The sequence below is a fragment of the Anser brachyrhynchus genome (genome assembly GCF_964034855.1).
Source record: "Anser brachyrhynchus genome assembly, contig: SCAFFOLD_45, whole genome shotgun sequence".
Classification (NCBI taxonomy): Eukaryota; Metazoa; Chordata; class Aves; order Anseriformes; family Anatidae; genus Anser; species Anser brachyrhynchus.
The window spans coordinates 294313-438491 of NW_027664004.1; positions in this window are offsets into that span (position 1 = coordinate 294313).

Sequence of the window (144179 nt, forward strand, 5' to 3'; positions counted from 1 at the left end):
CAGTGGTGACAGTGCACTCTCTGGACTCACTGCACTGCATCCCCACTGCTGCCAGTGCACTCTCTGGACTCACTGCACTGCATCCCCACTGGTGCCAATGCACTCTCTGGAGTCACTGCAGTGCATCCCCACTGGTGCCTGTGCACTCTCTGGAGTCACTGCACTGCATCCCCACTGCTACCAGTGCACTGTCTGGACTCACTGCAGTGCATCACCACTGGTGCCAGTGCACTCTCTGGAGTCACTGCACTGCATCCCCACTGGTGCCAGTGCACTCTCTGGAGTCACTGCACTGCATCCCCACTGGTGCCAGTGCACTCTCTGGAGTCACTGCACTGCATCCCCAGTGGTGCCAGTGCACTCTCTGGACTCACTGCACTGCATCCCTAGTGGTGCCAGTGCACTCTCTGGAGTCACTGCTTTGCATCCCCACTGGTGCCAATGCACTCTCTGGACTCACTGCACTGCAGCCCCACTGCTGCCAGTGCACTCTCTGGAGTCACTGCACTGCATCCCTAGTGGTGCCAGTGAACTCTCTGGACTCACTGCACTGAATCCCCGGTGGTGCCAGTGCACTCTCTGGACTTACTGCACTGCATCCCCACTGGTGCCAGTGCACTCTCTGGAGTCACTGCACTGCATCCCCAGTAGTTCCAGTGCACTTTCTGGAGTCACTGCACTACATCCCTAGTGGTGCCAGTGAACTCTCTGGACTCACTGCACTGAATCCCCGGTGGTGCCAGTGCACTCTCTGGACTCACTGCACTGCATCCCCACTGGTGCCAGTGCACTCTCTGGACTCACTGCACTGCATCCCCACTGGTGCCAGTGCACTATAAGGACTCACTGCACTGCATGCCCACTGGTGCCAGTGCACTCTCTAGAGTCACTGCACTCCAACCCCACTGGTGCCAGTTCACTCTCTAGAGTCACTGCACTGATCCGCAGTGGTGCCAGTGCACTCTCTGGACTCACTGCACTGCATCCCCACTGGTACCAGTGCACTCTCTGGACTCACTGCACTGCATCCCCAGTGGTGCCAGTGCACTCTCTGGACTCACTGAACTGCATCCCCAGTAGTGCCAGTGCACTTTCTGAACTCACTGCACTGCATCCCTAGTGGTGCCAGTGCACTCTCTGGAGTCACTGCACTGCATCCCCAGTGGTGACAGTGCACTCTCTGGACTCACTGCAGTGCATCCCCTGTGGTGCCAGTGCACTCTCTGGAGTCACTGCTTTGCATCCCCACTGGTGCCAGTGCATTCACTGGACTCACTGCACTGCATCTCCAGTGTTGCCAGTGCACTCTCTGGACTGACTACACTGCATCCCCACTGGTGCCAGTGCACTCTCTGGACTCACTGCACTGCATCCCCAGTGGTGCCAGTGCACTCTCTGGACTCACTGCACTGCATCCCCACTGGTGCCAGTGCACTCTCTGGACTCACTGCACTGCATGCGCACTGGTGCCAGTGCACTCTCTGGACTCACAGCACTGCATCCCCACTGGTGCCAGTGCACTCTCTGGACTCACTGCACTGCATCCCCAGTAGTGCCAGTGGATTCTCTGTACTCACTGCAGTGCATTCCCTGTGGTGCCAGTGCACTCTCTGGACTCACTGCAGTGCATCCCCAGTGGTGCCAGTGCACTCTCTGGACTCACTGCACTGCATCCCCAGTGGTGCCAGTGCACTCTCTGGACTCACTGCACTGCATCCCGACTGGTGCCAGTGCACTCTCTGGACTCACTGCACTGCATCCCCACTGCTGCCAGTGCACTCTCTGGAGTCACTGCACTGCATCCCCACTGGTGCCAATGCACTCTCTGGAGTCACTGCAGTGCATCCCCACTGGTGCCAGTGCACTCTCTGGAGTCACTGCACTGCATCCCCACTGGTGCCAGTGCACTCTCTGGACTCACTGCAGTGCACCCCCACTGGTGCCAGTGCACTCTCTGGACTCACTGCACTGAATCCCCACTGGTGCCAGTGCACTCTCTGGACTCACTGCACTGCATCCCCAGTGGTGCCAGTGCACTCTCTGGACTCACTGCACTGCATCCCCAGTGGTGCCAGTGCACTCTCTGGACTCACTGCACTGCATCCCCAGTGGTGCCAGTGCACTCTCTAGAGTCACTGCACTCCAACCCCACTGGTGCCAGTGCACTCTATGGAGTCACTGCACTGATCCTCAGTGGAGTCAGTGCACTCTCTGGACTCACTGCACTGCATCCCCACTGGTGCCAGTGCACTCTCTGGACTCACTGCACTGCATCCCTAGTGGTGCCAGTGCACTCTCTGGAGTCACTGCACTGCATCCCCACTGGTGCCAGTGCACTCTCTGCACTCACTGCACTGCATCCCCACTGGTGCCAGTGCACTCTATGGAGTCACTGCACTGATCCTCAGTGGAGTCAGTGCACTCTCTGGACTCACTGCAGTGCACCCCCACTGGTGCCAGTGCACTCTCTGGACTCACTGCACTGAATCCCCACTGGTGCCAGTGCACTCTCTGGACTCACTGCACTGCATCCCTAGTGGTGCCAGTGCACTCTCTGGAGTCACTGCACTGCATCCCCACTGGTGCCAGTGCACTCTCTGCACTCACTGCACTGCATCCCCACTGGTGCCAGTGCACTCTCTGGACTCACTGCAGTGCATCCCCAGTGGTGCCAGTGCACTCTCTGGACTGACTGCACTGCATCCCCACTGGTGCCAGTGCACTCTCTGCACTCACTGCACTGCATCCCCACTGGTGCCAGTGCACTCTCTGGACTCACTGCACTGAATCCCCACTGGTGCCAGTGCACTCTCTGGACTCACTGCACTGCATCCCCAGTGGTGCCAGTGCACTCTCTGGACTCACTGCACTGCATCCCCAGTGGTGCCAGTGCACTCTCTGCACTCACTGCACTGCATCCCCACTGGTGCCAGTGCACTCTCTGGACTCACTGCACTGAATCCCCACTGGTGCCAGTGCACTCTCTGGACTCACTGCACTGCATCCCCAGTGGTGCCAGTGCACTCTCTGGACTCACTGCACTGCATCCCCAGTGGTGCCAGTGCACTCTCTGGACTCACTGCACTGCATCCCCAGTGGTGCCAGTGCACTCTCTAGAGTCACTGCACTCCAACCCCACTGGTGCCAGTGCACTCTATGGAGTCACTGCACTGATCCTCAGTGGAGTCAGTGCACTCTCTGGACTCACTGCACTGCATCCCCACTGGTGCCAGTGCACTCTCTGGAGTCACTGCAGTGCATCCCCACTGGTGCCAGTGCACTCTCTGGACTCACTGCACTGCATCCCCAGTGGTGCCAGTGCACTCTCTGGACTCACTGCACTGCATCCCCAGTGGTGCCAGTGCATTCTCCGGAGACACTGCAGTGCATCCCCAGTGGTGCTAGTGCACTCTCTGGGCTCACTGCACTGCATTCCCACTGGTGCCAGTGCACTCTCTGGACTCACTGCACTGCATCCCCACTGGTGCCAGTGCACTCTCTGGACTGACTGCACTGCATCCCCACTGGTGCCAGTGCACTCTCTGGAGTCACTGCACTGCCTACCCACTGGTGCCAGTGCACTCTCTGGCGTCACTGCACTGCAACACCACTGTTGCCAGTGCACTCTCTGGAGTCACTACACTGCATCCCCACTGGTGCCAGTGCACTCTCTGGACTCACTGCACTGCATCCCCACTGGTGCCAATGCACTCTCTGGACTCACTGCACTGCAGCCCCACTGCTGCCAGTGCACTCTCTGGACTCACTGCACTGCATCCCCACTGGTGCCAGTGCACTCTCTGGACTCACTGCACTGCATCCCCACTGGTGCCAGTGAACTCTCTGGACTCACTGCACTGCATCCCCACTGGTGCCAGTGAACTCTCTGGACTCACTGCACTGCATCCCCAGTAGTGCCAGTGCACTTTCTGGAGTCACTGCACTGCATCCCTGGTGGTGCTAGTGAACACTCTGGACTCACTGCACTGCATCCCCACTGGTGACAGTGCACTCTCTGGACTCACTGCACGGCATCCCCACTGGTGCCAGTGCACTCTCTGGAGTCACTGCAGTGCATCCCCAGTGGTGCCAGTGCACTCTCTGGAGTCACTGCAGTGCATCCCCACTGGTGCCAGTGCACTCTCTGGACTCACTGCACTGCATCCCCACTGGTGCCAGTGCAATCTAAGGACTCACTGCACTGCATGCCCACTGGTGCCAGTGCACTCTCTGGACTCACTGCACTGCATCCCCACTGGTGCCAGTGCACTCTCTGGACTCACTGCAGTGCATCCCCACTGGTGCCAGTGCACTCTCTGGACTCACTGCACTGCATCCCCACTGGTGCCAGTGCACTCTCTGGAGTCACTGCACTGCATCCCCAGTGGTGCCAGTGCACTCTCTGGACTCACTGCACTGCATCCCCACTGGTGCCAGTGCACTCTCTGGACTCACTGCACTGCATCCCCACTGGTGCCAGTGCACTCTCTGGACTCACTGCACTGCATCCCCACTGGTGCCAGTGCACTCTCTGGAGTCACTGCACTGCATCCCCACTGGTGCCACTATACTCTCTGGAGACACTGCACTGCATCCCCACTGGTGCCAGTGAACTGCCTGGACTCACTGCACTGCATCCCCACTGGTGCCAGTGAACTGCCTGGACTCACTGCACTGCATCCCCACTGGTGCCAGTGCACTCTCTGGATTCACTGCACTGCAACCCCACTGGTGCCAGTGAACTCTCTGGACTCACTACACTGCATCCCCACTGGTGCCAGTGCACTCTCTGGAGTCACTGCACTGCATCCCCACTGGTGCCAGTGCACTATAAGGACTCACTGCACTGCATCCCCACTGGTGCCAGTGCACTCTGTGGACTCACTGCACTGCATCCCCAGTAGTGCCAGTGAACTCTCTGGACTCACTGCACTGCATCCCCACTGGTGCCAGTGCACTCTCTGGAGTCACTGGACTGCATCCCCACTGGTGCCAGTGAACTCTCTGGACTCACTGCACTGCATCCCCACTGCTACCAGTGCACTCCCTGGAATCACTGCCCTGCATCCCCACTGGTGCCAGTGCACTCTCTGGACTCACTGCACTGCATCCCCACTGCTGCCAGTGCACTCTCTGGAGTCACTGCACTGCATCCCCAGTGGTGCCAGTGCACTCTCTGGACTCACTGCACTGCATCCCCAGTGGTGCCAGTGCACTCTCTGGAGTCACTGCACTGCATCCCCACTGGTGCCAGTGCACTCTCTGGACTCACTGCACTGCATCCCCAGTGGTGCCAATGCACTCTCTGGACTCACTGCACTGCATCCCCAGTGGTGCCAGTGCACTCTCTGGAGTCACTGCACTGCATCCCCACTGGTGCCAGTGCACTCTCTAGAGTCACTGCACTCCAACCCCACTGGTACCAGTGCACTCTCTGGACTCACTGCACTGCATCCCCACTGGTGCCAGTGCACTGTCTGGAGTCACTGCACTGCATCCCCACTGGTGCCAGTGCACTCTCTGGACTCACTGCACTGCATCCCCACTGGTGCCAGTGCACTTTCTGGAGTCACTGCACTGCATCCCTAGTGGTGCCAGTGAACTCTCTGGACTCACTGCACTGAATCCCCGGTGGTGCCAGTGCACTCTCTGGACTCACTGCACTGCATCCCCACTGGTGCCAGTGCACTCTCTGGACTCACTGCTTTGCATCCCCACTGGTGCCATTGCACTCTCTGGACTGACTGCACTGCATCCCCAGTGGTGCCAGTGCACTCTCTGGACTCACTGCACTGCAACCCCACTGGTGCCAGTGCACTCTCTGGACTCACTGCACTGCATCCCCACTGGTGCCAGTGAACTCTCTGGACTCACTGCACTGCATCCCCACTGGTGCCAATGCACTCTCTGGACTCACTGCACTGCAGCCCCACTGCTGCCAGTGCACTCTCTGGACTCACTGCACTGCATCCCCACTGGTGCCAGTGCACTCTCTGGACTCACTGCACTGCATCCCCACTGGTGCCAGTGAACTCTCTGGACTCACTGCACTGCATCCCCACTGGTGCCAGTGAACTCTCTGGACTCACTGCACTGCATCCCCAGTAGTGCCAGTGCACTTTCTGGAGTCACTGCACTGCATCCCTGGTGGTGCTAGTGAACTCTCTGCACTCACTGCACTGCATCCCCACTGGTGCCAGTGCACTCTCTGGACTCACTGCAATGCATCCCCAGTGGTGCCAGTGCACTCTCTGGAGTCACTGCACTGCAACCCCACTGGTGCCAGTGCACTCTCTGGAGTCACTGCACTCGAACCCCACTGGTGCCAGTGCACTCTCTGGACTCACTGCACTGCATCCCCACTGGTGCCAGTGCAATCTAAGGACTCACTGCACTGCATACCCCACTGGTGCCAGTGCACTCTCTGGACTCACTGCACTGCATCCCCAGTGGTGCCAGTGCACTCTCTGGACTCACTGCAGTGCATCCCCACTGGTGCCAGTGCACTCTCTGGACTCACTGCACTGCATCCCCACTGGTGCCAGTGCACTCTCTGGAGTCACTGCACTGCATCCCCAGTGGTGCCAGTGCACTCTCTGGACTCACTGCACTGCATCCCCACTGGTGCCAGTGCACTCTCTGGACTCACTGCACTGCAACCCCACTGGTGCCAGTGCACTCTCTGGACTCACTGCACTGCATCCCCACTGGTGCCAGTGCACTCTCTGGAGTCACTGCACTGCATCCCCACTGGTGCCACTATACTCTCTGGAGACACTGCAATGCATTCCCAGTGGTGCCAGTGCACTCTCTGGAGTCACTGCACTGCAACCCCAGTGGTGCCAGTGAACTGCCTGGACTCACTGCACTGCATCCCCACTGGTGCCAGTGCACTCTCTGGATTCACTGCACTGCAACCCCACTGGTGCCAGTGAACTCTCTGGACTCACTACACTGCATCCCCACTGGTGCCAGTGCACTCTCTGGAGTCACTGCACTGCATCCCCACTGGTGCCAGTGCACTATAAGGACTCACTGCACTGCATCCCCACTGGTGCCAGTGCACTCTCTGGACTCACTGCACTGCATCCCCAGTAGTGCCAGTGAACTCTCTGGACTCACTGCACTGCATCCCCACTGGTGCCAGTGCACTCTCTGGAGTCACTGGACTGCATCCCCACTGGTGCCAGTGAACTCTCTGGACTCACTGCACTGCATCCCCACTGCTACCAGTGCACTCCCTGGACTCACTGCCCTGCATCCCCACTGGTGCCAGTGCACTCTCTGGACTCACTGCACTGCATCCCCACTGCTGCCAGTGCACTCTCTGGAGTCACTGCACTGCATCCCCAGTGGTGCCAGTGCACTCTCTGGACTCACTGCACTGCATCCCCAGTGGTGCCAGTGCACTCTCTGGAGTCACTGCACTGCATCCCCACTGGTGCCAGTGCACTCTCTGGACTCACTGCACTGCATCCCCAGTGGTGCCAATGCACTCTCTGGACTCACTGCACTGCATCCCCAGTGGTGCCAGTGCACTCTCTGGAGTCACTGCAGTGCATCCCCACTGGTGCCAGTGCACTCTCTAGAGTCACTGCACTCCAACCCCACTGGTACCAGTGCACTCTCTGGACTAACTGCACTGCATCCCCACTGGTGCCAGTGCACTGTCTGGAGTCACTGCACTGCATCCCCACTGGTGCCAGTGCACTCTCTGGACTCACTGCACTGCATCCCCACTGGTGCCAGTGCACTCTCTAGACTCACTGCACTGCATCCCCACTGCTGCCAGTGCACTCTCTGGAGTCACTGCACTGCATCCCCACTGGTGCCAGTGCACTCTCTGGACTCACTGCACTGCATCCCCAGTGGTGCCAGTGCACTCTCTGGAGTCACTGCACTGCATTCCCACTGGTGCCAATGCACTCTCTGGACTCACTGCACTGCATCCCCACTGGTGCCAGTACACTCTCTGGAGACACTGCAGTGCATCCCCACTGGTTCCAGTGCACTCTCTCAACTCACTGCACTGCATTCCCACTGGTGCCAGTGCACTCTCTGGACTCACTGCTTTGCATCCCCACTGGTGCCATTGCACTCTCTGGACTGACTGCACTGCATCCCCACTGAAGCCAGTGCACTCTCTGGACTCACTGCACTGCAACCCCACTGGTGCCAGTGAACTCTCTGGACTCACTGCACTGCATCCCCAGTAGTGCCAGTGCACTTTCTGGAGTCACTGCACTGCATCCCTGGTGGTGCTAGTGAACTCTCTGCACTCACTGCACTGCATCCCCACTGGTGCCAGTGCACTCTCTGGACTCACTGCAATGCATCCCCAGTGGTGCCAGTGCACTCTCTGGAGTCACTGCACTGCAACCCCACTGGTGCCAGTGCACTCTCTGGAGTCACTGCACTCGAACCCCACTGGTGCCAGTGCACTCTCTGGACTCACTGCACTGCATCCCCACTGGTGCCAGTGCAATCTAAGGACTCACTGCACTGCATGCCCCACTGGTGCCAGTGCACTCTCTGGACTCACTGCAGTGCATCCCCACTGGTGCCAGTGCACTCTCTGGACTCACTGCACTGCATCCCCACTGGTGCCAGTGCACTCTCTGGAGTCACTGCACTGCATCCCCAGTGGTGCCAGTGCACTCTCTGGACTCACTGCACTGCATCCCCACTGGTGCCAGTGCACTCTCTGGACTCACTGCACTGCAACCCCACTGGTGCCAGTGCACTCTCTGGACTCACTGCACTGCATCCCCACTGGTGCCAGTGCACTCTCTGGAGTCACTGCACTGCATCCCCACTGGTGCCACTATACTCTCTGGAGACACTGCAATGCATTCCCAGTGGTGCCAGTGCACTCTCTGGAGTCACTGCACTGCAACCCCAGTGGTGCCAGTGAACTGCCTGGACTCACTGCACTGCATCCCCACTGGTGCCAGTGCACTCTCTGGATTCACTGCACTGCAACCCCACTGGTGCCAGTGAACTCTCTGGACTCACTACACTGCATCCCCACTGGTGCCAGTGCACTCTCTGGAGTCACTGCACTGCATCCCCACTGGTGCCAGTGCACTATAAGGACTCACTGCACTGCATCCCCACTGGTGTCAGTGCACTCTCTGGACTCACTGCACTGCATCCCCAGTAGTGCCAGTGAACTCTCTGGACTCACTGCACTGCATCCCCACTGGTGCCAGTGCACTCTCTGGAGTCACTGGACTGCATCCCCACTGGTGCCAGTGAACTCTCTGGACTCACTGCACTGCATCCCCACTGCTACCAGTGCACTCCCTGGACTCACTGCCCTGCATCCCCACTGGTGCCAGTGCACTCTCTGGACTCACTGCACTGCATCCCCACTGCTGCCAGTGCACTCTCTGGAGTCACTGCACTGCATCCCCAGTGGTGCCAGTGCACTCTCTGGACTCACTGCACTGCATCCCCAGTGGTGCCAGTGCACTCTCTGGAGTCACTGCACTGCATCCCCACTGGTGCCAGTGCACTCTCTGGACTCACTGCACTGCATCCCCAGTGGTGCCAATGCACTCTCTGGACTCACTGCACTGCATCCCCAGTGGTGCCAGTGCACTCTCTGGAGTCACTGCAGTGCATCCCCACTGGTGCCAGTGCACTCTCTAGAGTCACTGCACTCCAACCCCACTGGTACCAGTGCACTCTCTGGACTAACTGCACTGCATCCCCACTGGTGCCAGTGCACTGTCTGGAGTCACTGCACTGCATCCCCACTGGTGCCAGTGCACTCTCTGGACTCACTGCACTGCATCCCCAGTGGTGCCAGTGCACTCTCTGGACTCACTGCACTGCAACCCCACTGGTGCCAGTGCACTCTCTGGACTCACTGCACTGCATCCCCACTGGTGCCAGTGAACTCTCTGGACTCACTGCACTGCATCTCCACTGGTGCCAGTGCACTCTCTGGACTCATTGCACTGCATCCCCAGTGGTGCCAGTGCACTCTCTGGAGTCACTGCACTGCATCCCCATTGCTGCCAGTGCACTCTCTGGACTCACTGCACTGCATCCCCACTGGTGCCAGTGCAGTCTATGGACTCACTGCACTGCAACCCCACTGGTGCCAGTGCACTCTCTGGACTCACTGCACTGCATCCCCACTGGTGCCAGTGCACTCTCTGGAGTCACTGCACTGCATCCCCACTGGTGCCAGTGCACTCTCTGGACTCACTGCACTGCATCCCCAGTAGTGCCAGTGCACTTTCTGGACTCTCTGCACTGCATCCCTAGTGGTGCCAGTGCACTCTCTGGACTCACTGCACTGCATCCCCACTGGTGACAGTGCACTCTCTGGACTCACTGCACTGCATCCCCACTGGTACCAGTGAACTCTCTGGACTCACTGCACTGCATCCCCACTAGTGCCAGTGCACTGTCTGGACTCACTGCAGTGCATCCCCACTGAAGCCAGTGCACTCTCTGCACTCACTGCACTGCATCCCCACTGGTGCCAGTGCACTCTCTAGAGTCACTGCACTCCAACCCCACTGGTACCAGTGCACTCTCTGGACTCACTGCACTGCATCCCCACTGCTGCCAGAGCACTCTCTGGAGTCACTGCACTGCATCCCTACTGGTGCCAGTGCACTCTCTGGACTCACTGCACTGCATCCCCAGTGGTGCCAGTGCACTCTCTAGACTCACTGCACTGCATCCCCACTGGTGCCAGTGCACTCTCTGGAGTCACTGCACTGCATCCCCAGTGGTGCCAGTGCACTCTCTGGACTCACTGCACTGCATCCCCACTGGTGCCAGTGCACTCTCTGGACTCACTGCACTGCATCCCCACTGGTGTCAATGCACTCTCTGGACTCACTGCACTGCATCCCCACTGGTGCCAGTGCACTCTCTGGAGACACTGCAGTGCATCCCCACTGGTTCCAGTGCACTCTCTGAACTGACTGCACTGCATCCCCACTGGTGCCAGTGCACTCTCTGGACTCACTGCACTGCATCCCCACTGGTGCCAGTGCACTCTCTGGACTCACTGCACTGCATGCCCACTGGTGCCAGTGAACTCTCTGGACTCACTGCACTGCATCCCCACTGGTGCCAGTGCACTCTCTGGAGTCACTGCACTGCATCCCCAGTGGTGCCACTGCACTCTCTGGACTCACTGCACTGCATCCCCAGTGGTGCCAGTGCACTCTCTGGACTCACTGCACTGCATCCCCACTGGTGCCAGTGCACTCTCTGGAGTCACTGCACTGCAACCCCACTGGTGCCAGTGCACTCTCTGGACTCACTACACTGCATCCCCACTGGTGCCAGTGCACTCTCTGGACTCATCGCACTGCATCCCCACTGGTACCAGTGCACTCTCTGGACTCACTGCACTGCATCCCCACTGGTGCCAGTGCACTTTCTGGAGTCACTGCACTGCATCCCTAGTGGTGCCAGTGCACTTTCTGGAGTCACTGCACTGCATCCCCAGTGATGCCAGTGCACTCTCTGGACTCACTGCACTGCATCCCCACTGGTGCCAATGCACTCTCTGGACTCACTGCACTGCATCCCCACTGGTGCCAGTGCACTGTCTGGACTCACTGCAGTGCATCCCCACTGGTGCCAGTGCTCTCTCTGGAGTCACTGCACTGCATCCCCACTGGTGCCAGTGAACTCTCTGGACTCACTGCACTGCATCCCCAGTGGTGCCAGTGCACTCTCTGGACTCACTACACTGCATCCCCACTGGTGCCAGTGCACTCTCTGGACTCACTGCACTGCATCCCCACTGGTGCCAGTGCACTTTATGGAGTCACTGCACTGCATCCCTGGTGGTGCCAGTGAACTCTCTGGACTCACTGCACTGCATCCCCAGTGGTGACAGTGCACTCTCTGGACTCACTGCACGACATCCCCAGTGGTGCCAGTGCACTCTCTGGAGTCACTGCAGTGCATCCCCAGTGGTGCCAGTGTACTCTCTGGAGTCACTGCACTGCATCCCCACTGGTGCCAATGCACTCTCTGGACTCACTGCACTGCATCCCCACTGGTGCCAGTGCACTCTCTGGACTCACTGCACTGCATCCCCACTGGTGCCAGTGCAATCTAAGGACTCACTGCACTGCATCCCCACTGGTGCCAGTGCACTCTCTGGACTCACTGCACTGCATCCCCACTGGTGCCAGTGCACTCTCTGGACTCACTGCACTGCACCCCCACTGGTGCCAGTGCACTCTCTGGACTCACTGCACTGCATCCCCAGTAGTGCCAGTGCACTTTCTGGAGTCACTGCACTGCATCCCTAGTGGTGCCAGTGAACTCTCTGGACTCACTGCACTGCATCCCCAGTGGTGCCAGTGCACTCTCTGGACTCACTGCACTGCATCCCCAGTGGTGCCAGTGCACTCTCTGGACTCACTGCACTACATCCCCACTGGTGCCAATGCACTCTCTGGACTCACTGCAGTGCATGCCCACTGGTGCCAGTGCACTCTCTGGACTCACTACACTGCATCCCCAGTAGTGCCAGTGCACTCTCTGGAGTCACTGCACTGCATCCCCACTGGTGCCAGTGAACTCTCTGGACTCACTGCACTGCATCCCCAGTGGTGCCAGTGCACTCTCTGGACTCACAGCACTGCATCCCCAATGGTGCCACTGCACTCTCTGGACTCACTGCACTGCATCCCCACTGGTGCCAGTGCACTCTCTGGACTGACTGCACTGCATCCCCACTGCTGCCAGTGCACTCTCTGCACTCACTGCACTGCATCCCCAGTGGTGCCAGTGCACTCTCTGGAGTCACTGCACTGCATCCCCACTGGTGCCAATGCACTCTCTGGAGTCACTGCAGTGCATCCCCAGTGGTGCCAGTGCACTGTCTGGAGTCACTGCACTGCATCCCCCGTGGTGCCAGTGCACTCTCTGGAGTCACTGCACTGCATCCCCACTGGTGCCAGTGCACTTTCTGGACTCACTGCAGTGCATCCCCACTGGTGCCAGTCCACTCTCTGGAGTCACTGCACTGCATCCCCACTGCTGCCAGTGCACTCTCTGGACTCACTGCACTGCAGCCCCACTGCTGCCAGTGCACTCTATGGACTGACTGCACTGCATCCCCAGTGGTGCCAGTGCACTCTCTGGACTCACTGCACTGCATCCCCAGTAGTGCCAGTGCACTTTCTGGAGTCACTGCTCCGCATCCCAAGTGGTGCCAGTGAACTCTCTGGACTCACTGCACTGCATCCCCACTGGTGCCAGTGCACTCTCTGGACTCACTGCACTGCATCCCCAGTGGTGCCAGTGCACTCTCTGGACTCCCTGCACTGCATCCCCACTGGTGCAAGTGCACTCTCTGGAGTCACTGCACTGCATCCCCACTGGTGCCAGTGCACTCTTCGGACCCACTGCACTGCATCCCAACTGGTGCCAGTGCACTCTCTGGACTCACTGCACTGCATCCCCACTGGTGCCAGTGCACTCTCTGGGCTCACTGCACTGCAACCCCACTGCTGCCAGTGCACTCTCTGGAGTCACTGCACTGCATGCCCACTGGTGCCAGTGCACTCTCTGGACTCACTGCACTGCAACCCCACTGGTGCCAGTGCACTCTCTGGACTCACTGCACTGCATCCCCACTGGTGCCAATGCACTCTCTGGGCTCACTGCAGTGCATCCCCAGTGGTGCCAGTATACTCTCTGAAGACACTGCACTGCATCCCCACTGGTGCCAGTGAACTGCCTGGACTCACTGCACTGCATCCCCACTGGTGCCAGTGCACTCTCTGGACTCACTGCACTGCATCCCCAGTGGTGCCAGTGCACTCTCTGGAGTCACTGCACTGCATCCCCACTGGTGCCAGTGCACTCTCTGGACTCACTACACTGCAACCCCACTGGTGCCAGTGAACTCTCTGGACTCACTACACTGCATCCCCACTGGTGCCAGTGCACTCTCTGGACTCACTGCACTGCATCCCCACTGGTGCCAGTGCACTCTCTGGAGTCACTGCACTGCATCCCCACTGGTGCCAGTGCACTCTCTGGACTCACTGCACTGCATCCCCACTGGTGCCAGTGCACTCTCTGGAGTCACTGCACTGCATCCCCACTGGTGCCAATGCACTCTCTGGAGTCACTGCAGTGCATCCCCACTGGTGCCCGTGCACTCTCTGCAGTCACTGCACTGCATCCCCACTGGTGCCCGTGAACTCTCTGGACTCACTGCACTGCATCCCCAGTGGTTCCAGTGCACTCTCTGGACTCACTGCACTGCATCCCCAGTGGTGCCAGTGCACTCTCTGGACTCACTGCACTGCATCCCCACTGCTGCCAGTGCACTCTCTGCACTCACTGCACTGCATCCCCACTGGTGACAGTGCACTCTCTAGAGTCACTGCACTGATCCGCAGTGGTGCCAGTGCACTCTCTGAACTCACTGCACTGCATCTCCACTGGTACCAGTGCACTCTCTGGACTCACTGCACTGCATCCCCACTGGTGCCAATGCACTCTCTGGACTCACTGCAGTGCATCCCCACTGGTGCCAGTGCACTCTCTGGAGTCACTGCACTGCATCCCCAGTGGTGCCAGTGAACTCTCTGGACTCACTGCACTGCATCCCCACTGGTGCCAGTGCACTCTCTGGACTCACTGCACTGCATCCCCAGTGGTGCCAGTGCACTCTCTGGACTCACTGCACTGCATCCCCACTGGTGCCAGTGCACTCTCTGGACTCACTGCACTGCATCCCCACTGCTGCCAGAGCACTCTCTGGAGTCACTGCACTGCATCCCCACTGGTGCCAGTGCACTTTCTGGACTCACTGCACTGCATCCCCACTGGTGCCAGTGCACTCTCTAGACTCACTGCACTGCATCCCCACTGGTGCCAGTGCACTCTCTGGAGTCACTGCACTGCATCCCCACTGGTGCCAGTGCACTCTCTGGACTCACTGCACTGCATCCCCACTGCTGCCAGTGCACTCTCTGGAGTCACTGCACGGCATCCCCACTGGTGCCAGTGCACTCTCTGGACTCACTGCACTGCATCCCCAGTGGTGCCAGTGCACTCTCTGGAGACACTGCAGTGCATCCCCACTGGTTCCAGTGCACTCTCTCAACTCACTGCACTGCATTCCCACTGGTGCCAGTGCACTCTCTGGAGTCACTGCACTGCATCCCCAGTGGTGCCAGTGCACTCTCTGGACTCACTGCACTGCATCTCCACTGCTGCCAGTGCACTCTCTGGACTCACTGCACTGTATTCCCACTGGTGCCAGTGCACTCTCTGGACTCACTGCACTGCAACCCCACTGGTGCCAGTGCACTCTCTGGACTCACTACACTGCATCCCCACTGTTGTCAGTGCACTCTCTGGACTCACTGCACTGCATTCCCACTGGTGCCAGTGCACTCTCTGGACTCACTGCACTGCAACCCCACTGGTGCCAGTGCACTCTCTGGACTCACTGCACTGCATCCCCAGTGGTGCCAGTGCACTCTCTGGACTGACTGCACTGCATCCCCACTGGTGCCAGTGCAGTCTATGGAGTCACTGCACTGCATCCCCAGTGGTGCCAGTGCACTGTCTGGACTCACTGCACTGCATACCCAGTAGTGCCAGTGCACTTTATGGAGTCACTACACTGCATCCCTAGTGGAGCCAGTGCACTCTCTGGACTCACTGCACTGCATCCCCACTGGTGCCAGTGCACTCTCTGGACTCACTGCACTGCATCCCCACTGGTGCCAGTGCAGTCTATGGAGTCACTGCACTGCATCCCCAGTGGTGCCAGTGCACTGTCTGGACTCACTGCAGTGCATCCCCACTGGTGCCAGTGCACTCTCTGGAGTCACTGCACTGCATCCCCACTGGTGCCAGTGCACTCTCTGGACTCACTGCACTGCATCCCCAGTAGTGCCAGTGCACTTTCTGGACTCACTGCACTGCATCCCTAGTGGTGCCAGTGCACTCTCTGGACTCACTGCACTGCATCCCCACTGGTGACAGTGCACTCTCTGGACTCACTGCACTGCATCCCCACTGGTGCCAGTGAACTCTCTGGACTCACTGCACTGCATCCCCAGTGGTGCCAGTGGACTCTCTGGACTCACTGCAGTGCATCCCCAGTGGTGCCAGTGCACTGTCTGGACTCACTGCACTGCATCCCGACTGGTGCCAGTGCACTCTCTGGAGTCACTGCACTGCATTCCCACTGGTGCCAGTGCACTCTCAGGACTCACTGCACTGCATCCCCACTGGTGCCAGTGCACTCTCTGGACTCACTGCAATGCATCCCCAGTGGTGCCAGTGCACTCTCTGGAGTCACTGCACTGCAACCCCACTGGTGCCAGTGCACTCTCTGGAGTCACTGCACTGCATCCCCAGTGATGCCAGTGCACTCTCTGGACTCACTGCACTGCATCCCCACTGGTGCCAGTGCACTCTCTGGAGACACTGCAGTGCATCCTCAGTGGTGCCAGTGCACTCTCTGGAGTCACTGCTTTGCATCCCCACTGGTGCCATTGCACTCTCTGGACTGACTGCACTGCATCCCCACTGGTGCCAGTGCACTCTCTGGACTCACTACACTGCATCCCCAGTGGTGCCAGTGCACTCTCTGGACTCACTGCACTGCATCTCCACTGGTGCCAGTGCACTCTCTGGACTCACTGCACTGCATCCCCAGTAGTGCCAGTGCACTTTCTGGACTCACTGCAGTGCATCCCCACTGGTGCCAGTGCACTCTCTGGACTCACTGCACTGCATCCCCAGTGGTGCCAGTGCACTCTCTGGAGTCACTGCACTGCATCCCCAGTGGTGCCAGTGCACTCTCTGGACTCACTGCACTGCATCCCCACTGCTGCCAGTGCACTCTCTGGAGTCACTGCACTGCATCCCCACTGCTGCCAGTGCACTCTCTGGAGTCACTGCACTGCATCCCCACTGGTGACAGTGCACTCTCTGGACTCACTGCACTGCATCCCCACTGGTGCCAGTGAACTCTCTGGACTCACTGCACTGCATCCCCAGTGGTGCCAGTGCACTCTCTGGACTCACTGCAGTGCATCCCCAGTGGTGCCAGTGCACTGTCTGGACTCACTGCACTGCATCCCGACTGGTGCCAGTGCACTCTCTGGAGTCACTGCACTGCATCCCCACTGGTGCCAGTGCACTCTCAGGACTCACTGCACTGCATCCCCACTGGTGCCAGTGCACTCTCTGGACTCACTGCAATGCATTCCCAGTGGTGCCAGTGCACTCTCTGGAGTCACTGCACTGCAACCCCAGTGGTGCCAGTGCACTCTCTGGAGTCACTGCACTGCATCCCCAGTGATGCCAGTGCACTCTCTGGACTCACTGCACTGCATCACCACTGGTGCCAGTGCACTCTCTGGAGACACTGCAGTGCATCTCCAGTGGTGCCAGTGCACTCTCTGGAGTCACTGCTTTGCATCCCCACTGGTGCCATTGCACTCTCTGGACTGACTGCACTGCATCCCCACTGGTGCCAGTGCACTCTCTGCACTCACTGCACTGCATACCCACTGGTGCCAGTGCACTCTCTGGAGTCACTGCACTGCAACCCCACTGGTGCCAGTGCACTCTCTGGAGTCACTACACTGCATCCCCAATGGTGCCAGTGCACTCTCTGGACTCACTGCACTGCATCTCCACTGGTGCCAGTGCACTCTCTGGACTCACTGCACTGCATCCCCAGTAGTGCCAGTGCACTTTCTGGACTCACTGCAGTGCATCCCCACTGGTGCCAGTGAACTCTCTGGACTCACTGCACTGCATTCCCAGTGGTGCCAGTGCACTCTCTGGACTCACTGCACTGCATCCCCTCTGGTGCCAGTGCACTTTCTGGAGTCACTGCACTGCATCCCTAGTGGTGCCAGTGAACTCTCTGGACTCACTGCACTGAATCCCCGGTGGTGCCAGTGCACTCTCTGGACTCACTGCACTGCATCCCCACTGGTGCCAGTGCACTCTCTGGAGTCACTGCAGTGCATCCCCAGTGGTGCCAGTGCACTCTCTGGACTCACTGCACTGCATCCCCACTGGTGCCAGTGCACTCTAAGGACTCACTACACTGCACTGCATCCCCAGTGGTGCCAGTGAACTCTCTGGACTCACTGCACTGCATCCCCACTGGTGCCAGTGCAGTCTCTGGACTCACTGCACTGCATCCCCACTGGTGCCAGTGCACTGTCTGGACTCACTGCAGTGCATCCCCACTGGTGCCAGTGCACTCTCTGGAGTCACTGCACTGCATCCCCACTGGTGCCAGTGAACTCTCTGGACTCACTGCACTGCATCCCCACTGGTGCCAGTGCACTCTCTGGACTCACTGCACTGCATCCCCAGTAGTGCCAGTGCACTTTCTGGACTCACTGCACTGCATCCCTAGTGGTGCCAGTGCACTCTCTGGAGTCACTGCACTGCATCCCCACTGGTACCAGTGCACTCTCTGGACTCACTGCACTGCATCCCAAGTGGTGCCAGTGAACTCTCTGGACTCACTGCACTGCATCCCCACTGGTGCCAGTGCACTCTCTGGAATCACTGCAGTGCATCCCCAGTGGTGCCAGTGCACTGTCTGGACTCGCTGCACTGCATCCCGACTGGTGCCAGTGCACTCTCTGGAGTCACTGCACTGCATCCCCACTGGTGCCAGTGCACTCTCAGGACTCACTGCACTGCATCCCCACTGGTGCCAGTGCACTCTCTGGACTCACTGCAATGCATCCCCAGTGGTGCCAGTGCACTCTCTGGACTCACTGCACTGCAACCCCACTGGTGCCAGTGCACTCTCTGGAGTCACTGCACTGCATCCCCAGTGATGCCAGTGCACTCTCTGGACTCACTGCACTGCATCCCCACTGGTGCCAGTGCAATCTCAGGAGACACTGCAGTGCATCCCCAGTGGTTCCAGTGCACTCTCTGGAGTCACTGCTTTGCATCACCACTGGTGCCATTGCACTCTCTGGACTGACTGCACTGCATCCCCACTGGTGCCAGTGCACTCTCTGGAGTCACTGCACTGCATACCCACTGGTGCCAGTGCACTCTCTGGAGTCACTGCACTGCAACCCCACTGGTGCCAGTGCACTCTCTGGACTCACTACACTGCATCCCCAGTGGTGCCAGTGCACTCTCTGGACTCACTGCACTGCATCCCCACTGGTGCCAGTGAACTCTCTGGACTCACTGCACTGCATCCCCACTGGTGCCAGTGAACTCTCTGGACTCACTGCACTGCATTCCCAGTGGTGCCAGTGCACTCTCTGGACTCACTGCACTGCATCCCCAGTGGTGCCAGTGCACTTTCTGGAGTCACTGCACTGCATCCCCACTGGTGCCAGTGCACTCTCCGGACTCACTGCACTGCATCCCCACTAGTGCCAGTGCACTCTAAGGACTCACTACACTGCACTGCATCCCCAGTGGTGCCAGTGAACTCTCTGGACTCACTGCACTGCATCCCCAGTGGTGCCAGTGAACTCTCTGGACTCACTGCACTGCATCCCCAGTGGTGCCAGTGCACTCTCTGGACTCACTGCACTGCATCCCCACTGGTGCCAGTGCACTCTCTGGACTCACTGCACTACATCCCCACTGGTGCCAGTGCACTCTCTGGACTCACTGCACTGCATCCCCACTGGTGCCAGTGCACTCTCTGGAGTCACTGCTTTGCATCCCCACTGGTGCCAGTGCACTCTCTGGACTCACTGCACTACATCCCCACTGGTGCCAGTGCACTCTCTGGACTCACTGCACTGCATCCCCACTGGTGCCAGTGCACTCTCTGGACTCACTGCACTGCATCCCCACTGCTGCCAGAGCACTCTCTGGAGTCACTGCACTGCATCCCCACTGGTGCCAGTGCACTCTCTGGACTCACTGCACTGCATCACCACTGCTGCCAGTGCACTCTCTAGACTCACTGCACTGCATCCCCACTGGTGCCAGTGCACTCTCTGGACTCACTGCACTGCAACCCCACTGGTGCCAGTGCACTCTCTGGACTCACTGCACTGCATCCCCACTGGTGCCAGTGCACTCTCTGGAGTCAGTGCACTGCATCCCCACTGGTGCCAATGCACTCTCTGGACTCACTGCACTGCATCCCCAGTGGTGCCAGTGCACTCTCTGGAGACACTGCAGTGCATCCGCACTGGTTCCAGTGCACTCTCTCAACGCACTGCACTGCATTCCCACTGGTGCCAGTGCACTCTCTGGACTCACTGCTTTGCATTCCCACTGGTGCCATTGCACTCTCTGGACTCACTGCACTGCATCCCCACTGGTGCCAGTGCACTCTCTGGACTCACTGCACTGCATCCCCACTGGTGCCAGTGCACTCTCTGGACTCACTGCACTGCATCCCCACTGGTGCCAGTGCACTCTCTGGACTCACTGCACTGCATCTCCAGTAGTGCCAGTGCACTTTCTGGAGTCACTGCACTGCATCCCCAGTGGTGCCAGTGCACTCTCTGGACTCACTGCACTGCATTCCCACTGGTGCCAGTGCACTCTCTGGACTCACTGCTTTGCATCCCCACTGGTGCCAGTGCAGTCTCTGCAGTCACTGCACTGCATCCCCACTGGTGCCAGTGCACTCTCTGGACTCACTGCTTTGCATCCCCACTGGTGCCAGTGCACTCTCTGGAGTCACTGCTTTGCATCCCCACTGGTGCCAGTGCACTCTCTGGAGTCACTGCTTTGCATCCCCACTGGTGCCAGTGCACTCTCTGGACTCACTGCACTACATCCCCACTGGTGCCAGTGCACTCTCTGGACTCACTGCACTGCATTCCCAGTGGTGCCAGTGCACTCTCTGGACTCACTGCACTGCATCCCCACTGGTGCCAGTGCACTTTCTGGAGTCACTGCACTGCATCCCTAGTGGTGCCAGTGAACTCTCTGGAGTCACTGCACTGAATCCCCGGTGGTGCCAGTGCACTCTCTGGACTCACTGCACTGCATCCCCACTGGTGCCAGTGCACTCTCTGGAGTCACTGCAGTGCATCCCCACTGGTGCCAGTGCACTCTCTGGACTCACTGCACGGCATTCCCACTGGTGCCAGTGCACTCTCTGGAGTCACTGCAGTGCATCCCCAGTGGTGCCAGTGCACTCTCTGGACTCACTGCACTGCATCCCCACTGGTGCCAGTGCACTATAAGGACTCACTGCACTGCATCCCCAGTGGTGCCAGTGCACTCTCTGGACTCACTGCACTGCATCCCCACTGGTGCCAGTGCACTATAAGGACTCACTGCACTGCATCCCCAGTGGTGCCAGTGCACTCTCTGGACTCACTGCACTGCATCCCCACTGGTGCCAGTGCACTCTCTGCACTCACTGCACTGCATCCCCACTGGTGCCAGTGCACTCTCAGGACTAACTACACTGCATCCCCACTGGTGCCAGTGCACTCTCTAGAGTCACTGCACTCCAACCCCACTGGTGCCAGTGCACTCTCTAGAGTCACTACACTGCATCCCCACTGCTGCCAGAGCACTCTCTGGAGTCACTGCACTGCATCCCCACTGGTGCCAGTGCACTCTCTGGACTCACTGCACTGCATCACCACTGCTGCCAGTGCACTCTCTAGACTCACTGCACTGCATCCCCACTGGTGCCAGTGCACTCTCTGGACTCACTGCACTGCAACCCCACTGGTGCCAGTGCACTCTCTGGACTCACTGCACTGCATCCCCACTGGTGCCAGTGCACTCTCTGGACTCACTGCACTGCATCCCCACTGGTGCCAATGCACTCTCTGGACTCACTGCACTGCATCCCCAGTGGTGCCAGTGCACTCTCTGGAGACACTGCAGTGCATCCGCACTGGTTCCAGTGCACTCTCTCAACTCACTGCACTGCATTCCCACTGGTGCCAGTGCACTCTCTGGACTCACTGCTTTGCATTCCCACTGGTGCCATTGCACTCTCTGGACTCACTGCACTGCATCCCCACTGGTGCCAGTGCACTCTCTGGACTCACTGCACTGCATCCCCACTGGTGCCAGTGCACTCTCTGGACTCACTGCACTGCATCCCCACTGGTGCCAGTGCACTCTCTGGACTCACTGCACTGCATCTCCAGTAGTGCCAGTGCACTTTCTGGAGTCACTGCACTGCATCCCCAGTGGTGCCAGTGCACTCTCTGGACTCACTGCACTGCATTCCCACTGGTGCCAGTGCACTCTCTGGACTCACTGCTTTGCATCCCCACTGGTGCCATTGCACTCTCCGGACTCACTGCAGTGCATCCCCACTGGTGCCAGTGCACTCTCTGGACTCACTGCACTGCATCCCCAGTGGTGCCAGTGCACTCTATGGAGACACTGCAGTGCATCCCCAGTGGTGCCAGTGCACTCTCTGGTGTCACTGCTTTGCATCCCCACTGGTGCCAGTGCACTCTCTGGACTGACTGCACTGCATCCCCACTGGTGCCAATGCACTCTCTGGACTCACTGCACTGCATCCCCAGTAGTGCCAGTGCACTTTCTGGAGTCACTTCACTGCATCCCTAGTGGTGCCAGTGCACTCTCTGGAGTCACTGCACTGCATCCCCAGTGGTGCCAGTGCACTCTCTGGACTCACTGCACTGCCTCCCCAGTGGTGCCAGTGCACTCTCTGGAGTCACTGCTCTGCATCCCCACTGGTGCCAGTGCACTCTCTGGACTCACTGCAGTGCATCCCCACTGGTGCCAGTGCACTCCCTGGACTCACTGCACTGCATCCCCAGTGGTGCCAGTGCACTCTCTGGACTCACTGCACTGCATCCCCACTGGTGCCAGTGCACTCTCTGGACTCACTGCACTGCATCCCCAGTGGTGCCAGTGCACTCTCTGGACTCACTGCACTGCATCCCCACTGGTGCCAGTGCACTCTCTGGAGTCACTGCACGACATCCCCACTGGTGCCAGTGCACTCTCTGGACTCACTGCAATGCATCCCCAGTGGTGCCAGGGCACTCTCTGGACTCACTGCACTGCAAACCCACTGGTGCCAGTGCACTCTCTGGAGTCACTGCACTGCATCCCCAGTGATGCCAGTGCACTCTCTGGACTCACTGCACTGCATCCCCACTGCTGCCAGTGCACTCTATGGAGACACTGCAGTGCATCCCCAGTGGTGCCAGTGCACTCTCTGGTGTCACTGCTTTGCATCCCCACTGGTGCCAGTGCACTCTCTGGACTGACTGCACTGCATCCCCACTGGTGCCAGTGCACTCTCTGGACTCACTGCACTGCATCCCCAAGAGTGCCAGTGCACTTTCTGGAGTCACTGCACTGCATCCCTAGTGGTGCCAGTGCACTCTCTGGACTCACTGCACTGAATCCCCGGTGGTGCCAGTGCACTCTCTGGACTCACTGCACTGCATCCCCAGTGGTGCCAGTGCACTCTCTGGACTCACTGCACTGCATCCCCAGTGGTGCCAGTGCACTCTCTGGGCTCACTGCACTGCATCCCCACTGGTGCCAGTGGACTCTCTGGACTCACTGCACTGCATCCCCACTGGTGCCAGTGCACTTTCTGGAGTCACTGCACTGCATCCCTAGTGGTGCCAGTGAACTCTCTGGAGTCACTGCACTGAATCCCCGGTGGTGCCAGTGCACTCTCTGGACTCACTGCACTGCATCCCCACTGGTGCCAGTGCACTCTCTGGAGTCACTGCAGTGCATCCCCACTGGTGCCAGTGCACTCTCTGGACTCACTGCACTGCATCCCCACTGGTGCCAGTGCACTCTAAGGACTCACTACACTGCACTGCATCCCCAGTGGTGCCAGTGAACTCTCTGGACTCACTGCACTGCATCCCCAGTGGTGCCAGTGAACTCTCTGGACTCACTGCACTGCATCCCCAGTGGTGCCAGTGCACTCTCTGGACTCACTGCACTGCATCCCCACTGGTGCCAGTGCACTCTCTGGACTCACTGCACTACATCCCCACTGGTGCCAGTGCACTCTCTGGACTCACTGCACTGCATCCCCACTGGTGCCAGTGCACTCTCTGGAGTCACTGCTTTGCATCCCCACTGGTGCCAGTGCACTCTCTGGACTCACTGCACTACATCCCCACTGGTGCCAGTGCACTCTCTGGACTCACTGCACTGCATCCCCACTGGTGCCAGTGCACTCTCTGGACTCACTGCACTGCATCCCCACTGCTGCCAGAGCACTCTCTGGAGTCACTGCACTGCATCCCCACTGGTGCCAGTGCACTCTCTGGACTCACTGCACTGCATCACCACTGCTGCCAGTGCACTCTCTAGACTCACTGCACTGCATCCCCACTGGTGCCAGTGCACTCTCTGGACTCACTGCACTGCAACCCCACTGGTGCCAGTGCACTCTCTGGACTCACTGCACTGCATCCCCACTGGTGCCAGTGCACTCTCTGGAGTCAGTGCACTGCATCCCCACTGGTGCCAATGCACTCTCTGGACTCACTGCACTGCATCCCCAGTGGTGCCAGTGCACTCTCTGGAGACACTGCAGTGCATCCGCACTGGTTCCAGTGCACTCTCTCAACTCACTGCACTGCATTCCCACTGGTGCCAGTGCACTCTCTGGACTCACTGCTTTGCATTCCCACTGGTGCCATTGCACTCTCTGGACTCACTGCACTGCATCCCCACTGGTGCCAGTGCACTCTCTGGACTCACTGCACTGCATCCCCACTGGTGCCAGTGCACTCTCTGGACTCACTGCACTGCATCCCCACTGGTGCCAGTGCACTCTCTGGACTCACTGCACTGCATCTCCAGTAGTGCCAGTGCACTTTCTGGAGTCACTGCACTGCATCCCCAGTGGTGCCAGTGCACTCTCTGGACTCACTGCACTGCATTCCCACTGGTGCCAGTGCACTCTCTGGACTCACTGCTTTGCATCCCCACTGGTGCCATTGCACTCTCCGGACTCACTGCAGTGCATCCCCACTGGTGCCAGTGCACTCTCTGGACTCACTGCACTGCATCCCCAGTAGTGCCAGTGCACTCTATGGAGACACTGCAGTGCATCCCCAGTGGTGCCAGTGCACTCTCTGGTGTCACTGCTTTGCATCCCCACTGGTGCCAGTGCACTCTCTGGACTGACTGCACTGCATCCCCACTGGTGCCAGTGCACTCTCTGGACTCACTGCACTGCATCCCCAGTAGTGCCAGTGCACTTTCTGGAGTCACTTCACTGCATCCCTAGTGGTGCCAGTGCACTCTCTGGAGTCACTGCACTGCATCCCCAGTGGTGCCAGTGCACTCTCTGGACTCACTGCACTGCCTCCCCACTGGTGCCAGTGCACTCTCTGGAGTCACTGCTCTGCATCCCCACTGGTGCCAGTGCACTCTCTGGACTCACTGCAGTGCATCCCCACTGGTGCCAGTGCACTCCCTGGACTCACTGCACTGCATCCCCAGTGGTGCCAGTGCACTCTCTGGACTCACTGCACTGCATCCCCACTGGTGCCAGTGCACTCTCTGGACTCACTGCACTGCATCCCCAGTGGTGCCAGTGCACTCTCTGGACTCACTGCACTGCATCCCCACTGGTGCCAGTGCACTCTCTGGAGTCACTGCACGACATCCCCACTGGTGCCAGTGCACTCTCTGGACTCACTGCAATGCATCCCCAGTGGTGCCAGGGCACTCTCTGGACTCACTGCACTGCAAACCCACTGGTGCCAGTGCACTCTCTGGAGTCACTGCACTGCATCCCCAGTGATGCCAGTGCACTCTCTGGACTCACTGCACTGCATCCCCAGTGGTGCCAGTGCACTCTATGGAGACACTGCAGTGCATCCCCAGTGGTGCCAGTGCACTCTCTGGTGTCACTGCTTTGCATCCCCACTGGTGCCAGTGCACTCTCTGGACTGACTGCACTGCATCCCCACTGGTGCCAGTGCACTCTCTGGACTCACTGCACTGCATCCCCAAGAGTGCCAGTGCACTTTCTGGAGTCACTGCACTGCATCCCTAGTGGTGCCAGTGCACTCTCTGGACTCACTGCACTGAATCCCCGGTGGTGCCAGTGCACTCTCTGGACTCACTGCACTGCATCCCCAGTGGTGCCAGTGCACTCTCTGGACTCACTGCACTGCATCCCCAGTGGTGCCAGTGCACTCTCTGGGCTCACTGCACTGCATCCCCACTGGTGCCAGTGGACTCTCTGGACTCACTGCACTGCATCCCCACTGGTGCCAGTGCACTCTCTGGAGTCACTGCACTTCATCCCCAGTGGTGCCAGTGCACTCTCTGGACTCACTGCACTGCATCCCCACTGCTGCCAGTGCACTCTCTGGACTCACTGCACTGCATCCCCACTGGTGCCAGTGCACTCTCTGGACTCACTGCACTGCAACCCCACTGGTGCCAGTGCACTCTCTGGACTCACTACACTGCATCCCCACTGGTGCCAGTGCACTCTCTGGACTCACTGCACTGCATCCCCAGTGGTGCCAGTGCACTCTCTGGACTCACTGCACTGCATCCCCACTGGTGCCAGTACACTCTAAGGACTCACTACACTGCACTGCATCCCCAGTGGTGCCAGTGAACTCTCTGGACTCACTGCACTGCATCCCCAGTGGTGACAGTGCACTCTCTGGACTCACTGCACTGCATCACCACTGGTGCCAGTGCACTCTCTGGACTCACTGCACTGCATCCCCACTGGTGCCAGTGCACTCTCTGGACTCACTGCACTACATCCCCACTGGTGCCAGTGCACTCTCTGCACTCACTGCACTGCATCCCCACTGGTGTCAGTGCACTCTCTGGAGTCACTGCTTTGCATACCCACTAGTGCCAGTGCACTCTCTGGACTCACTAAACTGCATCCCCACTGGTGCCAGTGCACTCTCTGGGCTCACTGCACTGCATCCCCACTGGTGCCAGTGGACTCTCTGGACTCACTGCACTGCATCCCCAGTGGTGCCAGTGCACTCTCTGGAGTCACTGCACTGCATCCCCACTGGTGCCAGTGCACTCTCTGGACTCACTGCACTGCATCCCCAGTGGTGCCAATGCACTCTCTGGACTCACTGCACTGCATCCCCACTGGTGCCAGTGCACTCTCTGGACTCACTAAACTGCATCCCCACTGGTGCCACTGCACTCTCTGGAGACACTGCAGTGCATCCCCACTGGTTCCAGTGCACTCTCTCAACTCACTGCACTGCATTCCCACTGGTGCGAGTGCACTCTCTGGACTCACTGCTTTGCATCCCCACTGGTGCCATTGCACTCTCTGGACTCACTGCACTGCATCCCCAGTGGTGCCAGTGCACTCTCTGGAGTCACTGCTTTGCATCCCCACTGGTGCCAGTGCACTCTCTGGACTCACTGCACTACATCCCCAAAGGTGCCAGTGCACTCTCTGGACTCACTGCTTTGCATCCCCACTGGTGCCATTGCACTCTCTGAACTGACTGCACTGCATCCCCAGTGGTGCCAGTGCACTCTCTGGACTCACTGCACTGCATCCCCAGTGTTGCCAGTGCACTCTCTGGGCTCAATGCACTGCACACCCACTGGTGCCAGTGGACTCTCTGGACTCACTGCACTGCATCCCCACTGGTGCCAGTGCACTCTCTGGACTCACTGCACTGCATCCCCACTGCTGCCAGTGCACTCTCTGGACTCACTGCACTGCATCCCCACTGGTTCCAGTGCACTCTCTCAACTCACTGCACTGCATTCCCACTGGTGCCAGTGCACTCTCTGGACTCAATACACTGCATCCCCACTGGTGCCAGTGCACTCTCTGGACTCACTGCACTGCATCCCCACTGGTGCCAGTGCACTCTCTGGACTCACTGCACTGCATCCCCCGTGGTGCCAGTGCACTCTCTGGACTCACTGCACTGCATCTCCAGTAGTGCCAGTGCACTTTCTGGAGTCACTGCACTGCATCCCTAGTGGTGCCAGTGCACTCTCTGGACTCACTGCACTGCATCCCCAGTGGTGCCACGGCACTCTCTGGACTCACTGCACTGCATCCCCACTGGTGCCAGTGCACTCTCTGGACTCACTGCACTGCATCCCCTGTAGTGCCAGTGCACTTTCTGGACTCACTGCACTGCATCCCCACTGGTGCCAGTGAACTCTCTGGAGTCACTGCACTGCATCCCCACTGGTGCCAGTGCACTCTCTGGACTCACTGCACTGCATCCCCACTGGTGCCAGTGAACTCTCTGGACTCACTGCACTGCATCCCCACTGGTGCCAGTGCACTCTCTGGACTCATTGCAATGCACGCCCCCTGGTGCCAGTGCACTCTCGGGACTCACTGCACTGCATCCCCACTGGTGCCAGTGCACTCTCTGCACTCACTGCACTGCATCCCCACTGGTGCCAGTGCACTCTCTGGACTCACTGCACTGCATCCCCACTGGTGCCAGTGCACTCTCTAGAGTCACTACACTGAATCCCCACTGGTGCCAGTTCACTCTCTAGAGTCACTGCACTGATCCGCAGTGGTGCCAGTGCACTCTCTGGACTCACTGCACTGCATCCCCACTGGTACCAGTGCACTCTCTGGACTCACTGCACTGCATCCCCACTGGTGCCAGTGCACTCTAAGGACTCACTACACTGCACTGCATCCCCAGTGGTGCCAGTGAACTCTCTGGACTCACTGCACTGCATCCCCACTGGTGCCAGTGCACTCTCTGGACTCACTGCACTGCATCCCCACTGGTGCCAGTGCACTCTCTGGACTCACTGCACTGCATCCCCAGTAGTGCCAGTGCACTCTCTGGACTCACTGCACTGCATCCCCAGTGGTGCCAGTGCACTCTCTGGACTCACTGCACTGCATCCCCAGTGGTGCCAGTGCACTCTCTGGACTCACTGCACTGCATCCCCACTGCTGCCAGTGCACTCTCTGGACTCACTGCACTGCATCCCCAGTGGTGCCAGTGCACTCTCTGGACTCACTGCACTGCATCCCCACTGGTGCCAGTGCACTCTCTGGACTCACTGCACTGAATCCCCACTGCTCACAGTGCACTCTCAGGAGTCACTGCACTCCAACCCCACTGGTGCCAGTGCACTCTATGGAGTCACTGCACTTATCCCCACTAGTGCCAGTGCACTCTCTGGACTCACTGCACTGCATCCCCAGTGGTGCCAGTGCACTCTCTGGACTCACTGCACTGCATCCCCAGTGGTGCCAGTGCACTCTCTGGAGTCACTGCACTGCATCCCCACAGATGCCAGTGCACTCTCTGGACTCACTGCACTGCATCCCCACTGGTGCCAGTGCACTATCTGAACTCACTGCACTGCATCCCCATTGATACCAGTGTACTCTCCGGAGACACTGCAGTGCATCCCCAGTTGTTGCTAGTGCACTCTCTGGAGTCACTGCACTGCATTCCCACTGGTGCCAGTGCACTCTCTGGAGTCACTGCTTTGCATCCCCACTGGTGCCAGTTCACTCTCTAGAGTCACTGCACTGATCCGCAGTGGTGCCAGTGCACTCTCTGGACTCACTGCACTGCATCCCCACTGGTACCAGTGCACTCTCTGGACTCACTGCACTGCATCCCCACTGGTGCCAGTGCACTCTCTGGACTCACTGCACTGCATCCCCAGTGGTGCCAGTGCACTCTCTGGACTCACTGCACTGCATCCCCACTGGTGCCAGTGCACTCTCTGCACTCACTGCTCTGCATCCCCACTGGTGCCAGTGCACTTTCTGGAGTCACTGCACTGCATAACCACTGTTGACAGTGCACTCTCTGGACTCACTACACTGCATCCCCACTGGTGCCAATGCACTCTCTGGACTCACTGCACTGCATCCCCAGTGGTGCCAGTGCACTCTCTGGACTCACTGCACTGCATCCCCACTGGTGCCAGTACACTCTCTGGACTCACTGCACTGCATCCCCAGTAGTTCCAGTGCACTCTCTGGAGTCACTGCACTGCATCCCCACTGGTGCCAGTGCACTCTCTGGACTCACTGCACTGCATCCCCAGTGGTGCCAGTGCACTCTCTGGACTCACTGCACTGCATCCCCACTGGTGCCAATGCACTCTCTGGACTCACTGCACTGCATAACCACTGCTGCCAGTGCACTCTCTGGAGACACTGCAGTGCATCCGCACTGGTTCCAGTGCACTCTCTCAACTCACTGCACTGCATTCCCACTGGTGCCAGTGCACTCTCTGGACTCACTGCTTTGCATCCCCACTGGTGCCATTGCACTATCTGGACTGACTGCACTGCATCCCCAGTGGTGCCAGTGCACTTTCTGGACTCACTGCACTGCATCCCCACTGGTGCCAGTGCACTCTCTGGGCTCACTACACTGCATCCCCACTGGTGCCAGTGGACTCTCTGGACTCACTGCACTGCATCCCCACTGGTGCCAATGCACTCTCTGGACTCACTGCACTGCATCCCCAGTGGTGCCAGTGCACTCTCTGGACTCACTGCACTGCATCCCCACTGGTGCCAGTGCACTCTCTAGAGTCGCTGCACTGCATCCCCACTGCTGCCAGTGCACTCTCTGGAGTCACTGCACTGCATCACCAGTAGTGCCAGTGAACTCTCTGGACTCACTGCACTGCATCCCCAGTGGTGCCAGTGCACTCTCTGGACTCACTGCACTGCATCCCCAGTGGTGCCAGTGAACTCTCTGGACTCACTGCACTGCATCCCCAGTGGTGCCAGTGCACTCTCTGGACTCACTTCACTGCATCCCCAGTGGTGCCAGTGCATTCTCTGGAGTCACTGCACTGCATCCCCAGTGGTGCCAGTACACTCTCTGGACTCACTGCACTGCATCCCCAGTGGTGCCAGTGCACTCTCTGGACTCACTCCACTGCATCCCCACTGGTGCCAGTGCACTCTCTGGACTCACTGCTCTGCATCCCCACTGGTGCCAGTGCACTTTCTGGAGTCACTGCACTGCATAACCACTGTTGACAGTGCACTCTCTGGACTCACTACACTGCATCCCCACTGGTGCCAATGCACTCTGTGGACTCACTGCACTGCATCCCCAGTGGTGCCAGTGCACTCTCTGGACTCACTGCACTGCATCCCCACTGGTGCCAGTGCACTCTCTAGAGTCGCTGCACTGCATCCCCACTGGTGCCAGTGCACTTTCTGGAGTCACTGCACTGCATGCCAAGCGGTGCCAGTGAACTCTCTCAGGACTCACTGCACTGCATCCCCACGTGGTGCCAGTGCACTCTCTGGACTCACTGCACTGCATCCCCACTGGTGCCAGTGCACTCTCTGGACTCACTTCACTGCATCCCTACTGGTGCCAGTGCACTCTCTGGAGTCACTGCACTGCATCCCCACTGGTGCCAGTACACTCTCTGGACTCACTGCACTGCATCCCCACTGGTGCCAGTGCACTCTCTGGACTCACTGCACTGCATCCCCACTGGTGCCAATGCACTCTCTGGACTCACTGCACTGCATAACCACTGCTGCCAGTGCACTCTCTGGAGACACTCCAGTGCATCCCCACTGGTTCCAGTGCACTCTCTCAACTCACTGCACTGCATTCCCACTGGTGGCAGTGCACAATCTGGACTCACTGCTTTGCATCCCCACTGGTGCCATTGCACTGTCTGGACTGACTGCACTGCATCCCCACTTGTGCCAGTGCACTCTCTGTACTCACTGCACTGCATCCCCACTGGTGCCAGTGCACTCTCTGGGCTCACTGAACTGCATCCCCACTAGTGCCAGTGGACTCTCTGGACTCACTGCACTGCATCCCCACTGGTGCCAGTGCACTCTCTGGAGTCACTGCACTGCATCCCCAGTGGTGCCAGTGCACTCTCTGGACTCACTGCACTGCATCCCCACTGCTGCCAGTGCACTCTCTGGACTCACTGCACTGCATCCCCACTGGTGCCAGTGCACTCTCTGGACTCACTGCACTGCAACCCCACTGGTGCCAGTGCACTCTCTGGGCTCACTACACTGCATCCCCACTGGTGCCAGTGCACTCTCTGGACTCACTGCACTGCATCCCCAGTGGTGCCAGTGCACTCTCTGGACTCACTGCACTGCATCCCGACTGGTGCCAGTGCACTCTCTGGACTCACTGCACTGCATCTCCAGTAGTGCCAGTGCACTTTCTGGAGTCACTGCACTGCATCCCTAGTGGTGCCAGTGCACTCTCTGGACTCACTGCACTGCATCCCCACTGGTGCCAATGCACTCTCTGGACTCACTGCACTGCATCCCCACTGGTGCCAGTGCACTCTCTGGAGTCACTGCACTGCATCCCCACTGGTGCCAGTGCACTGTCTGGACTCACTGCACTGCATCCCCACTGGTGCCAGTGCACTCTCTGGAGTCACTGCACTGCATCCCCACTGGTGCCAGTGAACTCTCTGGAGACACTGCACTGCATCCCCAGTGATGCCAGTGCACTCTCTGGACTCACTGCACTGCATCCCCAGTAGTGCCAGTGAACTCTCTGGACTCACTGCACTGCATCCCCACTGGTGCCAGTGCACTCTCTGGACTCATTGCACTGCACGCCCACTGGTGCCAGTGCACTCTCGGGACTCACTGCACTGCATCCCCACTGGTGCCAGTGCACTCTCTGCACTCACTGCACTGCATCCCCAGTGGTGCCAGTGCACTCTCTGGACTCACTGCACTGCATCCCCAGTGGTGCCAGTGCACTCTCTGGACTCACTGCACTGCATCCCCACTGGTGCCAGTTCACTCTCTAGAGTCACTGCACTGATCCGCAGTGGTGCCAGTGCACTCTCTGGACTCACTGCACTGCATCCCCACTGGTACCAGTGCACTCTCTGGACTCACTGCACTGCATCCCCACTGGTGCCAGTGCACTCTCTGGAGTCACTGCAATGCATCCCCAGTGGTGCCAGTGCACTCTCTGGAGACACTGCAGTGCATCCCCACTGGTGCCTGTGCACTCTCTGGACTCACTGCACTGCAACCCCACTGGTGCCAGTGCACTCTCTGGACTCACTACACTGCATCCCCACTGGTGCCAGTGCACACTCTGGACTCACTGCACTGCATCTCCACTGGTGCCAGTGCACTCTCTGGACTCACTGCACTGCATCCCCAGTAGTGCCAGTGCACTTTCTGGAGTCACTGCACTGCATCTCCAGTAGTGCCAGTGCACTTTCTGGAGTCACTGCACTGCATCCCTAGTGGTGCCAGTGCACTCTCTGGACTCACTGCACTGCATCCCCAGTGGTGCCACGGCACTCTCTGGACTCACTGCACTGCATCCCCACTGGTGCCAGTGCACTCTCTGGACTCACTGCACTGCATCCCCAGTGGTGCCAGTGCACTCTCTGGACTCACTGCAGTGCATCCCCACTGGTGCCAGTGCACTCTCTGGAGTCACTGCACTGCATCCCCACTGGTGCCAGTGCACTGTCTGGACTCACTGCACTGCATCCCCACTGGTGCCAGTGCACTCTCTGGAGTCACTGCACTGCATCCCCACTGGTGCCAGTGAACTCTCTGGACTCACTGCACTGCATGCCCACTGCTGCCAGTGCACTCTCTGGACTCACTGCACTGCATCCCCACTAGTGCCAGTGAACTCTCTGGACTCACTGCACTGCATCCCCACTGGTGCCAGTGCACTCTCTGGACTCATTGCACTGCACGCCCACTGGTGCCAGTGCACTCTCGGGACTCACTGCACTGCATCCCCACTGGTGCCAGTGCACTCTCTGCACTCACTGCACTGCATCCCCACTGGTGCCAGTGCACTCTCTGGACTCACTGCACTGCATCCCCACTGGTGCCAGTACACTCTCTAGAGTCACTGCACTGAATCCCCACTAGTGCCAGTTCACTCTCTAGAGTCACTGCACTGATCCGCAGTGGTGCCAGTGCACTCTCTGGACTCACTGCACTGCATCCCCACTGGTACCAGTGCACTCTCTGGACTCACTGCACTGCATCCCCACTGGTGCCAGTGCACTCTCTGGACTCACTGCACTGCAACCCCACTGGTGCCAGTGCACTCTCTGGACTCACTACACTGCATCCCCACTGGTGCCAGTTCACTCTCTGGACTCACTGCACTGCATCTCCACTGGTGCCAGTGCACTCTCTGGACTCACTGCACTGCATCCCCAGTAGTGCCAGTGCACTTTCTGGAGTCACTGCACTGCATCTCCAGTAGTGCCAGTGCACTTTCTGAAGTCACTGCACTGCATCCCCACTGCTGCCAGTGCACTCTCTAGACTCACTGCACTGCATCCCCAGTGGTGCCACGGCACTCTCTGGACTCACTGCACTGCATCCCCACTGGTGCCAGTGCACTCTCTGGAGTCACTGCACTGCATCCCCACTGGTGCCAGTGCACTCTCTGGAGTCACTGCACTGCATCCCCACTAGTGCCAGTGCACTGTCTGGACTCACTGCAGTGCATCCCCACTGGTGCCAGTGCACTCTCTGGAGTCACTGCACTGCATCCCCACTGGTGCCAGTGAACTCTCTGGACTCACTGCACTGCATGCCCACTGGTGCCAGTGCACTCTCTGGACTCACTGCACTGCATCCCCAGTAGTGCCAGTGAACTCTCTGGACTCACTGCACTGCATCCCCACTGGTGCCAGTGCACTCTCTGGACTCATTGCACTGCACGCCCACTGGTGCCAGTGCACTCTCGGGACTCACTGCACTGCATCCCCACTGGTGCCAGTGCACTCTCTGCACTCATTGCACTGCATCCCCAGTGGTGCCAGTGCACTCTCTGGACTCACTGCACTGCATTCCCACTGGTGCCAGTGCACTCTCTAGAGTCACTGCACTGATCCGCAGTGGTGCCTGTTCACTCTCTGGACTCACTGCACTGCATCCCCACTGGTACCAGTGCACTCTCTGGACTCACTGCACTGCATCCCCACTGGTGCCAGTGCACTCTCTGGACTCACTGCACTGCATCCCCACTGGTGCCAATGCACTCTCTGGACTCACTGCACTGCATAACCACTGCTGCCAGTGCACTCTCTGGAGACACTGCAGTGCATCCGCACTGGTTCCAGTGCACTCTCTCAACTCACTGCACTGCATTCCCACTGGTGCCAGTGCACTCTCTGGACTCACTGCTTTGCATCCCCACTGGTGCCATTGCACTGTCTGGACTGACTGCACTGCATCCCCACTGGTGCCAGTGCACTCTCTGTACTCACTGCACTGCATCCCCACTGGTGCCAGTGCACTCTCTGGGCTCACTGAACTGCATCCCCACTGGTGCCAGTGGACTCTCTGGACTCACTGCACTGCATCCCCACTGGTGCCAGTGCACTCTCTGGAGTCACTGCACTGCATCCCCAGTGGTGCCAGTGCACTCTCTGGACTCACTGCACTGCATCCCCACAGATGCCAGTGCACTCTCTGGACTCACTGCACTGCATCCCCACTGGTGCCAGTGCACTCTCTGGACTCACTGCACTGCAACCCCACTGGTGCCAGTGCACTCTCTGGACTCACTACACTGCATCCCCAGTGGTGCCAGTGCACTCTCTGGACTCACTGCACTGCATCCCCAGTGGTGCCAGTGCACTCTCTGGACTCACTGCACTGCATCCCCACTGGTGCCAGTGCACTCTCTGGACTCACTGCACTGCATCTCCAGTAGTGCCAGTGCACTTTCTGGAGTCACTGCACTGCATCCCTAGTGGTGCCAGTGCACTCTCTGGACTCACTGCACTGCATCCCCAGTGGTGCCACGGCACTCTCTGGACTCACTGCACTGCATCCCCACTGGTGCCAGTGCACTCTCTGGACTCACTGCACTGCATCCCCACTGCTGCCAGTGCACTCTCTGGACTCACTGCACTGTATTCCCACTGGTGCCAGTGCACTCTCTGGACTCACTGCACTGCAACCCCACTGGTGCCAGTGCACTCTCTGGACTCACTACACTGCATCCCCACTGCTGCCAGTGCACTCTCTGGACTCACTGCACTGCATTCCCACTGGTGCCAGTGCACTCTCTGGACTCACTGCACTGCAACCCCACTGGTGCCAGTGCACTCTCTGGACTCACTGCACTGCATCCCCAGTGGTGCCAGTGCACTCTCTGGACTGACTGCACTGCATCCCCACTGGTGCCAGTGCACTCTCTGGACTCACTGCACGGCATCCCCACTGGTGCCAGTGCAGTCTCTGGAGTCACTGCAGTGCATCCCCAGTGGTGCCAGTGCACTCTCTGGACTCACTGCACTGCATACCCACTGGTGTCAATGCACTCTCTGGAGTCACTGCACTGCATCCCTACTGGTGCCAGTGCACTCTCTGGACTCACTGCACTGCATCCCCAGTGGTGCCAGTGCACTATAAGGACTCACTGCACTGCATCCCCAGTGGTGCCAGTGCACTCTCTGGACTCACTGCACTGCATCCCCACTGGTGCCAGTGCACTCTCTGCACTCACTGCACTGCATCCCCACTGGTGCCAGTGCACTCTCACGACTCACTACACTGCATCCCCTCTGGTGCCAGTGCACTCTCTAGAGTCACTGCACTCCAACCCCACTGGTGCCAGTGCACTCTCTAGAGTCACTGCACTGATCCGCAGTGGTGCCAGTGCACTCTCTGGACTCACTGCACTGCATCCCCACTGGTACCAGTGCACTCTCTGGACTGACTGCACTGCATCCCCACTGGTGCCAGTGCACTCTCTGGACTCACTGCACTGCAACCCCACCGGTGCCAGTGCACTCTCGGGACTCACTACACTGCATCCCCACTGCTGCCAGTGCACTCTCTGGACTCACTGCACTGCATCCCCAGTGGTGCCAGTGCACTCTCTGGAGTCACTGCACTGCATCCCCACTGGTGCCAGTGCACTCTCTGGACTCACTGCACTGCATCCCCAGTAGTGCCAGTGCACTTTCTGGAGTCACTGCACTGCATCCCTAGTGGTGCCAGTGCACTCTCTGGAGCCACTGCACTGCATCCCCACTGGTGCCAGTGCACTCTCTGGAGTCACTGCACTGCATCCCCAGTGGTGCCAGTGCACTCTCTGGACTCACTGCAGTGCATCCCCACTGGTGCCAGTGCACTCTCTGGACTCACTGCACTGCAACCCCACTGGTGCCAGTGCACTCTCTGGACTCACTACACTGCATCCCCACTGGTGCTAGTGCAGTCTCTGGACTCACTGCAGTGCATCCCCGGTGGTGCCAGTGCACTCTCTGGACTCACTGCACTGCATCCCCACTGGTGCCAGTGCACTCTCTGGACTCACTGCACTGCATCCCCAGTAGTGCCAGTGCACTTTCTGGAGTCACTGCACTGCATCCCTAGTGGTGCCAGTGCACTCTCTGGACTCACTGCACTGCATCCCCAGTGGTGCCAGTGCACTCTCTGGTCTCACTGCACTGCATCCCCAGTGGTGCCAGTGCACTCTCTGGACTCACTGCACTGCATCCCCACTACTGCCATTGCACTCTCTGGAGTCACTGCACTGCATCCCAACTGGTGCCAGTGAACTCTCTGGACTCACTGCACTGCAACCCCACTGGTGCCAGTGCACTCTCTGGACTCACTGCACTGCATCCCCAGTGGTGCCAGTGCACTCTCTGGACTCACTGCACTGCATCCCCTGTGGTGCCAGTGCACTCTCTGGACTCACTTCAGTGCATCCCCAGTGGTGCCAGTGCTCTCTCTGGACTCACTGCAGTGCATCCCCAGTGGTGCCAGTGCACTCTCTGGACTCATTGCACTGCATCCCCAGTGGTGCCAGTGCACTCTCTGGACTCACTGCAGTACATTCCCAGTGGTACCAATGCACTCTCTGGACTCACTGCACTGCATCACCAGTGGTGCCAGTGCACTCTCTGGAATCACTGCAGTGCATCCCCTGTGCTGCCATTGCACTCTCTGTACTCACTGCACTGCATCCCCACTGGTGCCAGTGCACTCTCTGTACTCACTGCACTGCATACCCAGTGGAGCCAGAGCACTCTCTGACCTCACTGCATTGCATCCCCAGTGGTGCCAGTGCACTCTCTGGACTCACTGCACTGCATCCCCACTGGTGCCAGTGCACTCTCTGGACTCACTGCAGTGCATTCCCAGTGGTACCAATGCACTCTCTGGACTCACTGCACTGCATCACCAGTGGTGCCAGTGCACTCTCTGGAATCACTGCAGTGCATCCCCTGTGCTGCCATTGCACTCTCTGTACTCACTGCACTGCATCCCCAGTGGTGCCAGTGCACTCTCTGGACTCACTGCAGTGCATCCCCAGTGGTGCCAGTGCACTCTCTGGACTCATTGCACTGCATCCCCAGTGGTGCCAGTGCACTCTCTGGACTCACTGCAGTGCATTCCCAGTGGTATCAATGCACTCTCTGGACTCACTGCACTGCATCACCAGTGGTGCCAGTGCACTCTCTGGAATCACTGCACTGCATCCCCACTGGTGCCAGTGCACTCTTTGGACTCACTGCACTGCATCCCCATTAGTGCCAGGTCATTCTCTGGACTCACTGCAGTGCATCCCCAGTGTTGACAGTGCACTCTCTGGACTCACTGCACTGCATCCCCAGTGGTGCCAGTGCACTCTCTGGACACACTGCAGTGTATCCCCAGTGGTGCAAGGGCACTCTCTGGACTAACTGCACTAAAACCCCAGTGGTGCCAGTGCACTCTCTGGACTCACAGCACTGCATCCCCAATGGTGCCACTGCACTCTCTGGACTCACTGCAGTGCATCCCCAGTGGTGCCAGTGCACTCTCTGCAGTCACTGCACTGCATCCCCAGTGGTGCCAGTGCACTCTCTGCACTCACTGAACTGCATCTCCAGTGATGCCAGTGCACTCTCTGGACTCACTGCACTGCAGCCCCAGTGGTGCCAGTGCACTCTCTGGAGACACTGCAGTGCATCCCCAGTGGTGCCAGTGCACTCTCTGGAGTCACTGCTTTGCATCCCCACTGGTGCCATTGCACTCTCTGGACTGACTGCACTGCATCCCCACTGGTGCCAGTGCACTCTCTGCACTCACAGCACTGCATACCCACTGGTGCCAGTGCACTCTCTGGACTCACTGCACTGCATCCCCAGTGGTGCCAGTGCACTCTCTGGACTCACTGCACTGCATCCCCTGTGGTGCCAGGGCACTCTCCGGACTCACTGCAGTGCATTCGCAGTGGTGCCAGTGCACTCTTTGGACTCACTGCACTGCATCCCCATTAGTGCCAGGTCATTCTCTGGACTCACTGCAGTGCATCCCCAGTGTTGACAGTGCACTCTCTGGACTCACTGCACTGCATCCCCAGTGGTGCCAGTGCACTCTCTGGACACACTGCAGTGTATCCCCAGTGGTGCAAGGGCACTCTCTGGACTAACTGCACTAAAACCCCAGTGGTGCCAGTGCACTCTCTGGACTCACAGCACTGCATCCCCAATGGTGCCACTGCACTCTCTGGACTCACTAAACTGCATCCCCACTGGTGCCAGTGCAGTCTCTGCAGTCACTGCAGTGCATCCCCAGTGGTGCCAGTGCACTCTTTGGACTCACTGCACTGCATCCCCACTGGTGCCAGTGCACTCTCTGGACTCACTGCACTGCATCCCCAGTAGTGCCAGTGCACTTTCTGGAGTCACTGCACTGCATCCCTAGTGGTGCCAGTGCACTCTCTGGACTCACTGCACTGCATCCCCAGTGGTGCCAGTGCACTCTCTGGACTCACTGCACTGCATCACCAGTGGTGCCAGTTCACTCTCTGGACTCACTGCACTGCATCCCCACTGCTGCCAGTGCACTCTCTGGAGTCACTGCACTGCATCCCCACTGGTGCCAGTGAATTCTCTGGACTCACTGCACTCCATCCCCACTGGTGCCAGTGCACTCTCTGGACTCACTGCACTGCATCCCCACTGGTGCCAGTGCACTCTCTGGAATCACTGCACTGCATCCCCTGTGGTGCCAGTGCACTCTCTGGACTTACTGCACTGCATCCCCAGTGGTGCCAGTGCACTCTCTGGACTCACTGCAGTGCATCCCCTGTGGTGCCAGTGCACTCTCTGGACTCACTGCACTGCATCCCCAGTGGTGCCAGTGCACTCTCTGGACTCACTGCACTGCATCCCCAGTGGTGCCAGTGCACTCTCTGGACTCACTGCAGTGCATCCCCAGTGGTGCCAGTGCACTCTCTGGACTCACTGCAGTGCATCCCCACTGGTGCCAGTGCACTCTCTGGACTCACTGCACTGCATCACCAGTGGTGCCAGTGCACTCTCTGGCTTCACTGTAGTGCATCCCCTGTGCTGCCATTGCACTCTCTGTACTCACTGCACTGCATCCCCAGTGGTGCCAGTGCACTCTCTGTACTCACTGCACTGCATCCCCAGTGGAGCCAGAGCACTCTCTGGACTCACTGCATTGCATCCCCAGTGGTGCCAGTGCACTCTCTGGACTCACTGCACTGCATCCCCACTGGTGCCAGTGCACTCTCTGGACTAACTGCACTGCATCCCCTGTGGTGCCAGGGCACTCTCCGGACTCACTGCAGTGCATCCGCAGTCGTGCCAGTGCACTCTTTCGAGTCACTGCACTGCATCCCCAGTGGTGCCAGTGCACTCTCTGGACTCACTGCAGTGCATCCCCACTGGTGCCAGTGCACTCTCTGGACTCACTGCACTGCAACCCCACTGGTGCCAGTGCACTCTCTGGACTCACTACACTGCATCCCCACTGGTGCCAGTGCAGTCTCTGGACTCACTGCAGTGCATCCCCGGTGGTGCCAGTGCACTCTCTGGACTCACTGCACTGCATCCCCACTGGTGCCAGTGCACTCTCTGGACTCACTGCACTGCATCCCCAGTAGTGCCAGTGCACTTTCTGGAGTCACTGCACTGCATCCCTAGTGGTGCCAGTGCACTCTCTGGACTCACTGCACTGCATCCCCAGTGGTGCCAGTGCACTCTCTGGACTCACTGCACTGCATCCCCAGTGGTGCCAGTGCACTCTCTGGACTCACTGCACTGCATCCCCACTACTGCCATTGTACTCTCTGGAGTCACTGCACTGCATCCCCACTGGTGCCAGTGAACTCTCTGGACTCACTGCACTCCATCCCCAGTGGTGCCAGTGCACTCTCTGGACTCACTGCACTGCATCCCCAGTGGTGCCAGTGCACTCTCTGGACTCACTGCACTGCATCCCCTGTGGTGCCAGTGCACTCTCTGGACTCACTTCAGTGCATCCCCAGTGGTGCCAGTGCACTCTCTGGACTCACTGCAGTGCATCCCCAGTGGTGCCAGTGCACTCTCTGGACTCATTGCACTGCATCCCCAGTGGTGCCAGTGCACTCTCTGGACTCACTGCAGTACATTCCCAGTGGTACCAATGCACTCTCTGGACTCACTGCACTGCATCACCAGTGGTGCCAGTGCACTCTCTGGAATCACTGCAGTGCATCCCCTGTGCTGCCATTGCACTCTCTATACTCACTGCACTGCATCCCCACTGGTGCCAGTGCACTCTCTGTACTCACTGCACTGCATCCCCAGTGGAGCCAGAGCACTCTCTGGACTCACTGCATTGCATCCCCAGTGGTGCCAGTGCACTCTCTGGACTCACTGCACTGCATCCCCACTGGTGCCAGTGCACTCTCTGGACTCACTGCAGTGCATTCCCAGTGGTACCAATGCACTCTCTGGACTCACTGCACTGCATCCCCAGTGGTGCCACTGCACTCTCTGGAATCACTGCAGTGCATCCCCTGTGCTGCCATTGCACTCTCTGTACTCACTGCACTGCATCCCCAGTGGTGCCAGTGCACTCTCTGTACTCACTGCACTGCATCCCCAGTGGAGCCAGAGCACTCTCTGGACTCACTGCAGTGCATCCCCAGTGGTGCCAGTGCACTCTCTGGAGTCACTGCACTGCATCCCCAGTGGCGCCAGTACACTCTCTGGAGACACTGCACTGCATCCCCACTGGTGCCAGTGCACTCTCTGGACTCACTGCACTGCATTCCAACTGGTGCCAGTGCACTCTCTGGAGTCACTGCACTGCATCCCCACTGGTGCCAGTGAACTGCCTGGACTCACTGCACTGCATCCCCACTGGTGCCAGTGCACTCTGTGGACTCACTGCACTGCATCCCCAGTAGTGCCAGTGCACTTTCTGCAGTCACTGCACTGCCTCCCTAGTGGTGCCAGTGCACTCTCTGCACTCACTGCACTGCATCCCCACTGGTGCCAGTGCACTCTCTAGAGTCACTGCACTCCAACCCCACTGGTGCCAGTGCACTCTCTAGAGTCACTGCACTGATCCGAAGTGGTACCACTGCACTCTCTGGACTCACTGCACTGCATCCCCACTGGTGCCAGTGCACTCTCTGGACTCACTGCACGGCATTCCCACTGGTGCCAGTGCACTCTCTGGAGTCACTGCAGTGCATCCCCAGTGGTGCCAGTGCACTCTCTGGACTCACTGCACTGCATCCCCACTGGTGCCAGTGCACTATAAGGACTCACTGCACTGCATCCCCAGTGGTGCCAGTGCACTCTCTGGACTCACTGCACTGCATCCCCACTGGTGCCAGTGCACTATAAGGACTCACTGCACTGCATCCCCAGTGGTGCCAGTGCACTCTCTGGACTCACTGCACTGCATCCCCACTGGTGCCAGTGCACTCTCTGCACTCACTGCACTGCATCCCCACTGGTGCCAGTGCACTCTCAGGACTCACTACACTGCATCCCCACTGGTGCCAGTGCACTCTCTAGAGTCACTGCACTCCAACCCCACTGGTGCCAGTGCACTCTCTAGAGTCACTGCACTGATCCGCAGTGGTGCCAGTGCACTCTCTGGACTCACTGCACTGCATCCCCACTGGTGCCAGTGCACTCTATGGAGTCACTGCACTGCATCCCCACTGCTGCCAGTGCACTCTCTGGACTCACTGCACTGCATCCCCAGTGGTGCCAGTGCACTCTCTGGAGTCACTGCACTGCATCCCCACTGGTGCCAGTGCACTCTCTGGACTCAATGCACTACATCCCCACTGGTGCCAATGCACTCTCTGGACTCACTGCACTGCATCCCCACTGGTGCCAGTGCACTCTCTGGACTGACTGCACTGCATCCCCACTGGTGCCAGTGCAGTCTCTGTAGTCACTGCAGTGCATCCCCAGTGGTGCCAGTGCACTCTCTGGACTCACTGCACTGCATCCCCACTGGTGACAGTGCACTCTCTGGACTCACTGCACTGCATCCCCAGTGCTGCCAGTGCACTTTCTGGAGTCACTGCACTGCATCCCTAGTGGTGCCAGTGCACTCTCTGGACTCACTGCACTGCATCCCCAGTGGTGCCAGTGCACTCTCTGGAGACACTGCACTGCATCCCCAGTGGTGCCAGTGCACTCTCTGGACTCACTGCACTGCATCCCCACTGCTGCCAGTGCACTCTCTGGAGTCACTGCACTGCATCCCCACTGGTGCCAGTGAACTCTCTGGACTCACTGCACTCCATCCCCACTGGTGCCAGTGCACTCTCTGGACTCACTGCAGTGCATCCCCAGTGGTGCCAGTGCACTCTCTGGACTCACTGCACTGCATCCCCAGTGGTGCCAGTGCACTCTCTGGACTTACTGCACTGCATCCCCAGTGGTGCCAGTGCACTCTCTGGACTCACTGCAGTGCATCCCCTGTGGTGCCAGTGCACTCTCTGTACTCACTTCAGTGCATCCCCAGTGGTGCCAGTGCACTCTCTGGACTCACTGCAGTGCATCCCCAGTGGTGCCAGTGCACTCTCTGGACTCATTGCACTGCATCCCCAGTGGTGCCAGTGCACTCTCTGGACTCACTGCAGTGCATTCCCAGTGGTATCAATGCACTCTCTGGACTCACTGCACTGCATCACCAGTGGTGCCAGTGCACTCTCTGGAATCACTGCAGTGCATCCCCAGTGGTGCCAGTGCACTCTCTGTACTCACTGCACTGCATCCCCAGTGGTGCCAGTGCACTCTCTGTACTCACTGCACTGCATCCCCAGTAGAGCCAGAGCACTCTCTGGACTCACTGCATTGCATCTCCAGTGGTGCCAGTGCACTCTCTGGACTCACTGCACTGCATCCCCAGTGGTGCCAGTGCACTCTCTGGACTCACTGCACTGCATCCCCAGTGGTGCCAGTGCACTCTCTGGACTAACTGCACTGCATCCCCTGTGGTGCCAGGGCACTCTCCGGACTCACTGCAGTGCATTCGCAGTGGTGCCAGTGCACTCTTTGGACTCACTGCACTGCATCCCCATTAGTGCCAGGTCATTCTCTGGACTCACTGCAGTGCATCCCCAGTGTTGACAGTGCACTCTCTGGACTCACTGCACTGCATCCCCAGTGGTGCCAGTGCACTCTCTGGACACACTGCAGTGTATCCCCAGTGGTGCAAGGGCACTCTCTGGACTAACTGCACTAAAACCCCAGTGGTGCCAGTGCACTCTCTGGACTCACAGCACTGCATCCCCAATGGTGCCACTGCACTCTCTGGACTCACTGCAGTGCATCCCCAGTGGTGCCAGTGCACTCTCTGCACTATCTGCACTGCATCCCCAGTGGTGCCAGTGCACTCTCTGCACTCACTGAACTGCATCTCCAGTGATGCCAGTGCACTCTCTGGACTCACTGCACTGCAGCCCCAGTGGTGCCAGTGCACTCTCTGGAGACACTGCAGTGCATCCCCAGTGGTGCCAGTGCACTCTCTGGAGTCACTGCTTTGCATCCCCACTGGTGCCATTGCACTCTCTGGACTGACTGCACTGCATCCCCACTGGTGCCAGTGCACTCTCTGCACTCACAGCACTGCATCCCCACTGGTGCCAGTGCACTCTCTGGAGTCACTGCACTGCATCCCCAGTGGTGCCAGTGCACTCTCTGGACTCACTGCACTGCATCCCCAGTGGTGCCAGTGCACTCTCTGGACTAACTGCACTGCATCTCCTGTGGTGCCAGGGCACTCTCCGGACTCACTGCAGTGCATTCGCAGTGGTGCCAGTGCACTCCTTGGACTCACTGCACTGCATCCCCATTAGTGCCAGGTCATTCTCTGGACTCACTGCAGTGCATCCCCAGTGTTGACAGTGCACTCTCTGGACTCACTGCACTGCATCCCCAGTGGTGCCAGTGCACTCTCTGGACACACTGCAGTGTATCCCCAGTGGTGCAAGGGCACTCTCTGGACTAACTGCACTAAAACCCCAGTGGTGCCAGTGCACTCTCTGGACTCACAGCACTGCATCCCCAATGGTGCCACTGCACTCTCTGGACTCACTACACTGCATCCCCACTGCTGCCAGTGCAGTCTCTGCAGTCACTGCAGTGCATCCCCAGTGGTGCCAGTGCACTCTTTGGACTCACTGCACTGCATCCCCACTGGTGCCAGTGCACTCTCTGGACTCACTGCACTGCATCCCCAGTAGTGCCAGTGCACTTTCTGGAGTCACTGCACTGCATCCCTAGTGGTGCCAGTGCACTCTCTGGACTCACTGCACTGCATCCCCAGTGGTGCCAGTGCACTCTCTGGACTCACTGCACTGCATCACCAGTGGTGCCAGTGCACTCTCTGGACTCACTGCACTGCATCCCCACTGCTGCCAGTGCACTCTCTGGAGTCACTGCACTGCATCCCCACTGGTGCCAGTGAACTCTCTGGACTCACTGCACTCCATCCCCACTGGTGCCAGTGCACTCTCTGGACTCACTGCACTGCATCCCCACTGGTGCCAGTGCACTCTCTGGAATCACTGCACTGCATCCCCTGTGGTGCCAGTGCACTCTCTGGACTTACTGCACTGCATCCCCAGTGGTGCCAGTGCACTCTCTGGACTCACTGCAGTGCATCCCCTGTGGTGCCAGTGCACTCTCTGGACTCACTGCACTGCATCCCCAGTGGTGCCAGTGCACTCTCTGGACTCACTGCACTGCATCCCCAGTGGTGCCAGTGCACTCTCTGGACTCACTGCACTGCATCCCCAGTGGTGCCAGTGCACTCTCTGGACTCACTGCAGTGCATTCCCACTGGTGCCAATGCACTCTCTGGACTCACTGCACTGCATCACCAGTGGTGCCAGTGCACTCTCTGGCATCACTGCAGTGCATCCCCTGTGCTGCCATTGCACTCTCTGTACTCACTGCACTGCATCCCCAGTGGTGCCAGTGCACTCTCTGTACTCACTGCACTGCATCCCCAGTGGAGCCAGAGCACTCTCTGGACTCACTGCATTGCATCCCCAGTGGTGCCAGTGCACTCTCTGGACTCACTGCACTACATCCCCACTGGTGCCAGTGCACTCTCTGGACTCACTGCACTGCATCCCCAGTGGTGCCAGTGCACTCTCTGGACTAACTGCACTGCATCCCCTGTGGTGCCAGGGCACTCTCCGGACTCACTGCAGTGCATCCGCAGTCGTGCCAGTGCACTCTTTCGAGTCACTGCACTGCATCCCCATTAGTGCCAGGTCATTCTCTGGACTCACTGCAGTGCATCCCCAGTGTTGACAGTGCACTCTCTGGACTCACTGCACTGCATCCCCAGTGGTGCCAGTGCAGTCTCTGGACACACTGCAGTGTATCCCCAGTGGTGCAAGGGCACTCTCTGGACTAACTGCACTAAAACCCCAGTGGTGCCAGTGCACTCTCTGGACTCACAGCACTGCATCCCCAATGGTGCCACTGCACTCTCTGCACTCACTGCACTGCATCCCCAGTGGTGCCAGTGCACTCTCTGCACTCACTGAAATGCATCCCCAGTGATGCCAGTGCACTCTCTGGACTCACTGCACTGCATCCCCAGTGGTGCCAGTGCACTCTCTGGAGACACTGCAGTGCATCCCCAGTGGTGCCAGTGCACTCTCTGGAGTCACTGCTTTGCATCCCCACTGGTGCCATTGCACTCTCTGAACTGACTGCACTGCATCCCCTGTGGTGCCAGTGCACTCTCTGCACTCACTGCACTGCATACCCACTGGTGCCAGTGCACTCTCTGGACTCACTGCACTGCAACCCCACTGGTGCCAGTGCACTCTCTGGACTCACTACACTGCATCCCCACTGGTGCCAGTGCACTCTCTGGACTCACTGCACTGCACCCCACTGGTGCCAGTCGACTCTCTGGAGTCACTGCACGGCATCCCCACTGGTGCCAGTGCACTCTCTGGACTCACTGCACTGCATCCCCAGTGGCGCCAGTACACTCTCTGGAGACACTGCACATCATCCCCACTGGTGCCAGTGCACTCTCTGGACTCACTGCACTGCATTCCCACTGGTGCCAGTGCACTCTCTGGAGTCACTGCACTGCATCCCCACTGGTGCCAGTGCACTCTCTGGAGTCAGTGCACTGCATCCCCGCTGGTGCCAGTGCACTCTTTGGACTCACTGCACTGCATCCCCTGTAGTGCCAGTGCACTTTCTGCAGTCACTGCACTGCCTCCCTAGTGGTGCCAGTGCACTCTCTGGACTCACTGCACTGCATCCCCACTGGTGCCAGTGCACTCTCTAGAGTCACTACACTCCAACCCCACTGGTGCCAGTGCACTCTCTAGAGTCACTGCACTGATCCGAAGTGGTGCCAGTGCACTCTCTGGACTCACTGCACTGCATCCCCACTGGTACCAGTGCACTCTCTGGAGTCACTGCACTGCATCCCCACTGGTGCCAGTGCACTCTATGGAGTCACTGCACTGCATCCCCACTGGTGCCAGTGCACTCTCAGGACTCACTGCACTGCATCCCCAGTGGTGCCAGTGCAGTCTCTGGACTCACTGCACTGCATCCCCACTGGTGCCAGTGCACTCTCTGGACTCACTGCACTACATCCCCACTGGTGCCAATGCACTCTCTGGACTCACTGCACTGAATCCCCGGTGGTGCCAGTGCACTCTCTGGACTTACTGCACTGCATCCCCACTGGTGCCAGTGCACTCTCTGGACTCACTGCACTGCATCCCCAGTGGTGCCAGTGCACTCTCTGGACTCACTGCACTGCAACCCCACTGGTGCCAGTGCACTCTCTGGACTCACTACACTGCATCCCCACTGGTGCCAGTGCACTCTCAGGACTCACTGCACTGCATCCCCAGTGGTGCCAGTGCACTCTCTGGACTCACTGCACTGCATCCCCACTGGTGCCAGTGCACTCTCTGGACTCACTGCACTGCAACCCCACTGGTGCCAGTGCACTCTCTGGACTCACTACACTGCATCCCCACTGGTGCCAGTGCAGTCTCTGGAGTCACTGCAGTGCATCCCCAGTGGTGCCAGTGCACTCTCTGGACTCACTGCACTGCATCCCCACTGGTGCCAGTGCACTCTCTGGACTCACTGCACTGCATCCCCAGTAGTGCCAGTGCACTTTCTGGAGTCACTGCACTGCATCCCTAGTGGTGCCAGTGCACTCTCTGGACTCACTGCACTGCAACCCCACTGGTGCCAGTGCACTCTCTGGACTCACTGCACTGCACCCCACTGGTGCCAGTCGACTCTCTGGACTCACTGCACTGCATCCCCACTGGTGCCAGTGCACTCTCTGGAGTCACTGCACTGCATCCCCAGTGGCGCCAGTACACTCTCTGGAGACACTGCACTGCATCCCCACTGGTGCCAGTGCACTCTCTGGACTCACTGCACTGCATCACCAGTGGTGCCAGTGCACTCTCTGGAGTCACTGCACTGCATCCCCAGTGGCGCCAGTACACTCTCTGGAGACACTGCACTGCATCCCCAGTGGTGCCAGTGCACTCTCTGTACTCACTGCACTGCATCCCCAGTGGAGCCAGAGCACTCTCTGGACTCACTGCATTGCATCCCCAGTGGTGCCAGTGCACTCTCTGGACTCACTGCACTGCATCCCCACTGGTGCCAGTGCACTCTCTGGACTCACTGCACTGCATCCCCACTGGTGCCAGTGCACTCTCTGGACTCACTGCACGGCATTCCCACTGGTGCCAGTGCACTCTCTGGAGTCACTGCAGTGCATCCCCAGTGGTGCCAGTGCACTCTCTGGACTCACTGCACTGCATCCCCACTGGTGCCAGTGCACTATAAGGACTCACTGCACTGCATCCCCAGTGGTGCCAGTGCACTCTCTGGACTCACTGCACTGCATCCCCACTGGTGCCAGTGCACTATAAGGACTCACTGCACTGCATCCCCAGTGGTGCCAGTGCACTCTCTGGACTCACTGCACTGCATCCCCACTGGTGCCAGTGCACTCTCTGCACTCACTGCACTGCATCCCCACTGGTGCCAGTGCACTCTCAGGACTCACTACACTGCATCCCCACTGGTGCCAGTGCACTCTCTAGAGTCACTGCACTCCAACCCCACTGGTGCCAGTGCACTCTCTGGACTCACTGCACTGCATCCCCAGTGGTGCCAGTGCACTCTCTGGACTCACTGCACTGCAACCCCACTGGTGCCAGTGCACTCTCTGGACTCACTACACTGCATCCCCACTGGTGCCAGTGCACTCTCAGGACTCACTGCACTGCATCCCCAGTGGTGCCAGTGCACTCTCTGGACTCACTGCACTGCATCCCCACTGGTGCCAGTGCACTCTCTGGACTCACTGCACTGCAACCCCACTGGTGCCAGTGCACTCTCTGGACTCACTACACTGCATCCCCACTGGTGCCAGTGCAGTCTCTGGAGTCACTGCAGTGCATCCCCAGTGGTGCCAGTGCACTCTCTGGACTCACTGCACTGCATCCCCACTGGTGCCAGTGCACTCTCTGGACTCACTGCACTGCATCCCCAGTAGTGCCAGTGCACTTTCTGGAGTCACTGCACTGCATCCCTAGTGGTGCCAGTGCACTCTCTGGACTCACTGCACTGCAACCCCACTGGTGCCAGTGCACTCTCTGGACTCACTGCACTGCACCCCACTGGTGCCAGTCGACTCTCTGGACTCACTGCACTGCATCCCCACTGGTGCCAGTGCACTCTCTGGAGTCACTGCACTGCATCCCCAGTGGCGCCAGTACACTCTCTGGAGACACTGCACTGCATCCCCACTGGTGCCAGTGCACTCTCTGGACTCACTGCACTGCATCACCAGTGGTGCCAGTGCACTCTCTGGAGTCACTGCACTGCATCCCCAGTGGCGCCAGTACACTCTCTGGAGACACTGCACTGCATCCCCAGTGGTGCCAGTGCACTCTCTGTACTCACTGCACTGCATCCCCAGTGGAGCCAGAGCACTCTCTGGACTCACTGCATTGCATCCCCAGTGGTGCCAGTGCACTCTCTGGACTCACTGCACTGCATCCCCACTGGTGCCAGTGCACTCTCTGGACTCACTGCACTGCATCCCCACTGGTGCCAGTGCACTCTCTGGACTCACTGCACGGCATTCCCACTGGTGCCAGTGCACTCTCTGGAGTCACTGCAGTGCATCCCCAGTGGTGCCAGTGCACTCTCTGGACTCACTGCACTGCATCCCCACTGGTGCCAGTGCACTATAAGGACTCACTGCACTGCATCCCCAGTGGTGCCAGTGCACTCTCTGGACTCACTGCACTGCATCCCCACTGGTGCCAGTGCACTATAAGGACTCACTGCACTGCATCCCCAGTGGTGCCAGTGCACTCTCTGGACTCACTGCACTGCATCCCCACTGGTGCCAGTGCACTCTCTGCACTCACTGCACTGCATCCCCACTGGTGCCAGTGCACTCTCAGGACTCACTACACTGCATCCCCACTGGTGCCAGTGCACTCTCTAGAGTCACTGCACTCCAACCCCACTGGTGCCAGTGCACTCTCTAGAGTCACTGCACTGCATCCCCAGTGGTGCCAGTGCACTCTCTGGACTCACTGCACTGCATCCCCACTGGTGCCAGTGCACTCTATGGAGTCACAGCACTGCATCCCCACTGCTGCCAGTGCACTCTCTGGACTCACTGCACTGCATCCCCAGTGGTGCCAGTGCACTCTCTGGAGTCACTGCACTGCATCCCCACTGGTGCCAGTGCACTCTCTGGACTCAATGCACTACATCCCCACTGGTGCCAATGCACTCTCTGGACTCACTGCACTGCATCCCCACTGGTGCCAGTGCACTCTCTGGACTGACTGCACTGCATCCCCACTGGTGCCAGTGCAGTCTCTGTAGTCACTGCAGTGCATCCCCAGTGGTGCCAGTGCACTCTCTGGACTCACTGCACTGCAACCCCACTGGTGCCAGTGCACTCTCTGGACTCACTGCACTGCACCCCACTGGTGCCAGTCGACTCTCTGGACTCACTGCACTGCATCCCCACTGGTGCCAGTGCACTCTCTGGAGTCACTGCACTGCATCCCCAGTGGCGCCAGTACACTCTCTGGAGACACTGCACTGCATCCCCACTGGTGCCAGTGCACTCTGTGGACTCACTGCACTGCATCACCAGTGGTGCCAGTGCACTCTCTGGCTTCACTGTAGTGCATCCCCTGTGCTGCCATTGCACTCTCTGTACTCACTGCACTGCATCCCCAGTGGTGCCAGTGCACTCTCTGTACTCACTGCACTGCATCCCCAGTGGAGCCAGAGCACTCTCTGGACTCACTGCATTGCATCCCCAGTGGTGCCAGTGCACTCTCTGGACTCACTGCACTGCATCCCCACTGGTGCCAGTGCACTCTCTGGACTCACTGCACTGCATCCCCACTGGTGCCAGTGCACTCTCTGGACTCACTGCACGGCATTCCCACTGGTGCCAGTGCACTCTCTGGAGTCACTGCAGTGCATCCCCAGTGGTGCCAGTGCACTCTCTGGACTCACTGCACTGCATCCCCACTGGTGCCAGTGCACTATAAGGACTCACTGCACTGCATCCCCAGTGGTGCCAGTGCACTCTCTGGACTCACTGCACTGCATCCCCACTGGTGCCAGTGCACTATAAGGACTCACTGCACTGCATCCCCAGTGGTGCCAGTGCACTCTCTGGACTCACTGCACTGCATCCCCACTGGTGCCAGTGCACTCTCTGCACTCACTGCACTGCATCCCCACTGGTGCCAGTGCACTCTCAGGACTCACTACACTGCATCCCCACTGGTGCCAGTGCACTCTCTAGAGTCACTGCACTCCAACCCCACTGGTGCCAGTGCACTCTCTAGAGTCACTGCACTGATCCGCAGTGGTGCCAGTGCACTCTCTGGACTCACTGCACTGCATCCCCACTGGTGCCAGTGCACTCTATGGAGTCACTGCACTGCATCCCCACTGCTGCCAGTGCACTCTCTGGACTCACTGCACTGCATCCCCAGTGGTGCCAGTGCACTCTCTGGAGTCACTGCACTGCATCCCCACTGGTGCCAGTGCACTCTCTGGACTCAATGCACTACATCCCCACTGGTGCCAATGCACTCTCTGGACTCACTGCACTGCATCCCCATTAGTGCCAGGTCATTCTCTGGACTCACTGCAGTGCATCCCCAGTGTTGACAGTGCACTCTCTGGACTCACTGCACTGCATCCCCAGTGGTGCCAGTGCACTCTCTGGACACACTGCAGTGTATCCCCAGTGGTGCAAGGGCACTCTCTGGACTAACTGCACTAAAACCCCAGTGGTGCCAGTGCACTCTCTGGACTCACAGCACTGCATCCCCAATGGTGCCACTGCACTCTCTGGACTCACTGCAGTGCATCCCCAGTGGTGCCAGTGCACTCTCTGCACTCACTGCACTGCATCCCCAGTGGTGCCAGTGCACTCTCTGCACTCACTGAACTGCATCTCCAGTGATGCCAGTGCACTCTCTGGACTCACTGCACTGCAGCCCCAGTGGTGCCAGTGCACTCTCTGGAGACACTGCAGTGCATCCCCAGTGGTGCCAGTGCACTCTCTGGAGTCACTGCTTTGCATCCCCACTGGTGCCATTGCACTCTCTGGACTGACTGCACTGCATCCCCACTGGTGCCAGTGCACTCTCTGCACTCACAGCACTGCATACCCACTGGTGCCAGTGCACTCTCTGGACTCACTGCACTGCATCCCCAGTGGTGCCAGTGCACTCTCTGGACTCACTGCACTTCATCCCCAGTGGTGCCAGTGCACTCTCTGGACTAACTGCACTGCATCCCCTGTGGTGCCAGGGCACTCTCCGGACTCACTGCAGTGCATTCGCAGTGGTGCCAGTGCACTCTTTGGACTCACTGCACTGCATCCCCATTAGTGCCAGGTCATTCTCTGGACTCACTGCAGTGCATCCCCAGTGTTGACAGTGCACTCTCTGGACTCACTGCACTGCATCCCCAGTGGTGCCAGTGCACTCTCTGGACACACTGCAGTGTATCCCCAGTGGTGCAAGGGCACTCTCTGGACTAACTGCACTAAAACCCCAGTGGTGCCAGTGCACTCTCTGGACTCACAGCACTGCATCCCCAATGGTGCCACTGCACTCTCTGGACTCACTACACTGCATCCCCACTGGTGCCAGTGCAGTCTCTGCAGTCACTGCAGTGCATCCCCAGTGGTGCCAGTGCACTCTTTGGACTCACTGCACTGCATCCCCACTGGTGCCAGTGCACTCTCTGGACTCACTGCACTGCATCCCCAGTAGTGCCAGTGCACTTTCTGGAGTCACTGCACTGCATCCCTAGTGGTGCCAGTGCACTCTCTGGACTCACTGCACTGCATCCCCAGTGGTGCCAGTGCACTCTCTGGACTCACTGCACTGCATCACCAGTGGTGCCAGTGCACTCTCTGGACTCACTGCACTGCATCCCCACTGCTGCCAGTGCACTCTCTGGAGTCACTGCACTGCATCCCCACTGGTGCCAGTGAACTCTCTGGACTCACTGCACTCCATCCCCACTGGTGCCAGTGCACTCTCTGGACTCACTGCACTGCATCCCCACTGGTGCCAGTGCACTCTCTGGAATCACTGCACTGCATCCCCTGTGGTGCCAGTGCACTCTCTGGACTCACTGCACTGCATCCCCAGTGGTGCCAGTGCACTCTCTGGACTCACTGCACTGCATCCCCAGTGGTGCCAGTGCACTCTCTGGACTCACTGCACTGCATCCCCAGTGGTGCCAGTGCACTCTCTGGACTCACTGCAGTGCATTCCCACTGGTGCCAATGCACTCTCTGGACTCACTGCACTGCATCACCAGTGGTGCCAGTGCACTCTCTGGCATCACTGCAGTGCATCCCCTGTGCTGCCATTGCACTCTCTGTACTCACTGCACTGCATCCCCAGTGGTGCCAGTGCACTCTCTGTACTCACTGCACTGCATCCCCAGTGGAGCCAGAGCACTCTCTGGACTCACTGCATTGCATCCCCAGTGGTGCCAGTGCACTCTCTGGACTCACTGCACTACATCCCCACTGGTGCCAGTGCACTCTCTGGACTCACTGCACTGCATCCCCAGTGGTGCCAGTGCACTCTCTGGACTAACTGCACTGCATCCCCTGTGGTGCCAGGGCACTCTCCGGACTCACTGCAGTGCATCCGCAGTCGTGCCAGTGCACTCTTTCGAGTCACTGCACTGCATCCCCATTAGTGCCAGGTCATTCTCTGGACTCACTGCAGTGCATCCCCAGTGTTGACAGTGCACTCTCTGGACTCACTGCACTGCATCCCCAGTGGTGCCAGTGCAGTCTCTGGACACACTGCAGTGTATCCCCAGTGGTGCAAGGGCACTCTCTGGACTAACTGCACTAAAACCCCAGTGGTGCCAGTGCACTCTCTGGACTCACAGCACTGCATCCCCAATGGTGCCACTGCACTCTCTGCACTCACTGCACTGCATCCCCAGTGGTGCCAGTGCACTCTCTGCACTCACTGAAATGCATCCCCAGTGATGCCAGTGCACTCTCTGGACTCACTGCACTGCATCCCCAGTGGTGCCAGTGCACTCTCTGGAGACACTGCAGTGCATCCCCAGTGGTGCCAGTGCACTCTCTGGAGTCACTGCTTTGCATCCCGACTGGTGCCATTGCACTCTCTGAACTGACTGCACTGCATCCCCTGTGGTGCCAGTGCACTCTCTGCACTCACTGCACTGCATACCCACTGGTGCCAGTGCACTCTCTGGACTCACTGCACTGCAACCCCACTGGTGCCAGTGCACTCTCTGGACTCACTACACTGCATCCCCACTGGTGCCAGTGCACTCTCTGGACTCACTGCACTGCACCCCACTGGTGCCAGTCGACTCTCTGGAGTCACTGCACTGCATCCCCACTGGTGCCAGTGCACTCTCTGGACTCACTGCACTGCATCCCCAGTGGCGCCAGTACACTCTCTGGAGACACTGCACATCATCCCCACTGGTGCCAGTGCACTCTCTGGACTCACTGCACTGCATTCCCACTGGTGCCAGTGCACTCTCTGGAGTCACTGCACTGCATCCCCACTGGTGCCAGTGCACTCTCTGGAGTCAGTGCACTGCATCCCCACTGGTGCCAGTGCACTCTGTGGACTCACTGCACTGCATCCCCTGTAGTGCCAGTGCACTTTCTGCAGTCACTGCACTGCCTCCCTAGTGGTGCCAGTGCACTCTCTGGACTCACTGCACTGCATCCCCACTGGTGCCAGTGCACTCTCTAGAGTCACTACACTCCAACCCCACTGGTGCCAGTGCACTCTCTAGAGTCACTGCACTGATCCGAAGTGGTGCCAGTGCACTCTCTGGACTCACTGCACTGCATCCCCACTGGTACCAGTGCACTCTCTGGAGTCACTGCACTGCATCCCCACTGGTGCCAGTGCACTCTATGGAGTCACTGCACTGCATCCCCACTGGTGCCAGTGCACTCTCAGGACTCACTGCACTGCATCACCAGTGGTGCCAGTGCAGTCTCTGGACTCACTGCACTGCATCCCCACTGGTGCCAGTGCACTCTCTGGACTCACTGCACTACATCCCCACTGGTGCCAATGCACTCTCTGGACTCACTGCACTGAATCCCCGGTGGTGCCAGTGCACTCTCTGGACTTACTGCACTGCATCCCCACTGGTGCCAGTGCACTCTCTGGACTCACTGCACTGCATCCCCAGTGGTGCCAGTGCACTCTCTGGACTCACTGCACTGCAACCCCACTGGTGCCAGTGCACTCTCTGGACTCACTACACTGCATCCCCACTGGTGCCAGTGCACTCTCAGGACTCACTGCACTGCATCCCCAGTGGTGCCAGTGCACTCTCTGGACTCACTGCACTGCATCCCCACTGGTGCCAGTGCACTCTCTGGACTCACTGCACTGCAACCCCACTGGTGCCAGTGCACTCTCTGGACTCACTACACTGCATCCCCACTGGTGCCAGTGCAGTCTCTGGAGTCACTGCAGTGCATCCCCAGTGGTGCCAGTGCACTCTCTGGACTCACTGCACTGCATCCCCACTGGTGCCAGTGCACTCTCTGGACTCACTGCACTGCATCCCCAGTAGTGCCAGTGCACTTTCTGGAGTCACTGCACTGCATCCCTAGTGGTGCCAGTGCACTCTCTGGACTCACTGCACTGCAACCCCACTGGTGCCAGTGCACTCTCTGGACTCACTGCACTGCACCCCACTGGTGCCAGTCAACTCTCTGGACTCACTGCACTGCATCCCCACTGGTGCCAGTGCACTCTCTGGAGTCACTGCACTGCATCCCCAGTGGCGCCAGTACACTCTCTGGAGACACTGCACTGCATCCCCACTGGTGCCAGTGCACTCTCTGGACTCACTGCACTGCATTCCCAGTGGTGCCAGTGCACTCTCTGGAGTCACTGCACTGCATCCCCACTGGTGCCAGTGAGCTGCCTGGACTCACTGCACTGCATCCCCACTGGTGCCAGTGCACTCTGTGGACTCACTGCACTGCATCCCCAGTAGTGCCAGTGCACTTTCTGCAGTCACTGCACTGCCCCCTAGTGGTGCCAGTGCACTCTCTGGACTCACTGCACTGCATCCCCACTGGTGCCAGTGCACTCTCTAGAGTCACTACACTCCAACCCCACTGGTGCCAGTGCACTCTCTAGAGTCACTGCACTGATCCGAAGTGGTGCCAGTGCACTCTCTGGACTCACTGCACTGCATCCCCACTGGTACCAGTGCACTCTCTGGAGTCACTGCACTGCATCCCCACTGGTGCCAGTGCACTCTATGGAGTCACTGCACTGCATCCCCACTGGTGCCAGTGCACTCTCAGGACTCACTGCACTGCATCCCCAGTGGTGCCAGTGCACTCTCTGGACTCACTGCACTGCATCCTCACTGGTTCCAGTGCACTCTCTGGACTCACTGCACTGCAACCCCACTGGTGCCAGTGCACTCTCTGGACTCACTACACTGCATCCCCACTGGTGCCAGTGCAGTCTCTGGAGTCACTGCAGTGCATCCCCAGTGGGTGCCAGTGCACTCTCTAGAGTCACTACACTCCAACCCCACTGGTGCCAGTGCACTCTCTAGAGTCACTGCACTGATCCGAAGTGGTGCCAGTGCACTCTCTGGACTCACTGCACTGCATCCCCACTGGTACCAGTGCACTCTCTGGAGTCACTGCACTGCATCCCCACTGGTGCCAGTGCACTCTATGGAGTCACTGCACTGCATCCCCACTGGTGCCAGTGCACTCTCAGGACTCACTGCACTGCATCCCCAGTGGTGCCAGTGCAGTCTCTGGACTCACTGCACTGCATCCCCACTGGTGCCAGTGCACTCTCTGGACTCACTGCACTACATCCCCACTGGTGCCAATGCACTCTCTGGACTCACTGCAGTGCATCCCCACTGGTGCCAGTGCACTCTCTGGACTGACTGCACTGCATCCCCACTGGTGCCAGTGCACTCTCTGGACTCACTGAAATGCATCCCCACTGGTGCCAGTGCACTCTCTGGACTCACTGCACTGCAACCCCACTGGTGCCAGTGCACTCTCTGGACTCACTACACTGCATCCCCACTGGTGCCAGTGCACTCTCAGGACTCACTGCACTGCATCCCCAGTGGTGCCAGTGCACTCTCTGGACTCACTGCAGTGCATCCCCACTGGTGCCAGTGCACTCTCTGGACTCACTGCACTGCAACCCCAGTGGTGCCAGTGCACTCTCTGGACTCACAGCACTGCATCCCCACTGGTGCCAGTGCAGTCTCTGGAGTCACTGCAGTGCATCCCCAGTGGTGCCAGTGCACTCTCTGGACTCACTGCACTGCATCCCCACTGGTGCCAGTGCACTCTCTGGACTCACTGCACTGCATCCCCAGTAGTGCCAGTGCACTTTCTGGAGTCACTGCACTGCATCCCTAGTGGTGCCAGTGCACTCTCTGGACTCACTGCACTGCATCCCCAGTGGTGCCAGTGCACTCTCTGGACTCACTACACTGCATCCCCACTGGTGCCAGTGCACTCTCTGGACTCACTGCACTGCACCCCACTGGTGCCATTCGACTCTCTGGAGTCACTGCACTGCATCCCCACTGGTGCCAGTGCACTCTCTGGACTCACTGCACTGCATCCCCAGTGGCGCCAGTACACTCTCTGGAGACACTGCACATCATCCCCACTGGTGCCAGTGCACTCTCTGGACTCACTGCACTGCATTCCCACTGGTGCCAGTGCACTCTCTGGAGTCACTGCACTGCATCCCCACTGGTGCCAGTGCACTCTCTGGAGTCAGTGCACTGCATCCCCACTGGTGCCAGTGCACTCTGTGGACTCACTGCACTGCATCCCCAGTAGTGCCAGTGCACTTTCTGCAGTCACTGCACTGCCTCCCTAGTGGTGCCAGTGCACTCTCTGGACTCACTGCACTGCATCCCCACTGGTGCCAGTGCACTCTCTAGAGTCACTACACTCCAACCCCACTGGTGCCAGTGCACTCTCTAGAGTCACTGCACTGATCCGAAGTGGTGCCAGTGCACTCTCTGGACTCACTGCACTGCATCCCCACTGGTACCAGTGCACTCTCTGGAGTCACTGCACTGCATCCCCACTGGTGACAGTGCACTCTATGGAGTCACTGCACTGCATCCCCACTGGTGCCAGTGCACTCTCAGGACTCACTGCACTGCATCCCCAGTGGTGCCAGTGCACTCTCTGCACTCACTGCACTGCATCCCCACTGGTGCCAGTGCACTCTCTGGACTCACTGCACTACATCCCCACTGGTGCCAATGCACTCTCTGGACTCACTGCAGTGCATCCCCACTGGTGCCAGTGCACTCTCTGGACTGACTGCACTGCATCCCCACTGGTACCAGTGCACTCTCTGGACTCACTGCACTGCATCCCCACTGGTGCCAGTGCACTCTCTGGACTCACTGCACTGCAACCCCACTGGTGCCAGTGCACTCTCTGGACTCACTACACTGCATCCCCACTGGTGCCAGTGCACTCTCAGGACTCACTGCACTGCATCCCCAGTGGTGCCAGTGCACTCTCTGGACTCACTGCACTGCATCCCCACTGGTGCCAGTGCACTCTCTGGACTCACTGCACTGCAACCCCACTGGTGCCAGTGCACTCTCTGGACTCACTACACTGCATCCCCACTGGTGCCAGTGCAGTCTCTGGAGTCACTGCAGTGCATCCCCAGTGGTGCCAGTGCACTCTCTGGACTCACTACACTGCATCCCCACTGGTGCCAGTGCACTCTCTGGACTCACTGCACTGCACCCCACTGGTGCCAGTCGACTCTCTGGACTCACTGCACTGCATCCCCACTGGTGCCAGTGCACTCTCTGGAGTCACTGCACTGCATCCCCAGTGGTGCCAGTGCACTCTCTGGACTCACTGCACTGCATCCCCAGTGGAGCCAGAGCACTCTCTGGACTCACTGCATTGCATCCCCAGTGGTGCCAGTGCACTCTCTGGACTTACTGCACTGCATCCCCAGTGGTGCCAGTGCACTCTCTGGACTCACTGCAGTGCATCCCCTGTGCTGCCATTGCACTCTCTGTACTCACTGCACTGCATCCCCAGTGGTGCCAGTGCACTCTCTGGACTCACTGCACTGCATCCACAGTGGAGCCAGAGCACTCTCTGGACTCACTGCATTGCATCCCCAGTGGTGCCAGTGCACTCTCTGGACTTACTGCACTGCATCCCCAGTGGTGCCAGTGCACTCTCTGGACTCACTGCAGTGCATCACCTGTGGTGCCAGTGCACTCTCTGGACTCACTTCAGTGCATCCCCAGTGGTGCCAGTGCACTCTCTGGACTCACTGCAGTGCATCCCCAGTGGTGCCAGTGCACTCTCTGGACTCATTGCACTGCATCCCCAGTGGTGCCAGTGCACTCTCTGGACTCACTGCAGTGCATTCCCAGTGGTACCAATGCACTCTCTGGACTCACTGCACTGCATCCCCAGTGGTGCCAGTGCACTCTCTGGAATCACTGCACTGCATCCCCTGTGCTGCCATTGCACTCTCTGTACTCACTGCACTGCATCCGCAGTGGTGCCAGTGCACTCTCTGTACTCACTGCACTGCATCCCCAGTGGAGCCAGAGCACTCTCTGGACTCACTGCATTGCATCCCCAGTGGTGCCAGTGCACTCTCTGGACTCACTGCACTGCATCCCCACTGGTGCCAGTGCACTCTCTGGACTCACTGCACTGCATCCCCAGTGGTGCCAGTGCACTCTCTGGAGTCACTGCTTTGCATCCCCACTGGTGCCAATGCACTCTCTGGACTCACTGCACTGCAGCCCCACTGCTGCCAGTGCACTCTCTGGAGTCACTGCACTGCATCCCCACTGGTACCAGTGCACTCTCTGGAGTCACTGCACTGCAACCCCACTGGTGCCAGTGCACTCTCTGGACTCACTGCACTGCATCCCCACTGGTGCCAGTGCACTCCCTGGAGTCACTGCACTGCATCCCCACTGGTGCCAGTACACTCTCTGGAGACACTGCACTGCATCCCCACTGGTGCCAGTGCACTCTCTGGACTCACTGCACTGCATCCCCAGTGGTGCCAGTGCACTCTCTGGAGTCACTGCACTGCATCCCCACTGGTGCCAGTGAACTGCCTGGACTCACTGCACTGCATCCCCACTGGTGCCAGTGCACTCTCTGGACTCACTGCACTGCATCCCCAGTAGTGCCAGTGCACTTTCTGGAGTCACTGCACTGCCTCCCTAGTGGTGCCAGTGCACTCTCTGGACTCACTGCACTGCATCCCCACTGGTGCCAGTGCACTCTCTAGAGTCACTGCACTCCAACCCCACTGGTGCCAGTGCACTCTCTAGAGTCACTGCACTGATCCGAAGTGGTGCCAGTGCACTCTCTGGACTCACTGCACTGCATCCCCACTGGTGCCAGTGCACTCTCTGGACTCACTGCACGGCATCCCCACTGGTGCCAGTGCACTCTCTGGAGTCACTGCACTGCATCCCCAGTGGTGCCAGTGCACTCTCTGGACTCACTGCACTGCATCCCCACTTTTGTCAATGCACTCTCTGGAGTCACTGCACTGCATCCCTACTGGTGCCAGTGCACTCTCTGGACTCACTGCACTGCATCCCCACTGGTGCCAGTGCACTATAAGGACTCACTGCACTGCATCCCCAGTGGTGCCAGTGCACTCTCTGGACTCACTGCACTGCATCCCCACTGGTGCCAGTGCACTCTCTGCACTCACTGCACTGCATCCCCACTGGTGCCAGTGCACTCTCAGGACTCACTGCACTGCATCCCCACTGGTGCCAGTGCACTCTCTGGACTCACTGCACTACATCCCCAGTGGTGCCAATGCACTCTCTGGACTCACTGCAGTGCATCCCCACTGGTGCCAGTGCACTCTCTGGACTGACTGCACTGAATCCCCACTGGTGCCAGTGCACTCTCTGGACTCACTGCCCTGCATCCCCACTGGTGCCAGTGCACTCTCTGGACTCACTACACTGCATCCCCACTGGTGCCAGTGCACTCTCAGGACTCACTGCACTGCATCCCCAGTGGTGCCAGTGCACTCTCAGGACTCACTGCACTGCATCCCCAGTGGTGCCAGTGCACTCTCTGGACTCACTGCACTGCATCCCCACTGGTGCCAGTGCACTCTCTGGAGTCACTGCACTGCAACCCCACTGGTGCCAGTGCACTCTCTGGACTCACTACACTGCATCCCCACTGGTGCCAGTGCAGTCTCTGGAGTCACTGCAGTGCATCCCCAGTGGTGCCAGTGCACTCTCTGGACTCACTGCACTGCATCCCCACTGGTGCCAGTGCACTCTCTGGACTCACTGCACTGCATCCCCAGTAGTGCCAGTGCACTCTCTGGACTCACTGCACTGCATCCCCAGTGGTGCCAGTGCACTCTCTGGAGTCACTGCACTGCATCCCCACTGGTGCCAGTGCACTCTCTGGACTCACTACACTGCATCCCCACTGGTGCCAGTGCACTCTCAGGACTCACTGCACTGCATCCCCAGTGGTGCCAGTGCACTCTCTGGACTCACTGCACTGCATCCCCAGTGGTGCCAGTGCACTCTCTGGACTCACTGCACTGCATCCCCAGTGGTGCCAGTGCACTCTCTGGACTCACTGCACTGCATCCCCACTGGTGCCAGTGCACTCTCTGGAGTCACTGCACTGCAACCCCACTGGTGCCAGTGCACTCTCTGGACTCACTACACTGCATCCCCACTGGTGCCAGTGCAGTCTCTGGAGTCACTGCAGTGCATCCCCAGTGGTGCCAGTGCACTCTCTGGACTCACTGCACTGCATCCCCTGTGGTGCCAGTGCACTCTCTGGACTCACTGCACTGCATCCCCAGTGGTGCCAGTGCACTCTCTGGACTCACTGAAGTGCATCCCCTGTGGTGCCAGTGCACTCTCTGGACTCACTGCAGTGCATCCCCAGTGGTGCCAGTGCACTCTCTGGACTCATTGCACTGCATCCCCAGTGGTGCCAGTGCACTCTCTGGACTCACTGCAGTGCATTCCCAGTCGTACCAATGCACTCTCTGGACTCACTGCACTGCATCACCAGTGGTGCCAGTGCACTCTCTGGAATCACTGCACTGCATCCCCTGTGCTGCCAGTGCACTCTCTGTACTCACTGCACTGCATCCCCAGTGGTGCCAGTGCACTCTCTGTACTCACTGCACTGCATTCCCACTGGTGCCAGTGCACTCTCTGGAGTCACTGCACTGCATCCCCACTGGTGCCAGTGAACTGCCTGGACTCACTGCACTGCATCCCCACTGGTGCCAGTGCACTCTCTGGACTCACTGCACTGCATCCCCAGTAGTGCCAGTGCACTTTCTGGAGTCACTGCACTGCCTCCCTAGTGGTGCCAGTGCACTCTCTGGACTCACTGCACTGCATCCCCACTGGTGCCAGTGCACTCTCTAGAGTCACTGCACTCCAACCCCACTGGTGCCAGTGCACTCTCTAGAGTCACTGCACTGATCCGAAGTGGTGCCAGTGCACTCTCTGCACTCACTGCACTGCATCCCCACTGGTGCCAGTGCACTCTCTGGACTCACTGCACGGCATCCCCACTGGTGCCAGTGCACTCTCTGGAGTCACTGCAGTGCATCCCCAGTGGTGCCAGTGCACTCTCTGGACTCACTGCACTGCATCCCCACTGGTGTCAATGCACTCTCTGGAGTCACTGCACTGCATCCCTACTGGTGCCAGTGCACTCTCTGGACTCACTGCACTGCATCCCCACTGGTGCCAGTGCACTATAAGGACTCTCTGCACTGCATCCCCAGTGGTGCCAGTGCACTCTCTGGACTCACTGCACTGCATCCCCACTGGTGCCAGTGCACTCTCTGCACTCACTGCACTGCATCCCCACTGGTGCCAGTGCACTCTCAGGACTCACTACACTGCATCCCCACTGGTGCCAGTGCACTCTCTAGAGTCACTGCACTCCAACCCCACTGGTGCCAGTGCACTCTCTAGAGTCACTGCACTGATCCGCAGTGGTGCCAGTGCACTCTCTGGACTCACTGCACTGCATCCCCACTGGTACCAGTGCACTCTCTGGACTCACTGCACTGCATCCCCACTGGTGCCAGTGCACTCTATGGAGTCACTGTACTGCATCCCCACTGGTGCCAGTGCACTCTCTGGACTCACTGCACTGCATCCCCAGTGGTGCCAGTGCAGTCTCTGGACTCACTGCACTGCATCCCCACTGGTGCCAGTGCACTCTCTGGACTCAATGCACTACATCCCCACTGGTGCCAATGCACTCTCTGGACTCACTGCAGTGCATCCCCACTGGTGCCAGTGCACTCTCTGGACTGACTGCACTGCATCCCCACTGGTGCCAGTGCACTCTCTGGACTCACTGCACTGCATCCCCACTGGTGCCAGTGCACTCTAAGGACTCACTGCACTGCAACCCCACTGGTGCCAGTGCACTCTCTGGACTCACTACACTGCATCCCCAGTGGTGCCAGTGCACTCTCAGGACTCACTGCACTGCATCCCCAGTGGTGCCAGTGCACTCTCTGGACTCACTGCACTGCATCCCCACTGATGCCAGTGCACTCTCTGGACTCACTGCACTGCATCTGCAGTAGTGCAAGTGCACTTTCTGGAGTCACTGCACTGCATCCCTAGTGGTGCCAGTGCACTCTCTGGAGTCACTGCACTGCATCCCCACTGGTGCCAGTGCACTCTCTGGACTCACTGCACTGCATCCCCAGTGGTGCCAGTGCACTCTCTGGACTCACTGCACTGCATCCCCACTGGTGCCAGTGCACTCTCTGGACTCACTGCACTGCAACCCCACTGGTGCCAGTGCACTCTCTGGACTCACTACACTGCATCCCCACTGGTGCCAGTGCAGTCTCTGGAGTCACTGCAGTGCATCCCCAGTGGTGGCAGTGCACTCTCTGGACTCACTGCACTGCATCCCCACTGGTGCCAGTGCACTCTCTGGACTCACTGCACTGCATCCCCAGTAATGCCAGTGCACTTTCTGCAGTCACTGCACTGCATCCCTAGTGGTGCCAGTGCACTCTCTGGACTCACTGCACTGCATCCCCAGTGGTGCCAGTGCACTCTCTGGAGTCACTGCACTGCATCCCCAGTGGTGCCAGAGCACTCTCTGGACTCACTGCACTGCATCCCCACTGGTGCCAGTGCACTCTCTGGAGTCACTGCACTGCATCCCCACTGGTGCCAGTGCACTCTCTGGACTCACTGCACTGCATCCCCACTGGTGCCAGTGCACTCTCTGGACTCACTGCACTGCATCCCCACTGGTGCCAGTGCACTCTCTGGAATCACTGCACTGCATCCCCTGTGGTGCCAGTGCACTCTCTGGACTTACTGCACTGCATCCCCAGTGGTGCCAGTGCACTCTCTGGACTCACTGCAGTGCATCCCCTGTGGTGCCAGTGCACTCTCTGGACTCACTGCAGTGCATCCCCAGTGGTGCCAGTGCACTCTCTGGACTCATTGCACTGCATCCCCAGTGGTGCCAGTGCACTCTCTGGACTCACTGCAGTGCATTCCCAGTGGTACCAATGCACTCTCTGGACTCACTGCACTGCATCACCAGTGGTGCCAGTGCACTCTCTGGAATCACTGCAGTGCATCCCCTGTGCTGCCATTGCACTCTCAGGACTCACTGCACTGCATCCCCAGTGGTGCCAGTGCACTCTCTGGACTCACTGCACTGCATCCCCAGTGGAGCCAGAGCACTCTCTGGACTCACTGCAGTGCATCCCCAGTGGTGCCAGTGCACTCTCTGGACTCACTGCACTGCATCCCCAGTGGTGCCAGTGCACTCTCTGGACTCACTGCACTGCATCCCCAGTGGTGCCAGTGCACTCTCTGGACTAACTGCACTGCATCCCCTGTGGTGCCAGGGCACTCTCCTGGACTCACTGCAGTGCATTCGCAGTGGTGCCAGTGCACTCTTTCGAGTCACTGCACTGCATCCCCATTAGTGCCAGGTTATTCTCTGGACTCACTGCAGTGCATCCCCAGTGTTGACAGTGCACTCTCTGGACTCACTGCACTGCAACCCCAGTGGTGCCAGTGCACTCTCTGGACACACTGCAGTGTATCCCCAGTGGTGCAAGGGCACTCTCTGGACTAACTGCACTAAAACCCCAGTGGTGCCAGTGCACTCTCTGGACTCACAGCACTGCATCCCCAATGGTGCCACTGCACTCTCTGCACTCACTGCACTGCATCCCCAGTGGTGCCAGTGCACTCTCTGCACTCATTGAACTGCATCCCCAGTGATGCCAGTGCACTCTCTGGACTCACTGCACTGCAGCCCCAGTGGTGCCAGTGCACTCTCTGGAGACACTGCAGTGCATCCCCAGTGGTGCCAGTGCACTCTCTGGAGTCACTGCTTTGCATCCCCACTGGTGCCAGTGCACTCTCTGGACTGACTGCACTGCATTCCCACTGGTGCCAGTGCACTCTCTGCACTCACAGCACTGCATAACCACTGGTGCCAGTGCACTCTCTGGACTCACTGCACTGCATCCCCACTGGTGCCAGTGCACTCTCTGGAATCACTGCACTGCATCCCCTGTGCTGCCATTGCACTCTCTGTACTCACTGCACTGCATCCCCAGTGGTGCCAGTGCACTCTCTGTACTCACTGCACTGCATCCCCAGTGGAGCCAGAGCACTCTCTGGACTCACTGCATTGCATCCCCAGTGGTGCCAGTGCACTCTCTGGACTCACTGCACTGCATCCCCACTGGTGCCAGTGCACTCTCTGGACTCACTGCACTGCATCCCCAGTGGTGCCAGTGCACTCTCTGGAGTCACTGCTTTGCATCCCCACTGGTGCCAATGCACTCTCTGGACTCACTGCACTGCAGCCCCACTGCTGCCAGTGCACTCTCTGGAGTCACTGCACTGCATCCCCACTGGTACCAGTGCACTCTCTGGAGTCACTGCACTGCAACCCCACTGGTGCCAGTGCACTCTCTGGACTCACTGCACTGCATCCCCACTGGTGCCAGTGCACTCCCTGGAGTCACTGCACTGCATCCCCACTGGTGCCAGTACACTCTCTGGAGACACTGCACTGCATCCCCACTGGTGCCAGTGCACTCTCTGGACTCACTGCACTGCATCCCCAGTGGTGCCAGTGCACTCTCTGGAGTCACTGCACTGCATCCCCACTGGTGCCAGTGAACTGCCTGGACTCACTGCACTGCATCCCCACTGGTGCCAGTGCACTCTCTGGACTCACTGCACTGCATCCCCAGTAGTGCCAGTGCACTTTCTGGAGTCACTGCACTGCCTCCCTAGTGGTGCCAGTGCACTCTCTGGACTCACTGCACTGCATCCCCACTGGTGCCAGTGCACTCTCTAGAGTCACTGCACTCCAACCCCACTGGTGCCAGTGCACTCTCTAGAGTCACTGCACTGATCCGAAGTGGTGCCAGTGCACTCTCTGGACTCACTGCACTGCATCCCCACTGGTGCCAGTGCACTCTCTGGACTCACTGCACGGCATCCCCACTGGTGCCAGTGCACTCTCTGGAGTCACTGCACTGCATCCCCAGTGGTGCCAGTGCACTCTCTGGACTCACTGCACTGCATCCCCACTTTTGTCAATGCACTCTCTGGAGTCACTGCACTGCATCCCTACTGGTGCCAGTGCACTCTCTGGACTCACTGCACTGCATCCCCACTGGTGCCAGTGCACTATAAGGACTCACTGCACTGCATCCCCAGTGGTGCCAGTGCACTCTCTGGACTCACTGCACTGCATCCCCACTGGTGCCAGTGCACTCTCTGCACTCACTGCACTGCATCCCCACTGGTGCCAGTGCACTCTCAGGACTCACTGCACTGCATCCCCACTGGTGCCAGTGCACTCTCTGGACTCACTGCACTACATCCCCAGTGGTGCCAATGCACTCTCTGGACTCACTGCAGTGCATCCCCACTGGTGCCAGTGCACTCTCTGGACTGACTGCACTGAATCCCCACTGGTGCCAGTGCACTCTCTGGACTCACTGCCCTGCATCCCCACTGGTGCCAGTGCACTCTCTGGACTCACTACACTGCATCCCCACTGGTGCCAGTGCACTCTCAGGACTCACTGCACTGCATCCCCAGTGGTGCCAGTGCACTCTCAGGACTCACTGCACTGCATCCCCAGTGGTGCCAGTGCACTCTCTGGACTCACTGCACTGCATCCCCACTGGTGCCAGTGCACTCTCTGGAGTCACTGCACTGCAACCCCACTGGTGCCAGTGCACTCTCTGGACTCACTACACTGCATCCCCACTGGTGCCAGTGCAGTCTCTGGAGTCACTGCAGTGCATCCCCAGTGGTGCCAGTGCACTCTCTGGACTCACTGCACTGCATCCCCACTGGTGCCAGTGCACTCTCTGGACTCACTGCACTGCATCTCCAGTAGTGCCAGTGCACTCTCTGGACTCACTGCACTGCATCCCCACTGCTGCCAGTGCACTCTCTGGAGTCACTGCACTGCATCCCCACTGGTGCCAGTGCACTCTCTGGACTCACTACACTGCATCCCCACTGGTGCCAGTGCACTCTCAGGACTCACTGCACTGCATCCCCAGTGGTGCCAGTGCACTCTCTGGACTCACTGCACTGCATCCCCAGTGGTGCCAGTGCACTCTCTGGACTCACTGCACTGCATCCCCAGTGGTGCCAGTGCACTCTCTGGACTCACTGCACTGCATCCCCACTGGTGCCAGTGCACTCTCTGGAGTCACTGCACTGCAACCCCACTGGTGCCAGTGCACTCTCTGGACTCACTACACTGCATCCCCACTGGTGCCAGTGCAGTCTCTGGAGTCACTGCAGTGCATCCCCAGTGGTGCCAGTGCACTCTCTGGACTCACTGCACTGCATCCCCTGTGGTGCCAGTGCACTCTCTGGACTCACTGCACTGCATCCCCAGTGGTGCCAGTGCACTCTCTGGACTCACTGAAGTGCATCCCCTGTGGTGCCAGTGCACTCTCTGGACTCACTTCAGTGCATCCCCAGTGGTGCCAGTGCACTCTCTGGACTCACTGCAGTGCATCCCCAGTGGTGCCAGTGCACTCTCTGGACTCATTGCACTGCATCCCCAGTGGTGCCAGTGCACTCTCTGGACTCACTGCAGTGCATTCCCAGTCGTACCAATGCACTCTCTGGACTCACTGCACTGCATCACCAGTGGTGCCAGTGCACTCTCTGGAATCACTGCACTGCATCCCCTGTGCTGCCAGTGCACTCTCTGGACTCACTGCACTGCATCCCCAGTGGTGCCAGTGCACTCTCTGTACTCACTGCACTGCATTCCCACTGGTGCCAGTGCACTCTCTGGAGTCACTGCACTGCATCCCCACTGGTGCCAGTGAACTGCCTGGACTCACTGCACTGCATCCCCACTGGTGCCAGTGCACTCTCTGGACTCACTGCACTGCATCCCCAGTAGTGCCAGTGCACTTTCTGGAGTCACTGCACTGCCTCCCTAGTGGTGCCAGTGCACTCTCTGGACTCACTGCACTGCATCCCCACTGGTGCCAGTGCACTCTCTAGAGTCACTGCACTCCAACCCCACTGGTGCCAGTGCACTCTCTAGAGTCACTGCACTGATCCGAAGTGGTGCCAGTGCACTCTCTGCACTCACTGCACTGCATCCCCACTGGTGCCAGTGCACTCTCTGGACTCACTGCACGGCATCCCCACTGGTGCCAGTGCACTCTCTGGAGTCACTGCAGTGCATCCCCAGTGGTGCCAGTGCACTCTCTGGACTCACTGCACTGCATCCCCACTGGTGTCAATGCACTCTCTGGAGTCACTGCACTGCATCCCTACTGGTGCCAGTGCACTCTCTGGACTCACTGCACTGCATCCCCACTGGTGCCAGTGCACTATAAGGACTCTCTGCACTGCATCCCCAGTGGTGCCAGTGCACTCTCTGGACTCACTGCACTGCATCCCCACTGGTGCCAGTGCACTCTCTGCACTCACTGCACTGCATCCCCACTGGTGCCAGTGCACTCTCAGGACTCACTACACTGCATCCCCACTGGTGCCAGTGCACTCTCTAGAGTCACTGCACTCCAACCCCACTGGTGCCAGTGCACTCTCTAGAGTCACTGCACTGATCCGCAGTGGTGCCAGTGCACTCTCTGGACTCACTGCACTGCATCCCCACTGGTACCAGTGCACTCTCTGGACTCACTGCACTGCATCCCCACTGGTGCCAGTGCACTCTATGGAGTCACTGTACTGCATCCCCACTGGTGCCAGTGCACTCTCTGGACTCACTGCACTGCATCCCCAGTGGTGCCAGTGCAGTCTCTGGACTCACTGCACTGCATCCCCACTGGTGCCAGTGCACTCTCTGGACTCAATGCACTACATCCCCACTGGTGCCAATGCACTCTCTGGACTCACTGCAGTGCATCCCCACTGGTGCCAGTGCACTCTCTGGACTGACTGCACTGCATCCCCACTGGTGCCAGTGCACTCTCTGGACTCACTGCACTGCATCCCCACTGGTGCCAGTGCACTCTAAGGACTCACTGCACTGCAACCCCACTGGTGCCAGTGCACTCTCTGGACTCACTACACTGCATCCCCAGTGGTGCCAGTGCACTCTCAGGACTCACTGCACTGCATCCCCAGTGGTGCCAGTGCACTCTCTGGACTCACTGCACTGCATCCCCACTGATGCCAGTGCACTCTCTGGACTCACTGCACTGCATCTGCAGTAGTGCAAGTGCACTTTCTGGAGTCACTGCACTGCATCCCTAGTGGTGCCAGTGCACTCTCTGGAGTCACTGCACTGCATCCCCACTGGTGCCAGTGCACTCTCTGGACTCACTGCACTGCATCCCCAGTGGTGCCAGTGCACTCTCTGGACTCACTGCACTGCATCCCCACTGGTGCCAGTGCACTCTCTGGACTCACTGCACTGCAACCCCACTGGTGCCAGTGCACTCTCTGGACTCACTACACTGCATCCCCACTGGCGCCAGTGCAGTCTCTGGAGTCACTGCAGTGCATCCCCAGTGGTGGCAGTGCACTCTCTGGACTCACTGCACTGCATCCCCACTGGTGCCAGTGCACTCTCTGGACTCACTGCACTGCATCCCCAGTAATGCCAGTGCACTTTCTGCAGTCACTGCACTGCATCCCTAGTGGTGCCAGTGCACTCTCTGGACTCACTGCACTGCATCCCCAGTGGTGCCAGTGCACTCTCTGGAGTCACTGCACTGCATCCCCAGTGGTGCCAGAGCACTCTCTGGACTCACTGCACTGCATCCCCACTGGTGCCAGTGCACTCTCTGGAGTCACTGCACTGCATCCCCACTGGTGCCAGTGCACTCTCTGGACTCACTGCACTGCATCCCCACTGGTGCCAGTGCACTCTCTGGACTCACTGCACTGCATCCCCAGTGGTGCCAGTGCACTCTCTGGAATCACTGCACTGCATCCCCTGTGGTGCCAGTGCACTCTCTGGACTTACTGCACTGCATCCCCAGTGGTGCCAGTGCACTCTCTGGACTCACTGCAGTGCATCCCCTGTGGTGCCAGTGCACTCTCTGGACTCACTGCAGTGCATCCCCAGTGGTGCCAGTGCACTCTCTGGACTCATTGCACTGCATCCCCAGTGGTGCCAGTGCACTCTCTGGACTCACTGCAGTGCATTCCCAGTGGTACCAATGCACTCTCTGGACTCACTGCACTGCATCACCAGTGGTGCCAGTGCACTCTCTGGAATCACTGCAGTGCATCCCCTGTGCTGCCATTGCACTCTCAGGACTCACTGCACTGCATCCCCAGTGGTGCCAGTGCACTCTCTGGACTCACTGCACTGCATCCCCAGTGGAGCCAGAGCACTCTCTGGACTCACTGCAGTGCATCCCCAGTGGTGCCAGTGCACTCTCTGGACTCACTGCACTGCATCCCCAGTGGTGCCAGTGCACTCTCTGGACTCACTGCACTGCATCCCCAGTGGTGCCAGTGCACTCTCTGGACTAACTGCACTGCATCCCCTGTGGTGCCAGGGCACTCTCCTGGACTCACTGCAGTGCATTCGCAGTGGTGCCAGTGCACTCTTTCGAGTCACTGCACTGCATCCCCATTAGTGCCAGGTTATTCTCTGGACTCACTGCAGTGCATCCCCAGTGTTGACAGTGCACTCTCTGGACTCACTGCACTGCAACCCCAGTGGTGCCAGTGCACTCTCTGGACACACTGCAGTGTATCCCCAGTGGTGCAAGGGCACTCTCTGGACTAACTGCACTAAAACCCCAGTGGTGCCAGTGCACTCTCTGGACTCACAGCACTGCATCCCCAATGGTGCCACTGCACTCTCTGCACTCACTGCACTGCATCCCCAGTGGTGCCAGTGCACTCTCTGCACTCATTGAACTGCATCCCCAGTGATGCCAGTGCACTCTCTGGACTCACTGCACTGCAGCCCCAGTGGTGCCAGTGCACTCTCTGGAGACACTGCAGTGCATCCCCAGTGGTGCCAGTGCACTCTCTGGAGTCACTGCTTTGCATCCCCACTGGTGCCAGTGCACTCTCTGGACTGACTGCACTGCATTCCCACTGGTGCCAGTGCACTCTCTGCACTCACAGCACTGCATAACCACTGGTGCCAGTGCACTCTCTGGACTCACTGCACTGCATCCCCACTGGTGCCAGTGCACTCTCTGGACTCACTGCACTGCAACCCCACTGGTGCCAGTGCACTCTCTGGACTCACTACACTGCATCCCCACTGGTGCCAGTGCAGTCTCTGCAGTCACTGCAGTGCATCCCCAGTGGTGCCAGTGCACTCTTTGGACTCACTGCACTGCATCCCCACTGGTGCCAGTGCACTCTCTGGACTCACTGCACTGCATCACCACTGGTGCCAGTGCACTCTCTGGACTCACTGCACTGCATCCCCACTGGTGCCAATGCACTCTCTGGACTCACTGCACTACATCCCCACTGGTGCCAGTGCACTCTCTGCACTCACTGCACTGCATCCCCACTGGTGTCAGTGCACTCTCTGGAGTCACTGCTTTGCATACCCACTAGTGCCAGTGCACTCTCTGGACTCACTGCACTACATCCCCACTGGTGCCAGTGCACTCTCTGGACTCACTGCACTGCATCCCCACTGGTGCAACTGCACTCTCTGGACTCACTGCACTGCATCCCCACTGGTGCCAGTGCACTCTCTGGGCTCACTGCACTGCATCCCCACTGGTGCCAGTGGACTCTCTGGACTCACTGCACTGCATCCCCAGTGGTGCCAGTGCACTCTCTGGAGTCACTGCACTGCATCCCCACTGGTGCCAGTGCACTCTCTGGACTCACTGCACTGCATCCCCAGTGGTGCCAGTGCACTCTCTGGACTCACTGCACTGCATCCCCAGTGGTGCCAGTGCACTCTCTGGACTCACTGCACTGCAACCCCAGTAGTGCCAGTGCACTTTCTGGAGTCACTGCACTGCATCCCTACTGGTGCCAGTGCACTCTCTGGACTCACTGCACTGCATCCCCAGTGGTGCCAGTGCACTCTCTGGACTCACTGCACTGCATCCCCAGTGGTGCCAGTGCACTCTCTGGACTCACTGCACTGCAACCCCACTGGTGCCAGTGCACTCTCTGGACTCACTGCACTGCATCCCCACTGGTGCCAGTGAACTCTCTGGACTCACTGCACTCCATCCCCAGTGGTGCCAGTGCACTCTCTGGACTCACTGCACTGCATCCCCACTGGTGCCAGTGCACTTTCTGGAATCACTGCAGTGCATCCCCAGTGGTGCCAGTGCACTCTCTGGTCTTACTGCACTGCATCCCCAGTGGTGCCAGTGAACTCTCTGGACTCACTGCAGTGCATCCCCTGTGGTGCCAGTGCACTCTCTGGACTCACTGCAGTGCATCCCCAGTGGTGCCAGTGCACTCTCTGGACTCACTGCACTGCATCCCCAGTGGTGCCAGTGCACTTTCTGGACTCACTGCACTGCATCCCCAGTGCTGACCGTGCACTCTCTGGACTCACTGCAGTGCATCCCCAGTGGTGCCAGTGCACTCTCTGGACTCACTGCAGTGCATCCCCAGTGGTGCCAGTGCACTCTCTGGACTCACTGCACTGCATCCCCAGTGGTGCAAGTGCACTCTCTGGTCTCACTGCAGTGCATTCCCAGTGGTGCCAATGCACTCTCTGGACTCACTGCACTGCATCACCAGTGGTGCCAGTGCACTCTCTGGAATCACTGCAGTGCATCCCCTGTGCTGCCATTGCACTCTCTGTACTCACTGCACTGCATCCCCAGTGGTGCCAGTGCACTCTCTGTACTCACTGCACTGCATCCCCAGTGGAGCCAGAGCACTCTCTGGACTCACTGCATTGCATCCCCAGTGGTGCCAGTGCACTCTCTGGACTCACTGCACTGCATCCCCAGTGGTGCCAGTGCACTCTCTGGACTCACTGCACTGCATCCCCAGTGGTGCCAGTGCACTCTCTGGACTAACTGCACTGCATCCCCTGTGGTGCCAGGGCACTCTCCGGACTCACTGCAGTGCATCCGCAGTGGTGCCAGTGCACTCTTTCGAATCACTGCACTGCATCCCCATTAGTGCCAGGTCATTCTCTGGACTCACTGCAGTGCATCCCCAGTGTTGACAGTGCACTCTCTGGACTCACTGCACTGCATCCCCAGTGGTGCCAGTGCACTCTCTGGACACACTGCAGTGTATCCCCAGTGGTGCAAGGGCACTCTCTGGACTAACTGCACTGCATCCCCAGTGGTGCCAGTGCACTCTCTGGATTCACAGCACTGCATCCCCAATGGTGCCACTGCACTCTCTGGACTCACTGCAGTGCATCCCCAGTCGTGCCAGTTCACTCTCTGCACTCACTGCACTGCATCCCCAGTGGTGCCAGTGCACTCTCTGGAGACACTGCACTGCATCCCCAGTGATGCCAGTGCACTCTCTGGACTCACTGCTTTGCATCCCCACTGGTGCCATTGCACTCTCTGAACTGACTGCACTGCATCCCCACTGGTGCCAGTGCACTCTCTGCACTCACTGCACTGCATACCCACTGGTGCCAGTGCACTCTCTGGACTCACTGCACTGCAACCCCACTGGTGCCAGTGCACTCTCTGCACTCACAGCACTGCATCCCCACTGGTGCCAGTGCACTCTCTGGACTCACTGCACTGCACCTCCACTGGTGCCAGTCGACTCTCTGGACTCACTGCACTGCATCCCCAGTAGTGCCAGTGCACTTTCTGGAGTCACTGCACCGCATCCCAAGTGATGCCAGTGAACTCTCTGGACTCACTGCACTGCATCCCCACTGGTGCCAGTGCACTCTCTGGACTCACTGCAGTGAATCCCCGGTGGTGCCAGTGCACTCTCTGGACTCACTGCCGTGCATCCCCAGTGGTGCCAGTGCACTCTCTGGACTCACTGCACTGCATCCCCACTGGTGCCAGTGCACTCTCTGGACTCACTGCACTGCATCCCCACTGGTGCCAATGCACTCTCTGGACTCACTGCACTGCATCCCCACTGGTGCCAGTGCACTATAAGGACTCACTGCACTGCATGCCCACTGGTGCCAGTGCACTCTCTGGACTCACTGCACTGCATCCCCACTGGTGCCAGTGCACTCTCAGGACTCACTACACTGCATCCCCACTGGTGCCAGTGCACTCTCTAGAGTCACTGCACTCCAACCCCACTGGTGCCAGTGCACTCTCTAGAGTCACTGCACTGATCCGCAGTGGTGCCAGTGCACTCTCTGGACTCACTGTACTGCATCCCCAGTAGTGCCAGTGGACTCTCTGTACTCACTGCAGTGCATCCCCTGTGGGGCCAGTGCACTCTCTGGACTCACTGCACTGCATCCCCAGTGGTGCCAGTGCAATCTCTGGACTCACTGCACTGCATCACGACTTGTGCCAGTGCACTCTCTGGACTCACTGCACTGCATCCCCACTGCTGCCAGTGCACTCTCTGGACTCACTGCACTGCATCCCCAGTGGTGCCAGTGCACTCTCTGGACTCACTGCACTGCATCCCCACTGGTGCCAATGCACTCTCTGGAGTCACTGCAGTGCATCCCCACTGGTGCCAGTGCACTCTCTGGAGTCACTGCACTGCATCCCCACTGGTGCCAGTGCACGGTCTGGACTCACTGCAGTGCATCCCCAGTGGTGCCAGTGCACTCTCTGGAGTCACTGCACTGCATCCCCAGTGGTGCCAGTGCACTCTCTGGACTCACTGCAGTGCATCCCCACTGGTGCCAGTGCACTCTCTGGACTCACTGCACTGCATCCCCTGTGGTGCCAGTGCACTCTCTGGACTTACTGCACTGCATCCCCAGTGGTGCCAATGCACTCTCTGGACTAACTGCACTGCATCTCCTGTGGTGCCAGTGCACTCTCGGGACTCACTGCACTGCATTCCCAGTGGTGCCAGTGCACTCTCTGGACTCACTGCACTGCATCCCCACTGGTGCCAGTGCACTCTCTGGACTCACTGCACTGCATCCCCTGTGGTGCCAGTGCACTCTCTGGAGTCACTGCACTGCATCCCCAGTGGTGCCAGAGCACTCTCTGGACACACTGCAGTGTATCCCCAGTAGTGCAAGGGCACTCTCTGGACTAACTGCACTAAAACCCCTGTGGTGCCAGTGCACTCTCTGGACTCACTGCACTGCATCGCCAATGGTGCCACTGCACTCTCTGGACTCACTGCAGTGCATCCCCTGTGGTGCCAGTGCACTCTCTGCACTCACTGCACTGCATCCCCAGTGGTGCCAGTGCACTCTCTGCACTCACTGAACTGCATCGCCAGTGATGCCAGTGCACTCTCTGGACTCACTGCACTGCATCCCCACTGGTGCCAGTGCACTCTCTGCACTCACTGCACTGCATACCCACTGGTGCCAGTGCACTCTCTGGACTCACTGCACTGCAACCCCACTGGTGCCAGTGCACTCTCTGGACTCACTACACTGCATCCCCACTGGTGCCAGTGCACTCTCTGGACTCACTGCACTGCACCTCCACTGGTGCCAGTCGACTCTCTGGACTCACTGCACTGCATCCCCAGTAGTGCCAGTGCACTTTCTGGAGTCACTGCACTGCATCCCAAGTGGTGCCAGTGCACTCTCTGGACTCACTGCACTGCATCCCCAGTGGTGCCAGTGCACTTTCTGGAGTCACTGCACTGCATCCCTAGTGGTGCCAGTGAACTCTCTGGACTCACTGCACTGCATCCCCAGTGGTGCCAGTGCACTCTCTGGACTCACTGCACTGCATCCCCACTGGTGCCAGTGCACTCTCTGGAGTCACTGCACTGCATCCCCACTCGTGCCAATGCACTCTCTGGACTCACTGCACTGCATCCCCACTGGTGCCAGTGCACTATAAGGACTCACTGCACTGCATGCCCACTGGTGCCAGTGCACTCTCTGCACTCACTGCACTGCATCCCCACTGGTGCCAGTGCACTCTCAGGACTCACTACACTGCATCCCCACTGGTGCCAGTGCACTCTCTAGAGTCACTGCACTCCAACCCCACTGGTGCCAGTGCACTCTCTAGAGTCACTGCACTGATCCGCAGTGGTGCCAGTGCACTCTCTCGACTCACAGCACTGCATCCCCAGTAGTGCCAGTGGACTCTCTGTACTCACTGCAGTGCATCCCCTGTGGGGCCAGTGCACTCTCTGGACTCACTGCACTGTATCCCCAGTGGTGCCAGTGCACTCTCTGGACTCACTGCACTGCATCCCCAGTGGTGCCAGTGCACTCTCTGGACTCACTGCACTGCATCCCGACAGGTGCCAGTGCACTCTCTGGACTCACTGCACTGCATCCCCACTGGTGCCAGTGCACTCTCTGGACTCACTGCACTGCATCCCCACTGGTGCCAGTGCACTCTCTGGAGTCACTGCACTGCATCCCCACTGGTGCCTGTGCACTCTCTGGACTCACTGCACTGCATCCCCAGTAGTGCCAGTGCACTTTCTGGAGTCACTGCACTGCATCCCTAGTGGTGCCAGTGAACTCTCTGGACTCACTGCACTGCATCCCCAGTGGTGCCAGTGCACTCTCTGGACTCACTGCACTGCAACCCCACTGGTGCCAGTGCACTCTCTGGAGTCACTGCACTGCATCCCCAGTGGTGCCAGTGCACTCTCTGCACTCACTGCACTGCATCCCCACTGGTGCCAGTGCACTCTAAGGACTCACTACACTGCACTGCATCCCCAGTGGTGCCAGTGCACTCTCTGGACTCACTGTACTGCATCCCCACTGGTGCCAGTGCACTCTCTGGACTCACTGCAGTGCATCCCCACTGGTGCCAGTGCACTCTCTGGAGTCACTGCACTGCATCCCCACTCGTGCCAATGCACTCTCTGGACTCACTGCACTGCATCCCCACTGGTGCCAGTGCACTATAAGGACTCACTGCACTGCATGCCCACTGGTGCCAGTGCACTCTCTGCACTCACTGCACTGCATCCCCACTGGTGCCAGTGCACTCTCAGGACTCACTACACTGCATCCCCACTGGTGTCAGTGCACTCTCTAGAGTCACTGCACTCCAACCCCACTGGTGCCAGTGCACTCTCTAGAGTCACTGCACTGATCCGCAGTGGTGCCAGTGCACTCTCTCGACTCACAGCACTGCATCCCCAGTAGTGCCAGTGGACTCTCTGTACTCACTGCAGTGCATCCCCTGTGGGGCCAGTGCACTCTCTGGACTCACTGCACTGCATCCCCAGTGGTGCCAGTGCACTCTCTGGACTCACTGCACTGCATCCCCAGTGGTGCCAGTGCACTCTCTGGACTCACTGCACTGCATCCCGACTGGTGCCAGTGCACTCTCTGGACTCACTGCACTGCATCCCCACTGGTGCCAGTGCACTCTCTGGACTCACTGCACTGCATCCCCAGTGGTGCCAGTGCACTCTCTGGACTAACTGCACTGCATCCCCATTGGTGCCTGTGCACTCTCTGGACTCACTGCACTGCATCCCCAGTAGTGCCAGTGCACTTTCTGGAGTCACTGCACTGCATCCCTAGTGGTGCCAGTGAACTCTCTGGACTCACTGCACTGAATCCCCGGTGGTGCCAGTGCACTCTCTGGACTCACTGCACTGCAACCCCACTGGTGCCAGTGCACTCTCTGGAGTCACTGCACTGCATCCCCAGTGGTGCCAGTGCACTCTCTGCACTCACTGCACTGCAGCCCCACTGGTGCCAGTGCACTCTAAGGACTCACTACACTGCACTGCATCCCCAGTGGTGCCAGTGCACTCTCTGGACTCACTGTACTGCATCCCCACTGGTGCCAGTGCACTCTCTGGACTCACTGCACTGCATCCCCAGTAGTGCCAGTGCACTTTCTGGAGTCACTGCACTGCATCCCTAGTGGTGCCAGTGAACTCTCTGGACTCACTGCACTGCATCCCCAATGGTGCCAGTGCACTCTCTGGACTCACTGCACTGCATCCCCAGTGGTGCCAGTGCACTCTCTGGAGTCACTGCAATGCATCCCCACTGGTGCCAGTGCACTCTAAGGACTCACTGCACTGCACTGCATCCCCAGTGGTGCCAGTGAACTCTCTGGAGTCACTGCACTGCATCCCCAGTGGTGCCAGTGCACTCTCTGGTCTCACTGCACTGCATCCCCAGTGGTGCAAGTGCACTCTCTGGACTCACTGCACTGCATCCCCACTGGTGCCAGTGCACTCTCTGGACTCACTGCACTGCATCCCCAGTGGTGCCAGTGCACTCTCTGGACTCACTGCACTGCATCCCCACTGGTGCAACTGCACTCTCTGGACTCACTGCACTTCATTCCCACTGGTGCCAGTGCACTCTCTGCACTCACTGCACTGCATCCCCACTGGTGCCAGTGCACTCTCTGGACTCACTGCACTACATCCCCACTGGTGCCAGTGCACTCTCTAGAGTCACTGCACTCCAACCCCAATGGTGCCAGTGCACTCTATGGAGTCACTGCACTGCATCCCCAGTGGTGCCAGTGCACTCTCTGGACTCACTGCACTGCATCCCCACTGGTGCCAGTGCACTCTCTGGAGTCACTGCACTGCATCCCCACTGGTGCCAGTGCACTCTCTGGACTCACTGCACTGCATCCCCACTGGTGCCAGTGCACTCTCTGGACTCACTGCACTGCATGCCCACTGGTGCCAGTGCACTCTCTGGACTCACTGCACTGCATCCCCAGTGGTGCCAGTGCACTCTCTGGAGTCACTGCACTGCATCCCCACTGGTGCCAGTGCACTCTCTGGACTCACTGCACTGCATCCCCAGTAGTGCCAGTGCACTTTCTGGAGTCACTGCACTGCATCCCCAGTGGTGCCAGTGAACTCTCTGGACTCACTGCACTGCATCCCCACTGGTGCCAGTGCACTCTCTGGACTCACTGCACTGCATGCCCACTGGTGCCAGTGCACTCTCAGGACTCACTACACTGCATCCCCACTGGTGCCAGTGCACTCTCTAGAGTCACTGCACTCCAACCCCACTGGCGCCAGTGCACTCTCTAGAGTCACTGCACTGATCCGCAGTGGTGCCAGTGCACTCTCTTGACTCACTGCACTGCATCCCCAGTAGTGCCAGTGGACTCTCTGGACTCACCGCAGTGCATCCCCTGTGGGGCCAGTGCACTCTCTGGACTCACTGCACTGCATCCCCACTGGTGCCAGTGCACTCTCTGGACTCACTGCACTGCATCCGCAGTGGTGCCAGTGCAATCTCTGGACTCACTGCACTGCATCACGACTTGTGCCAGTGCACTCTCTGGACTCACTGCACTGCATCCCCACTGCTGCCAGTGCACTCTCTGGACTCACTGCACTGCATCCCCAGTGGTGCCAGTGCACTCTCTGGAGTCACTGCACTGCATCCCCACTGGTGCCAATGCACTCTCTGGAGTCACTGCACTGCATCCCCAGTGGTGCCAGTGCACTCTCTGGAGTCACTGCACTGCATCCCCACTGGTGCCAGTGCACGGTCTGGACTCACTGCAATGCATCCCCACTGGTGCCAGTGCACTCTCTGGAGTCACTGCACTGCATCCCCAGTGGTGCCAGTGCACTCTCTGGACTCACTGCAGTGCATCCCCACTGGTGCCAGTGCACTCTCTGGACTCACTGCACTGCATCCCCTGTGGTGCCAGTGCACTCTCTGGACTTACTGCACTGCATCCCCAGTTTTTCCAATGCACTCTCTGGACTAACTGCACTGCATCCCCTGTGGTGCCAGGGCACTCTCCGGACTCACTGCACTGCGTCCCCAGTGGTGCCAGTGCACTCTCTGGACTCACTGCACTGCATCCCCACTGGTGCCAGTGCACTCTCTGGAGTCACTGCACTGCATCCCCTGTGGTGCCAGTGCACTCTCTGGACTTACTGCACTGCATCCCCAGTGGTGCCAGTGCACTCTCTCGACTAACTGCACTGCATCCCCTGTGGTGCCAGGGCACTCTCCGGACTCACTGCACTGCATCCGCGATAGCCAGTGCACTCTTTCGAGTCACTGCACTGCATCCCCATTAGTGCCAGGTCATTCTCTGGACTCACTGCAGTGCATCCCCAGTGGTGCCAGTGCACTCTCTGGACACACTGCAGTGTATCCCCAGTGGTGCAAGGGCACTCTCTGGACTAACTGCACTAAAACCCCAGTGGTGCCAGTGCACTCTCTGGACTCACAGCACTGCATCCCCAATGGTGCCACTGCACTCTCTGGACTCACTGCAGTGCATCACCAGTGGTGCCAGTGCACTCTCTGCACTCACTGCACTGCAACCCCAGTGGTGCCAGTGCACTCTCTGCACTCACTGAACTGCATCCCCAGTGATGCCAGTGCACTCTCTGGACTCACTGCACTGCATCCGCAGTGGTGCCAGTGCACTCTCTGGACTCACTGCTTTGCATCCCCACTGGTGCCATTGCACTCTCTTGACTGACTGCACTGCATCCCCACTGGTGCCAGTGCACTCTCTGCACTCACTGAACTGCATACCCACTGGTGCCAGTGCACTCTCTGGACTCACTGCACTGCAACCCCACTGGTGCCAGTGCACTCTCTGGACTCACTACACTGCATCCCCAGTGGTGCCAGTGCACTCTCTGGACTCACTGCACTGCATCCCCACTGGTGCCAGTGCACTCTCTGGAGTCACTGCACTGCATCCCCACTGGTGCCAATGCACTCTCTGGACTCACTGCACTGCATCCCCACTGGTGCCAGTGCACTATAAGGACTCACTGCACTGCATGCCCACTGGTGCCAGTGCACTCTCTGCACTCACTGCACTGCATCCCCACTGGTGCCAGTGCACTCTCAGGACTCACTACACTGCATCCCCACTGGTGTCAGTGCACTCTCTAGAGTCACTGCACTCCAACCCCACTGGTGCCAGTGCACTCTCTAGAGTCACTGCACTGATCCGCAGTGGTGCCAGTGCACTCTCTCGACTCACAGCACTGCATCCCCAGTAGTGCCAGTGGACTCTCTGTACTCACTGCAGTGCATCCCCTGTGGGGCCAGTGCACTCTCTGGACTCACTGCACTGCATCCCCAGTGGTGCCAGTGCACTCTCTGGACTCACTGCACTGCATCCCCAGTGGTGCCAGTGCACTCTCTGGACTCACTGCACTGCATCCCGACTGGTGCCAGTGCACTCTCTGGACTCACTGCACTGCATCCCCCGTGGTGCCAGTGCACTCTCTGGACTCACTGCACTGCATCCCCACTGGTGCCAGTGCACTCTCTGGAGTCACTGCACTGCATCCCCACTGGTGCCAATGCACTCTCTGGAGTCACTGCAGTGCATCCCCACTGGTGCCAGTGCACTCTCTAGAGTCACTGCACTGCATCCCCACTGGTGCCAGTGCACGGTCTGGACTCACTGCAGTGCATCCCCAGTGGTGCCAGTGCACTCTCTGGAGTCACTGCACTGCATCCCCAGTGGTGCCAGTGCACTCTCTGGACTCACTGCACTGCATCCCCAGTGGGGCCAGTGCACTCTCTGGACTCACTGCACTGCATCCCCAGTGGTGCCAATGCACTCTCTGGACTCACTGCACTGCAGCCCCACTGCTGCCAGTGCACTCTCTGGACTCACTGCACTGCATCCCCACTGGTGCCAGTGCACTCTCTGGACTCACTGCACTGCAACCCCAGTGGTGCCAGTGCACTCTCTGGACTCACTGCACTGCATCCCCAGTGGTGCCAGTGCACTCTCTGGGCTCACTGCACTGCATCCCCAGTGGTGCCAGTACACTCTCTGGAGACACTGCACTGCATCCCCACTGGTGCCAGTGCACTCTCTGGACTCACTGCACTGCATCCCCACTGGTGCCAGTGCACTCTCTGGAATCACTGCACTGCATCCCCAGTAGTGCCAGTGCACTTTCTGGAGTCACTGCACTGCCTCCCTAGTGGTGCCAGTGCACTCTCTGGACTCACTACACTGCATCCCCACTGGTGACAGTGCACTCTCTAGAGTCACTGCACTCCAACCCCACTGGTGCCAGTGCACTCTCTAGAGTCACTGCACTGATCCGCAGTGGTGCCAGTGCACTCTCTGGACTCACTGCACTGCATCCCCACTGGTGCCAGTGCACTCTCTGGACTCACTGCACGGCATCCCCACTGATGCCAGTGCACTCTCTGGAGTCACTGCAGTGCATCCCCAGTGGTGCCAGTGTACTCTCTGGACTCACTGCACTGAATCACCGGTGGTGCCAGTGCACTCTCTGGAGTCACTGCACTGCATCCCCAGTAGTGCCAGTGCACTCTCTGGACTCACTGCACTGCATCCCCACTGGTGCCAGTGCACTATAGGGACTCACTGCACTGCATACCCACTGGTGCCAGTGCACTCTCTAGAGTCACTGCACTGATCCGCAGTGGTGCCAATGCACTCTCTCGACTCACAGCACTGCATCCCCAGTAGTGCCAGTGGACTCTCTGTACTCACTGCAGTGCATCCCCTGTGGGGCCAGTGCACTCTCTGGACTCACTGCACTGCATCCCCAGTGGTGCCAGTGCACTCTCTGGACTCACTGCACTGCATCCCCACTGGTGCCAGTGCACTCTCTTAACTCACTGCACTGCATCCCCACTGGTGCCAGTGCACTCTCTGGACTCACTGCACTGCATCCCCACTGCTGCCAGTGCACTCTCTGGACTCACTGCACTGCATCCCCAGTGGTTCCAGTGCACTCTCTGGACTCACTGCACTGCATCCCCACTGGTGCCAATGCACTCTCTGGAGTCACTGCAGTGCATCCCCACTGGTGCCAGTGCACTCTCTGGAGTCACTGCATTGCATCCCCACTGGTGCCAGTGCACGGTCTGGACTCACTGCAGTGCATCCCCACTGGTGCCAGTGCACTCTCTGGACTCACTGCACTGCATCCCCAGTGGTGCCAGTGCACTCTCTGGACTCACTGCACTGCATCCCCAGTGGGGCGAGTGCACTCTCTGGACTCACTGCACTGCATCCCCACTGGTGCCAATGCACTCTCTGGACTCACTGCACTGCATCCCCACTGGTGCCAGTGCACTCTCTGGACTCACTGCACTGCATCCCCACTGGTGCCAGTGCACTCTCTGGACTCACTGCAGTGCATCCCCAGTAGTGCCAGTGCACTTTCTGGAGTCACTGCACTGCATCCCTAGTGGTGCCAGTGAACTCTCTGGACTCACTGCACTGCATCCCCAATGGTGCCAGTGCACTCTCTGGACTCACTGCACTGCATCCCCAGTGGTGCCACTGCACTCTCTGGAGTCACTGCAATGCATCCCCACTGGTGCCAGTGCACTCTAAGGACTCACTGCACTGCACTGCATCCCCAGTGGTGCCAGTGAACTCTCTGGAGTCACTGCACTGCATCCCCAGTGGTGCCAGTGCACTCTCTGGTCTCACTGCACTGCATCCCCAGTGGTGCCAGTGCACTCTCTGGACTCACTGCACTGCATCCCCACTGGTGCCAGTGCACTCTCTGGACTCACTGCACTGCATCCCCAGTGGTGCCAGTGCACTCTCTGGACTCACTGCACTGCATCCCCACTGGTGCAACTGCACTCTCTGGACTCACTAAACTGCATCTCCACTGGTGCCAGTGCACTCTCTGGACTCACTGCACTGCATCCCCACTGGTGCCAGTGCACTCTCTGGAGTCACTGCACTGCATCCCCACTGGTGCCAGTGCACTCTCTGCACTCACTGCACTGCATCCCCACTGGTGCCAGTGCACTCTCTGGACTCACTGCACTGCGTCCCCAGTGGTGCCAGTGCACTCTCTAGAGTCACTGCACTCCAACCCCACTGGTGCCAGTGCACTCTCTAGAGTCACTACACTGCATCCCCACTGCTACCACTCTCTGGACTCACTGCACTGCATCCCCAGTGGTGCCAGTGCACTCTCTGGACTCACTGCACTGCATCCCCACTGGTGCCAGTGCACTCTCTGGACTCACTGCACTGCATCCCCACTGCTGCCAATGCACTCTCTAGACTCACTGCACTGCAACCCCACTGGTGCCCGTGCATTCTCTGGACTCACTACACTGCATCTCCAGTATTGCCAGTGCACTCTCTGGACTCACTGCACTGCATCCCCACTGGTGCCAGTGCACTCTCTGGACTCACTAAACTGCATCCCCACTGGTGCCAGTGCACTCTCTGGAGTCACTGCACTGCATCCCCACTGGTGCCAGTGCACTCTCTGGACTCACTGCACTGCATCCCCACTGGTGCCAGTGCACTCTCTGGACTCACTGCACTGCATACCCACTGGTGCCAGTGCACTCTCTGGAGTCACTGCACTGCATCCCCACTGGTGCCAGTGAACTCTCTGGACTCACTGCACTGCATCCCCACTGGTGCCAGTGCACTCTCTGGACTCACTGCACTGCATCCCCAGTGGTGACAGTGCACTCTCTGGACTCACTGCACTGCATCCCCACTGCTGCCAGTGCACTCTCTGGACTCACTGCACTGCATCCCCAGTGGTGCCAGTGCACTCTCTGGAGTCACTGCACTGCATCCCCACTGGTGCCAATGCACTCTCTGGAGTCACTGCAGTGCATCCCCACTGGTGCCTGTGCACTCTCTGGAGTCACTGCACTGCATCCCGACTGCTACCAGTGCACTGTCTGGACTCACTGCAGTGCATCACCACTGGTGCCAGTGCACTCTCTGGAGTCACTGCACTGCATCCCCACTGGTGCCAGTGCACTATAAGGACTCACTGCACTGCATCCCCACTGGTGCCATTGCACTCTCTGGAGTCACTGCACTGCATCCCCAGTGGTGCCAGTGCACTCTCTGGACTCACTGCACTGCATCCCCACTGGTGCCAGTGCACTCTCTGGAGTCACTGCTTTGCATCCCCACTGGTGCCAATGCACTCTCTGGACTCACTGCACTGCAGCCCCACTGCTGCCAGTGCACTCTCTGGAGTCACTGCACTGCATCCCTAGTGGTGCCAGTGAACTCTCTGGACTCACTGCACTGAATCCCCGGTGGTGCCAGTGCACTCTCTGGACTCACTGCACTGCATCCCCACTGGTGCCTGTGCACTCTCTGGAGTCACTGCACTGCATCCCGACTGCTACCAGTGCACTGTTTGGACTCACTGCAGTGCATCACCACTGGTGCCAGTGCACTCTCTGGAGTCACTGCACTGCATCCCCACTGGTGCCAGTGCACTATAAGGACTCACTGCACTGCATCCCCACTGGTGCCATTGCACTCTCTGGAGTCACTGCACTGCATCCCCAGTGGTGCCAGTGCACTCTCTGGACTCACTGCACTGCATCCCCACTGGTGCCTGTGCACTCTCTGGAGTCACTGCACTGCATCCCGACTGCTACCAGTGCACTGTCTGGACTCACTGCAGTGCATCACCACTGGTGCCAGTGCACTCTCTGGAGTCACTGCACTGCATCCCCACTGGTGCCAGTGCACTATAAGGACTCACTGCACTGCATCCCCACTGGTGCCATTGCACTCTCTGGAGTCACTGCACTGCATCCCCAGTGGTGCCAGTGCACTCTCTGGACTCACTGCACTGCATCCCCACTGGTGCCAGTGCACTCTCTGGAGTCACTGCTTTGCATCCCCACTGGTGCCAATGCACTCTCTGGACTCACTGCACTGCAGCCCCACTGCTGCCAGTGCACTCTCTGGAGTCACTGCACTGCATCCCTAGTGGTGCCAGTGAACTCTCTGGACTCACTGCACTGAATCCCCGGTGGTGCCAGTGCACTCTCTGGACTTACTGCACTGCATCCCCACTGGTGCCAGTGCACTCTCTGGAGTCACTGCACTGCATCCCCAGTAGTTCCAGTGCACTTTCTGGAGTCACTGCACTACATCCCTAGTGGTGCCAGTGAACTCTCTGGACTCACTGCACTGAATCCCCGGTGGTGCCAGTGCACTCTCTGGACTCACTGCACTGCATCCCCACTGGTGCCAGTGCACTCTCTGGACTCACTGCACTGCATCCCCACTGGTGCCAGTGCACTATAAGGACTCACTGCACTGCATGCCCACTGGTGCCAGTGCACTCTCTAGAGTCACTGCACTCCAACCCCACTGGTGCCAGTTCACTCTCTAGAGTCACTGCACTGATCCGCAGTGGTGCCAGTGCACTCTCTGGACTCACTGCACTGCATCCCCACTGGTACCAGTGCACTCTCTGGACTCACTGCACTGCATCCCCAGTGGTGCCAGTGCACTCTCTGGACTCACTGAACTGCATCCCCAGTAGTGCCAGTGCACTTTCTGAACTCACTGCACTGCATCCCTAGTGGTGCCAGTGCACTCTCTGGAGTCACTGCACTGCATCCCCAGTGGTGACAGTGCACTCTCTGGACTCACTGCAGTGCATCCCCTGTGGTGCCAGTGCACTCTCTGGAGTCACTGCTTTGCATCCCCACTGGTGCCAGTGCATTCACTGGACTCACTGCACTGCATCTCCAGTGTTGCCAGTGCACTCTCTGGACTGACTACACTGCATCCCCACTGGTGCCAGTGCACTCTCTGGACTCACTGCACTGCATCCCCACTGGTGCCAGTGAACTCTCTGGACTCACTGCACTGCATCCCCAGTGGTGCCAGTGCACTGTCTGGACTCACTGCACTGCATCCCCACTGGTGCCAGTGCACTCTCTGGACTCACTGCACTGCATGCGCACTGGTGCCAGTGCACTCTCTGGACTCACTGCACTGCATCCCCACTGGTGCCAGTGCACTCTCTGGACTCACTGCACTGCATCCCCAGTAGTGCCAGTGGATTCTCTGTACTCACTGCAGTGCATTCCCTGTGGTGCCAGTGCACTCTCTGGACTCACTGCAGTGCATCCCCAGTGGTGCCAGTGCACTCTCTGGACTCACTGCACTGCATCCCCAGTGGTGCCAGTGCACTCTCTGGACTCACTGCACTGCATCCCCACTGCTGCCAGTGCACTCTCTGGAGTCACTGCACTGCATCTCCAGTGGTGCCAGTGCACTCTCTGGAGTCACTGCACTGCATCCCCAGTGGTGCCAATGCACTCTCTGGAGTCACTGCAGTGCATCCCCACTGGTGCCAGTGCACTCTCTGGAGTCACTGCACTGCATCCCCATTGCTGCCAGTGCACTCTCTGGACTCACTGCAGTGCATCCCCACTGGTGCCAGTGCACTCTCTGGAGTCACTGCACTGCATCCCCAGTGGTGCCACTGCACTCTCTGGACTCACTGCACTGCATCCCCACTGGTTCCAGTGCACTCTGTCAACTCACTGCACTGCATTCCCACTGGTGCCAGTGCACTCTCTGGACTCACTGTTTGCATCCCCACTGGTGCCAGTGCACTCTCTGGAGTCACTGCAGTGCATCCCCACTAGTGCCAGTGCACTCTCTGGACTCACTGCACTGCATCCCCACTGGTGCCAGTGCACTCTCTGGAGTCACTGCACTGCATCCCCACTGGTGCCAGTGCACTCTCTGGACTCACTGCACTGCATCCCCAGTGGTGCCAGTGCACTCTCTGGACTCACTGCACTGCATCCCCACTGGTTCCAGTGCACTCTGTCAACTCACTGCACTGCATTCCCACTGGTGCCAGTGCACTCTCTGGACTCACTGCTTTGCATCCCCACTGGTGCCAGTGCACTCTCTGGAGTCACTGCAGTGCATCCCCACTAGTGCCAGTGCACTCTCTGGACTCACTGCACTGCATCTCCACTGGTGCCAGTGCACTCTCTGGAGTCACTGCACTGCATCCCCACTGGTGCCAGTGCACTCTCTGGAGTCACTGCACTGCATCCCCAGTGGTGCCACTGCACTCTCTGGACTCACTGCACTGCATCCCCACTGGTTCCAGTGCACTCTGTCAACTCACTGCACTGCATTCCCACTGGTGCCAGTGCACTCTCTGGACTCACTGCACTGCATCCCCACTGGTGCCAGTGAACTCTCTGGACTCACTGCACTGCATCCCCACTAGTGCCAGTGCACTCTCTGGACTCACTGCACTGCATCCCCACTAGTGCCAGTGCACTCTCTGGACTCACTGCACTGCATCCCCACTAGTGCCAGTGCACTCTCTGGACTCACTGCACTGCATCCCCACTGGTGTCAGTGCACTCTCTGGAGTCACTGCACTGCATCCCCACTGGTGCCAGTGCACTCTCTGGACTCACTGCAGTGCATCCGCACTGGTGCCAGTGAACTCTCTGGAGTCACTGCACTGCATCCCCACCGGTGCCAGTGAACTCTCTGGACTCACTGCACTGCATCCCCACTGCTGCCAGTCACTCTCTGGACTCACTGCACTGCATCCCCACTGGTGCCAGTGCACTCTCTGGACTCACTGCACTGCATCCCTAGTGGTGCCAGTGCACTCTCTGGAGTCACTGCACTGCATCCCCACTGGTGCCAGTGCACTCTCTGGACTCACTGCACTGCATCCCCACTGGTGCCAGTGGACTCTCTGCACTCACTGCACTGCATCCCCACTGGTGCCAGTGCACTCTCTGGACTCACTGCAGTGCATCCCCAGTGGTGCCAGTGCACTCTCTGGACTGACTGCACTGCATCCCCACTGGTGCCAGTGCACTCTCTGCACTCACTGCACTGCATCCCCACTGGTGCCAGTGCACTCTCTGGACTCACTGCACTGAAACCCCACTGGTGCCAGTGCACTCTCTAGAGTCACTGCACTCCAACCCCACTGGTGCCAGTGCACTCTATGGAGTTGTTAGTGTTGGGGAGAATCGAATGGATGTTCTATTAATGTTTCTCAGGTGATGGATCATATGGTATAATTAAATATTATTAAATGTACTTACATTATCAAGTAATCTATGTATACTGGAAACCTAGGGAGTACATTGAACATTTAAAGGAATCGTTGAAGGGGAACCCTGGGAGGGAACAGGTACAACCTGACCTTGGATAAGGGCCTGGAGATGATGAAATGAGTTGAAGCAGAACCAAGGAGCGGAGGGAGCATGCGTCGAGTGAGAAAGGTGAAAGAGTTTAGCGGAGAGGAAGACTCCTTACTTCATCTGGACGACCACCTGGACGACCACCAGAGTGCGCCACGCATGTGCAAAGGGGAGGGGAGCTAATTAGAATGAAAAGCGAGGCTGATGTTGCAACCTGTAATGAATATGTATACCTGACGCAATATTGTATGTATAAATAACGGCTGGGAAGTAACGGGACTTGAAGCCAGATTTGGGCACCTGCCCCGGCTTCCAGCGCTGAATAAAGCACCTTCATATAATCACTTGGTGGTTATGTGGTTGCTACGCTAACATTTTGGCGACCCAGATGGGACAGCGTGGGCACTGCTGAGGCGGATCGTGTCTCGGTTTCGCTCCAGCCGGCACCGAGGGATTCTCGGGGAGCAGTCGACCACGACCGACCTCCGCTGCTCACGACGTACCACTGGAGTGGTAAGCAAAGGTGCTTTCAACTTTGGGTATTCGGTACCGATTTGGTTGGGAAAGCCTGCCGGTCAGACGCAGCGAAAGCCACGCTCGGTTGGGCAGGGAGCTCCCGGGGTAAGCCTAGGCGCCGTCCGTTAGACAGAGCGAAAGCTCTGCAGGTTCGGCATTGGTAACTGTATTGGTTTGTGCTGAAGGGTCAGCACCAGGTATTATTGGTATGTAGAAAGCGTGCTGCTGCTGCTCCGGCAGCTTTTTAGCGAAAAGCACGCTGCTGCTCCGGCAGCTTTTGGGAAAGCACACTGCTGCTCCGGCAGCTTCTGGAAAGTGTGCTGTTGCTGCTCCGGCAGCTTTCGGGAGAGTGTGTTGCTGCAGCTTTCGGGAGAGTGTGTTGCTGCAGCTTTCGGGAGAGTGTGTTGTTGCTCCGGCAGCTTTCGGGAGAGTGTGTTGTTGCTCCAGCAGCTTTCGGGAGAGTGTGTTGCTGCAGCTTTCGGGAGAGTGTGTTGTTGCTCCAGCAGCTTTCGGGAGAGTGTGTTGCTGCAGCTTTCGGGAAAGTGTGTTGTTGCTCCGGTAGCTTTCGGGAGAGTGTGTTGTTGCTCCAGCAGCTTTCGGGAGAGTGTGTTACTGTAGCTTTCGGGAGAGTGTGTTGCTGCAGCTTTCGGGAGAGTGTGTTGTTGCTCCGGCAGCTTTCGGAAGAGTGTGTTGCTGCTCCGGCAGCTTTCGGGAGAGTGTGTTGCTGCTCCGGCAGCTTTCGGGAGAGTGTGTTGCTGCAGCTTTCGGGAGAGTGTGTTGTTGCTCCGGCAGCTTTCGGGAGAGTGTGTTGTTGCTCCGGCAGCTTTCGGAAGAGTGTGTTGCTGCTCCGGCAGCTTTCGGGAGAGTGTGTTGCTGCTCCGGCAGCTTTCGGGAGAGTGTGTTGCTGCAGCTTTCGGGAGAGTGTGTTGTTGCTCCGGCAGCTTTCGGGAGAGTGTGTTGTTGCTCCAGCAGCTTTCGGGAGAGTGTGTTGCTGCAGCTTTCAGGAGAGTGTGTTGTTGCTCCGGCAGCTTTCGGGAGAGTGTGTTGTTGCTCCAGCAGCTTTCGGGAGAGTGTGTTGTTGCTCCAGCAGCTTTCGGGAGAGTGTGTTGCTGCAGCTTTCGGGAGAGTGTGTTGTTGCTCCGGCAGCTTTCGGGAGAGTGTGTTGCTGCAGCTTTCAGGAGAGTGTGTTGTTGCTCCGGCAGCTTTCGGGAGAGTGTGTTGTTGCTCCAGCAGCTTTCGGGAGAGTGTGTTGTTGCTGCTGCAGCTTTCGGGAGAGTGTGTTGTTGCTCCGGCAGCTTTCGGGAGAGTGTGTTGCTGCAGCTTTCAGGAGAGTGTGTTGTTGCTCCGGCAGCTTTCGGGAGAGTGTGTTGTTGCTCCAGCAGCTTTCGGGAGAGTGTGTTGCTGCAGCTTTCGGGAGAGTGTGTTGTTGCTCCGGCAGCTTTCGGGAGAGTGTGTTGTTGCTGCAGCTTTCGGGAGAGTGTGTTGCTGCTCCGGCAGCTTTCGGGAGAGTGTGTTGCTGCTCCGGCAGCTTTCGGGAGAGTGTGTTGCTGCTCCGGCAGCTTTCGGGAGAGTGTGTTGCTGCTCCGGCAGCTTTCGGAAGAGTGTGTTGCTGCTCCGGCAGCTTTCGGGAGAGTGTGTTGCTGCTTCGGCAGCTTTCGGGAGAGTGTGTTGCTGCTCCGGCAGCTTTTGGGTCCGTATCATAAGCTCAAAATGAAAAAGATTAAAGAAATTCTGGGAAAAGATGTACCTATCCCGCGGACATCCCCGCTGGGGTGTTTGCTAGCACACTGGAAAGAGGGAGGTTTTGGTCAAGAAATGCGGAAAGGAAAGCTGATTGATTATTGTAATATTTGGTGGCCACAGTATAAACTAGAGGACCAAGAAACTTGGCCTGAGAATGGAACATTGCAATATAATACAATTTTACAATAATGCTATTTTGTAAGTGGGAAGGAAAATATGATGAACTGCCGTATGTGGAATTATTCTTTTATTTGCGCCGAAAGCCTGAATGGCAGCATGCTTGTGGAATAATGGTGCTTGAAGTTTAAACTGAGGAACGTTGTTGTGCATGTACTAAGGAGGGACGCTGTATACAGCATCAGGCAATAGAGAATAATAAGTATTATGGGAAATAATATAATATAATAATATAATAATGTATATAATAATATAATAATGTATATAATAATATAATATAATAATATAATAATGGAAATATTGATCTGGAAGTTGCGCCGTCGGCTCCGCCGGAAGAGCCAGGACAGGGAGGGAAAAGAGAAAAGGAAGATAGCAGTAGTGATGGAGAATCCCCGACTTTAGCCTCCCCTGTGTCACATAGGACCCGGCAACAGCGAAGGGCAGGGGAAACTATAAATGAAGAGGGAAGGAAAATAATCGCTCCCCTCAGGCAAGCAGTGGGGACAGAAGGACCGGTATATGTCAAGGTGCCTTTTTCAGCTGGGGATTTAATGATATGGAAGCAAGCAGCTGGCACCTACAGGGAAAACCCAGATAAAGTAGCTAGGATAATGAAAATGATAATTAAAACCCAAAATCCCGATTGGGATGATCTCCAGGTGATCCTGGATACTTTGATGGATTCAACAGAAAAGGACATGGTATTACGGGCAGCCAGAGAGAGAGCCCGAGAAGATATACGTAATGGATTAGTGCTTGGAAATCTAGATCAAAACTTCCCCACCGAGGATCCCCAATGGGATTATAACACAGGGGATGGAATAAGGAGGCTGAAGAGATATCAAGATTGGGTACAAATCGGGGTACAGAATGCCATGCCCCGGACCATAAATTGGTCAAAATTGTATAATGTCAGGCAAGAAAAAGCGGAATCACCTTCCGCCTTTTAGAGAGATTGAAAGAAACTAAAGAGCCCTTGATAAAAATTCAAATAGGAAATAAGGAAGTAAAATTTCTAATTGATACAGGGGCCACATATTCAGTGCTCAATAGATTAAGTGGTAAAATAGGGGAAAAGAAGACTACTATTGTAGGTGTCACCGGGAAGGAGGAAATACGGCCGTTCTTACAACCCCTTGATTTACGGTTTGGAGGCAAAGAAATTACGCATGAATTTTTATATGTACCTGAGTGCCCTATTCCTCTTTTGGGACGGGATTTGCTAACTAAACTAAACGCTACCATAATGTTTGAAGATGGAGAATTGATTATGAAAATCCCGGAATCAAAAGTGGGACAAATATTAATGATTAAAGAGAAGGCTGTTCCTCATATACCAAAAGAGGTAGAAAATGCAGTAATGCCTGCTGTCTGGGAAACAGACGTGCCTGGAAAATCAAAACTAGCCCAGCCAGTAAAAATTGAACTTAAGGAAGGGGCCCGACCGGTACGGATTAAACAGTACCCATTGAAGCTAGAAGCTAGGCTAGGAATAGTAAAGATTATAGATAAATTTCTTAGCCACCACATTCTGGAGGAATGCAAATCTGAATATAATACCCCAATTTTCCCAGTAAAGAAACCTAATGGGGAATACAGGCTAGTGCAGGACCTTAGGGCAATAAACGAAATAACAAAAGATATTCACCCAGTGGTGGCTAATCCTTATACATTGTTAACATCTGTAAAAGGAAAATATAAGTGGTTTACTGTAATTGATTTAAAAGATGCCTTCTTCTGCATACCCATTGACAAGGAAAGTAGAAAGCTTTTTGCTTTTGAATGGGAAAATCCACGGAACGGACGAAAGATGCAACTAACCTGGACAAGGTTGCCTCAAGGATTCAAGAATAGCCCGACCCTCTTCGGCAGTCAACTAGCTAAAGAAATAGAAGACTGGATTAACCAAGGACAAATTCAGGTACCAAAGGATCGATACCTGCTGTTACAATATGTGGACGATATATATTAATAGCTACCAAAGGAGAGTCAGAATGTATTCAGGTAACTGTTGATATTTTGAATCAATTGGGACTAAATGGGTACAAGGTTTCTAAACAAAAGGCACAAATCGCGTGCACAACAGTAATTTATTTGGGATGTGAAATTTCTCAAGGACAAAGAAAATTGGGAGTTAACCGAATACAAGCTATTTGTGAAATCCCCGAGCCGCGAAATCTGCACGAACTACGGGCTTTCCTAGGTATGGCCGGGTGGTGTAGATTGTGGGTAATAGACTATGGACTCATAGCAAAGCCCCTCTATGAAACCCAAAAGGCCTGTACATTTACCTGGGGAAAGCCACAACAAGAGGCCTTTAAGAAATTAAAAGAAGCCCTGATAAAGGCGCCTGCCTTGGGCTTGCCAGACTTATCAAAGGACTTTCAGCTGTTTGTGCATGAGAGACAACGATTGGCATTAGGAGTACTGACCCAGCGACTTGGGAGCTGGAAAAGACCTGTGGGGTATTTTTCTAAACAATTGGATGCGGTAAGCGCCGGATGGCCCTCGTGTTTAAGGGCCGTGGCAGCCACAGTCCTTTTAATACAGGCAAAAGGGGGGCCATTGGCTATCGCCCAGCCAAATGAATCTTAAGAACTACTAACCTATTGAACCCAGCAGTGTTTCTAGGAACAACTGCGGAGGAAGGAGACCTCAGTCATGATTGCGTGGAGATCATCGAACATAACTATGCCAGCAGAACAGACTTAAAAGATCAGCCTCTGGAGAGACCAGATTGGGAACTTTTCACGGATGGAAGCAGCTTCGTGGAAAATGGGACTCGTTATGCAGGATACGCAGTAACTACATCAAAGGTAGTGATCGAGGCAAATTCCCTACCTCCGGGGACTTCAGCCCAACGAGCAGAAATAGTCGCCCTGACGCGGGCCCTGGAACTAAGCGAGGGTAAGAATGTGAATATTTGGACAGATTCAAAATATGCATTCGGGGTAGTCCACGTACATGGGGCATTATGGAAAGAAAGGGGAATGCTATCCTCATAAGGGACTAATATAAAATATCAGGAAGAAATATTGAAATTAATAACAGCTGTACAGAAACCCCAACAGGTGGCCATAATGCATTGTAAAGCTCATCAAGGAGGGATGTCAGAGATTGCAGAAGGTAACAGATTGGCAGATTTGACGGCCCGGAAGGTCGCGCGTGAAGTACGGAAAGTAATGGCTCTAATTCCATCGAAGGTAGGCCTCTCTTGTTTTAAATTACCTAAAAACCCAAAGTATTCAGCAGAAGATGAGAGACTTGCAAATTTGATGAAGGCCCAGAAGAATCCTGACGGCTGGTATGTGACTGCGACAGGACAACTTATAATGCCTCCTATAGTAATGCGAGAAATCTTACAAATAAAACATAATGAATGTCACTGGGGTGCAGAAGCAATGGTGACCTATTTGAAACGAGGTGTCATCTCGGTACACATGTTAACAATGGCAAAGTCAGTAATGTCAAAATGTGAGCTTTGCTTAAAGAATAACCCGGTAGCAAGGAAACATGCTGAGATGGGGAGAACTAGAGCTGGAATAGAGCCTGGAGATTACTGGCAAATAGATTTCGTGGAACTGCCTAAAGCAAGAGGTTATAAATACCTATTGGTAGGGGTTGATACTTTTTCAGGATGGCCAGAGGCCCTTCCCTGTCGAACCAACCAAGCTAAAGAAACGGTAAAATGGTTACTACGGGAAATAGTCCCTAGATTTGGTGTACCATTGGGTATTTCTTCAGACAGGGGACCACATTTCATTGCCAATGTGGTTAAGGAGGTTAGTAGGTTACTAGGAATTACCTGGAACTTACATACCCCATGGAGGCCTCAAGCTAGTGGTCAAGTAGAGAGGATGAACCAAACTTTAAAAGGACAATTAAGCAAAATCTGTCAGGAGGCTAAGATACAGTGGCCACAGGCCTTACCGATAGCTTTGCTAAGAATTAGAATAAAGCCAGCCAAGAAGTGGGATGTCAGTAAGTCCCTATGAAATCATGTATGGAAAACCTTATGAGTCTCCTGAACCGAACCCGAATATGCATGTTACCGGTAAACAGGATGTATATAATTATGTTTTAATAGTAATGAAAATACTTGCTCTTGGTATGAGTGAAGTATTTTCAAAGGGGGGAAATGTTAGTGTTGGGGAGAATCGAATGGATGTTCTATTAATGTTTCTCAGGTGATGGATCATATGGTATAATTAAATATTATTAAATGTACTTACATTATCAAGTAATCTATGTATACTGGAAACCTAGGGAGTACATTGAACATTTAAAGGAATCGTTGAAGGGGAACCCTGGGAGGGAACAGGTACAACCTGACCTTGGATAAGGGCCTGGAGATGATGAAATGAGTTGAAGCAGAACCAAGGAGCGGAGGGAGCATGCGTCGAGTGAGAAAGGTGAAAGAGTTTAGCGGAGAGGAAGACTCCTTACTTCATCTGGACGACCACCTGGACGACCACCAGAGTGCGCCACGCATGTGCAAAGGGGAGGGGAGCTAATTAGAATGAAAAGCGAGGCTGATGTTGCAACCTGTAATGAATATGTATACCTGACGCAATATTGTATGTATAAATAACGGCTGGGAAGTAACGGGACTTGAAGCCAGATTTGGGCACCTGCCCCGGCTTCCAGCGCTGAATAAAGCACCTTCATATAATCACTTGGTGGTTATGTGGTTGCTACGCTAACAGAGTCACTGCACTGATCCTCAGTGGAGTCAGTGCACTCTCTGGACTCACTGCACTGCATCCCCACTGGTGCCAGTGCACTCTCTGGAGTCACTGCAGTGCATCCCCACTGGTGCCAGTGCACTCTCTGGACTCACTGCACTGCATCCCCAGTGGTGCCAGTGCACTCTCTGGACTCACTGCACTGCATCCCCAGTGGTGCCAGTGCATTCTCCGGAGACACTGCAGTGCATCCCCAGTGGTGCTAGTGCACTCTCTGGGCTCACTGCACTGCATTCCCACTGGTGCCAGTGCACTCTCTGGACTCACTGCACTGCATCCCCACTGGTGCCTGTGCACTCTCTGGACTCACTGCACTGCATCCCCACTGGTGCCAGTGCACTCTCTGGACTCACTGCACTGCCTACCCACTGGTGCCAGTGCACTCTCTGGCGTCACTGCACTGCAACCCCACTGTTGCCAGTGCACTCTCTGGAGTCACTACACTGCATCCCCACTGGTGCCAGTGCACTCTCTGGACTCACTGCACTGCATCCCCACTGGTGCCAATGCACACTCTGGACTCACTGCACTGCAGCCCCACTGCTACCAGTGCACTCTCTGGACTCACTGCACTGCATCCCCACTGGTGCCAGTGCACTCTCTGGACTCACTGCACTGCATCCCCACTGGTGCCAGTGAACTCTCTGGACTCACTGCACTGCATCCCCACTGGTGCCAGTGAACTCTCTGGACTCACTGCACTGCATCCCCACTGGTGCCAGTGAACTCTCTGGACTCACTGCACTGCATCCCCACTGGTGACAGTGCACTCTCTGGACTCACTGCACGGCATCCCCACTGGTGCCAGTGCACTCTCTGGAGTCACTGCAGTGCATCCCCAGTGGTGCCAGTGCACTCTCTGGAGTCACTGCACTGCATCCCCACTGGTGCCAGTGCACTCTCTGGACTCACTGCACTGCATCCCCACTGGTGCCAGTGCAATCTAAGGACTCACTGCACTGCATCCCCACTGGTGCCAGTGCACTCTCTGGACTCACTGCACTGCATCCCCACTGGTGCCAGTGCACTCTCTGGACTCACTGTAGTGCATCCCCACTGGTGCCAGTGCACTCTCTGGACTCACTGCACTGCATCCCCACTGGTGCCAGTGCACTCTCTGGAGTCACTGCACTGCATCCCCAGTGGTGCCAGTGCACTCTCTGGACTCACTGCACTGCATCCCCACTGGTGCCAGTGCACTCTCTGGACTCACTGCACTGCAACCCCACTGGTGCCAGTGCACTCTCTGGACTCACTGCACTGCATCCCCACTGGTGCCAGTGCACTCTCTGGAGTCACTGCACTGCATCCCCACTGGTGCCACTATACTCTCTGGAGACACTGCACTGCATCCCCACTGGTGCCAGTGAACTGCCTGGACTCACTGCACTGCATCCCCACTGGTGCCAGTGAACTGCCTGAACTCACTGCACTGCATCCCCACTGGTGCCAGTGCACTCTCTGGATTCACTGCACTGCAACCCCACTGGTGCCAGTGAACTCTCTGGACTCACTACACTGCATCCCCACTGGTGCCAGTGCACTCTCTGGAGTCACTGCACTGCATCCCCACTGGTGCCAGTGCACTATAAGGACTCACTGCACTGCATCCCCACTGGTGCCAGTGCACTCTGTGGACTCACTGCACTGCATCCCCAGTAGTGCCAGTGAACTCTCTGGACTCACTGCACTGCATCCCCACTGGTGCCAGTGCACTCTCTGGAGTCACTGGACTGCATCCCCACTGGTGCCAGTGAACTCTCTGGACTCACTGCACTGCATCCCCACTGCTACCAGTGCACTCCAAGGACTCACTGCCCTGCATCCCCACTGGTGCCAGTGCACTCTCTGGACTCACTGCACTGCATCCCCACTGCTGCCAGTGCACTCTCTGGAGTCACTGCACTGCATCCCCAGTGGTGCCAGTGCACTCTCTGGACTCACTGCACTGCATCCCCAGTGGTGCCAGTGCACTCTCTGGAGTCACTGCACTGCATCCCCACTGGTGCCAGTGCACTCTCTGGACTCACTGCACTGCATCCCCAGTGGTGCCAATGCACTCTCTGGACTCACTGCACTGCATCCCCAGTGGTGCCTGTGCACTCTCTGGAGTCACTGCACTGCATCCCCACTGGTGCCAGTGCACTCTCTAGAGTCACTGCACTCCAACCCCACTGGTACCAGTGCACTCTCTGGACTCACTGCACTGCATCCCCAGTGGTGCCAGTGCACTCTCTGGACTCACTGCACTGCATCCCCACTGGTGCCAGTGCACTCTCTGGACTCACTGCACTGCATCCCCACTGGTGCCAGTGCACTCTCTAGACTCACTGCACTGCATCCCCACTGCTGCCAGTGCACTCTCTGGAGTCACTGCACTGCATCCCCACTGGTGCCAGTGCACTCTCTGGACTCACTGCACTGCATCCCCAGTGGTGCCAGTGCACTCTCTGGAGTCACTGCACTGCATTCCCACTGGTGCCAATGCACTCTCTGGACTCACTGCACTGCATCCCCACTGGTGCCAGTGCACTCTCTGGAGACACTGCAGTGCATCCCCACTGGTTCCAGTGCACTCTCTCAACTCACTGCACTGCATTCCCACTGGTGCCAGTGCACTCTCTGGACTCACTGCTTTGCATCCCCACTGGTGCCATTGCACTCCCTGGACTGACTGCACTGCATCCCCACTGGTGCCAGTGCACTCTCTGGACTCACTGCACTGCAACCCCACTGGTGCCAGTGCACTCTCTGGACTCACTGCACTGCATCCCCACTGGTGCTAGTGAACTCTCTGGACTCACTGCACTGCATCCCCACTGGTGCCAATGCACTCTCTGGACTCACTGCACTGCAGCCCCACTGCTGCCAGTGCACTCTCTGGACTCACTGCACTGCATCCCCAGTGGTGCCAGTGCACTCTCTGGACTCACTGCACTGCATCCCCACTGGTGCCAGTGAACTCTCTGGACTCACTGCACTGCATCCCCACTGGTGCCAGTGAACTCTCTGGACTCACTGCACTGCATCCCCAGTAGTGCCAGTGCACTTTCTGGAGTCACTGCACTGCATCCCTGGTGGTGCTAGTGAACTCTCTGGACTCACTGCACTGCATCCCCACTGGTGACAGTGCACTCTCTGGACTCACTGCACGGCATCCCCACTGGTGCCAGTGCACTCTCTGGAGTCACTGCACTCGAACCCCACTGGTGCCAGTGCACTCTCTGGACTCACTGCACTGCATCCCCACTGGTGCCAGTGCAATCTAAGGACTCACTGCACTGCATGCCCACTGGTGCCAGTGCACTCTCTGGACTCACTGCACTGCATCCCCACTGGTGCCAGTGCACTCTCTGGACTCACTGCAGTGCATCCCCACTGGTGCCAGTGCACTCTCTGGACTCACTGCACTGCATCCCCACTGGTGCCAGTGCACTCTCTGGAGTCACTGCACTGCATCCCCAGTGGTGCCAGTGCACTCTCTGGACTCACTGCACTGCATCCCCACTGGTGCCAGTGCACTCTCTGGACTCACTGCACTGCAACCCCACTGGTGCCAGTGCACTCTCTGGACTCACTGCACTGCATCCCCACTGGTGCCAGTGCACTCTCTGGAGTCACTGCACTGCATCCCCACTGGTGCCACTATACTCTCTGGAGACACTGCACTGCATCCCCACTGGTGCCAGTGAACTGCCTGGACTCACTGCACTGCATCCCCACTGGTGCCAGTGAACTGCCTGGACTCACTGCACTGCATCCCCACTGGTGCCAGTGCACTCTCTGGATTCACTGCACTGCAACCCCACTGGTGCCAGTGAACTCTCTGGACTCACTACACTGCATCCCCACTGGTGCCAGTGCACTCTCTGGAGTCACTGCACTGCATCACCACTGGTGCCAGTGCACTATAAGGACTCACTGCACTGCATCCCCACTGGTGCCAGTGCACTCTCTGGACTCACTGCACTGCATCCCCAGTAGTGCCAGTGAACTCTCTGGACTCACTGCACTGCATCCCCACTGGTGCCAGTGCACTCTCTGGAGTCACTGTACTGCATCCCCACTGGTGCCAGTGAACTCTCTGGACTCACTGCACTGCATCCCCACTGCTACCAGTGCACTCCCTGGACTCACTGCCCTGCATCCCCACTGGTGCCAGTGCACTCTCTGGACTCACTGCACTGCATCCCCACTGCTGCCAGTGCACTCTCTGGAGTCACTGCACTGCATCCCCAGTGGTGCCAGTGCACTCTCTGGACTCACTGCACTGCATCCCCAGTGGTGCCAGTGCACTCTCTGGAGTCACTGCACTGCATCCCCACTGGTGCCAGTGCACTCTCTGGACTCACTGCACTGCATCCCCAGTGGTGCCAATGCACTCTCTGGACTCACTGCACTGCATCCCCAGTGGTGCCAGTGCACTCTCTGGAGTCACTGCACTGCATCCCCACTGGTGCCAGTGCACTCTCTAGAGTCACTGCACTCCAACACCACTGGTACCAGTGCACTCTCTGGACTCACTGCACTGCATCCCCACTGGTGCCAGTGCACTGTCTGGAGTCACTGCACTGCATCCCCACTGGTGCCAGTGCACTCTCTGGACTCACTGCACTGCATCCCCACTGGTGCCAGTGCACTCTCTAGACTCAGTGCACTGCATCCCCACTGCTGCCAGTGCACTCTCTGGAGTCACTGCACTGCATCCCCACTGGTGCCAGTGCACTCTCTGGACTCACTGCACTGCATCCCCAGTGGTGCCAGTGCACTCTCTGGAGTCACTGCACTGCATTCCCACTGGTGCCAATGCACTCTCTGGACTCACTGCACTGCATCCCCACTGGTGCCAGTGCACTCTCTGGAGACACTGCAGTGCATCCCCACTGGTTCCAGTGCACTCTCTCAACTCACTGCACTGCATTCCCACTGGTGCCAGTGCACTCTCTGGACTCACTGCTTTGCATCCCCACTGGTGCCATTGCACTCCCTGGACTGACTGCACTGCATCCCCACTGGTGCCAGTGCACTCTCTGGACTCACTGCACTGCAACCCCACTGGTGCCAGTGCACTCTCTGGACTCACTGCACTGCATCCCCACTGGTGCCAGTGAACTCTCTGGACTCACTGCACTGCATCCCCACTGGTGCCAGTGCACTCTCTGGACTCATTGCACTGCATCCCCAGTGGTGCCAGTGCACTCTCTGGACTCACTGCACTGCATCCCCACTGGTGCCAGTGCACTCTCTGGACTCACTGCACTGCATCCCCAGTAGTGCCAGTGCACTTTCTGGAGTCACTGCACTGCATCCCTAGTGGTGCCAGTGCACTCTCTGGACTCACTGCACTGCATCCCCAGTGGTGCCAGTGCACTCTCTGGACTCACTGCACTCCATCCCCACTGGTGCCAGTGTACTCTCTGGAGTCACTGCACTGCATCCCCACTAGTGCCAGTGCACTGTCTGGACTCACTGCAGTGCATCCCCACTGGAGCCAGTGCACTCTCTGCACTCACTGCACTGCATCCCCACTGGTGCCAGTGCACTCTCTAGAGTCACTGCACTCCAACCCCACTGGTACCAGTGCACTCTCTGGACTCACTGCACTGCATTCCCACTGCTGCCAGAGCACTCTCTGGAGTCACTGTACTGCATCCCCAGTGGTGCCAGTGCACTCTCTGGACTCACTGCACTGCATCCCCACTGGTGCCAGTGCACTCTCTGGAGACACTGCAGTGCATCCCCACTGGTTCCAGTGCACTCTCTCAACTCACTGCACTGCATTCTCACTGGTGCCAGTGCACTCTCTGGACTCACTGCTTTGCATCCCCACTGGTGCCATTGCACTCTCTGAACTGACTGCACTGCATCCCCACTGGTGCCAGTGCACTCTCTGGACTCACTGCACTGCATCCCCACTGGTGCCAGTGCACTCTCTGGACTCACTGCACTGCATCCCCACTGGTGCCAGTGAACTCTCTGGACTCACTGCACTGCATCCCCACTGGTGCCAGTGCACTCTCTGGAGTCACTGCACTGCATCCCCAGTGGTGCCACTGCACTCTCTGGACTCACTACACTGCATCCCCACTGGTGCCAGTGCACTCTCTCGACTCATCGCACTGCATCCCCACTGGTGCCAGTGCACTCTCTGGACTCACTGCACTGCATCCCCACTGGTGCCAGTGCACTTTCTGGAGTCACTGCACTGCATCCCTAGTGGTGCCAGTGCACTCTCTGGACTCACTGCACTGCATCCCCAGTGATGCCAGTGCACTCTCTGGACTCACTGCACTGCATCCCCACTGGTGCCAATGCACTCTCTGGACTCACTGCACTGCATCCCCACTGGTGCCAGTGCACTGTCTGGACTCACTGCAGTGCATCCCCACTGGTGCCAGTGCACTCTCTGGAGTCACTGCACTGCATCCCCACTGGTGCCAGTGAACTCTCTGGACTCACTGCACTGCATCCCCAGTGGTGCCAGTGCACTCTCTGGACTCACTACACTGCATCCCCACTGGTGCCAGTGCACTCTCTGGACTCACTGCACTGCATCCCCACTGGTGCCAGTGCACTTTATGGAGTCACTGCACTGCATCCCTGGTGGTGCCAGTGAACTCTCTGGACTCACTGCACTGCATCCCCAGTGGTGACAGTGCACTCTCTGGACTCACTGCACGACATCCCCAGTGGTGCCAGTGCACTCTCTGGAGTCACTGCAGTGCATCCCCAGTGGTGCCAGTGTACTCTCTGGAGTCACTGCACTGCATCCCCACTGGTGCCAATGCACTCTCTGGACTCACTGCACTGCATCCCCACTGGTGCCAGTGCACTCTCTGGACTCACTGCACTGCATCCCCACTGGTGCCAGTGCACTCTCTGGACTCACTGCACTGCATCCCCACTGGTGCCAGTGCAATCTAAGGACTCACTGCACTGCATCCCCACTGGTGCCAGTGCACTCTCTGGACTCACTGCACTGCATCCCCACTGGTGCCAGTGCACTCTCTGGACTCACTGCACTGCACCCCCACTGGTGCCAGTGCACTCTCTGGACTGACTGCACTGCATCCCCAGTAGTGCCAGTGCACTTTCTGGAGTCACTGCACTGCATCCCTAGTGGTGCCAGTGAACTCTCTGGACTCACTGCACTGCATCCCCAGTGGTGCCAGTGCACTCTCTGGACTCACTGCACTGCATCCCCAGTGGTGCCAGTGCACTCTCTGGACTCACTGCACTACATCCCCACTGGTGCCAATGCACTCTCTGGACTCACTGCAGTGCATGCCCACTGGTGCCAGTGCACTCTCTGGACTCACTACACTGCATCCCCAGTAGTGCCAGTGCACTCTCTGGAGTCACTGCACTGCATCCCCACTGGTGCCAGTGAACTCTCTGGACTCACTGCACTGCATCCCCACTGGTGCCAGTGCACTCTCTGGACTCACTGCACTGCATCCCCAGTGGTGCCAGTGAACTCTCTGGAGTCACTGCACTGCATTCCCACTGGTGCCAATGCACTCTCTGGACTCACTGCACTGCATCCCCACTGGTGCCAGTGCACTCTCTGGAGACACTGCAGTGCATCCCCACTGGTTCCAGTGCACTCTCTCAACTCACTGCACTGCATTCCAACTGGTGCCAGTGCACTCTCTGGACTCACTGCTTTGCATCCCCACTGGTGCCATTGCACTCTCTGGACTGACTGCACTGCATCCCCACTGGTGCCAGTGCACTCTCTGGACTCACTGCACTGCAACCCCACAGGTGCCAGTGCACTCTCTGGACTCACTGCACTGCATCCCCACTGGTGCCAGTGAACTCTCTGGACTCACTGCACTGCATCCCCAGTAGTGCCAGTGCACTTTCTGGAGTCACTGCACTGCATCCCTAGTGGTGCCAGTGAACTCTCTGGACTCACTGCACTGCATCCCCAGTGGTGCCAGTGCACTCTCTGGACTCACTGCACTGCATCCCCAGTGGTGCCAGTGCACTCTCTGGACTCACTGCACTGCATCCCCACTGGTGCCAGTGAACTCTCTGGACTCACTGCACTGCATCCCCAGTAGTGCCAGTGCACTTTCTGGAGTCACTGCACTGCATCCCTGGTGGTGCTAGTGAACTCTCTGGACTCACTGCACTGCATCCCCACTGGTGACAGTGCACTCTCTGGACTCACTGCACGGCATCCCCACTGGTGCCAGTGCACTCTCTGGAGTCACTGCAGTGCATCCCCAGTGGTGCCAGTGCACTCTCTGGAGTCACTGCACTCGAACCCCACTGGTGCCAGTGCACTCTCTGGACTCACTGCACTGCATCCCCACTGGTGCCAGTGCAATCTAAGGACTCACTGCACTGCATGCCCACTGGTGCCAGTGCACTCTCTGGACTCACTGCACTGCATCCCCACTGGTGCCAGTGCACTCTCTGGACTCACTGCAGTGCATCCCCACTGGTGCCAGTGCACTCTCTGGACTCACTGCACTGCATCCCCACTGGTGCCAGTGCACTCTCTGGAGTCACTGCACTGCATCCCCAGTGGTGCCAGTGCACTCTCTGGACTCACTGCACTGCATCCCCACTGGTGCCAGTGCACTCTCTGGACTCACTGCACTGCAACCCCACTGGTGCCAGTGCACTCTCTGGACTCACTGCACTGCATCCCCACTGGTGCCAGTGCACTCTCTGGAGTCACTGCACTGCATCCCCACTGGTGCCACTATACTCTCTGGAGACACTGCACTGCATCCCCACTGGTGCCAGTGAACTGCCTGGACTCACTGCACTGCATCCCCACTGGTGCCAGTGAACTGCCTGGACTCACTGCACTGCATCCCCACTGGTGCCAGTGCACTCTCTGGACTCACTGCACTGCATCCCCACTGGTGCCAGTGCACTCTCTGGACTCACTGCACTGCAACCCCACTGGTGACAGTGCACTCTCTGGAGTCACTGCACGACATCCCCAGTGGTGCCAGTGCACTCTCTGGAGTCACTGCAGTGCATCCCCAGTGGTGCCAGTGTACTCTCTGGAGTCACTGCACTGCATCCCCACTGGTGCCAATGCACTCTCTGGACTCACTGCACTGCATCCCCACTGGTGCCAGTGCACTCTCTGGACTCACTGCACTGCATCCCCACTGGTGCCAGTGCACTCTCTGGACTCACTGCACTGCATCCCCACTGGTGCCAGTGCAATCTAAGGACTCACTGCACTGCATCCCCACTGGTGCCAGTGCACTCTCTGGACTCACTGCACTGCATCCCCACTGGTGCCAGTGCACTCTCTGGACTCACTGCACTGCACCCCCACTGGTGCCAGTGCACTCTCTGGACTCACTGCACTGCATCCCCAGTAGTGCCAGTGCACTTTCTGGAGTCACTGCACTGCATCCCTAGTGGTGCCAGTGAACTCTCTGGACTCACTGCACTGCATCCCCAGTGGTGCCAGTGCACTCTCTGGACTCACTGCACTGCATCCCCAGTGGTGCCAGTGCACTCTCTGGACTCACTGCACTACATCCCCACTGGTGCCAATGCACTCTCTGGACTCAGTGCAGTGCATGCCCACTGGTGCCAGTGCACTCTCTGGACTCACTACACTGCATCCCCAGTAGTGCCAGTGCACTCTCTGGAGTCACTGCACTGCATCCCCACTGGTGCCAGTGAACTCTCTGGACTCACTGCACTGCATCCCCAGTGGTGCCAGTGCACTCTCTGGACTCACTGCACTGCATCCCCAGTGGTGCCAGTGAACTCTCTGGAGTCACTGCACTGCATTCCCACTGGTGCCAATGCACTCTCTGGACTCACTGCACTGCATCCCCACTGGTGCCAGTGCACTCTCTGGAGACACTGCAGTGCATCCCCACTGGTTCCAGTGCACTCTCTCAACTCACTGCACTGCATTCCCACTGGTGCCAGTGCACTCTCTGGACTCACTGCTTTGCATCCCCACTGGTGCCATTGCACTCTCTGGACTGACTGCACTGCATCCCCACTGGTGCCAGTGCACTCTCTGGACTCACTGCACTGCAACCCCACTGGTGCCAGTGCACTCTCTGGACTCACTGCACTGCATCCCCACTGGTGCCAGTGAACTCTCTGGACTCACTGCACTGCATCCCCACTGGTGCCAATGCACTCTCTGGACTCACTGCACTGCAGCCCCACTGCTGCCAGTGCACTCTCTGGACTCACTGCACTGCATCCCCAGTGGTGCCAGTGCACTCTCTGGACTCACTGCACTGCATCCCCACTGGTGCCAGTGAACTCTCTGGACTCACTGCACTGCATCCCCACTGGTGCCAGTGAACTCTCTGGACTCACTGCACTGCATCCCCAGTAGTGCCAGTGCACTTTCTGGAGTCACTGCACTGCATCCCTGGTGGTGCTAGTGAACTCTCTGGACTCACTGCACTGCATCCCCACTGGTGACAGTGCACTCTCTGGACTCACTGCACGGCATCCCCACTGGTGCCAGTGCACTCTCTGGAGTCACTGCAGTGCATCCCCAGTGGTGCCAGTGCACTCTCTGGAGTCACTGCACTCGAACCCCACTGGTGCCAGTGCACTCTCTGGACTCACTGCACTGCATCCCCACTGGTGCCAGTGCAATCTAAGGACTCACTGCACTGCATGCCCACTGGTGCCAGTGCACTCTCTGGACTCACTGCACTGCATCCCCACTGGTGCCAGTGCACTCTCTGGACTCACTGCAGTGCATCCCCACTGGTGCCAGTGCACTCTCTGGACTCACTGCACTGCATCCCCACTGGTGCCAGTGCACTCTCTGGAGTCACTGCACTGCATCCCCAGTGGTGCCAGTGCACTCTCTGGACTCACTGCACTGCATCCCCACTGGTGCCAGTGCACTCTCTGGACTCACTGCACTGCAACCCCACTGGTGCCAGTGCACTCTCTGGACTCACTGCACTGCATCCCCACTGGTGCCAGTGCACTCTCTGGAGTCACTGCACTGCATCCCCACTGGTGCCACTATACTCTCTGGAGACACTGCACTGCATCCCCACTGGTGCCAGTGAACTGCCTGGACTCACTGCACTGCATCCCCACTGGTGCCAGTGAACTGCCTGGACTCACTGCACTGCATCCCCACTGGTGCCAGTGCACTCTCTGGATTCACTGCACTGCAACCCCACTGGTGCCAGTGAACTCTCTGGACTCACTACACTGCATCCCCACTGGTGCCAGTGCACTCTCTGGAGTCACTGCACTGCATCACCACTGGTGCCAGTGCACTATAAGGACTCACTGCACTGCATCCCCACTGGTGCCAGTGCACTCTCTGGACTCACTGCACTGCATCCCCAGTAGTGCCAGTGAACTCTCTGGACTCACTGCACTGCATCCCCACTGGTGCCAGTGCACTCTCTGGAGTCACTGTACTGCATCCCCACTGGTGCCAGTGAACTCTCTGGACTCACTGCACTGCATCCCCACTGCTACCAGTGCACTCCCTGGACTCACTGCCCTGCATCCCCACTGGTGCCAGTGCACTCTCTGGACTCACTGCACTGCATCCCCACTGCTGCCAGTGCACTCTCTGGAGTCACTGCACTGCATCCCCAGTGGTGCCAGTGCACTCTCTGGACTCACTGCACTGCATCCCCAGTGGTGCCAGTGCACTCTCTGGACTCACTGCACTGCATCCCCACTGGTGCCAGTGCACTCTCTGGACTCACTGCACTGCATCCCCAGTGGTGCCAATGCACTCTCTGGACTCACTGCACTGCATCCCCAGTGGTGCCAGTGCACTCTCTGGAGTCACTGCACTGCATCCCCACTGGTGCCAGTGCACTCTCTAGAGTCACTGCACTCCAACCCCACTGGTACCAGTGCACTCTCTGGACTCACTGCACTGCATCCCCACTGGTGCCAGTGCACTGTCTGGAGTCACTGCACTGCATCCCCACTGGTGCCAGTGCACTCTCTGGACTCACTGCACTGCATCCCCAGTGGTGCCAGTGCACTCTCTAGACTCACTGCACTGCATCCACACTGCTGCCAGTGCACTCTCTGGAGTCACTGCACTGCATCCCCACTGGTGCCAGTGCACTCTCTGGACTCACTGCACTGCATCCCCAGTGGTGCCAGTGCACTCTCTGGAGTCACTGCACTGCATTCCCACTGGTGCCAATGCACTCTCTGGACTCACTGCACTGCATCCCCACTGGTGCCAGTGCACTCTCTGGAGACACTGCAGTGCATCCCCACTGGTTCCAGTGCACTCTCTCAACTCACTGCACTGCATTCCCACTGGTGCCAGTGCACTCTCTGGACTCACTGCTTTGCATCCCCACTGGTGCCATTGTACTCCCTGGACTGACTGCACTGCATCCCCACTGGTGCCAGTGCACTCTCTGGACTCACTGCACTGCAACCCCACTGGTGCCAGTGCACTCTCTGGACTCACTGCACTGCATCCCCACTGGTGCCAGTGAACTCTCTGGACTCAATGCACTGCATCCCCACTGGTGCCAGTGCACTCTCTGGACTCATTGCACTGCATCCCCAGTGGTGCCAGTGCACTCTCTGGACTCACTGCACTGCATCCCCACTGGTGCCAGTGCACTCTCTGGACTCACTGCACTGCATCCCCAGTAGTGCCAGTGCACTTTCTGGAGTCACTGCACTGCATCCCTAGTGGTGCCAGTGCACTCTCTGGACTCACTGCACTGCATCCCCAGTGGTGCCAGTGCACTCTCTGGACTCACTGCACTGCATTCCCACTGGTGCCAGTGTACTCTCTGGAGTCACTGCACTGCATCCCCACTAGTGCCAGTGCACTGTCTGGACTCACTGCAGTGCATCCCCACTGGAGCCAGTGCACTCTCTGCACTCACTGCACTGCATCCCCACTGGTGCCAGTGCACTCTCTAGAGTCACTGCACTCCAACCCCACTGGTACCAGTGCACTCTCTGGACTCACTGCACTGCATTCCCACTGCTGCCGGAGCACTCTCTGGAGTCACTGCACTGCATCCCCAGTGGTGCCAGTGCACTCTCTGGACTCACTGCACTGCATCCCCACTGGTGCCAGTGCACTCTCTGGAGACACTGCAGTGCATCCCCACTGGTTCCAGTGCACTCTCTCAACTCACTGCACTGCATTCTCACTGGTACCAGTGCACTCTCTGGACTCACTGCTTTGCATCCCCACTGGTGCCATTGCACTCTCTGAACTGACTGCACTGCATCCCCACTGGTGCCAGTGCACTCTCTGGACTCACTGCACTGCATCCCCACTGGTGCCAGTGCACTCTCTGGACTCACTGCACTGCATCCCCACTGGTGCCAGTGAACTCTCTGGACTCACTGCACTGCATCCCCACTGGTGCCAGTGCACTCTCTGGAGTCACTGCACTGCATCCCCAGTGGTGCCACTGCACTCTCTGGACTCACTGCACTGCATCCCCACTGGTGCCAGTGCACTCTCTGGACTCACTGCACTGCATCCCCAGTGGTGCCAGTGCACTCTCTGGACTCACTGCACTGCAACCCCACTGGTGCCAGTGCACTCTCTGGACTCACTACACTGCATCCCCACTGGTGCCAGTGCACTCTCTCGACTCATCGCACTGCATCCCCACTGGTGCCAGTGCACTCTCTGGACTCACTGCACTGCATCCCCACTGGTGCCAGTGCACTTTCTGGAGTCACTGCACTGCATCCCTAGTGGTGCCAGTGCACTCTCTGGACTCACTGCACTGCATCCCCAGTGATGCCAGTGCACTCTCTGGACTCACTGCACTGCATCCCCACTGGTGCCAATGCACTCTCTGGACTCACTGCACTGCATCCCCACTGGTGCCAGTGCACTGTCTGGACTCACTGCAGTGCATCCCCACTGGTGCCAGTGCACTCTCTGGAGTCACTGCACTGCATCCCCACTGGTGCCAGTGAACTCTCTGGACTCACTGCACTGCATCCCCAGTGGTGCCAGTGCACTCTCTGGACTCACTACACTGCATCCCCACTGGTGCCAGTGCACTCTCTGGACTCACTGCACTGCATCCCCACTGGTGCCAGTGCACTTTATGGAGTCACTGCACTGCATCCCTGGTGGTGCCAGTGAACTCTCTGGACTCACTGCACTGCATCCCCAGTGGTGACAGTGCACTCTCTGGACTCACTGCACGACATCCCCAGTGGTGCCAGTGCACTCTCTGGAGTCACTGCAGTGCATCCCCAGTGGTGCCAGTGTACTCTCTGGAGTCACTGCACTGCATCCCCACTGGTGCCAATGCACTCTCTGGACTCACTGCACTGCATCCCCACTGGTGCCAGTGCACTCTCTGGACTCACTGCACTGCATCCCCACTGGTGCCAGTGCACTCTCTGGACTCACTGCACTGCATCCCCACTGGTGCCAGTGCAATCTAAGGACTCACTGCACTGCATCCCCACTGGTGCCAGTGCACTCTCTGGACTCACTGCACTGCATCCCCACTGGTGCCAGTGCACTCTCTGGACTCACTGCACTGCACCCCCACTGGTGCCAGTGCACTCTCTGGACTCACTGCACTGCATCCCCAGTAGTGCCAGTGCACTTTCTGGAGTCACTGCACTGCATCCCTAGTGGTGCCAGTGAACTCTCTGGACTCACTGCACTGCATCCCTAGTGGTGCCAGTGCACTCTCTGGACTCACTGCACTGCATCCCCAGTGGTGCCAGTGCACTCTCTGGACTCACTGCACTACATCCCCACTGGTGCCAATGCACTCTCTGGACTCACTGCAGTGCATGCCCACTGGTGCCAGTGCACTCTCTGGACTCACTACACTGCATCCCCAGTAGTGCCAGTGCACTCTCTGGAGTCACTGCACTGCATCCCCACTGGTGCCAGTGAACTCTCTGGACTCACTGCACTGCATCCCCAGTGGTGCCAGTGCACTCTCTGGACTCACTGCACTGCATCCCCAGTGGTGCCAGTGAACTCTCTGGACTCACTGCACTGCATCCCCAGTGGTGCCAGTGCACTCTCTGGACTGACTGCACTGCATCCCCACTGCTGACAGTGCACTCTCTGCACTCACTGCACTGCATCCCCAGTGGTGCCAGTGCACTCTCTGGAGTCACTGCACTGCATCCCCACTGGTGCCAATGCACTCTCTGGAGTCACTGCAGTGCATCCCCAGTGGTGCCAGTGCACTGTCTGGAGTCACTGCACTGCATCCCCCGTGGTGCCAGTGCACTCTCTGGAGTCACTGCACTGCATCCCCACTGGTGCCAGTGCACTTTCTGGACTCACTGCAGTGCATCCCCACTGGTGCCAGTCCACTCTCTGGAGTCACTGCACTGCATCCCCACTGCTGCCAGTGCACTCTCTGGACTCACTGCACTGCAGCCCCACTGCTGCCAGTGCACTCTATGGACTCACTGCACTGCATCCCCAGTGGTGCCAGTGCACTCTCTGGACTCACTGCACTGCATCCCCAGTAGTGCCAGTGCACTTTCTGGAGTCACTGCACCGCATCCCAAGTGGTGCCAGTGAACTCTCTGGACTCACTGCACTGCATCCCCAGTGGTGCCAGTGCACTGTCTGGACTCACTGCACTGCATCCCCAGTGGTGCCAGTGCACTCTCTGGACTCACTGCACTGCATCCCCACTGGTGCAAGTGCACTCTCTGGAGTCACTGCACTGCATCCCCACTGGTGCCAGTGCACTCTTCGGACCCACTGCACTGCATCCCAACTGGTGCCAGTGCACTCTCTGGACTCACTGCACTGCATCCCCACTGGTGCCAGTGCACTCTCTGGGCTCACTGCACTGCAACCCCACTGCTGCCAGTGCACTCTCTGGAGTCACTGCACTGCATGCTCACTGGTGCCAGTGCACTCTCTGGACTCACTGCACTGCAACCCCACTGGTGCCAGTGCACTCTCTGGACTCACTGCACTGCATCCCCACTGGTGCCAGTGCACTCTCTGGGCTCACTGCAGTGCATCCCCAGTGGTGCCAGTATACTCTCTGAAGACACTGCACTGCATCCCCACTGGTGCCAGTGTACTGCCTGGACTCACTGCACTGCATCCCCACTGGTGCCAGTGCACTCTCTGGACTCACTGCACTGCATCCCCAGTGGTGCCAGTGCACTCTCTGGAGTCACTGCACTGCATCCCCACTGGTGCCAGTGCACTCTCTGGACTCACTACACTGCAACCCCACTGGTGCCAGTGAACTCTCTGGACTCACTACACTGCATACCCACTGGTGCCAGTGCACTCTCTGGACTCACTGCACTGCATCCCCACTGGTGCCAGTGCACTCTCTGGAGTCACTGCACTGCATCCCCACTGGTGCCAGTGCACTCTCTGGACTCACTGCACTGCATCCCCACTGGTGCCAGTGCACTCTCTGGAGTCACTGCACTGCATCCCCACTGGTGCCAATGCACTCTCTGGAGTCACTGCAGTGCATCCCCACTGGTGCCCGTGCACTCTCTGCAGTCACTGCACTGCATCCCCACTGGTGCCCGTGAACTCTCTGGACTCACTGCACTGCATCCCCAGTGGTTCCAGTGCACTCTCTGGACTCACTGCACTGCATCCCCAGTGGTGCCAGTGCACTCTCTGGACTCACTGCACTGCATCCCCAGTGGTGCCAGTGCACTCTCTGCACTCACTGCACTGCATCCCCACTGGTGACAGTGCACTCTCTAGAGTCACTGCACTGATCCGCAGTGGTGCCAGTGCACTCTCTACAGTCACTGCACTCCAACCCCACTGGTGCCAGTGCATTCTCTAGAGTCACTGCACTGATCCGCAGTGGTGCCAGTGCACTCTCTGAACTCACTGCACTGCATCCCCACTGGTACCAGTGCACTCTCTGGACTCACTGCACTGCATCCCCACTGGTGCCAATGCACTCTCTGGACTCACTGCAGTGCATCCCCACTGGTGCCAGTGCACTCTCTGGAGTCACTGCACTGCATCCCCAGTGGTGCCAGTGAACTCTCTGGACTCACTGCACTGCATCCCCACTGGTGCCAGTGCACTCTCTGGACTCACTGCACTGCATCCCCAGTGGTGCCAGTGCACTCTCTGGACTCACTGCACTGCATCCCCACTGGTGCCAGTGCACTCTCTGGACTCACTGCACTGCATCCCCACTGCTGCCAGAGCACTCTCTGGAGTCACTGCACTGCATCCCCACTGGTGCCAGTGCACTTTCTGGACTCACTGCACTGCATCCCCACTGGTGCCAGTGCACTCTCTAGACTCACTGCACTGCATCCTCACTGGTGCCAGTGCACTCTCTGGAGTCACTGCACTGCATCCCCACTGGTGCCAGTGCACTCTCTGGACTCACTGCACTGCATCCCCACTGCTGCCAGTGCACTCTCTGGAGTCACTGCACGGCATCCCCACTGGTGGCAGTGCACTCTCTGGACTCACTGCACTGCATCCCCAGTGGTGCCAGTGCACTCTCTGGAGACACTGCAGTGCATCCCCACTGGTTCCAGTGCACTCTCTCAACTCACTGCACTGCATTCCCACTGGTGCCAGTGCACTCTCTGGAGTCACTGCTTTGCATCCCCACTGGTGCCACTGCACTCTCTGGACTGACTGCACTGCATCCCCACTGGTGCCAGTGCACTCTCTGGACTCACTGCACTGCAACCCCACTGGTGCCAGTGCACTCTCTGGACTCACTGCACTGCATCCCCACTGGTGCCAGTGAACTCTCTGGACTCACTGCACTGCATCCCCACTGGTGCCAGTGCACTCTCTGGAGTCACTGCACTGCATCCCCAGTGGTGCCAGTGCACTCTCTGGACTCACTGCACTGCATCTCCACTGCTGCCAGTGCACTCTCTGGACTCACTGCACTGTATTCCCACTGGTGCCAGTGCACTCTCTGGACTCACTGCACTGCAACCCCACTGGTGCCAGTGCACTCTCTGGACTCACTACACTGCATCCCCACTGCTGCCAGTGCACTCTCTGGACTCACTGCACTGCATCCCCAGTGGTTCCAGTGCACTCTCTGGACTCACTGCACTGCATCCCCAGTGGTGCCAGTGCACTCTCTGGACTCACTGCACTGCATCCCCAGTGGTGCCAGTGCACTCTCTGCACTCACTGCACTGCATCCCCACTGGTGACAGTGCACTCTCTAGAGTCACTGCACTGATCCGCAGTGGTGCCAGTGCACTCTCTACAGTCACTGCACTCCAACCCCACTGGTGCCAGTGCATTCTCTAGAGTCACTGCACTGATCCGCAGTGGTGCCAGTGCACTCTCTGAACTCACTGCACTGCATCCCCACTGGTACCAGTGCACTCTCTGGACTCACTGCACTGCATCCCCACTGGTGCCAATGCACTCTCTGGACTCACTGCAGTGCATCCCCACTGGTGCCAGTGCACTCTCTGGAGTCACTGCACTGCATCCCCAGTGGTGCCAGTGAACTCTCTGGACTCACTGCACTGCATCCCCACTGGTGCCAGTGCACTCTCTGGACTCACTGCACTGCATCCCCAGTGGTGCCAGTGCACTCTCTGGACTCACTGCACTGCATCCCCACTGGTGCCAGTGCACTCTCTGGACTCACTGCACTGCATCCCCACTGCTGCCAGAGCACTCTCTGGAGTCACTGCACTGCATCCCCACTGGTGCCAGTGCACTTTCTGGACTCACTGCACTGCATCCCCACTGGTGCCAGTGCACTCTCTAGACTCACTGCACTGCATCCTCACTGGTGCCAGTGCACTCTCTGGAGTCACTGCACTGCATCCCCACTGGTGCCAGTGCACTCTCTGGACTCACTGCACTGCATCCCCACTGCTGCCAGTGCACTCTCTGGAGTCACTGCACGGCATCCCCACTGGTGGCAGTGCACTCTCTGGACTCACTGCACTGCATCCCCAGTGGTGCCAGTGCACTCTCTGGAGACACTGCAGTGCATCCCCACTGGTTCCAGTGCACTCTCTCAACTCACTGCACTGCATTCCCACTGGTGCCAGTGCACTCTCTGGAGTCACTGCTTTGCATCCCCACTGGTGCCACTGCACTCTCTGGACTGACTGCACTGCATCCCCACTGGTGCCAGTGCACTCTCTGGACTCACTGCACTGCAACCCCACTGGTGCCAGTGCACTCTCTGGACTCACTGCACTGCATCCCCACTGGTGCCAGTGAACTCTCTGGACTCACTGCACTGCATCCCCACTGGTGCCAGTGCACTCTCTGGAGTCACTGCACTGCATCCCCAGTGGTGCCAGTGCACTCTCTGGACTCACTGCACTGCATCTCCACTGCTGCCAGTGCACTCTCTGGACTCACTGCACTGTATTCCCACTGGTGCCAGTGCACTCTCTGGACTCACTGCACTGCAACCCCACTGGTGCCAGTGCACTCTCTGGACTCACTACACTGCATCCCCACTGCTGCCAGTGCACTCTCTGGACTCACTGCACTGCATTCCCACTGGTGCCAGTGCACTCTCTGGACTCACTGCACTGCAACCCCACTGGTGCCAGTGCACTCTCTGGACTCACTGCACTGCATCCCCAGTGGTGCCAGTGCACTCTCTGGACTGACTGCACTGCATCCCCACTGGTGCCAGTGCACTCTCTGGACTCACTGCACTGCATACCCAGTAGTGCCAGTGAACTTTATGGAGTCACTACACTGCATCCCTAGTGGAGCCAGTGCACTCTCTGGACTCACTGCACTGCATCCCCACTGGTGCCAGTGCACTCTCTGCACTCACTGCACTGCATCCCCACTGGTGCCAGTGCAGTCTATGGAGTCACTGCACTGCATCCCCAGTGGTGCCAGTGCACTGTCTGGACTCACTGCAGTGCATCCCCACTGGTGCCAGTGCACTCTCTGGAGTCACTGCACTGCATCCCCACTGGTGCCAGTGAACTCTCTGGACTCACTGCACTGCATCCCCACTGGTACCAGTGCACTCTCTGGACTCACTGCACTGCATCCCCAGTAGTGCCAGTGCACTTTCTGGACTCACTGCACTGCATCCCTAGTGGTGCCAGTGCACTCTCTGGACTCACTGCACTGCATCCCCACTGGTGACAGTGCACTCTCTGGACTCACTGCACTGCATCCCCACTGGTGCCAGTGAACTCTCTGGACTCACTGCACTGCATCCCCAGTGGTGCCAGTGCACTCTCTGGACTCACTGCAGTGCATCCCCAGTGGTGCCAGTGCACTCTCTGGACTCACTGCACTGCATCCCGACTGGTGCCAGTGCACTCTCTGGAGTCACTGCACTGCATTCCCACTGGTGCCAGTGCACTCTCAGGACTCACTGCACTGCATCCCCACTGGTGCCAGTGCACTCTCTGGACTCACTGCAATGCATCCCCAGTGGTGCCAGTGCACTCTCTAGAGTCACTGCACTGCAACCCCACTGGTGCCAGTGCACTCTCTGGAGTCACTGCACTGCATCCCCAGTGATGCCAGTGCACTCTCTGGACTCACTGCACTGCATCCCCACTGGTGCCAGTGCACTCTCTGGAGACACTGCAGTGCATCCCCAGTGGTGCCAGTGCACTCTCTGGAGTCACTGCTTTGCATCCCCACTGGTGCCATTGCACTCTCTGGACTGACTGCACTGCATCCCCAGTGGTGCCAGTGCACTCTCTGCACTCACTGCACTGCATACCCACTGGTGCCAGTGCACTCTCTGGACTCACTGCACTGCAACCCCACTGGTGCCAGTGCACTCTCTGGACTCACTACACTGCATCCCCAGTGGTGCCAGTGCACTCTCTGGACTCACTGCACTGCATCTCCACTGGTGCCAGTGCACTCTCTGGACTCACTGCACTGCATCCCCAGTAGTGCCAGTGCACTTTCTGGACTCACTGCAGTGCATCCCCACTGGTGCCAGTGCACTCTCTGGACTCACTGCACTGCATCCCCACTGGTGCCAGTGCACTCTCTGGAGTCACTGCACTGCATCCCCAGTGGTGCCAGTGCACTCTCTGGACTCACTGCACTGCATCCCCACTGGTGCCAGTGCACTCTCTGGAGTCACTGCACTGCATCCCCACTGCTGCCAGTGCACTCTCTGGAGTCACTGCACTGCATCCCCACTGGTGACAGTGCACTCTCTGGACTCACTGCACTGCATCCCCACTGGTGCCAGTGAACTCTCTGGACTCACTGCACTGCATCCCCAGTGGTGCCAGTGCACTCTCTGGACTCACTGCAGTGCATCCCCAGTGGTGCCAGTGCACTGTCTGGACTCACTGCACTGCGTCCCGACTGGTGCCAGTGCACTCTCTGGAGTCACTGCACTGCATCCCCACTGGTGCCAGTGAACTCTCTGGACTCACTGCACTGCATCCCCACTGGTGCCAGTGCACTCTCTGGACTCACTGCAATGCATTCCCAGTGGTGCCAGTGCACTCTCTGGAGTCACTGCACTGCAACCCCAGTGGTGCCAGTGCACTCTCTGGAGTCACTGCACTGCATCCCCAGTGATGCCAGTGCACTCTCTGGACTCACTGCACTGCATCCCCAGTGGTGCCAGTGCACTCTCTGGAGACACTGCAGTGTATCTCCACTGGTGCCAGTGCACTCTCTGGAGTCACTGCTTTGCATCCCCACTGGTGCCATTGCACTCTCTGGACTGACTGCACTGCATCCCCACTGGTGCCAGTGCACTCTCTGCACTCACTGCACTGCATACCCACTGGTGCCAGTGCACTCTCTGGAGTCACTGCACTGCAACCCCACTGGTGCCAGTGCACTCTCTGGACTCACTACACTGCATCCCCAGTGGTGCCAGTGCACTCTCTGGACTCACTGCACTGCATCTCCACTGGTGCCAGTGCACTCTCTGGACTCACTGCACTGCATCCCCAGTAGTGCCAGTGCACTTTCTGGACTCACTGCAGTGCATCCCCACTGGTGCCAGTGCACTCTCTGGACTCACTGCACTGCATTCCCAGTGGTGCCAGTGCACTCTCTGGACTCACTGCACTGCATCCCCTCTGGTGCCAGTGCACTTTCTGGAGTCACTGCACTGCATCCCTAGTGGTGCCAGTGAACTCTCTGGACTCACTGCACTGAATCCCCGGTGGTGCCAGTGCACTCTCTGGACTCACTGCACTGCATCCCCACTGGTGCCAGTGCACTCTCTGGAGTCACTGCAGTGCATCCCCAGTGGTGCCAGTGCACTCTCTGGACTCACTGCACTGCATCCCCAGTGGTGCCAGTGCACTCTCTAGACTCACTACACTGCACTGCATCCCCAGTGGTGCCAGTGAACTCTCTGGACTCACTGCACTGCATCCCCACTGGTGCCACTGCAGTCTCTGGACTCACTGCACTGCATACCCACTAGTGCCAGTGCACTGTCTGGACTCACTGCAGTGCATCCCCACTGGTGCCAGTGCACTTTCTGGAGTCACTGCAGTGCATCCCCACTGGTGCCAGTGAACTCTCTGGACTCACTGCACTGCATCCCCACTGGTGCCAGTGCACTCTCTGGACTCACTGCACTGCATCCCCAGTAGTGCCAGTGCACTTTCTGGACTCACTGCACTGCATCCCTAGTGGTGCCAGTGCACTCTCTGGAGTCACTGCACTGCATCCCCACTGGTACCAGTGCACTCTCTGGACTCACTGCACTGCATCCCAAGTGGTGCCAGTGAACTCTCTGGACTCACTGCACTGCATCCCCACTGGTGCCAGTGCACTCTCTGGACTCACTGCAGTGCATCCCCAGTGGTGCCAGTGCACTGTCTGGACTCACTGCACTGCATCCCGACTGGTGCCAGTGCACTCTCTGGAGTCACTGCACTGCATCCCCACTGGTGCCAGTGCACTCTCAGGACTCACTGCACTGCATCCCCACTGGTGCCAGTGCACTCTCTGGACTCACTGCAATGCATCCCCAGTGGTGCCAGTGCACTCTCTGGAGTCACTGCACTGCAACACCACTGGTGCCAGTGCACTCTCTGGAGTCACTGCACTGCATCCCCACTGGTGCCAGTGCACTCTCTGGACTCACTGCACTGCATCCCCACTGGTGCCAGTGCAATCTCTGGAGACACTGCAGTGCATCCCCAGTGGTGCCAGTGCACTCTCTGGAGTCACTGCTTTGCATCACCACTGGTGCCATTGCACTCTCTGGACTGACTGCACTGCATCCCCACTGGTGCCAGTGCACTCTCTGGAGTCACTGCACTGCATACCCACTGGTGCCAGTGCACTCTCTGGAGTCACTGCACTGCAACCCCTCTGGTGCCAGTGCACTCTCTGGACTCACTACACTGCATCCCCAGTGGTGCCAGTGCACTCTCTGGACTCACTGCACTGCATCTCCACTGGTGCCAGTGCACTCTCTGGACTCACTGCACTGCATCCCCACTGGTGCCAGTGCACTCTCTGGAGTCACTGCACTGCATACCCACTGGTGCCAGTGCACTCTCTGGACTCACTGCACTGCAACCCCACTGGTGCCAGTGCACTCTCTGGACTCACTGCACTGCATCCCCACTGGTGCCAGTGCAGTCTATGGAGTCACTGCACTGCATCCCCAGTGGTGCCAGTGCACTCTCTGGACTCACTGCACTGCATCCCCACTGGTGCCAGTGCACTTTCTGGACTCACTGCAGTGCATCCCCACTGGTGCCAGTGCACTCTCTGGAGTCACTGCACTGCATCCCCACTGGTGCCAGTGAACTCTCTGGACTCACTGCACTGCATCCCCACTGGTGCCAGTGCACTCTCTGGACTCACTGCACTGCATTCCCAGTGGTGCCAGTGCACTCTCTGGACTCACTGCACTGCATCCCCACTGGTGCCAGTGCACTTTCTGGAGTCACTGCACTGCATCCCCACTGGTGCCAGTGCACTCTCTGGACTCACTGCACTGCATCCCCACTAGTGCCAGTGCACTCTAAGGACTCACTACACTGCACTGCATCCCCAGTGGTGCCAGTGAACTCTCTGGACTCACTGCACTGCATCCCCAGTGGTGCCAGTGAACTCTCTGGACTCACTGCACTGCATCCCCAGTGGTGCCAGTGCACTCTCTGGACTCACTGCACTGCATCCCCACTGGTGCCAGTGCACTCTCTGGACTCACTGCACTACATCCCCACTGGTGCCAGTGCACTCTCTGGACTCACTGCACTGCATCCCCACTGGTGCCAGTGCACTCTCTGGAGTCACTGCTTTGCATCCCCACTGGTGCCAGTGCACTCTCTGGACTCACTGCACTACATCCCCACTGGTGCCAGTGCACTCTCTGGACTCACTGCACTGCATCCCCACTGGTGCCAGTGCACTCTCTGGACTCACTGCACTGCATCCCCACTGCTGCCAGAGCACTCTCTGGAGTCACTGCACTGCATCCCCACTGGTGCCAGTGCACTCTCTGGACTCACTGCACTGCATCACCACTGCTGCCAGTGCACTCTCTAGACTCACTGCACTGCATCCCCACTGGTGCCAGTGCACTCTCTGGACTCACTGCACTGCAACCCCACTGGTGCCAGTGCACTCTCTGGACTGACTGCACTGCATCCCCACTGGTGCCAGTGCACTCTCTGGAGTCAGTGCACTGCATCCCCACTGGTGCCAATGCACTCTCTGGACTCACTGCACTGCATCCCCAGTGGTGCCAGTGCACTCTCTGGAGACACTGCAGTGCATCCGCACTGGTTCCAGTGCACTCTCTCAACTCACTGCACTGCATTCCCACTGGTGCCAGTGCACTCTCTGGACTCACTGCTTTGCATTCCCACTGGTGCCATTGCACTCTCTGGACTCACTGCACTGCATCCCCACTGGTGCCAGTGCACTCTCTGGACTCACTGCACTGCATCCCCACTGGTGCCAGTGCACTCTCTGGACTCACTGCACTGCATCCCCACTGGTGCCAGTGCACTCTCTGGACTCACTGCACTGCATCTCCAGTAGTGCCAGTGCACTTTCTGGAGTCACTGCACTGCATCCCCAGTGGTGCCAGTGCACTCTCTGGACTCACTGCACTGCATTCCCACTGGTGCCAGTGCACTCTCTGGACTCACTGCTTTGCATCCCCACTGGTGCCAGTGCAGTCTCTGCAGTCACTGCTCTGCATCCCCACTGGTGCCAGTGCACTCTCTGGACTCACTGCACTACATCCTCACTGGTGCCAGTGCACTCTCTGGACTCACTGCTTTGCATCCCCACTGGTGCCAGTGCACTCTCTGGAGTCACTGCTTTGCATCCCCACTGGTGCCAGTGCACTCTCTGGACTCACTGCACTACATCCCCACTGGTGCCAGTGCACTCTCTGGACTCACTGCACTGCATTCCCAGTGGTGCCAGTGCACTCTCTGGACTCACTGCACTGCATCCCCACTGGTGCCAGTGCACTTTCTGGAGTCACTGCACTGCATCCCTAGTGGTGCCAGTGAACTCTCTGGAGTCACTGCACTGAATCCCCGGTGGTGCCAGTGCACTCTCTGGACTCACTGCACTGCATCCCCACTGGTGCCAGTACACTCTCTGGAGTCACTGCAGTGCATCCCCACTGGTGCCAGTGCACTCTCTGGACTCACTGCACTGCATCCCCACTGGTGCCAGTGCACTCTAAGGACTCACTACACTGCACTGCATCCCCAGTGGTGCCAGTGAACTCTCTGGACTCACTGCACTGCATCCCCAGTGGTGCCAGTGAACTCTCTGGACTCACTGCACTGCATCCCCAGTGGTGCCAGTGCACTCTCTGGACTCACTGCACTGCATCCCCACTGGTGCCAGTGCACTCTCTGGACTCACTGCACTACATCCCCACTGGTGCCAGTGCACTCTCTGGACTCACTGCACTGCATCCCCACTGGTGCCAATGCACTCTCTGGAGTCACTGCTTTGCATCCCCACTGGTGCCAGTGCACTCTCTGGACTCACTGCACTACATCCCCACTGGTGCCAGTGCACTCTCTGGACTCACTGCACTGCATCCCCACTGGTGCCAGTGCACTCTCTGGACTCACTGCACTGCATCCCCACTGCTGCCAGAGCACTCTCTGGAGTCACTGCACTGCATCCCCACTGGTGCCAGTGCACTCTCTGGACTCACTGCACTGCATCACCACTGCTGCCAGTGCACTCTCTAGACTCACTGCACTGCATCCCCACTGGTGCCAGTGCACTCTCTGGACTCACTGCACTGCAACCCCACTGGTGCCAGTGCACTCTCTGGAGTCAGTGCACTGCATCCCCACTGGTGCCAATGCACTCTCTGGACTCACTGCACTGCATCCCCAGTGGTGCCAGTGCACTCTCTGGAGACACTGCAGTGCATCCGCACTGGTTCCAGTGCACTCTCTCAACTCACTGCACTGCATTCCCACTGGTGCCAGTGCACTCTCTGGACTCACTGCTTTGCATTCCCACTGGTGCCATTGCACTCTCTGGACTCACTGCACTGCATCCCCACTGGTGCCAGTGCACTCTCTGGACTCACTGCAGTGCATCCCCAGTGGTGCCAGTGCACTCTCTGGACTCACTGCACTGCATCCCCACTGGTGCCAGTGCACTCTCTGGACTCACTGCACTGCATCTCCAGTAGTGCCAGTGCACTTTCTGGAGTCACTACACTGCATCCCCAGTGGTGCCAGTGCACTCTCTGGACTCACTGCACTGCATTCCCACTGGTGCCAGTGCACTCTCTGGACTCACTGCTTTGCATCCCCACTGGTGCCATTGCACTCTCCGGACTCACTGCAGTGCATCCCCACTGGTGCCAGTGCACTCTCTGGACTCACTGCACTACATCCCCACTGGTGCCAGTGCACTCTCTGGACTCACTACACTGCATCCCCACTGGTGCCAGTGCACTCTCTGGAGTCACTGCTTTGCATCCCCACTGGTGCCAGTGCACTCTCTGGACTCACTGCACTACATCCCCACTGGTGCCAGTGCACTCTCTGGACTCACTGCACTGCATCCCCACTGGTGCCAGTGCACTCTCTGGACTCACTGCACTGCATCCCCAGTAGTGCCAGTGCACTTTCTGGAGTCACTTCACTGCATCCCTTGTGGTGCCAGTGCACTCTCTGGAGTCACTGCACTGCATCCCCAGTGGTGCCAGTGCACTCTCTGGACTCACTGCACTGCCTCCCCACTGGTGCCAGTGCACTCTCTGGAGTCACTGCTCTGCATCCCCACTGGTGCCAGTGCACTGTCTGGACTCACTGCAGTGCATCCCCACTGGTGCCAGTGCATTCCCTGGACTCACTGCACTGCATCCCCAGTGGTGCCAGTGCACTCTCTGGACTCACTGCACTGCATCCCCAGTGGTGCCAGTGCACTCTCTGGACTCACTGCACTGCATCCCCAGTGGTGCCAGTGCACTCTCTGGACTCACTGCACTGCATCCCCACTGGTGCCAGTGCACTCTCTGGAGTCACTGCACGACATCCCCACTGGTGCCAGTGCACTCTCTGGACTCACTGCAATGCATCCCCACTGGTGCCAGTGCACTCTCTGGACTCACTGCACTGCAAACCTACTGGTGCCAGTGCACTCTCTGGAGTCACTGCACTGCATCCCCAGTGATGCCAGTGCACTCTCTGGACTCACTGCACTGCATCCCCAGTGGTGCCAGTGCACTCTCTGGAGTCACTGCACTGCATCCCCTGTGCTGCCATTGCACTCTCTGTACTCACTGCACTGCATCCCCAATGGTGCCACTGCACTCTCTGGACTCACTGCAGTGCATCCCCAGTGGTGCCAGTGCACTCTCTGGACTCACTGCACTGCATCCCCAGTGGTGCCAGTGCACTCTCTGCACTCACTGAACTGCATCTCCAGTGATGCCAGTGCACTCTCTGGACTCACTGCACTGCAGCCCCAGTGGTGCCAGTGCACTCTCTGGAGACACTGCAGTGCATCCCCAGTGGTGCCAGTGCACTCTCTGGAGTCACTGCTTTGCATCCCCACTGGTGCCATTGCACTCTCTGGACTGACTGCACTGCATCCCCACTGGTGCCAGTGCACTCTCTGCACTCACAGCACTGCATACCCACTGGTGCCAGTGCACTCTCTGGACTCACTGCACTGCATCCCCAGTGGTGCCAGTGCACTCTCTGGACTCACTGCACTGCATCCCCACTGGTGCCAGTGCACTCTCTGGACTAACTGCACTGCATCCCCTGTGGTGCCAGGGCACTCTCCGGACTCACTGCAGTGCATTCGCAGTGGTGCCAGTGCACTCTTTGGACTCACTGCACTGCATCCCCATTAGTGCCAGGTCATTCTCTGGACTCACTGCAGTGCATCCCCAGTGGTGCCAGTGCACTCTCTGGACTCACTGCACTGCATCCCGACTGGTGCCAGTGCACTCTCTGGAGTCACTGCACTGCATTCCCACTGGTGCCAGTGCACTCTCAGGACTCACTGCACTGCATCCCCACTGGTGCCAGTGCACTCTCTGGACTCACTGCAATGCATCCCCAGTGGTGCCAGTGCACTCTCTAGAGTCACTGCACTGCAACCCCACTGGTGCCAGTGCACTCTCTGGAGTCACTGCACTGCATCCCCAGTGATGCCAGTGCACTCTCTGGACTCACTGCACTGCATCCCCACTGGTGCCAGTGCACTCTCTGGAGACACTGCAGTGCATCCCCAGTGGTGCCAGTGCACTCTCTGGAGTCACTGCTTTGCATCCCCACTGGTGCCATTGCACTCTCTGGACTGACTGCACTGCATCCCCACTGGTGCCAGTGCACTCTCTGCACTCACTGCACTGCATACCCACTGGTGCCAGTGCACTCTCTGGACTCACTGCACTGCAACCCCACTGGTGCCAGTGCACTCTCTGGACTCACTGCACTGCATCCCCACTGGTGCCAGTGCACTCTCTGGACTCACTGCACTGCATCTCCACTGGTGCCAGTGCACTCTCTGGACTCACTGCACTGCATCCCCAGTAGTGCCAGTGCACTTTCTGGACTCACTGCAGTGCATCCCCACTGGTGCCAGTGCACTCTCTGGACTCACTGCACTGCATCCCCACTGGTGCCAGTGCACTCTCTGGAGTCACTGCACTGCATCCCCAGTGGTGCCAGTGCACTCTCTGGACTCACTGCACTGCATCCCCACTGGTGCCAGTGCACTCTCTGGAGTCACTGCACTGCATCCCCACTGCTGCCAGTGCACTCTCTGGAGTCACTGCACTGCATCCCCACTGGTGACAGTGCACTCTCTGGACTCACTGCACTGCATCCCCAGTGGTGCCAGTGAACTCTCTGGACTCACTGCACTGCATCCCCAGTGGTGCCAGTGCACTCTCTGGACTCACTGCAGTGCATCCCCAGTGGCGCCAGTGCACTGTCTGGACTCACTGCACTGCATCCCGACTGGTGCCAGTGCACTCTCTGGAGTCACTGCACTGCATCCCCACTGGTGCCAGTGAACTCTCTGGACTCACTGCACTGCATCCCCACTGGTGCCAGTGCACTCTCTGGACTCACTGCAATGCATTCCCAGTGGTGCCAGTGCACTCTCTGGAGTCACTGCACTGCAACCCCAGTGGTGCCAGTGCACTCTCTGGAGTCACTGCACTGCATCCCCAGTGATGCCAGTGCACTCTCTGGACTCACTGCACTGCATCCCCACTGGTGCCAGTGCACTCTCTGGAGACACTGCAGTGTATCTCCACTGGTGCCAGTGCACTCTCTGGAGTCACTGCTTTGCATCCCCACTGGTGCCATTGCACTCTCTGGACTGACTGCACTGCATCCCCACTGGTGCCAGTGCACTCTCTGCACTCACTGCACTGCATACCCACTGGTGCCAGTGCACTCTCTGGACTCACTGCACTGCATCTCCACTGGTGCCAGTGCACTCTCTGGACTCACTGCACTGCATCCCCAGTAGTGCCAGTGCACTTTCTGGACTCACTGCAGTGCATCCCCACTGGTGCCAGTGCACTCTCTGGACTCACTGCACTGCATTCCCAGTGGTTCCAGTGCACTCTCTGGACTCACTGCACTGCATCCCCTCTGGTGCCAGTGCACTTTCTGGAGTCACTGCACTGCATCCCTAGTGGTGCCAGTGAACTCTCTGGACTCACTGCACTGAATCCCCGGTGGTGCCAGTGCACTCTCTGGACTCACTGCACTGCATCCCCACTGGTGCCAGTGCACTCTCTGGAGTCACTGCAGTGCATCCCCAGTGGTGCCAGTGCACTCTCTGGACTCACTGCACTGCATCCCCACTGGTGCCAGTGCACTCTAAGGACTCACTACACTGCACTGCATCCCCAGTGGTGCCAGTGAACTCTCTGGACTCACTGCACTGCATCCCCACTGGTGCCAGTGCAGTCTCTGGACTCACTGCACTGCATCCCCACTGGTGCCAGTGCACTGTCTGGACTCACTGCAGTGCATCCCCACTGGTGCCAGTGCACTCTCTGGAGTCACTGCACTGCATCCCCACTGGTGCCAGTGCACTCTCTGGACTCACTGCACTGCATCCCCACTGGTGCCAGTGCACTCTCTGGACTCACTGCACTGCATCCCCAGTAGTGCCAGTGCACTTTCTGGACTCACTGCACTGCATCCCTAGTGGTGCCAGTGCACTCTCTGGAGTCACTGCACTGCATCCCCACTGGTACCAGTGCACTCTCTGGACTCACTGCACTGCATCCCAAGTGGTGCCAGTGAACTCTCTGGACTCACTGCACTGCATCCCCACTGGTGCCAGTGCACTCTCTGGACTCACTGCAGTGCATCCCCAGTGGTGCCAGTGCACTGTCTGGACTCACTGCACTGCATCCCGACTGGTGCCAGTGCACTCTCTGGAGTCACTGCACTGCATCCCCACTGGTGCCAGTGCACTCTCAGGACTCACTGCACTGCATCCCCACTGGTGCCAGTGCACTCTCTGGACTCACTGCAATGCATCCCCAGTGGTGCCAGTGCACTCTCTGGAGTCACTGCACTGCAACCCCACTGGTGCCAGTGCACTCTCTGGAGTCACTGCACTGCATCCCCAGTGATGCCAGTGCACTCTCTGGACTCACTGCACTGCATCCCCACTGGTGCCAGTGCAATCTCTGGAGACACTGCAGTGCATCCCCACTGGTGCCAGTGCACTCTCTGGACTCACTGCTTTGCATCACCACTGGTGCCATTGCACTCTCTGGACTCACTGCACTGCATCCCCACTGGTGCCAGTGCACTCTCTGGACTCACTGCACTGCATCCCCACTAGTGCCAGTGCACTCTAAGGACTCACTACACTGCACTGCATCCCCAGTGGTGCCAGTGAACTCTCTGGACTCACTGCACTGCATCCCCAGTGGTGCCAGTGAACTCTCTGGACTCACTGCACTGCATCCCCTCTGGTGCCAGTGCACTCTCTGGACTCACTGCACTGCATCCCCACTGGTGCCAGTGCACTCTCTGGACTCACTGCACTACATCCCCACTGGTGCCAGTGCACTCTCTGGAGTCACTGCACTGCATCCCCACTGGTGCCAGTGCACTCTCTGGAGTCACTGCTTTGCATCCCCACTGGTACCAGTGCACTCTCTGGACTCACTGCACTGCATCCCCACTGCTGCCAGAGCACTCTCTGGACTCACTGCACTGCATCCCCACTGGTGCCAGTGCACTCTCTGGACTCACTGCACTGCATCACCACTGCTGCCAGTGCACTCTCTAGACTCACTGCACTGCATCCCCACTGGTGCCAGTGTACTCTCTGGACTCACTGCACTGCAACCCCACTGGTGCCAGTGCACTCTCTGGACTCACTGCACTGCATCCCCACTGGTGCCAGTGCACTCTCTGGAGTCAGTGCACTGCATCCCCACTGGTGCCAATGCACTCTCTGGACTCACTGCACTGCATCCCCAGTGGTGCCAGTGCACTCTCTGGAGACACTGCAGTGCATCTGCACTGGTTCCAGTGCACTCTCTCAACTCACTGCACTGCATTCCCACTGGTGCCAGTGCACTCTCTGGACTCACTGCTTTGCATTCCCACTGGTGCCATTGCACTCTCTGGACTCACTGCACTGCATCCCCACTGGTGCCAGTGCACTCTCTGGACTCACTGCACTGCATCCCCACTGGTGCCAGTGCACTCTCTGGACTCACTGCACTGCATCCCCACTGGTGCCAGTGCACTCTCTGGACTCACTGCACTGCATCTCCAGTAGTGCCAGTGCACTTTCTGGAGTCACTGCACTGCATCCCCAGTGGTGCCAGTGCACTCTCTGGACTCACTGCACTGCATTCCCACTGGTGCCAGTGCACTCTCTGGACTCACTGCTTTGCATCCCCACTGGTGCCAGTGCAGTCTCTGCAGTCACTGCACTGCATCCCCACTGGTGCCAGTGCACTCTCTGGACTCACTGCACTACATCCCCACTGGTGCCAGTGCACTCTCTGGACTCACTGCTTTGCATCCCCACTGGTGCCAGTGCACTCTCTGGACTCACTGCACTGCATCCCCAGTAGTGCCAGTGCACTTTCTGGACTCACTGCACTGCATCCCTAGTGGTGCCAGTGCACTCTCTGGAGTCACTGCACTGCATCCCCACTGGTACCAGTGCACTCTCTGGACTCACTGCACTGCATCCCAAGTGGTGCCAGTGAACTCTCTGGACTCACTGCACTGCATCCCCACTGGTGCCAGTGCACTCTCTGGACTCACTGCAGTGCATCCCCAGTGGTGCCAGTGCACTGTCTGGACTCACTGCACTGCATCCCGACTGGTGCCAGTGCACTCTCTGGACTCACTGCACTGCATCCCCACTGGTGCCAGTGCACTCTCAGGACTCACTGCACTGCATCCCCACTGGTGCCAGTGCACTCTCTGGACTCACTGCAATGCATCCCCAGTGGTGCCAGTGCACTCTCTGGAGTCACTGCAATGCAACCCCACTGGTGCCAGTGCACTCTCTGGAGTCACTGCACTGCATCCCCAGTGATGCCAGTGCACTCTCTGGACTCACTGCACTGCATCCCCACTGGTGCCAGTGCAATCTCTGGAGACACTGCAGTGCATCCCCAGTGGTGCCAGTGCACTCTCTGGAGTCACTGCTTTGCATCACCACTGGTGCCATTGCACTCTCTGGACTCACTGCACTGCATCCCCACTGGTGCCAGTGCACTCTCTGGAGTCACTGCACTGCATACCCACTGGTGCCAGTGCACTCTCTGGACTCACTGCACTGCAACCCCAGTGGTGCCAGTGCACTCTCTGGACTCACTGCACTGCATCCCCACTGGTGCCAGTGCAGTCTATGGAGTCACTGCACTGCATCCCCAGTGGTGCCAGTGCACTCTCTGGACTCACTGCACTGCATCCCCACTGGTGCCAGTGCACTCTCTGGACTCACTGCACTGCATCCCCACTGGTGCCAGTGCACTCTCTGGAGTCACTGCACTGCATCACCACTGGTGCCAGTGAACTCTCTGGACTCACTGCACTGCATCCCCACTGGTGCCAGTGCACTCTCTGGACTCACTGCACTGCATTCCCACTGGTGCAAGTGCACTCTCTGGACTCACTGCACTGCATCCCCACTGGTGCCAGTGCACTTTCTGGAGTCACTGCACTGCATCCCCACTGGTGCCAGTGCACTCTCTGGACTCACTGCACTGCATCCCCACTAGTGCCAGTGCACTCTAAGGACTCACTACACTGCACTGCATCCCCAGTGGTGCCAGTGAACTCTCTGGACTCACTGCACTGCATCCCCAGTGGTGCCAGTGAACTCTCTGGACTCACTGCACTGCATCCCCAGTGGTGCCAGTGCACTCTCTGGACTCACTGCACTGCATCCCCACTGGTGCCAGTGCACTCTCTGGACTCACTGCACTACATCCCCACTGGTGCCAGTGCACTCTCTGGACTCACTGCACTGCATCCCCACTGGTGCCAGTGCACTCTCTGGAGTCACTGCTTTGCATCCCCACTGGTGCCAGTGCACTCTCTGGACTCACTGCACTACATCCCCACTGGTGCCAGTGCACTCTCTGGACTCACTGCACTGCATCCCCACTGGTGCCAGTGCACTCTCTGGACTCACTGCAGTGCATCCCCACTGCTGCCAGAGCACTCTCTGGAGTCACTGCACTGCATCCCCACTGGTGCCAGTGCACTCTCTGGACTCACTGCACTGCATCACCACTGCTGCCAGTGCACTCTCTAGACTCACTGCACTGCATCCCCACTGGTGCCAGTGCACTCTCTGGAGTCAGTGCACTGCATCCCCACTGGTGCCAATGCACTCTCTGGACTCACTGCACTGCATCCCCAGTGGTGCCAGTGCACTCTCTGGAGACACTGCAGTGCATCCGCACTGGTTCCAGTGCACTCTCTCAACTCACTGCACTGCATTCCCACTGGTGCCAGTGCACTCTCTGGACTCACTGCTTTGCATTCCCACTGGTGCCATTGCACTCTCTGGACTCACTGCACTGCATCCCCACTGGTGCCAGTGCACTCTCTGGACTCACTGCACTGCATCCCCACTGGTGCCAGTGCACTCTCTGGACTCACTGCACTGCATCTCCAGTAGTGCCAGTGCACTTTCTGGAGTCACTGCACTGCATCCCCAGTGGTGCCAGTGCACTCTCTGGACTCACTGCACTGCATTCCCACTGGTGCCAGTGCACTCTCTGGACTCACTGCTTTGCATCCCCACTGGTGCCAGTGCAGTCTCTGCAGTCACTGCACTGCATCCCCACTGGTGCCAGTGCACTCTCTGGACTCACTGCACTACATCCCCACTGGTGCCAGTGCACTCTCTGGACTCACTGCTTTGCATCCCCACTGGTGCCAGTGCACTCTCTGGAGTCACTGCTTTGCATCCCCACTGGTGCCAGTGCACTCTCTGGACTCACTGCACTACATCCCCACTGGTGCCAGTGCACTCTCTGGACTCACTGCACTGCATTCCCAGTGGTGCCAGTGCACTCTCTGGACTCACTGCACTGCATCGCCACTGGTGCCAGTGCACTTTCTGGAGTCACTGCACTGCATCCCTAGTGGTGCCAGTGAACTCTCTGGAGTCACTGCACTGAATCCCCGGTGGTGCCAGTGCACTCTCTGGACTCACTGCACTGCATCCCCACTGGTGCCAGTACACTCTCTGGAGTCACTGCAGTGCATCCCCACTGCTGCCAGTGCACTCTCTGGACTCACTGCACTGCATCCCCACTGGTGCCAGTGCACTCTAAGGACTCACTACACTGCACTGCATCCCCAGTGGTGCCAGTGAACTCTCTGGACTCACTGCACTGCATCCCCAGTGGTGCCAGTGAACTCTCTGGACTCACTGCACTGCATCCCCAGTGGTGCCAGTGCACTCTCTGGACTCACTGCACTGCATCCCCACTGGTGCCAGTGCACTCTCTGGACTCACTGCACTACATCCCCACTGGTGCCAGTGCACTCTCTGGACTCACTGCACTGCATCCCCACTGGTGCCAGTGCACTCTCTGGAGTCACTGCTTTGCATCCCCACTGGTGCCAGTGCACTCTCTGGACTCACTGCACTACATCCCCACTGGTGCCAGTGCACTCTCTGGACTCACTGCACTGCATCCCCACTGGTGCCAGTGCACTCTCTGGACTCACTGCACTGCATCCCCACTGCTGCCAGAGCACTCTCTGGAGTCACTGCACTGCATCCCCACTGGTGCCAGTGCACTCTCTGGACTCACTGCACTGCATCACCACTGCTGCCAGTGCACTCTCTAGACTCACTGCACTGCATCCCCACTGGTGCCAGTGCACTCTCTGGACTCACTGCACTGCAACCCCACTGGTGCCAGTGCACTCTCTGGACTCACTGCACTGCATCCCCACTGGTGCCAGTGCACTCTCTGGAGTCAGTGCACTGCATCCCCACTGGTGCCAATGCACTCTCTGGACTCACTGCACTGCATCCCCAGTGGTGCCAGTGCACTCTCTGGAGACACTGCAGTGCATCCGCACTGGTTCCAGTGCACTCTCTCAACTCACTGCACTGCATTCCCACTGGTGCCAGTGCACTCTCTGGACTCACTGCTTTGCATTCCCACTGGTGCCATTGCACTCTCTGGACTCACTGCACTGCATCCCCACTGGTGCCAGTGCACTCTCTGGACTCACTGCACTGCATCCCCAGTGGTGCCAGTGCACTCTCTGGACTCACTGCACTGCATCCCCACTGGTGCCAGTGCACTCTCTGGACTCACTGCACTGCATCTCCAGTAGTGCCAGTGCACTTTCTGGAGTCACTACACTGCATCCCCAGTGGTGCCAGTGCACTCTCTGGACTCACTGCTCTGCATTCCCACTGGTGCCAGTGCACTCTCTGGACTCACTGCTTTGCATCCCCACTGGTGCCATTGCACTCTCCGGACTCACTGCAGTGCATCCCCACTGGTGCCAGTGCACTCTCTGGACTCACTGCACTACATCCCCACTGGTGCCAGTGCACTCTCTGGACTCACTACACTGCATCCCCACTGGTGCCAGTGCACTCTCTGGAGTCACTGCTTTGCATCCCCACTGGTGCCAGTGCACTGTCTGGACTCACTGCAGTGCATCCCCACTGGAGCCAGTGCACTCTCTGCACTCACTGCACTGCATCCCCACTGGTGCCAGTGCACTCTCTAGAGTCACTGCACTCCAACCCCACTGGTACCAGTGCACTCTCTGGACTCACTGCACTGCATTCCCACTGCTGCCGGAGCACTCTCTGGAGTCACTGCACTGCATCCCCAGTGGTGCCAGTGCACTCTCTGGACTCACTGCACTGCATCCCCACTGGTGCCAGTGCACTCTCTGGAGACACTGCAGTGCATCCCCACTGGTTCCAGTGCACTCTCTCAACTCACTGCACTGCATTCTCACTGGTACCAGTGCACTCTCTGGACTCACTGCTTTGCATCCCCACTGGTGCCATTGCACTCTCTGAACTGACTGCACTGCATCCCCACTGGTGCCAGTGCACTCTCTGGACTCACTGCACTGCATCCCCACTGGTGCCAGTGCACTCTCTGGACTCACTGCACTGCATCCCCACTGGTGCCAGTGAACTCTCTGGACTCACTGCACTGCATCCCCACTGGTGCCAGTGCACTCTCTGGAGTCACTGCACTGCATCCCCAGTGGTGCCACTGCACTCTCTGGACTCACTGCACTGCATCCCCACTGGTGCCAGTGCACTCTCTGGACTCACTGCACTGCATCCCCAGTGGTGCCAGTGCACTCTCTGGACTCACTGCACTGCAACCCCACTGGTGCCAGTGCACTCTCTGGACTCACTACACTGCATCCCCACTGGTGCCAGTGCACTCTCTCGACTCATCGCACTGCATCCCCACTGGTGCCAGTGCACTCTCTGGACTCACTGCACTGCATCCCCACTGGTGCCAGTGCACTTTCTGGAGTCACTGCACTGCATCCCTAGTGGTGCCAGTGCACTCTCTGGACTCACTGCACTGCATCCCCAGTGATGCCAGTGCACTCTCTGGACTCACTGCACTGCATCCCCACTGGTGCCAATGCACTCTCTGGACTCACTGCACTGCATCCCCACTGGTGCCAGTGCACTGTCTGGACTCACTGCAGTGCATCCCCACTGGTGCCAGTGCACTCTCTGGAGTCACTGCACTGCATCCCCACTGGTGCCAGTGAACTCTCTGGACTCACTGCACTGCATCCCCAGTGGTGCCAGTGCACTCTCTGGACTCACTACACTGCATCCCCACTGGTGCCAGTGCACTCTCTGGACTCACTGCACTGCATCCCCACTGGTGCCAGTGCACTTTATGGAGTCACTGCACTGCATCCCTGGTGGTGCCAGTGAACTCTCTGGACTCACTGCACTGCATCCCCAGTGGTGACAGTGCACTCTCTGGACTCACTGCACGACATCCCCAGTGGTGCCAGTGCACTCTCTGGAGTCACTGCAGTGCATCCCCAGTGGTGCCAGTGTACTCTCTGGAGTCACTGCACTGCATCCCCACTGGTGCCAATGCACTCTCTGGACTCACTGCACTGCATCCCCACTGGTGCCAGTGCACTCTCTGGACTCACTGCACTGCATCCCCACTGGTGCCAGTGCACTCTCTGGACTCACTGCACTGCATCCCCACTGGTGCCAGTGCAATCTAAGGACTCACTGCACTGCATCCCCACTGGTGCCAGTGCACTCTCTGGACTCACTGCACTGCATCCCCACTGGTGCCAGTGCACTCTCTGGACTCACTGCACTGCACCCCCACTGGTGCCAGTGCACTCTCTGGACTCACTGCACTGCATCCCCAGTAGTGCCAGTGCACTTTCTGGAGTCACTGCACTGCATCCCTAGTGGTGCCAGTGAACTCTCTGGACTCACTGCACTGCATCCCTAGTGGTGCCAGTGCACTCTCTGGACTCACTGCACTGCATCCCCAGTGGTGCCAGTGCACTCTCTGGACTCACTGCACTACATCCCCACTGGTGCCAATGCACTCTCTGGACTCACTGCAGTGCATGCCCACTGGTGCCAGTGCACTCTCTGGACTCACTACACTGCATCCCCAGTAGTGCCAGTGCACTCTCTGGAGTCACTGCACTGCATCCCCACTGGTGCCAGTGAACTCTCTGGACTCACTGCACTGCATCCCCAGTGGTGCCAGTGCACTCTCTGGACTCACTGCACTGCATCCCCAGTGGTGCCAGTGAACTCTCTGGACTCACTGCACTGCATCCCCAGTGGTGCCAGTGCACTCTCTGGACTGACTGCACTGCATCCCCACTGCTGACAGTGCACTCTCTGCACTCACTGCACTGCATCCCCAGTGGTGCCAGTGCACTCTCTGGAGTCACTGCACTGCATCCCCACTGGTGCCAATGCACTCTCTGGAGTCACTGCAGTGCATCCCCAGTGGTGCCAGTGCACTGTCTGGAGTCACTGCACTGCATCCCCCGTGGTGCCAGTGCACTCTCTGGAGTCACTGCACTGCATCCCCACTGGTGCCAGTGCACTTTCTGGACTCACTGCAGTGCATCCCCACTGGTGCCAGTCCACTCTCTGGAGTCACTGCACTGCATCCCCACTGCTGCCAGTGCACTCTCTGGACTCACTGCACTGCAGCCCCACTGCTGCCAGTGCACTCTATGGACTCACTGCACTGCATCCCCAGTGGTGCCAGTGCACTCTCTGGACTCACTGCACTGCATCCCCAGTAGTGCCAGTGCACTTTCTGGAGTCACTGCACCGCATCCCAAGTGGTGCCAGTGAACTCTCTGGACTCACTGCACTGCATCCCCAGTGGTGCCAGTGCACTGTCTGGACTCACTGCACTGCATCCCCAGTGGTGCCAGTGCACTCTCTGGACTCACTGCACTGCATCCCCACTGGTGCAAGTGCACTCTCTGGAGTCACTGCACTGCATCCCCACTGGTGCCAGTGCACTCTTCGGACCCACTGCACTGCATCCCAACTGGTGCCAGTGCACTCTCTGGACTCACTGCACTGCATCCCCACTGGTGCCAGTGCACTCTCTGGGCTCACTGCACTGCAACCCCACTGCTGCCAGTGCACTCTCTGGAGTCACTGCACTGCATGCTCACTGGTGCCAGTGCACTCTCTGGACTCACTGCACTGCAACCCCACTGGTGCCAGTGCACTCTCTGGACTCACTGCACTGCATCCCCACTGGTGCCAGTGCACTCTCTGGGCTCACTGCAGTGCATCCCCAGTGGTGCCAGTATACTCTCTGAAGACACTGCACTGCATCCCCACTGGTGCCAGTGTACTGCCTGGACTCACTGCACTGCATCCCCACTGGTGCCAGTGCACTCTCTGGACTCACTGCACTGCATCCCCAGTGGTGCCAGTGCACTCTCTGGAGTCACTGCACTGCATCCCCACTGGTGCCAGTGCACTCTCTGGACTCACTACACTGCAACCCCACTGGTGCCAGTGAACTCTCTGGACTCACTACACTGCATACCCACTGGTGCCAGTGCACTCTCTGGACTCACTGCACTGCATCCCCACTGGTGCCAGTGCACTCTCTGGAGTCACTGCACTGCATCCCCACTGGTGCCAGTGCACTCTCTGGACTCACTGCACTGCATCCCCACTGGTGCCAGTGCACTCTCTGGAGTCACTGCACTGCATCCCCACTGGTGCCAATGCACTCTCTGGAGTCACTGCAGTGCATCCCCACTGGTGCCCGTGCACTCTCTGCAGTCACTGCACTGCATCCCCACTGGTGCCCGTGAACTCTCTGGACTCACTGCACTGCATCCCCAGTGGTTCCAGTGCACTCTCTGGACTCACTGCACTGCATCCCCAGTGGTGCCAGTGCACTCTCTGGACTCACTGCACTGCATCCCCAGTGGTGCCAGTGCACTCTCTGCACTCACTGCACTGCATCCCCACTGGTGACAGTGCACTCTCTAGAGTCACTGCACTGATCCGCAGTGGTGCCAGTGCACTCTCTACAGTCACTGCACTCCAACCCCACTGGTGCCAGTGCATTCTCTAGAGTCACTGCACTGATCCGCAGTGGTGCCAGTGCACTCTCTGAACTCACTGCACTGCATCCCCACTGGTACCAGTGCACTCTCTGGACTCACTGCACTGCATCCCCACTGGTGCCAATGCACTCTCTGGACTCACTGCAGTGCATCCCCACTGGTGCCAGTGCACTCTCTGGAGTCACTGCACTGCATCCCCAGTGGTGCCAGTGAACTCTCTGGACTCACTGCACTGCATCCCCACTGGTGCCAGTGCACTCTCTGGACTCACTGCACTGCATCCCCAGTGGTGCCAGTGCACTCTCTGGACTCACTGCACTGCATCCCCACTGGTGCCAGTGCACTCTCTGGACTCACTGCACTGCATCCCCACTGCTGCCAGAGCACTCTCTGGAGTCACTGCACTGCATCCCCACTGGTGCCAGTGCACTTTCTGGACTCACTGCACTGCATCCCCACTGGTGCCAGTGCACTCTCTAGACTCACTGCACTGCATCCTCACTGGTGCCAGTGCACTCTCTGGAGTCACTGCACTGCATCCCCACTGGTGCCAGTGCACTCTCTGGACTCACTGCACTGCATCCCCACTGCTGCCAGTGCACTCTCTGGAGTCACTGCACGGCATCCCCACTGGTGGCAGTGCACTCTCTGGACTCACTGCACTGCATCCCCAGTGGTGCCAGTGCACTCTCTGGAGACACTGCAGTGCATCCCCACTGGTTCCAGTGCACTCTCTCAACTCACTGCACTGCATTCCCACTGGTGCCAGTGCACTCTCTGGAGTCACTGCTTTGCATCCCCACTGGTGCCACTGCACTCTCTGGACTGACTGCACTGCATCCCCACTGGTGCCAGTGCACTCTCTGGACTCACTGCACTGCAACCCCACTGGTGCCAGTGCACTCTCTGGACTCACTGCACTGCATCCCCACTGGTGCCAGTGAACTCTCTGGACTCACTGCACTGCATCCCCACTGGTGCCAGTGCACTCTCTGGAGTCACTGCACTGCATCCCCAGTGGTGCCAGTGCACTCTCTGGACTCACTGCACTGCATCTCCACTGCTGCCAGTGCACTCTCTGGACTCACTGCACTGTATTCCCACTGGTGCCAGTGCACTCTCTGGACTCACTGCACTGCAACCCCACTGGTGCCAGTGCACTCTCTGGACTCACTACACTGCATCCCCACTGCTGCCAGTGCACTCTCTGGACTCACTGCACTGCATCCCCAGTGGTTCCAGTGCACTCTCTGGACTCACTGCACTGCATCCCCAGTGGTGCCAGTGCACTCTCTGGACTCACTGCACTGCATCCCCAGTGGTGCCAGTGCACTCTCTGCACTCACTGCACTGCATCCCCACTGGTGACAGTGCACTCTCTAGAGTCACTGCACTGATCCGCAGTGGTGCCAGTGCACTCTCTACAGTCACTGCACTCCAACCCCACTGGTGCCAGTGCATTCTCTAGAGTCACTGCACTGATCCGCAGTGGTGCCAGTGCACTCTCTGAACTCACTGCACTGCATCCCCACTGGTACCAGTGCACTCTCTGGACTCACTGCACTGCATCCCCACTGGTGCCAATGCACTCTCTGGACTCACTGCAGTGCATCCCCACTGGTGCCAGTGCACTCTCTGGAGTCACTGCACTGCATCCCCAGTGGTGCCAGTGAACTCTCTGGACTCACTGCACTGCATCCCCACTGGTGCCAGTGCACTCTCTGGACTCACTGCACTGCATCCCCAGTGGTGCCAGTGCACTCTCTGGACTCACTGCACTGCATCCCCACTGGTGCCAGTGCACTCTCTGGACTCACTGCACTGCATCCCCACTGCTGCCAGAGCACTCTCTGGAGTCACTGCACTGCATCCCCACTGGTGCCAGTGCACTTTCTGGACTCACTGCACTGCATCCCCACTGGTGCCAGTGCACTCTCTAGACTCACTGCACTGCATCCTCACTGGTGCCAGTGCACTCTCTGGAGTCACTGCACTGCATCCCCACTGGTGCCAGTGCACTCTCTGGACTCACTGCACTGCATCCCCACTGCTGCCAGTGCACTCTCTGGAGTCACTGCACGGCATCCCCACTGGTGGCAGTGCACTCTCTGGACTCACTGCACTGCATCCCCAGTGGTGCCAGTGCACTCTCTGGAGACACTGCAGTGCATCCCCACTGGTTCCAGTGCACTCTCTCAACTCACTGCACTGCATTCCCACTGGTGCCAGTGCACTCTCTGGAGTCACTGCTTTGCATCCCCACTGGTGCCACTGCACTCTCTGGACTGACTGCACTGCATCCCCACTGGTGCCAGTGCACTCTCTGGACTCACTGCACTGCAACCCCACTGGTGCCAGTGCACTCTCTGGACTCACTGCACTGCATCCCCACTGGTGCCAGTGAACTCTCTGGACTCACTGCACTGCATCCCCACTGGTGCCAGTGCACTCTCTGGAGTCACTGCACTGCATCCCCAGTGGTGCCAGTGCACTCTCTGGACTCACTGCACTGCATCTCCACTGCTGCCAGTGCACTCTCTGGACTCACTGCACTGTATTCCCACTGGTGCCAGTGCACTCTCTGGACTCACTGCACTGCAACCCCACTGGTGCCAGTGCACTCTCTGGACTCACTACACTGCATCCCCACTGCTGCCAGTGCACTCTCTGGACTCACTGCACTGCATTCCCACTGGTGCCAGTGCACTCTCTGGACTCACTGCACTGCAACCCCACTGGTGCCAGTGCACTCTCTGGACTCACTGCACTGCATCCCCAGTGGTGCCAGTGCACTCTCTGGACTGACTGCACTGCATCCCCACTGGTGCCAGTGCACTCTCTGGACTCACTGCACTGCATACCCAGTAGTGCCAGTGAACTTTATGGAGTCACTACACTGCATCCCTAGTGGAGCCAGTGCACTCTCTGGACTCACTGCACTGCATCCCCACTGGTGCCAGTGCACTCTCTGCACTCACTGCACTGCATCCCCACTGGTGCCAGTGCAGTCTATGGAGTCACTGCACTGCATCCCCAGTGGTGCCAGTGCACTGTCTGGACTCACTGCAGTGCATCCCCACTGGTGCCAGTGCACTCTCTGGAGTCACTGCACTGCATCCCCACTGGTGCCAGTGAACTCTCTGGACTCACTGCACTGCATCCCCACTGGTACCAGTGCACTCTCTGGACTCACTGCACTGCATCCCCAGTAGTGCCAGTGCACTTTCTGGACTCACTGCACTGCATCCCTAGTGGTGCCAGTGCACTCTCTGGACTCACTGCACTGCATCCCCACTGGTGACAGTGCACTCTCTGGACTCACTGCACTGCATCCCCACTGGTGCCAGTGAACTCTCTGGACTCACTGCACTGCATCCCCAGTGGTGCCAGTGCACTCTCTGGACTCACTGCAGTGCATCCCCAGTGGTGCCAGTGCACTCTCTGGACTCACTGCACTGCATCCCGACTGGTGCCAGTGCACTCTCTGGAGTCACTGCACTGCATTCCCACTGGTGCCAGTGCACTCTCAGGACTCACTGCACTGCATCCCCACTGGTGCCAGTGCACTCTCTGGACTCACTGCAATGCATCCCCAGTGGTGCCAGTGCACTCTCTAGAGTCACTGCACTGCAACCCCACTGGTGCCAGTGCACTCTCTGGAGTCACTGCACTGCATCCCCAGTGATGCCAGTGCACTCTCTGGACTCACTGCACTGCATCCCCACTGGTGCCAGTGCACTCTCTGGAGACACTGCAGTGCATCCCCAGTGGTGCCAGTGCACTCTCTGGAGTCACTGCTTTGCATCCCCACTGGTGCCATTGCACTCTCTGGACTGACTGCACTGCATCCCCAGTGGTGCCAGTGCACTCTCTGCACTCACTGCACTGCATACCCACTGGTGCCAGTGCACTCTCTGGACTCACTGCACTGCAACCCCACTGGTGCCAGTGCACTCTCTGGACTCACTACACTGCATCCCCAGTGGTGCCAGTGCACTCTCTGGACTCACTGCACTGCATCTCCACTGGTGCCAGTGCACTCTCTGGACTCACTGCACTGCATCCCCAGTAGTGCCAGTGCACTTTCTGGACTCACTGCAGTGCATCCCCACTGGTGCCAGTGCACTCTCTGGACTCACTGCACTGCATCCCCACTGGTGCCAGTGCACTCTCTGGAGTCACTGCACTGCATCCCCAGTGGTGCCAGTGCACTCTCTGGACTCACTGCACTGCATCCCCACTGGTGCCAGTGCACTCTCTGGAGTCACTGCACTGCATCCCCACTGCTGCCAGTGCACTCTCTGGAGTCACTGCACTGCATCCCCACTGGTGACAGTGCACTCTCTGGACTCACTGCACTGCATCCCCACTGGTGCCAGTGAACTCTCTGGACTCACTGCACTGCATCCCCAGTGGTGCCAGTGCACTCTCTGGACTCACTGCAGTGCATCCCCAGTGGTGCCAGTGCACTGTCTGGACTCACTGCACTGCGTCCCGACTGGTGCCAGTGCACTCTCTGGAGTCACTGCACTGCATCCCCACTGGTGCCAGTGAACTCTCTGGACTCACTGCACTGCATCCCCACTGGTGCCAGTGCACTCTCTGGACTCACTGCAATGCATTCCCAGTGGTGCCAGTGCACTCTCTGGAGTCACTGCACTGCAACCCCAGTGGTGCCAGTGCACTCTCTGGAGTCACTGCACTGCATCCCCAGTGATGCCAGTGCACTCTCTGGACTCACTGCACTGCATCCCCAGTGGTGCCAGTGCACTCTCTGGAGACACTGCAGTGTATCTCCACTGGTGCCAGTGCACTCTCTGGAGTCACTGCTTTGCATCCCCACTGGTGCCATTGCACTCTCTGGACTGACTGCACTGCATCCCCACTGGTGCCAGTGCACTCTCTGCACTCACTGCACTGCATACCCACTGGTGCCAGTGCACTCTCTGGAGTCACTGCACTGCAACCCCACTGGTGCCAGTGCACTCTCTGGACTCACTACACTGCATCCCCAGTGGTGCCAGTGCACTCTCTGGACTCACTGCACTGCATCTCCACTGGTGCCAGTGCACTCTCTGGACTCACTGCACTGCATCCCCAGTAGTGCCAGTGCACTTTCTGGACTCACTGCAGTGCATCCCCACTGGTGCCAGTGCACTCTCTGGACTCACTGCACTGCATTCCCAGTGGTGCCAGTGCACTCTCTGGACTCACTGCACTGCATCCCCTCTGGTGCCAGTGCACTTTCTGGAGTCACTGCACTGCATCCCTAGTGGTGCCAGTGAACTCTCTGGACTCACTGCACTGAATCCCCGGTGGTGCCAGTGCACTCTCTGGACTCACTGCACTGCATCCCCACTGGTGCCAGTGCACTCTCTGGAGTCACTGCAGTGCATCCCCAGTGGTGCCAGTGCACTCTCTGGACTCACTGCACTGCATCCCCAGTGGTGCCAGTGCACTCTCTAGACTCACTACACTGCACTGCATCCCCAGTGGTGCCAGTGAACTCTCTGGACTCACTGCACTGCATCCCCACTGGTGCCACTGCAGTCTCTGGACTCACTGCACTGCATACCCACTAGTGCCAGTGCACTGTCTGGACTCACTGCAGTGCATCCCCACTGGTGCCAGTGCACTTTCTGGAGTCACTGCAGTGCATCCCCACTGGTGCCAGTGAACTCTCTGGACTCACTGCACTGCATCCCCACTGGTGCCAGTGCACTCTCTGGACTCACTGCACTGCATCCCCAGTAGTGCCAGTGCACTTTCTGGACTCACTGCACTGCATCCCTAGTGGTGCCAGTGCACTCTCTGGAGTCACTGCACTGCATCCCCACTGGTACCAGTGCACTCTCTGGACTCACTGCACTGCATCCCAAGTGGTGCCAGTGAACTCTCTGGACTCACTGCACTGCATCCCCACTGGTGCCAGTGCACTCTCTGGACTCACTGCAGTGCATCCCCAGTGGTGCCAGTGCACTGTCTGGACTCACTGCACTGCATCCCGACTGGTGCCAGTGCACTCTCTGGAGTCACTGCACTGCATCCCCACTGGTGCCAGTGCACTCTCAGGACTCACTGCACTGCATCCCCACTGGTGCCAGTGCACTCTCTGGACTCACTGCAATGCATCCCCAGTGGTGCCAGTGCACTCTCTGGAG